At 56.6% G+C, this 135,544-nt stretch overlaps 6 protein-coding genes and 1 non-coding gene across 9 annotated transcripts; 5 read left to right on the forward strand and 2 right to left on the reverse strand.

The window, feature by feature from the left end:
• Positions 1-4,900: 4,900 nt before the first annotated feature.
• Positions 4,901-24,466, forward strand: ULK1 (unc-51 like autophagy activating kinase 1). 2 transcript variants are annotated; one of them, XM_087828644.1, is made up of 28 exons: positions 4,901-5,046; positions 5,292-5,384; positions 5,468-5,509; positions 12,654-12,686; positions 13,015-13,051; positions 13,784-13,957; positions 14,047-14,120; positions 14,357-14,458; positions 15,198-15,256; positions 15,358-15,440; positions 15,714-15,764; positions 15,978-16,066; positions 16,250-16,400; positions 17,220-17,280; positions 17,461-17,550; positions 17,910-18,035; positions 18,458-18,606; positions 18,737-18,823; positions 19,223-19,491; positions 20,022-20,215; positions 20,482-20,591; positions 20,676-20,819; positions 21,183-21,376; positions 21,539-21,711; positions 21,799-21,917; positions 22,114-22,271; positions 22,752-22,887; positions 22,966-24,466. In XM_087828644.1, exons 1-28 carry the CDS (start codon positions 4,936-4,938, stop codon positions 23,016-23,018), a joined length of 3,162 nt encoding a protein of 1,053 aa, XP_087684770.1. In that variant the 5' UTR covers positions 4,901-4,935; the 3' UTR covers positions 23,019-24,466. The 2 variants fall into 2 exon arrangements, with proteins under 2 accessions (XP_087684770.1, XP_087684771.1); XM_087828645.1 differs by lacking the exon at positions 20,676-20,819.
• A 2,884-nt stretch (positions 24,467-27,350) lies between these two features.
• On the forward strand, positions 27,351-33,317 carry PUS1 (pseudouridine synthase 1). Its single transcript, XM_087828658.1, has 5 exons — positions 27,351-27,548; positions 29,038-29,175; positions 30,117-30,219; positions 31,213-31,904; positions 33,017-33,317. The coding sequence occupies exons 1-5, from the start codon at positions 27,351-27,353 to the stop codon at positions 33,062-33,064; spliced, it is 1,179 nt and encodes a 392-aa protein (XP_087684784.1). The 3' UTR covers positions 33,065-33,317.
• Positions 33,318-38,896: 5,579 nt separating this feature from the next.
• EP400 (E1A binding protein p400) lies at positions 38,897-96,825 on the forward strand. The gene is made up of 54 exons (XM_087828370.1): positions 38,897-39,372; positions 40,895-42,231; positions 43,693-43,803; positions 51,523-51,613; positions 52,937-53,044; positions 53,556-53,938; positions 55,599-55,889; positions 56,591-56,776; positions 57,226-57,366; positions 57,850-57,928; positions 58,749-58,798; positions 59,404-59,461; positions 60,165-60,254; positions 61,704-61,817; positions 62,909-63,099; positions 63,307-63,484; positions 64,377-64,513; positions 65,487-65,656; positions 65,908-66,082; positions 66,184-66,320; positions 68,208-68,394; positions 69,990-70,156; positions 71,601-71,770; positions 72,499-72,729; positions 74,463-74,627; positions 75,743-75,898; positions 76,753-76,844; positions 77,243-77,514; positions 79,108-79,310; positions 79,388-79,557; positions 80,845-81,041; positions 81,420-81,531; positions 81,663-81,806; positions 81,982-82,119; positions 82,319-82,402; positions 82,741-82,875; positions 83,066-83,110; positions 83,183-83,336; positions 83,565-83,803; positions 83,926-84,099; positions 84,320-84,456; positions 84,560-84,616; positions 85,344-85,422; positions 85,543-85,794; positions 86,835-86,880; positions 86,954-87,063; positions 88,234-88,435; positions 88,556-88,728; positions 90,420-90,638; positions 92,347-92,542; positions 93,200-93,324; positions 93,936-94,082; positions 95,022-95,099; positions 96,024-96,825. The coding sequence occupies exons 2-54, from the start codon at positions 40,930-40,932 to the stop codon at positions 96,294-96,296; spliced, it is 9,321 nt and encodes a 3,106-aa protein (XP_087684496.1). The 5' UTR covers positions 38,897-39,372; positions 40,895-40,929; the 3' UTR covers positions 96,297-96,825.
• Positions 80,274-80,403, forward strand: LOC148090821 (small nucleolar RNA SNORA49). Its single transcript, XR_015716265.1, has one exon. It is a non-coding gene; the product is annotated as a small nucleolar RNA SNORA49 (small nucleolar RNA).
• Positions 96,826-99,200: 2,375 nt separating the features above from the next.
• On the reverse strand, positions 99,201-103,384 carry DDX51 (DEAD-box helicase 51). Its single transcript, XM_087828808.1, has 15 exons — positions 103,030-103,384; positions 102,782-102,933; positions 102,151-102,301; positions 101,829-101,974; positions 101,674-101,745; positions 101,476-101,582; positions 101,233-101,341; positions 100,998-101,143; positions 100,684-100,882; positions 100,492-100,607; positions 100,304-100,420; positions 100,038-100,139; positions 99,865-99,928; positions 99,656-99,790; positions 99,201-99,412 (listed from the first exon to the last, which is right to left on the reverse strand). The coding sequence occupies exons 1-15, from the start codon at positions 103,382-103,384 to the stop codon at positions 99,386-99,388; spliced, it is 1,998 nt and encodes a 665-aa protein (XP_087684934.1). The 3' UTR covers positions 99,201-99,385.
• Positions 103,385-103,579: 195 nt separating this feature from the next.
• Positions 103,580-108,206, forward strand: NOC4L (nucleolar complex associated 4 homolog). Its single transcript, XM_087828723.1, has 15 exons — positions 103,580-103,696; positions 104,009-104,129; positions 104,737-104,843; positions 105,116-105,223; positions 105,445-105,594; positions 105,677-105,776; positions 105,879-105,913; positions 106,307-106,357; positions 106,462-106,573; positions 106,767-106,827; positions 107,034-107,144; positions 107,298-107,458; positions 107,547-107,629; positions 107,866-107,979; positions 108,067-108,206. Exons 1-15 carry the CDS (start codon positions 103,580-103,582, stop codon positions 108,181-108,183), a joined length of 1,548 nt encoding a protein of 515 aa, XP_087684849.1. The 3' UTR covers positions 108,184-108,206.
• A 5,897-nt stretch (positions 108,207-114,103) lies between these two features.
• GALNT9 (polypeptide N-acetylgalactosaminyltransferase 9) lies at positions 114,104-133,291 on the reverse strand. 2 transcript variants are annotated; one of them, XM_087828712.1, is made up of 11 exons: positions 133,051-133,291; positions 123,998-124,178; positions 121,369-121,535; positions 120,468-120,642; positions 119,639-119,836; positions 118,961-119,078; positions 115,998-116,183; positions 115,775-115,912; positions 115,175-115,270; positions 114,793-114,960; positions 114,104-114,337 (listed from the first exon to the last, which is right to left on the reverse strand). In XM_087828712.1, exons 1-11 carry the CDS (start codon positions 133,289-133,291, stop codon positions 114,191-114,193), a joined length of 1,815 nt encoding a protein of 604 aa, XP_087684838.1. In that variant the 3' UTR covers positions 114,104-114,190. The 2 variants fall into 2 exon arrangements, with proteins under 2 accessions (XP_087684838.1, XP_087684837.1); XM_087828711.1 differs by having other exon boundaries at positions 118,961-119,183.
• Positions 133,292-135,544: the final 2,253 nt, after the last annotated feature.

The raw sequence follows: 135,544 nt of genomic DNA on the forward strand, positions 1-135,544 counted from the left end.
GGGTTTGTTCATTTTTTTAAGCGCTAATGTGCTGTGATGTCTTCATGTGTGTGTAACTGTGTTTTTATATGGTTACTTTGGGACGTAGTTATAAAGGTGTATTTTAAGCTGATAACAGCTTATGCTCAGTTGCATTCAGAACCTCTAGACGTTAGCCCCCCTCCCCGTGTCCATTTCGGGGGAGAAAACAGGCTGGGGGAATGAGGTACCCTCGGTGGCCCTGGGCAGAGCTGGGGCTCAGATGAGCCTCGTGGCTCCTGGTCTGTGTCCTGGCCAACTGCAAGGGGACTTGGGGAGCCTCCAGTCTAGGAAGCAAGTGTCAGGGGAAGATTCCAGTCTCCTGAGACTGAGGGACAGGACTCTTCTGCCCTGTGTCATGGGGTGGAGCTCAGCCTCTCAGAGCAGCTCCACCCACCTCAACCATCGCCATCCTCATGCCTGGCCTCCGTCATCAAAGTGGGCCTTGTCCGGGCAACTCTCCCTGCCTTTCCAATGATCAGGTGTGAGGCCTTGGGCACCTTCCTCGTATCCCTTTTGAATTTTTTTTCATCTGTAAAATGGGGCCATAATCCTACCAGAGTATTTCCAGCCTCTGGGCCCTCGGTGGGGTGGGCACGGACTTTCCCCCTCCTTGTGGTTAGAGCTGTGCCAACAGTGAGTCATCAGGAGCGTGGACATAGAAACCTCCAGACCTGCGGAGAATTTTTACAAGCGTTCCTCTGAGCCAAAACTGAGGACAGTTGCCAGGAAGCAAATTCTCAAAGGTCCCGGAAAAGCAGTTTGCCGTTTCTTTTGTGCATTTGGAATTAAGGAGGGGACATCAGGAAGGTTTACCAGGAGGTGGGAGAAAGCGAGGCAGGGACTTGATTACAGGACAGTTAACAAGATTATGAGCTCTCTTGAGGGTGGTCACACTAATTCCAAAGGTGTGTTAGCCTAGAGGCACAGAAACAATGGACTGGGTGGGTTGAAGACAAAGATAACCCTTTTACTAAAGAAATAATACTAGGCCAGCTGACTTGGCTCAGTGGTTGGGCATTGACCTAGGATCCAGGGGATGGAGGTTCGATTCCCGGTCAGGGCACAGGGTTACAGGGGCCGTGCAGGAGGCAGCCAAGCAATGGCTCTCTCATCATTGATGTGCTCTCTCTTCCTCTCTGAAATCAATAAAGACATATTTTTAAAAAAAGAATATGAATGTGTTGAAGGTCTCCTCCGTCCCTTTTGGGTGACAACAGATGTGTCCTGGAGCTTCCACACTACGGGGGGAGCTAGAGTCCCAGCAGTAAGTCATGAAGGAAAGAAACGGGGGGGGGGGGGGGGGGGGGGGGTGCTGCCAAGGAATCTGAATCGTTTTGAGTGGGGTTAATCTCGACCACCCTGGAGAGGGGTGAATGTAAATTTCAGTTGGAGGTCACAGAACACAAAGGATGTAACTGTCAGTCAAATTCACTCCTCGGTCCCTAGTCCCCTATCATTAGTGACCGGGAGGGGAGGGGCTCCTTTAGATGGAACAGTGGTCGCACGAAGCCCTCAAGGAGGCGAGTTTGGAGCTGAAACCAGCGTTTTCACAAAGAGCCGGTCTGTGCAAAGTCCCTGTGGCGGGGGCAGGCCGAGCAGGGCGGGATGAAGGGCGCTGGAGAGGAAGACGACCGAGCTGCCCTGAGGAGCACGGCTGATACAGGAGTGTCCCGGCACCAGGCAGTGGTGGCCTGGACCGGGGGCGGCTGGCAGATGGAACTGTGGGCGCGGGAGGAAAGCTGATGGCGGTGAGGAGGAAGACAGGGGTGCCATCCTCATCGGAGACACACCTGAGTGCCACTTGGGACAGGAAGGACTAGAGGGAGAACAGGTTTGCCAGGCCGGGAGAGCAGGATATCCCAGGATTCTGGAGTTGGGGCCCAGGGACTGGAAGGAGCACCCGAGGAACTCTGAGGAAGCCCCAGGCCCTGGTCCCTGTCCCTGGCCCTGGGGTGACCAAGCCCGGCAGTGGCTGCTACATTCCTTTAGGCTGTCCTGCGAAAGAGGCTCGTGACTGCCTGTCAACCATCATCCATCGTCAGGCAGCTTACTGTCCGTGTCAGGCTGAGCCACCCACGCAGCAAGGTGCAGGGGCCTTGGTCACTCGGTGGATGACTTCTGCAGGAACCAGTTTGGCCAGACCCCACACCCATAAGCAGTCACTCCCCATCCCTCTCCCCACAGTCCCTGCCGACCACCAATCCGCTTGCTGTGGATGTGCCTGGCGTGGATGGGATTGCACGCTGTGTGGCCTTTTCTGTCTGGCTTCTTTCACTTTGCAGAAAGTTCCCAGGCTTGCACACGCCTTGGCATGTGCCAGAGATTCTTTATTGAGGTGTAATTCACACGCATTAACCACACACATTTTAAGAGTACAGCTCAGAGAGTCTGACAACTGTAACAAGCCATGTCTCCACCCCTCCCCAATCACTGTAGAGCATTTCGGTCATCCCCAAAGTCCCCTCCTGTCCTTCCCCAGTAGACCCCCCCACCCCAGGCTGCCAACCGGGAAAGGGGTTTCTGATGTTAAGTGGAATCTGCAGCGGGGCCTTCTTCCACTTTGCATAAAGGGTTTTCAGGTTCATCTGCCCTGTTGCAGGGACAAGAGGCTTGTTTCTCCATCACCTAGCGATGGACGTCTGTTTCCGGCTCCCCACTGTGCAATGAACATTTCCTGGTGTCCATGACTATAGGTAAATATGTAGGAGTAGGAGTGGGATTGCTGGGTCATAGGCGGGGTATGCTCCATGCGTTGGGGGACACAGATGTAGTCTATCTCTGAGCTTGGGGCTGAAAGGGGCGGGTTGCCAGGCCAGGGTGGGTGGGGCCCGAGGCCACCAAGGATTGAGCAACCTTTTGGGAGCCTGGAGGCAGAGTCCCATCCTGCCCCTCCCAGAGCTCAGAACCAACAGTGGCTGCAGGGTAAAAGTGGGCTGCCCTGTTTTGTTTAAACAAAGTCTGAAGCTCCTGAGATCTGCCCCACGCCCTGAGAAGCTCTGCCTGGAGTCCCCTCCCGGAGGACAAGGACCTTCCTGGAATAGGATCCCTGAGGGCCAGGGAGTCGCCTTGTCATTTTGGAGAACTCCTGAAGAAGTCCACCGGGCTACATTGTTCCACTTAATCCTCTTACTATCTCTCCCAAGTTCCAGGTGAGATAACTGAAGCTCAGAGGTCCTTGGTGACTACACAGGGCTCCACCCTGTGCCGGGAGGGGATCCATCCACTCAGCCCTCAGGGGCTGCAGGAGGGGACCCTCTCTCCCCAGGCCAATGTCCCACCAGGAGAGTTTCAGTCACATTTGAGGACCGGGCCACCTCTGAGCATTGTGGGCTGGGGTGCTGGAGAGGGTCCCAAGGACATTCTAGGGTTTTGCTTGTGACCACAGCTGCTATTTGGAAAAATGATTCAGAACTTGTACATAATAAAACAGCAGGGTCTTTCATTGTCACATTGGAGTATCATTTCATAGCCCCCCCCCTCGCCAAAGGATTTCTTTATAATTCAGGCAAAGGGAGCAAACTTGCTCTGTAAAGGGCCAGGCGGCAAACACGACTTTGCTGGCCATGCAGCCACCGTAGCCACGGCTCACAGGTGCATCTGGAAGGCAGCCGCAGGCAGCCAATCAGCAAGTGAGCACGGCTGGGTTTCAGTAAAACTTTATTTACCAAAACAGGCAGTGACTATCCAGAATATATAAAGAGCTACATTGGTTGGTAAAATCACAGAGGTTTCCGGTATACAATTCCATAACACATCGTCTGTGTATCGTATTGTGTGTTCACCCCCCAAGTCAAGTTCCTTCCACCATCATTTGTCCCCCTGCCCCCTCTTCTCTCGCCCCCTTCACACTTGCCCTCTGGTCATCACCATTCTGTTGTCTAGGATCCAGGGACTTTCTAAATGACAATAGTAGCCCAGCTCACTGCTGTGCATCTTGCATTCATTTAACAATAAACTTTGGAGACATTTATCTAAGTCTGCTGTGTGTCATTCCACGGGAAGGATGCACCGTGATTTATCTCACCCGTCCTCTTTGACGGGTTTGGGGGCTATTTCCTAGCTTTTGGTGCAATTTGGCCGACAGCTGGTTACTACAGAATACAATTTAGACGCATAACCTCTAACGCAGCTGTTCTCTCCCTAAAAACTTATTCTATCCAGTCCCCAGCCCTGCGGTACAAACGCCACGTCCCAGGCATCACGGTGGCAAATGTGCATCGGCTGAGTGACACAGGGCCTAGCTCCCGACTGCCCCGGCCCCGCCCCCACCGGCTGCCCCGCCCCGACAGGCCCCGCCCCTCGGGCTAGGCCCCGCCCCCGCCCCAGCCGCCGCCAGCCTAGATGCCTTCCAGCTCGCCCCGCCCCGTCTAGCCAGGCCCCGCCCCTCGATAGGCCCCGCCCCCGCCGAGCCACCGCCTAGATGGCTTCCAGCTCGCCCCGCCCCGTCTAGCAGGCCCCGCCCCTCGATAGGCCCCGCCCCCGCCGAGCCACCGCCTAGATGCCTTCCAGCTCGCCCCGCCCCGCCTAACCAGGCCCCGCCCCTCCGCCCCACCAGGCCCCGCCCCGTCTCCAGCCCCGCCACCCACTAAGCCAACGGCCGCCCGGCAGGCCCCGCCCAGGCCCCGCCCCGCCCCACCCCCCCGGCGCCCAGTGCGCGTGCGCGGGCGTCTGAGCTCGGGGCCCTGCGGCCGCGGCTCTTTTGTTTCCCCGCCGGGGCCGGAGTCGGAGCCGTCGCCGCCGTCGGAACCGGGCCGCGGGCCTCGTCGGAGCCGCTGCGGAGACCGAGCCAGCACCGGGGCGGGGGGAGCGGGGTCCGGATCGGCGGGCGGCCGGGCGCGGGCCTGGCCTGCCCGATGGCGCGCGCCCCCGGCCCGCTGCCCCCGGCCCGCGCCGCCTGAGCCCGCCGCCCGCGCCATGGAGCCCGGCCGCGGCGGCATGGAGGCCGTGGGCAAGTTCGAGTTCTCGCGCAAGGACCTGATCGGGCACGGCGCCTTCGCGGTGGTCTTCAAGGGGCGCCACCGGGAGGTGAGGCGGCGGGCGTCCCGGCCTCGCCCGCCCCCCGCCCGGGACCCCCCCACCCCGGGACCCCCACACCCCCGGGATCCCCACACCCCCTGGAGCCCCGCACCCCCCGGACCCCCGCACCCCCGGACCCCCATGCCCACTCCGCGTCCCGGGCGCCCTCCCTCCCGGGCTCGCGCGGGGCTCCCCGGGGCCGGGGGCGGCCTCAGCGGGTCCCCGCTTCTGAGAAACACCCCGCTGGGTTTCAGAAGCACGACCTGGAGGTCGCGGTCAAGTGCATCAACAAGAAGAACCTCGCCAAGTCGCAGACGCTGCTGGGGAAGGAAATCAAGATCCTCAAGGTGAGCGAGCCCGCGCCGGGGGGCGAGGCGGGCGCCGGGCGCGCCGCGGCTGCGGCTCCAGCGAACTTGGGTTTCTGTCCTAGGAGCTGAAACATGAAAACATCGTGGCTCTGTACGACTTCCAGGTAAGCCCGGTCCCGCCGCGCCGGGGGCCCGGGGGGGAGGCGGAGCGTTAGGGTCCCAGGGCGCCCCCCCCACCCGCCAGCTTGGGTCCCAGGCCAGCCAAGCCCTGGAGACCCTGGTCAGTGGTGGAAGGCTCTAGGCCAGCGACTGGTGTTGGGGGAAGGAGCTGGGCCACCCCATCTGGCCTGATGGGGACCCTGGAGACCGGGTCCTGCAGCCCAGCTTCCCCTGGCAGGGCTGGGAGGGTGCCCACCTTCCCGGGCTGCCTGCCTGACCGGGGAGAGGGTGCTGGGGCCACAGGCACCCGGCAGCAGATCACGGTTACCGGGGCCAAGTGAGGCCTGGCTATGGCTCGGCCCTCAGCTCTGACCTGGTGGCCCTGACCTGGAGTCCTGTCACCGGCCGGGGCCCTGCCTGGTAATCCTGCTGGCCTGGCCCACCTGTCTGGGCAGGCCCCTTGTTTGTTGACATTGCTCCAGGCCCCAGCATTGGCCAGTCTCTCTCCGCGTCAGACTGGGGGAAGGGAGGGGCCACCGGAGATTCCTTCTTGCTGGCAGTTGGGGCCAGCCACCCAGGGCAGGAGGGAGGCAGTTGCCTGGTTGATGAGGCCACCTCAGACCTAGCTGGCCCAGGAGGCCACAGCCAGGTTCCCCCACGGTCCACGGGGCCTGGCGGTGAGGGCCCGGCCTCAGCAGGGGATCCAGGACCCTAGATGTCTAGCTGGGGGCCTTGGGAACCTGAGGCGGCAGATCTGCCGGCCAAAGTGCTGACTAATGGTTTTGAAACCTGTTTACTGAGGCCACGGGACCAGCCCCTGGCCGAGGGGAAGTTCCCGGCCTGGCTGTCTGTGTTTTGGTGGCCTCCTCCCTCCTTCCCTGCTCTCTCCTCCCCCTTCAGAGTTGGGCTGTGGCCTTGGGGGCTGTGGCGTGGCATGAGGTGACATGGGGAGGGCTCAGGTCTAGTGTGACAGTGAGTCTCTGGCAGCCCCCATAGAGACGCTATGTCCTGGGGCCAAGAGATTGGCCCTTTCCTCCTCTGTACCCTCCTTCCCTTCCCTGTCCTCTCCTCCTGGTCCCCCTCCCCCCTTCCCCATCCCGCTGGGCCACACACCTGGTTGTGGGCAGTGCCACTTCCTCCAGGGTTGGCAGCTCTGCCGCTTCCTCCACAGAGGAAGTGCTTGGAGGCCAGCGTGGCCTCTTTCCTCTGCTGAGGCTCGGTGCTGTCCCCCCAGGATGGGGGGGGTTCCCCGGGCCCTTAGGCTCCTGTCTGGGACCCAGGAAAAAAAAAAGTCTTTTAAAAATAGGTTAAAAAAAAAGGGTAAGGAACAAAGGAACAGTGTGAAACGGGATGTGGGGAAAGGTAACTCTCCTGTCCCTGTCCCGATGGAGCCCGTCTCCCCCAGAGGGACCACAGCCATGTTAGCTGTTTCTGGGCCTCGGCAGGGCAGCGTGGGCACAGCAGACACTCTGACCTGCCCCCTTCCCCACGGTACCTCCACCTCTGTCCTGCATCTTGGAGAGGGTGCCTGTCACTCCACATAACCGTTTTAATCCATATGGGATAAATTATACCCCTCTCCTCCCAAGAAAGCGACCCCTGGGTTCCTTCTGTGAGGTTGACGCCTCTAAACCCAGTGGTTCAGAGCCCAGACCTAGTTCTGGTCCTGGCTCTTCCACTTAATCTAGCATTGTGTCCTTGGCCTACTGTCTCAGCCTCTCTGTGCCTCCATCTCTCCCTTCAAGACAGAGACCACGGAGTTGCTTGGTTGAAACCGGTCACAGTAAACACTGCGTGAGTGCTAACTGTTGTTATGGCAGTTTTGTGGCCGCCCATAGCCCCCTCTCCCGTCGCTGACCTCGCCAGTCCCTCACCCGTGGGACGTGAGGTGATTCTGGCTCATCAGCAGATGGTCAGTGGCTGACCATCCTTGCACTTGCCTCCGCTGTGTGTGCATCTGCTGGGTAGATTCCTAGAAGTCGATTTCCTGGGTAAGAGGGATATGCGCTTTTAGTTTGGGGCAGTTGCCAAATTGTGGTCCACAGAGGCCAGACCTTGGACACGCAGCGGTGCTGCCCGCTGGAGGGACTGTCTCCCCTCGTCCCTGCCAGCTTGGTTATAGACGTTCCTCTCGGCCTGTCGGAGGGGTGGAAGATGCGCCTCTTAAGGTTTTGTTTTCATGCACTGAGTGAGCTCAGCGTCTCTCCCCATGGCGTGTCAGTGTCAGGGCTACTGCCTGCCCTCCGGCTTTTTCACTGAGGCGGGTGGCGTGGGCCCTGAGCCCCACTGCCTTTCCCTGAGCCCAGCTCCCCCGTTTACCTGTGTGACCTGGGGCAAGGTACTCGGTCTCTTGATGCTGCAGTGTCACCTGTGACGTGGTAGACACTTGAGTAGACACCTGCCTTGTAGGGTGGTTGTGATGACAGCCTGAGTCCATGTGAGATCTGTGCCCTCTATATAATGAGTGCTGTGAATTTTATTGACTTGTAGAAGCTTTTTACATATTAAGGAAAGCCCTTTCGTTTTAGGTGGCAGGTATTCTCCAGGTTGTTTTTTTGTCTGTTGTGGTGGTTTTGTTGGCCTTACAGAATAGGAACATTTGTGATGAGAGTGCCGGAGCTGGGCCCCTTGGACTGTGCTCTGTTCTCAGGTCCCCAGGCCTGTGGGGAGGTAGCTGGAGTCTCTGGCCTTCCATGAAGGGTGGTCTCACCGTGGTGTTCGGTGCCGTGTCTGGATGCACTCTGGCCCAGGGAGAGTGACCATTGCAGAAATTGGGGTGTAGGGCTCTGCAGCCAGGACCAGCCCTGAGAGGAGGGGTGATGGCCATGGGCCTAGCCAACAGTGGCCCCTCCCACTCCTGAGGCCAGCACACCGTCAGTTTGGCTGGTTCCCACAGCTGGACGTGACTCACTCACCCCTGCCAGCAGGCAGAGCCAGCTGTACCTGTGAGTTATGGACCTGGGTTGAGGGGAGTGTCCTGCCTTACTCCGGGGCCTTCAGGACAGTCCCAACCCTTGGCCTTGCTCTCTTCAGACCCCTGGTTCTTGTGATGGGCATTGTGACTTAGGTAGCCTGAGGAAGGTGGGATGCAGGCTGTGCTGACGCCCCAGGATGCCAGGTTCCCAGGCAGGGAGAGGCCTGTGAGTAGGCCCAGGGTCCAGGCAGTTCTGGAAATCACCTGCTAAGTTGTTTTATCTGTTCCTTTTGACTTACAGTTTTGAAATATAATAATGCCTGACAGGGCAAGGTGCACATGACACGATGCTTCATCAGCAAAGCGCTCCTGCATCCCTCTTGCTGGGTAGGAGTTAGAACTTGATAAGTCCCCAGAAGTCTGCCCCAAATTCCTCCCCTCCAGGGACCCCGGGCCCTGACCTTTGTGGGGACTTGCTCCCTAGTTGTCCGCTACACCAGAGCCCTGGGTGCCCATGGTGTGTCACCCTCAGCACCCTCAGCATCACATGGGGAGCCACGTCGTGGGCGTCCCTGGATGGTGCCCGGACGGAGCTGCTGCGAGCGTCTGGGTCAGATCTGCAGTGTTGCTGGGGTGCAGCTTGGGCTCGGGGGTCTCAAGAAGGCTTAGACTCGGGCTGCACCAGTTTGTGCCTCTTCCCTCCCCCCATGAAAGTAGTGCCTGCTTTTCCCAGGTCAGGCGGGCCCAGGGGGCTGGGAAGAAGGGCTGGGCAGGCAGGCCAGGCTGCCAGCCAAAGGGGGCTTCCCAGAGGAAGGCTGTGGCCCTTCCCCCTCAGGGTCGCAGGCATCTTTTCCCTAGGGGAGCTGTCAGGAGAGGCCAGCAGGGGCAGGAGCAGCTCTGTTCCTGCTGGCCTGTGGCCTTTGCCACCTTCTGGAGCCAAGATAGCCAGCTGTGAGGAGTTAACTAGGTCAGCACCTGTCCGCCCACCAGGCCAGTCCTGGATCACCAGACAGTGGGCTCACCCAGGGGGGAGCTGGGATCCTATTAAGCAAAGCACCGTAGGGCCTGGACCAGGCAGCCTCCTACGTTCCCAACCCCAGGGCCCCGAGAGGTGGAGGGGCTCCGATTCAGTTGTTGTTTTTAGTTGATCTTAGAGAGGAAGGGGAAACACAGATTTGTGGTTCTACTTATTCACACATCGTTGGTTGCGTGAATGTATGTGCCCTGACCAGGGATCGAACCCACAACCTTGTCGTATCAGGACGACGCTCTAACCAGCAGAGCTATCTGGCCAGGGCTCCATTTCATTCATTTAAAGGCTTGGCCCTTCCTGGGGGGCTGCACAGGGCAGTGGTCGGAGCTCCTGGTCCCAGCCCAGCTCTGTCCCTCCCACCCTTGCCAGCTGTGTGACGACGGCAGAGTCTCAGGCCCTGTCTGCCCATTTCCTCCCCTAAACAGGCTACTAGGTTGCACTGCCCTGTCCTAGGGCCTAAGGGTGTGGGGGCCATGACCACAACGCTGAGGGTGGGGCTGGGGTGTTCACAGGGTCTGGTGGGCCTGTGACTTACCTGCCTTTGTGTTCACCTATAATAATGTGATGAGAACCAGCCACATGAGGTTGAGAGCACCTGCCTCTCCTGGGAGCGAAGCCCTCTCTGGGATCTGGCGGTCATTAGGAGCCCTAGGAAGAAGCCTGGGTCCCTCGAGTGTCTGCACTAAGTCTAGACCGAGTCCCAAGGGGCCTGCTTGGTGCTCGGTGCCCACTCAGTCCCCAGGGAAACTTGTGAAAACCAAATTTAGCACCGGTAGGGGCAGGCAGAGGTGGACCTGGGGCCTTTCCAGGTTCTGGGTGGGCAGCGGGCTGGGCAGGGCAGGTCAGCTGTGGCCAGCAAGGCTGTGTTGACCTCTCCCTCCATGCCAGGGGGGACCAGAGAGCCGCTTCCCCAGGGAGGGGTGGGGGACGCCTACACAGTGACTGCCTGGCCCCAGGTGGATGGGGTGCCAGATCCTGGCAGGGGCCTGCGCATGAAGCTTCCCTGCTGAAGTGCCCAGCCAGCCAGGAGACACTGCAGGCCGCGTGGTTGGGCCTCACCTCCCGGTCCCTGCCTTGGCTTTGGCTTGGGGTGGGTGGGGCAGGTGAGGACACACTGCGGCTGGCCCAGGCACATGTCCTCACCTTATCTGCGAGGCAGCCGAGGCTCCTGGGCTGGTGGTTAGCACACACCCCCCTCGGAGAGCCCACGTCACAGGCTGGGAGACAGCTCTGGCCAGCAGGGATCTGTCTGAAGTTGTCCTCTCTTCCAGGACAGTGGGTCTCCCAAGAATGCTATGCTTTTGCCTCTGAGGCCTCTGACCCTCCACACATCAGAGGTCTGCTGGGCCCAGGACGGGGGATGCCCGAGGTCTCTGCTGAGTGACCCACCGGGGCTGAGGGACAGAGACCAGAGGGAGGAGAGGAGCCTGGACCCCCACAGCCCCATGTGGCCAAGAACCTCTGGTCTCCTGCTCACTGAGGGGCTGTGGCACCAGAAGGGCATCGGGGTGGTCTCCTGGGAGTAATGAGTGGTGACCTGTGCAGGGAGGGGCAGAACCTGGGGCGGGCAGTTCCAGGAGCAGTGAGACAGCAGACCTGTGGGATGGGGTTCTGGGAGCTTGCCCTGGCTGGGATGTGGGGATGGGGTGAGCCCTGTGCAGGGAGCCCCATGGGTTCTTGGGCACAAAGGGGACTCTGTTGTCACACTGCCACAGGGACCTCCTTTCTGGGAGAGGTTGTCCTGGGTTCTGGGTGTGCCCCTAGATTTGGAGGCAGTGGTGTGCACCTCCCAGCTGGCAGCCCTCGGGTGGTGTGGGTGTCCCCACTAGTCCTGGTGGACGACTTCTTGGGAGGAACTCAACGGGAGTGGACACTGCGATTGTCTATGACTTGCCGGCCTCTGTCCTTGTCACTTTATCTGTCCCTGCCCGTTCTGGCTTGGTGGGTGAGATTGGGGCTTTCCTGGGGAGCCTGCTGTCCGGAAGACAGGCGAGAGCTGGAGGTGCCTGGGCCAGGCCCCCACTGCTCTGTCCTCTGGCCGTGTGGCCCAGGGCCAGGGGCTGAGCCTCACTGGGCCTCCGGAGATGAGAGTGCTCGGTGCCCCACGGAGTTCACAGTCGAGGGGTAAATTTGGGAGCATGCTCAGCACCGCACTGGAGGTGGCCAGGGTCAAGATGACGGCCATGGTAAGGTGATGGCAGGAGAGGGAGCAGCTGGCCTGGTTATTTCTGGGTCCTTATCGCTGGCACCTCTTTGCGCCTCTGCTGGTCCTGTGCCAGGGCCTCCCCACCTCCCTCCATCACTGGCTCCTTAGTCCTGGTCTCCCTCTCTCCCTATGACTGCTTCCTCACCCTGTTCCTCATGGGTCCCAAGGGACTGGGGTGACTTGGGCCTCTTCTGTACCTGCCCCCCTGTTATCTCTCCCCCTCAGCTGGCCTGGAAGGCTGGGCTGGTGGGCAGGGCCAAAGAGCTCCCAGACTCCCAGGGGCTCTCTGTGCTTTGGGCTGCGGGCTGAGGCCTGCTTTTGTGGACTGAGCCCACCCCTCCCCTCCCAGGCTTCTGCATCCCTGCTGGGACACGCCCCAAGCGAAGGGCCTGGGAATGCCAGGTGGGGCGTGCTGGAGCAGGCCTGCCTGTCCCAGGGGTGCCCAGCTTGGCCCCAAGGGGTTTCAGTGCCAGCCTCACACCGAGAGTACACCCCACATCTCGGCCTGCTTCCGAGGTGTATCCGCCCTGGACACACAACCCCTCTGTTGGAGCACTGGGGGGACAGGGTTGGGGGCTGAGATTAACATTCACGTAGTCACTAAGGGCTGTGTATCGCCGCTCCTCACCCACTGGGAGGTGGGGTCTACACCCCACTCCTGGGATCTTAGCCCCTTCCCCAAACTTGGCAAATGAGTATTCTGATTGGCTGCTGCTCCTGTCACTCAAGCAAATGGCCTCAAAAACAAACCAGAGCCTACTTGGCTCTCAGGTGTCCTGTCTTCCTGCCACTAACCAACTGGCTAAGCCCTGGCATGCAGGCCCCGGGGCAGCTGGTCTCCACGCTCACTGGCCGCTCCTGCCTGTGGCCCAGGTGGTATGTCCAGGGTGCCTGGGGCCCAGGCCACATTGGGGCTGGGACAAGCTCTGTAGGGGGCTGCCAGAACGGGGGCAGGGTATGCTCCCCTTACCCCTCTGCCTCTTCTGTGTCCTGCAGGAAATGGCCAATTCCGTCTACCTGGTCATGGAGGTGAGTCCCTGCAGGCCTGGTTCTAAGGACAGGGAGGCTGGGCCCTCCCAGCTCTTGGACCCTTCATCGCCTGGACGGGGCAGGGTGCACTGCCCATGCCATGTGTCTGTGTCCTTAGGGCTGCTGTACTGGGCACCCCACTAGCCACGGCAGGTTCCTGAGTGGTGGGGAGTGCCCCTGTTGACCTCTTCAAGCATGGATTGTGGGGGGACACCTGCCCCAGGGAGGAAAGACAGCACCAAGTGCCCAGGTGTAGGATGATGGGGGGACCTGAGCAGGGTGGAGGGTGTGCTGGCTGCTGACCAGGCATGTTGCTGGTCTTTTGCAGTACTGCAACGGCGGGGACCTGGCTGACTACCTACACAGTGAGTGGCATCCTATGGCCGGCGGGCTGTGTGCCCAGGCCCACCCTGACCCAGCCTGCGAAGTGGGCCAGTGTGAACCAGCTGCCCTAGGCCTGATGGTGGCAGCTGGCCTTCCTGTCCCTCCAGCACCTGCTAGGGAAGATGGAAGGGGGACCGGAGCCATCAGGATGGCCCCACAGGGCAGACTGGGTCTGGAATGCTCCTCCTGAGTGGGGCCTGTGTGTTCCATAGGATGCGGTGCCGTCTGAGTGGCCCCCAGGCCTGTAGGGTCCCCAGGGTGCCTGGCTGGCTGCTCTGCTGGGTGCTGGCTCATCGTAGAGGGGCAGGTCTCCCCAGGACTGCCGCAGATGGGGGTCAGTCCATTCTGTACCCTATCAGCTTGTTCAGCCCTCGATCCTTGAGGGCCAGGCCCCGGGACTCAATGCAAACCACAGGCTGGGAACTTGCCATGAACAGATGCTGAGTAGCATCATGAGCTGAGATAGGATCCAGGGGGTGAAGCAGCAGGGAGCTGTCCTGTGGGAAGGTGACTGATCAGGTCAGAGCCGGGCAGGCAGCCCAGGGTGACCTTGGGGTGGGCAGGACATGGACCTGCGGTGTGAGTGGGCCACAAACTGAAGGAGCTCTAGGGGTTGGTCCCATCAGGGCCTGTGGGCCCCTCCAGCAGGGAGGGTCCGTGTGGTCCCTGTCCCACTGGGAGAGCTGTGCCCTCTGAGCCCCATCTCCCCACAGCCATGCGGACACTGAGCGAGGACACCATCCGACTCTTCCTGCAGCAGATCGCAGGCGCCATGCGGCTGCTGCACAGCAAGGGCATCATCCACCGAGACCTGAAGCCCCAGAACATCCTGCTGTCCAACCCTGGTGGGCGCCGCGCCAACCCCAACAATATCCGTGTCAAGATTGGTGAGTCCGGGGCTGGGGGGCCAGCAGGTGCGAGGAGGTGGGGGCTGGGGACTGCGGCTGCCCTGCTCACAGTCTGGCCTCCCCTGCAGCTGACTTTGGCTTCGCCCGGTACCTGCAGAGCAACATGATGGCAGCCACACTCTGCGGCTCCCCCATGTACATGGTAGGTGGGCCGACCCCAGCCCTGCTGCCCTCCCCGTGTCCACAGCTGAGCCCATCCTGTGGCCTCACTTTGGGTGGTTCGCCAGTATGGCTGGGCCATTGTTTCCCACCACATCTATGGTGATTGGCTGGCACCTGCCCGGTGTCCATTCTGATTGGCTGGCACCACACTGGGTTAGTGGACACTCAGTGTCCATTCTTGCCATGGTTCTGACCCATGTTTCTAACACCGTGCAGGCCCCTGAGGTCATCATGTCCCAGCACTACGACGGGAAGGCAGATCTGTGGAGCATTGGCACCATTGTGTACCAATGCCTGACGGGGAAGGCACCTTTCCAGGTGAGCGAGCCCAGGTAGAGGTGGGCAGCTGGCTAAGTTGCCTCCTCCTGCACCAGGGCCGGGTGGCCTCCCAGCCCCCCACCCTGCAGTTACTTCAGGGCCAAGGCCAGAGTATCCGCTGGTTCAGGGGTACAGCCGTGTGTACATCTATACCGAGTTCATGGCCTCCCTCCCGCTCTTCCCAGTGCTGACGTGACCCACTAAATGGTGTCAGGACCCCAGCTCTGGGGTGTACCCCACATTGGGAAACTGGTGGCCGCTCTGGTGGGACTCAGCCCTGTGGGCCTGCTCGTCTTGTAGTGACTGGACCACGGGGCGGCTCTTGGCTGTTGCCATCTTTCCCTATAGTCCACCATGTGAGGGGCAGCAAGTGGTCCCTGCTGACCTGGCTGCCGGGAGGTGGGTGCTGTCCTGGTCTCAGCTGCACCCAGTCCTGGAATGGTGTCTAGCCCTCAGCGGTGCCCAGTGAGGGAACAAATGAATGGCGTGCTCGTGCTAGGTCTTCCCCACCGGGTGGGTCAAGCTTTTCAGGAGTGGGGGCACAGTCACCCTTAACTTCAGGAAGCAAACAACCAGTTGCACCAGATGCCTGGAGTCCCCATGCTCCTCAGCCTGGTGGGAGGAGGGCAGGCCTGTCCCTGGAAATGTGCAAAGGCACATAGTCCCAGCTGAGTAAACTCCGGGAATGGAGCAGCTCCCCAGTGCCACCCGGGCCCTCACAGCATCATCCCCTCACCAGGCCAGCAGTCCCCAGGACCTTCGGCTCTTCTATGAAAAGAACAAGACCCTGGTGCCCATGTAAGTCCCCTCCCGAGGCCCCGCCCGTCCCTGGTCCTGTCTCCCAAGGACCCCCCCGCCCTCCCGCCAGGCTGACCTGTCTGTCCTCTGGCTCCACCCAGCATCCCCCGAGAAACCTCGGCCCCACTAAGACAGCTGCTGCTGGCCCTGCTGCAGCGCAACCACAAGGACCGCATGGACTTCGGTGAGCACAGCCCCTCGGCCCCACCTCCTTGGTGCCCACAGCTCCTTCCTGCAGCGCAGGCTGTGAGGCCTGGTTTGCAGGGAAGCTCTGCTGGGAAAACCACATCAGGCGGGCGGGCGGGTGGCCTGGGCCAGACGAGCAGGGGCCGCCAGCTGGGCTCTGTATCTGCTCTCTGGTGCCAACGTCAGCTGGGGCTCAGTGGGGGGGTGTCTTTCACCCCAGACACCCAGGGTTGGGGTCCTAAGGTCCCATTCATCCCTGTCTGTTCTGCAGATGAGTTTTTCCGTCACCCTTTCCTCGACGCCAGTGCTTCCGTGAAGAAGTGTGAGTCCTCTGAGGGCCCCATACCCCTTGCCCCGTGGGCTGCATCCCCAACCCAGAAGGTGGAGGTTCCCGGCGCCTTGCCCCCTGAAGCCTGGGTGTAGTAGGTTTGGGGGGTGGAAGCTTCCCCTCTCTCAGTCCGTGCGGGGGGCAGCTGTCTGCAGAACAGGTGGGGTCTGCAGGGCAGGGGGAGGACCTGACCGCCTGCCCCCACAGCCCCGCCTGTACCTGTGCCCTCCTACCCGAGCTCCGGCTCTGGCAGCAGCTCCAGCAGCAGCTCCACCTCGCACCTCGCCTCCCCACCCGTGAGTGCTATGGGCGGGGGAGGCGGCAGAGCCTGGCCACTGTCCCTGTGGGGTCCAGGCCCAGCCTGGGTATGGCATCTCAGAAACTGAAGGGGAGGCATGACCCATGGGGGGAGGAGTGGGCAGAGCCCTCTGTCAGCCCCAGGCCCTGGGCCTGTCTTAGTGGCCTCCCCTCTGACCCAGTCCCTGGGGGAGATGCAGCAGCTGCAGAAGACACTGACCTCCCCAGCCGATGCCGCCGGCTTCCTGCAGGGCTCCCGGGACTCAGGCGGCAGCAGCAAGGACTCGTCCTGCGACACCGATGACTTCGTCATGGTCCCGGCCCAGTTTCCAGGTCAGGGCTGCAGTGTGTGTGGGGGTAACATGGCCCATGTGTTAGAGGGGCCCTGCGTGCACGTGGTTGCAGACCTGTCTCCAGCTGTGGGCCCTCAGTGGGTTTCTGGGAGCTAACCCACCAGGTCAGCTTGGTTACAGGGTCAAAGCCAAGTCCTGCCAGTGGTCAGTGGGTGGTCAGTGGACCCAGTCCCACCTTCCACAGGCCCTGCCTTCTGTACCGCCACCCCACCTGTTTCTCCTCCTTAGCACCCCTGGCCTTTTCTCATTTTCATATTGAAAGTCCCTCCAGAGCACCTGCTCAGGCCTCTGGGTTGGGCCTGGCCCTCCCACAGCCCTGTCCTGGGGTCCTCAGTGCCTCTTGGAGCCCTGACGCTGGCACTTCCTGGGCCTGGGCTGGGTTGGAGTGGGCCCTGGTGTCCCCTGGAAGCAGCAGGGACCCAGGCTAGGCTCGGCAGCTTGGTTTGGCCGGGGAGGAGAGGCCTTTTGCCCAGCCTTGGGCAGCACAAATGGGAAGACAGGACAGCTGTGGGACTGGGTCCTGCAGGAGGGGTGGGGCTTAGACTGGGAGCTGCGGGCACCTGGCCTGGACTTGGCTGAAGGCTCTCCGTCAAGAGCCCTGATGTCCTGTTAGGCAAAGGGGGTTCTCAGTAGAAGTGATGGAAGTGGGGACACGAGAGCAGTGGGCCTGGTGTGGTGCCCCCCCACCCCCAAGAAGAGACACCCTTGTCTCACAAAGCCCTGCCTGGGAGGGTAGACTGGACACTCATCCTGATTCGAGAGATGCCTGGGCCCAGCCTTGCCTGTCTCCTATCTGCAGGTGATCTGGTGGCCGAGGCAGCCAGTGGCAAGCCCCCGCCGGACAGCCTGATGTGCAGTGGGTGAGCTCCCAGCCCCTCGCCAGGGAGAGGGAAGTGCTGGCTCTCGGGTGGTTCTTTTGCCCCATCTGGGGTCAGGCGATTCGGGGAGGCCCAGTCTGCTGTGCTCAAGCAGGACGTGCCCTAGGGAAGGGCCAGGGTCTGTGCTCACATTTAGCTGCCTGTCTGCTCTGTCCCCACCAGGAGCTCACTGGTGGCCTCAGCTGGCCTGGAGAGCCACGGCCGGACCCCATCTCCATCTCCGCCCTGCAGCAGCTCCCCCAGCCCCTCTGGGTAAGCAGGCTGGGGCTTCCCCCAGCCCTCCTGGGTGGTCCAGCAGGAGGGACTATGGTGGAAGGACTTAGTCCAAGGGGTGGACAGCTATGGGAACCACCAGGGACCAGTGCCACCAGCACCCTTGGGCCTACAGGCTGGGCAGACAGGGCTCCCAGAGCCAGCAGAAGCTGGGGGGTCTCGCTGTCTCCTATCCCACCTCCTGTGGTGTGTCCCATGGCTGGTCCAAACCAGAAGCTCCTGGGCACAGAGTGGCAGGGGTGGGCTTTGAGCAGTGCTGGGCATGTGCAGGAGGTTTGAGCCTGGGGTTCAGCCCAGGGGCCGTCTGCAGTGACCCCCCTGTCTGTCTGCCCACACAGCCGGGCCGGCCCGTTTTCCAGTAGCAGGTGTGGAGCCTCTGTCCCCATCCCGGTGCCCACGCAGGTGCACAACTACCAGCGCATCGAGCAGAACCTGCAGTCGCCCACCCAGTACCAGACCCCACGGTGCGTGCAGAGCCCAGGGCCAGGCAGGGAAGAGTGAGACCCCACTGCTGCCCCGAGAGGTATAGGGCCGGCCCCCATGTACAGTTGCGAAGGCTGTGCGTGGCGTGACTCAGGCTGGCGTTTTAGGTTTCTGACAGCTGTCTGGTGGGTGTCAATCAAGTATCTCAAGTTAAAAAAACCAGCGACGATTGTGGCAGATTTCCACAGATGGGAGTAATGAGAGGAGAGGGCACCTTTTTTGGAATTCACAGAAGGCCCTGGAGGCTAATGAGTCCTATCAGACCTTGACCTCAGCCATGGGTGCTCTTGGGGAACTCACTGGGGCTCCCCACCTTGTAGTTGTCCCATCTAGGAGGGTGAGGGGGCTGAGCCATTTGGTAGGGGCTGTGACCTCACTTCCTGGCTCCTTTTCACGTCCTTAGGTCCTCCGCGATTCGCAGGTCTGGCAGCACCAGCCCTCTGGGCTTTGCACGGGCCAGTCCATCACCCCCATCCCATGCTGAGCACGGAACCGCCCTGGCCAGGAAGCTCTCCCTGGGCGGAGGCCGGCCCTACACGCCGTCTCCACAGGGTGAGTCCATGGTCTGCTGGTGGGTGCAGCCTCTGAACAGGGATGGGACTGAGTATCTTCGCATGGCTGGGATGGGTGTGTGCATGTCATCTCCATCTGGCACTGACGGTGGCCATCCCTGTTTTCCAAGTTGGAACCATCCCTGAGCGGCTGGGCTGGAGCGGGGTGCCCTCCCCACAAGGAGCCGAGATGCGGGGTGGCAGGTCCCCTCGTCCAGGTAGGTGCGGCATCAGCCCCCTGGTGTGCGCGTGGATCTGGGGAGGGGTGAGGAGCCCAGCTGGCCTCCCATGCTTTGGGTGAAGCCGTCTTCCTGTTCCCAAGGCTTTCATTTCAAGGCCTTCATTTCTCACAGGGAGGGTAGGAAGTGAGACAGCTGTGGGATTCTGGTCTTCCCCAGCCTCCTCTCCAGACATGTGACCTTGGGTGGGTGTCTCAGCTCCTCTGTGCCTGGTTCCTCAGGTGCCTGGTGGTGCCACCCCTTAGGTGGCTGAGAGGGTACAGGGTGTAATGAACAGACTTGGTGCCTCTGTATGTGCTCCTCGGTGGTGGTGTGTGGGCTGGGCAGGCCCTGCAGCCCGCAGACCACAGTGACCAGGCCTGTCCTGTCCCACCCCAGGCTCCTCCGTGCCCGAGCACTCGCCCCGTACCGCTGGGCTGGGCTGCCGCCTGCACAGTGCCCCCAACCTGTCCGACCTGCACATGGTCCACTCCAAGCTGCCTAAGCCGCCCACGGACCCGCTGGGGGCTGTGTTCGGACACCCACAGGCCAGCCCCCCGCAGCCATCCCACGGGCTTCAGTCCTGCAGACCCCTGCGTGGCTCGCCCAAGCTGCCTGACTTCCTGCAGCGGAATCCCTTGCCTCCCATCCTGGGCTCCCCCACCAAGGTACCAGGCCCCAGAGTTCTGGTCAGTGGGTGAATGTCTCCTTCTTCCCACTCCCCTGCTTCCACAGTACACGGACCCTGAAACCTTTGCCGAATCCTTTGCTGGTGGCTGTGTTCCTGAGGCAGGGGCTAGTCCCCAAAGCCAAAGCATCTGCTCTGTGGCCCAACCCTGGTCCAGCAGTCCACAGCCCCAGAAAGCCCAGGCTGCCACCATAGAATACTGTTAAGTCCCAAATGGGACTCAGTTTTCTTGTCTGTGAAATGGGAACAGAACGTGCAGTCACCCTATGGGCATAGGGCCTGCATGTGTGTCTGGGTGTGTATGCGCGTGTGTGTGTGCATGTGCATGCATGTGCGTAGTACTTTCCTTCAGCACAGTGTTGGCTGTGAAGATGGGGTCATGGAGTTTTGGGGCTGTGGGCTGGGGCCCTACAGGCTCAGGCCAACCTTGCCGACCAGCCAGAGTGTTAACAGTGGTGTGGCAGAGGCCCCCGGTTGGGGCCATTCTAAGCACCCCACTGCCCTTCCTAGGCCACGCCCGCATTTGAATTCCCAAAGACCCCCAGCTCCCAGAACCTGCTGACCCTCCTGGCCCGGCAGGGCGTGGTCATGACGCCACCTCGGAACCGCACGTTGCCTGACCTCTCAGAGGCAGGTCCCTTCCAGGGGCAGCAGCTAGGCCCTGGCTTGAGGTCCACAGAGGACACCAAGGGCCCCTTTGGCAGGTAAGTGGGTGGGACCCCCTCATGTTGCCTGTCCCTCTGTCCCTCTGGAGTCCTCTCTGAGCTCAGTCTGCTTGTCTGTTGAGGGGTGGCAGTGGCTGCCCCTGGGGTGGGTGGGGGCACCAAATGGCCAGTGCATGTGTGGCTGTGTGCCTGGTGGGCAGTGAGTACCTAAGACGGTCATGGTGGCAGGCCTGCCTGTGGGGAGCTGGTGCCCGGCCTCTCGACCCCCAGGGTGGCTCATAGCTGCCCCGTGCCTCCCCCTGCAGGTCCCTCAGCACCGGCCGCCTCACAGATCTGCTCCTTAAGGCCGCCTTTGGGACACAGGCCCCTGACTCGGGCAGCTCTGACAGCCTGCATGAGAAGCCCATGGAAATCGGTAAGTGGGCAGTGGGCCACGGGGCGGGGGAGGGGGCGCGGGGTCTGTGGGGGACGTCCTGAGCTCCTCCTCTCCCTCTCACAGCGCCCTCTGCTGGCTTTGGAGGGACCCTGCAGCCAGGCGCCCGCACTGGGGGGGCCAGCAGCCCTTCCCCTGTGGTGTTCACTGTGGGCTCGCCCCCCAGTGGGGCTACGCCACCCCAGAGCCTACGCACTAGGATGTTCTCAGGTGAGGACCTGTCACAGGCAGGATAATGGTGGCTGCCAGGACACTGGCCTCTGTATCCAACTGCCCTGGGATGGCCATCCTGGTAGGGTCTGGAGTCCTTGGCTTGGGGCCTCTCCAGGCCAGTGCAGGCCACACAGGCCCAGACAGCCCAGCCTCTGCGTTTAAGGTCCCACCTATAGCAGGTGGGGCTGGGAGGGGCGAGGCCTTCACCATGGGCTCTGCTCAAGGGGACAGGAGTATAAACACAGGCCCAGCCAGTCTGGAGAGGTTGGCACCAGGGTTTGGTGTCATGGAGTCATTGAGGGGATGGAGGGGCTCATAGGGAAGTGGGAGCTTGTTCTGAATCGGGGTGTTTCCTCACAGTGGGCTCCTCAAGCTCCCTCAGCTCCGTCGGCTCCGCCTCCGCCCGCCACCTGGTGTCTGGGGCCTGCAGTGAGGCTGCCCCTGAGGTCCTGGCCCCTGGCCACTGCTGCAGCTTTGCTGACACTGTTGCTGCCAACCTGGAGGGGGCTGTGACCTTCGAGGCCCCTGACCTCCCCGAGGAGACGCTCATGGAGGTGAGGGGAGCTAGGGCATCACTTGGCTGGAGCACATGCACCTTGGTTGTCCCAGGTTGTCCGATGTGGGCTCTCAGGTGGGAAGGGGGACAAGCAGAGGCCTCTGTGGATCTGGTCTCTGGCGCCAGCGCCCCCTTGAGCACTCTGATCTGACCCCCACAGCAAGAACACACGGAGATCCTGCATGGCCTGCGTTTCACACTCGTGTTTGTCCAGCACGTCTTGGAGATTGCCACCCTCAAGGGCAGCGCCAGTGAGGCAGCCAGGGGCCCCGAGTACCAGCTCCAGGAGAGTGTGGTGGCCGACCAGATCAGCCTGCTGAGCCGCGAGTGGGGGTGGGTGTGCCCAGCGGGCTGGTGGGAGGGAGGTGACCTGGGCTATGGGGACCCCCCCAGCTGCCTGACGTGCCTGCCACCCTCCAGCTTTGCAGAGCAGCTGGTGCTTTACCTGAAGGTGGCCGAGCTGCTGTCCTCAGGCCTGCAGACCGCCATCGACCAGATCCGAGCTGGCAAGCTCTGCCTGTCGTCCACCGTGAAGCAGGGTGAGTGGGGACTCCGAGGGGCCCCCATGAGTGTGAACATCAGGGACAGGCTTGGGAGGGTAGGTCCCTGGGGAGAAACTGTGAGGGGTTGCCTGGAGCAGCCAGCCCATTGGAGGAGCAGCAGGGATTCAGGGATGGGGGGGGCACGTGTGGCGAGGGGCTGGACTGGACGGAGCTGACAGTCGCCCTGACACAGTGGTGCGGAAGCTGAATGAGCTGTACAAGGCCAGCGTGCTGTCCTGCCAAGGCCTGAGCCTGCGGCTGCAGCGCTTCTTCCTGGACAAGCAGCGGCTCCTGGACCGCATCCAGAGCGTCACCGCTGAGAAGCTCATCTTCAGCCACGCCGTGCACACGGTACAGCCGTGGGGCCACAGGGCTGGGGGCGTAGCTCCTGGGTGGGAAATGACACCACACAGCCCCTCAGCTGACAGGTGGCCCCTCCAGGCCCAGCAGGCTCCATAACCCAGGCGCATCCCTAGGCACACCCTCCCTGAGATTCAGTTTCCCCAATTGATTTTCAAGCCTCTTAGGTGACCAAGCCTCCAGAAGGGAGCTGTGCCGGCGCCCGGCTTGGATGCCAGGCCTGCTCCGTGGTGGCTGCCGAGGCTTCAGGGTCCTTATGCCCAAAGAGCAGCCCGAGGCGGTGCCTGCCCCTGAGGTCATTGATCTGGGGAGTTGAAAGGCACACTGAACAAGGTCCTAGAAGTCTCCCTTCTCCAGGGCTAACCCCTGACCACCCTGGGGGTGGGGTAGCTGCTGTCCGACCTGTAGCCCCCTGGCTGTCCACGGCCACGTGGGCATCTATTTAGATGCCCCTGATATCTGGCCGTGCAGGTGCAGTCAGCGGCCCTAGATGAGATGTTCCACCGCCGGGAGGACTGCGTCCAGCGCTACCACAAGGCCCTTCTGCTCATGGAGGGACTGCAGCAGCTTCTCTCAGACCAGGCGGACGTGGAGAACATCGCCAAGTGTGAGTGTCGCTCTCGGGGGGGGGGGGGGGGGCAGGGGCAGGGGCGGGGGCAGTGCTCATGGGCCCTCCTCCCCTCAGGCAAGCTGTGCATTGAACGGAGACTCTCGGCCCTGTTGACTGGGCCCTGCTGACCGGCGTGTGTGCCTGACCTCCCGGGAGCCTGCCTGCTGTGCCCCACGGCTGGACCTTTTCTGGAGATCCCATGGGTGGGCTGCAAGGGACAAGTCTGCAGCCTGGGTACTGTTCCCTGGTGCTGGGCAAGGACAGTCTCCCGGCCGTGCGGCGAGAGCTTGTCTCCAGCCATGTCTGTTTCCTGGGCTCTGGCTGGCACCCGAGGGCCTGCACAGAACCTCAACCCAGTCTGGTCCCCGGCTGCCTCCAGGGTGGTGGGGAGGTGTGGGCATCCCCCCACCCTGGCCACGCCCAGCACAGCCCTGCTGAGGACAAGCAGGGGCCCACTCAAGCCAAAGCCTCCACACCTGCCCGGGGCCTGCCCAGGAAAAGGTTCAGGCTGCTGGCCCCTCTCCTTCCCTGAGACCACCACCCAGCTTTGTGAAATCACCGAGCACTTTATGCAGGCGGACTGGCCCCAGGACTGCCTGCCAGCCCTGGCTGTCGCACCAGGGGCACGTGTACACACCGTGTACATATATACATATATACATATATACATATACACAGCCTGCTGTGCCGCTCCCCGGCCCTCGGGGAGACACAGCATCTTATTTAAATGTTCTTTAGGGACACACAGTACGACGCACCGAGCTTTCTAAACCCAGAGCAGACGTGGCAGTCTTTCACACTTGACTCAGAAAATGTGTCTTATTTTTCTGCAGCTCTTTTTTTGTTTAAAGAAGAAAACTTATAGATGTTTAGAACGTTTTGTTTTGGAAGGGTGGAGGGGACATGGCAGGCACACGTGCCTGCATGGCTGGCTGTCCTGCTGCCCCACCCTGTTAGGGTATTGGGACCCCTGCCACAAAGACAGGTGAGGGGAGAGTGTTTTGTGCAAAAACCTCCCCATCCAGCTTTCTCAGTAGGTTTTGATGTCGAATCCCTCCTCTCCTTTCCCCCACCAGGTCCTGGCCGCCATCAGAGGGGTCAGAAAGGTCCACCTTCTGGGCTCCAGGGGGCTTCCCTGGTCTGCCCAGCCCCCTTGAGTGTATCCCCAGAGTGCAGAGCAACCCGGGTGAGCCCAGGCACCTGGCCAGGGGTTAAGGTCTACACCACAGACCCAGTCAGAGGTCTATGTGTGTATCTTTGCAATACTACTTGAATATTGCCCTGTTCTTGGACTTAGAAGAAGCCCTGTGACTTTATTTTTTCCTTGCTGCACAGGACATGTTCCTATTTATTGCTTTATGGTCGGCTGACTCCATGGGAGGAGCCTCCTTCCCAGCCCCTCAGTTAGTGGCACCGAGCGTGTCCCGTGGGCCTCCTGGTATGTACTGCCAGCCGACCCTGCTCTCCAGGAGACAGTACTCGACTGTCTACTTCAAAGGAATTTGTGTGATTCCCTCCCCCCAGTTGTGTTAAATTGTGTCACATCAATTTAAGGAAATAAACCTTTGGAATTGTTGAGTTGCTGTTATGACTGCTTTGTCACTGTCCCCAGTCTGTCCCGTTTCCTCAGCCCCGCCTCCCCTTGCCCCCCAGCATTCTGCAGCAGCACCTGGGTTGGCCCTGCACATAGGCCAGGTTTGGCTGGGGGTTTGTGGGTGTGTCCCCCTGGCCATGTCCCAGTGGAACCTGCTCACCTGGGCCCTGGGGGACGCCTACCTCTGGGTTCTCCAGGGCTTCACCTGGAGAGAAATGCAGGTTGTGTACAACTATGGGGAACCAGCGCTAGACTTTACACGGCAGCAAGGCCATTTCCGTCCCCACCCGATTTCTCCACATCCTCACTAGCGCCAGTTGGCCTCCGTTTCTTTATTCTATACGTGCTGAGGTGTAGGTTCCCATGTCCACCATGATCAGTGACCTTGGGCATCTTTTTGTAGGTCCTTTTTGGAGAAATGTCTATTCAAGTCCTGTGGCCATTTTTGAATTGGGTGGTACCTCTTTCTAATGTTGAGTTGTAGGCTGTGCATTTTTTCAACTACATAATGTTTTTATAAGTTAAAAATAACCCATTAAATTACCAAAAAAGCTAACCGCAACATAAAGCGAAAGTTCATGGAGAGGTAGCAGAGGAAGTGAAGGTGGGGCTTCCTAAGGCAGGGTCCTCCTCCGGGCTGGCTTCCTCAAGTGCCACACTCGTCCCCAGACAGGAAGGGCCCAGCTGGGTGGGGACTGAGGCCTGTACTGCCCCATCTGCTCTGTGGGGCTCCTATGGGTTAGTAACAAACAAATGCCCAAAGGGGATGGAGACAATCATGGCATTTTGCTGTTGCTAAATTAATAGACCTTATTTTTATTTTTATATATATATATTTTTTTTTTAAGATTTTTTTTTTTTTAAAATATATCTTTATTGATTTCAGAGAGAAGAAAGGAGAGGGAGAGAGAGAGATAGGAACATCAATGATGAGAGAGTCATTGATCGAGCCCGCAATCCGGGTATGTGCCCTGACCAGGAATTGGACCCTGATCACCTGGATCCTAGGTCGACGCTCAACCGTTGAGCCACGCCCGGCCGGGCTAGACCTTATTTTTATAGAAAAACTGCCGGAAGTACATTCTCTTATACTCCCCTCTCCCCCACCCATCTATTCCCCCTATTATTTATTTTTTTTAAATATATCTTTATTGATTTCAGGGAGAGGGGGAGAGAGAATGGAAACATCAATGATGAGTCATTGATGGGCTGCCTCCTGTATGCCCCCGACTGGGGATTGAGCCCACAACCTGGGCATGTGCCCTGACCTGGAATCGAACTGAGATCTGGGTCCTAGATAGATGCTCAACTGCTGAGCCATGCCTGGCCGGGCCCCCCTATTGTTAATATCTTGCATTGCTGAGGAATGTTTGTTAATTGATGAGCCGACACTGACCAAGTGCAATCACCCAGAGTCCACAGTGTACATTCTGTGGGTTTGGACAAATGTGTAATGACATCTATCTGACGTCATAGTGTCACGCCGAGTAGTTTTAAACGGCCCTAAAAATCCTCCTTGCTCTGCCTGTTCATCTCCCCAGCCCGTTCTCTGATCTTTCACCGTCTCCATAGTTTTGTCTTTCCCTGAAGGTTATATAGTGGGACTCATACAGTATGTAGCCTTTTCAGATTGGGTCCCCTCCCTGAGTAATATTCCGTGTCTCCATGGCCTGATAGCTCATTTCTTTCTAATGCTAAGTAATATTCCACCGTCTGATGTACCACCATTTACTTTCCCGTGCACCTGCTGAGGACACCCTGGTGTTTCCGAGTTTTGGGAATCATGAAAAAAGCTGCTCTAAAGGCCCCTGAGCAGGAGACCGACGGTGACCGGCGGGCGCGGGGCTGCTGGGCCTGGGGGCACTGCCCTGCGGGGCGACCTCGGTCTCCCGCGCATTCCCCACGGTCGCCGCCGCCCAGGCCCGCAGGGCCTCAGCCAGGAGGGCTGGGGGCCCGCCCGCGGCTCCCTGCAGCCCTGAGCGCCTGTCCAGCCTCGGGCGCCAGTCTACCCTCCGCTCTCGGCCGCCGGTTTCCCGTTCTGGGCGTTTCACACTCGCGGCTCACGTACCACGTGGCCTCCGCGTCCGCTCCTTTCGCGGCGCATCACGTTCCCAAGTTCGCCCACGTCGCGAGGGGCGCCAGCGCTTCCGGTCCGTCCTTCAAGCCGGTGTCACGGGGCCGGTCGGGGCGTCACCGGCAGCCCCCGGGAGGGACGCGCCGCCCCTGCGGCCGGGCCCAGCCCGCGGCACCCTCGGGGCCAGCTGCGCGCGCAGGGGGTCGTGCGCAGGCGCATCACGGCCGCCCGCGACCCGCCGGGAGTCCGCGGCGGGGAAGCTCCGCCCTAACAGGCCCCAAACCACGCCCACTCCTCCCGGCCCCGCCCCAGCCCCGCCCAGGAGGACTTTTGTCCGCGCGCGGCCGCCGTGGCCGCCCGCTGCACTTCCGCCTTCGTCCACGTGGTCCGCGTGGGGCTCCGTCCGCGGCGCCGTGAGTGGGGCCGCGTGGGGACGCGCTCCTCTGGTCCCGCCGAGGGTGGCCCGATCGCCCCAACTTCCGAGGGGAACCCGGAGGGCGGGGCGGGAGGACGAGGGGGCGCGGGGAGGTCAGGGGTCAGCCGGGGTCAGCGGGAGGTGAGGAGTCCCGCGCGTGCCCTCCGCCGGCCGCGCATGGGGCTCCCGGGCCTGCGCGCGGCGGCCGGCGCCCTGCGGAGCGCCTGGGGAGCGTGGACGCCGCGCCCGGGACGGCGCCTCCTCGGGTAATGCCCGCCCCGGGCCCGGGTCGCGGCGCCGCGCCGGCGGGTGCGCGCGAGCTGCGGGCTCCGCGGGCCGGGCCGGCTGACGGCGCCCGTCTTTCCAGCTCGCCCCCCATGGCCGGGAAGGCGGAGGCGCCGGCGCGGGCCCGGCGGGAGCGGGCCGGGAAGGCCGCGGGCAGGGGCTGGGAGGACGCGGAGCTGCCGGCCAAGAAGCCCCGCGGCGGCGCGGACGGGGAGCCGCCCAGGAAGCCGCCCAAGCGCAAGATCGTGCTGCTCATGGCGTACTCGGGGAAGGGCTACCACGGCATGCAGGTGAGCGCGGCCCCGGGCCGGGCCGGGCGCTGCGGGCCCGGCGCCCGGCTCTCCCCGGCCGCCCCGGCCGCCGTGCGCGCGGGGAGCCCTCCTGGCCTGCAGGGCGCAGCGCGGGAGCCCAGGGCCGGCTGTGGGTGCTCGTGAGGTCCGCTCGGGGGACAGTCGGGGCAGGCGGGCCCCTTCTAGAAGCCTCTCCCCCGCCGGCCAACGCGACCCTTTTCCGAAATCTGGAGGTGCCCCCACAGTGGACATAGACTCTCTTCCTCCGGCTCAACCCTGTTTGGTCAGGTCCCTGAGCCTGACTCACAGTGAGAGATTCACTGCTGGGTCGGAGGCTCCAAGGGGACAGAAGCCTAGAGAAAGGAGTTATAACTTCTGCTATGAATAGGAGGAGTGAGTTACTTTGTATCCTTTTTTAATTTTTTTTTAAAAAGCATAGGTTGCACCCAGGAAACCAAGTTGCTGACTACTGGTAGACTGTGACGCTGGTTTGGGAAACGTGGCTTCAGTCCGAAGGAGCCCTGGGTGTTTGTAGGAGCAGACAGACCACCTGGGCCCCGGCCGGGAGTGACAGTAGCTCCCGGGGTGGACGGAAGGACAGACTGAATTGATGGGGGGGTTGTTATCCTGGTGTTTTTAAATTTTATTTATTTTTGGAGAGAGAGAAACATCTATTTGTTGTTCCACTTGTGCATTCGTTGGTGGATTCTTCTATGTGTCCTGTTTGTTAATACCTGTTCCTGTCACTTGAGCATTTATGACTTTGTGCTGAGTAAGGGATTGGACCTACCTATACCACAGTGTGAAAGCTCTAAGGTAGACTCTGGGAAGGACTTCCCCACTGTGCTGAGTCTTGGCCAACTGCCTGCAGGCCTTGTGTCCCCTGTGATGGAAAGACTTCCTTTGAGAGCAGTCAGGGTGGTAGTCTCACGGAGGCCTAGGGTCCTGTAGCCCAGGATTATGGTGAGGGCAAACCAGCAGGGATAGTGTTGAAGCAGGGGGCGTCTTTCCCTACTTGTGTTAATCCCAGGAGGTTGTACGCGCTGTACATGAACCAAAGGGTTTAGGAAAAGCCAGGGATGCCAGCCCAGCCCCTGCTGGCAGTATCCTGGGTGTGTTCCTCTGAGGGAGCATCCTGCTTCCCTACAGTGGTGAGGGAGGGGTTCTTCTGGGGTGGGGGCTGCATACAGGTATGTCCAGCAGCAGGAGGGTGCTGGTTTCAGAGCTGACCCGGTGGAGGAAAGATAATACCTGCCGTTGGCTGTGTCACTGGCTGCCCGGGGTGGGGATTCCTAGAGAGTGGGTACCCTCAGGTGGCTTTCCTCCTTCCCCTGCTAGGGGGATGAGCCGCAGGGTCTCCCATGGCCACAGGTGCAGTCCCCATGCTGTGGGTGTGGGCACACCGGGCCTGCCCCTGCCTGGAGCGGTCTGGGCCCTCTCTAGTGGGTCGTGACTGAGCAAAAACCATGTTTTCGTCTCTCTTTCTCAGAGGAACGTTGGGTCCTCACAGTTCAAGACTATTGAAGATGACCTGGTATCTGCCCTGGTCCGGTCGGGCTGTATTCCTGAGAACCACGGCGAGGACATGAGGAAGATGTCGTTCCAGCGGTGTGCTCGCACAGACAAGGTAGGCGGCAGCTCTGCCCCTCTGGCTCGCTGCCCTTGTCCCCCATCCGCCTCAGCGTCTTTGTTGGTCAGGACTCTTGGTAACAAATGACAGATGCACAGACAAAACTAGTCTAAATGGAAAGAGTTATTGCCTGTGTCACTGAGAGGAGCAGGAGCAGGTCCATGCAGGGGTGGCTGGGTCTGGCTCCCTCTGAGTCTGGCGCCCTCTGGTGGCAGGGCTGCATCCTGTCCGTGGTTTGTCCTCTGTTGCCTCTGTGGGTGGCATGGTGGCCTCAATGTCTGCTGTAGATCATGTCTCAGGCACAGTTACACACACAGGATCGTGTGGCCCACTGTAATATAAAATTTCTACTAGCCAGTCAAAAGAAAAGGAAACGGGTGAAATTGGTTTTAATAATAATGATTTTATTTCATTCAGTGTATCCAACATCATCTCATTTCAGGGTGTAACCAATGTAAAAAAAGATCACTGAGGTGTATTCACCATCCTTTTTTTTAAAATCCTCACACGATATTTTTTCCCATTGTTTTTCAGAGAGTGGAAGGGGGCAGGGAGAGAGAGAAAAAAACATTGACTGGTTGCCTCCTGCATGTGCTCCAACGAGCCCTAACTGGGGCTGGGGATCGAGCCTGCAACCAAAGTACGTGCCCTTGGCCAGAACTGAACCCAGGACCCTTCAGTCCTCAGGCTGACGCTGTAACCACTGAGCCAAACTGGCTAGGGCATCATTATAATGTTTTATAAGTTATGCTGCATTTATCCCCTTGGTATGTAGAGCCTTGTTCTCGTGCCCGATTATTCTCTCGGATGCACTTCTAAAAGCAGAACTCCTCCAGGAAAAGATGTAACTTTGCATGGACCTTCTGTTCAAGAGACCTCGTGTGTTGCTCGAAGAGCAGGCCCCAGCTGGCCCCTCACACCCCGTGCTTCCTTTGCAGGGTGTGTCTGCGGCTGGGCAGGTTGTATCCCTGAAGGTGTGGCTGATTGATGACATTCTAGAAAAGATCAACAGCCACCTTCCGTCACACATTCGGATACTGGGTAAGCCTTGCAGCACCGGCTGCACGAAGTCTCCAGATTTCTCTGGTGTGGAGTTGAGACAACAGAGTGGTTGCTTAGCAGATGGTGGGGTGGCTATGAGTCAGCATTCCCTCCTCCCTCAGAAAGGACAGACTTGGAACATCCCTCGATTGCAGCACCTTGATGCCGCACATGCCTTGTTTTAACCAAACACTGGATGCGAGAGTCCATGTTTGGTCTAGTTAAAATGTGGGCAATTAATGCCTCTTAAAAAAATGCAAGCTGACTCTCTGCCTTTAAGCGTCATGTATGTGCCATTTACATGTAGCGTGGTATTGGGGTGGCTGCTGTAGACCGTCCTCTGTTTCTCTCTGTCCCATCTTTTCTTTGCTCCCCTTCTTTTTCTGCCAACTAGAAAGTATTTGATCACTCCCATTGCTGGGCCTTTTTTTTTTTTAATCTCCACCCAAGGATATGTTGTCACTGATTTCTAGACAGAGAGAGAAATATCAATGTGAAAGAAACATCAATGTGAGAGAAACATTGATCAGTTGTCTCCTGTACGTGCCCCAACCGGGGACTGAACCCGCAACCCAGGTTTGTGTTCTGACCAGGAATTGACTCCGCAACCCTTTGTCGTAAGGGATGCTGTTCCAACTAACCGAGCCATAGGCCAGGGCTTGCTGGGCTTTTCAGGTTGTTTCTTTCTTTCTTTTTGCTGTTGAACACGGGGCTGCCTCTGTGGCTGTATCTGCAGAGTAACTTCTTCTGATGATGGGCTCAGGTCAGGGTCCCGCCGCTCCCTGCACAGAGCTGCGATACGCACGCTGGGGTCAGCACAGGACGTGCAGCGAGAGCCCAGGACCCTGGCCCCTTGCCAGCCCCAGGCCTGACAGGCATTGGGATGCCTTTCCTTGGGTGTGGGTTACAGGGTTCAGTGTCAGGACTTGTCCCTATGTGGGCTGAGGTGCTAGGGCCCCGGCTTGTCTAAAGCCTTTGTCTTTGTCCCCCCAGGCCTAAAACGTGTCACCGGTGGCTTCAACTCCAAGAACAGGTGCGATGCCAGGACCTATGTTTACATGCTGCCCACATTTGCCTTCGCCCACAAGGACCACGACGCACAGGATGAGACGTACCGTCTGAGCGCTGACACGCTGCAGCGGGTGAACCGGCTGCTGGCCTGCTACAAGGGCACCCACAACTTCCACAACTTCACCTCGCAGAAGGGGCCCCGGGAGCCCAGTGCCCAGCGCTACATCCTGGACATGTTCTGCGAGGAGCCTTTCGAGCGGGACGGCATGGAGTTCGCTGTCATCAAGGTGAAGGGGCAGAGCTTCATGACGCACCAGATCCGGAAGATGGTGGGCCTGGTGGTGGCCATCGTCAAGGGCTACGCACCCGAGGACGTGCTGGAGCGCAGCTGGGGGGAGGCCAAGGTGGACGTGCCCAAGGCGCCAGGGCTCGGCCTCGTCCTAGAGCGCGTGCACTTCGAGACATACAACCGGCGCTTCGGCTGCGACGGGCTACATGAGCCGCTGGACTGGGCGCGGGAGGAGGCGGAGGCTGCAGCCTTCAAGGAGCAGCACATCTACCCCACGATCATCAGCACCGAGCGCCACGAGAGGTCTATGGCCCAGTGGCTGAGCACCCTGCCCACACATGACTTCAGTGCCACTGCCCATGCAGCAGCCAGCCCCAATGCCAAGGTGGGGCTGGGGCCAGGGGTCAAGGGGGCTATAGGGCTGGCACAAGTCCTTCCAGGAGCTTAGCTAATGCTCGTCCATGTCTGTTGTCTGTGGCTAAGCTTCTAACCCACTATGTGCTGGGGTCATCATGCCCATTGTTCACATGAGCAAGCTGAGGTGCACAGAGAGGTATATCACTCCCCCAGGGTCACACAGGAGCGGGAGAAACCAGACTGGGGCATTGAACCGGATGGCTGGCGACCCTGGTGCTCACTCCACACTTAGTGACCCTGGGCGAGGGACGTGCTTGGTGGTGTCTTTCTGTGATGTGGAGGTGATGTGGGACGTCCCTCTCGAGATGGCAGTGCTGGTCAGTTAGCACACACACTCTCTTGCCAGTGCAGTGGGTATTCAGAGGGTGACCGCCCCACCTGGTGTTCTGGGGGTATCTTCCCCTGGTCTGGGTGTCCAGGGAAACACTCATCTTCCATACCTGGAGCTGTAAACGCCTGCTCATGCAGGTAGGTGCACAGGTGGAGCAGGCAGGTGTCAGAATAGCAGGTGGGCAGGTCAGGTGATAAATGGCAGCCAAGGCCAGGGATGTGATAGGGATCGGTGGAGATTGTGGCAAACTAGTTCATGTGTTAGAGCTACTGCAGCTCAGTGCCAGCCAGGGGTGGCCACGTTGGAGGTGAGCCTGGTATTAGAGCTCACATTTTCCCAAGAGAAACTGGCATTCCAGAATTCTATGTGAACTCACCCACTCTTTAAATGTTGATGGTTATTGATTTTCCCAAGTGCTGTGAGGCCAGATGGAGCCCCTGTGCAGCTTTGACCTGGGGCCAGGCCATGCCCTCCATTAACAGAGGCTGCTGACTACTTCCCATCTTCACACCCTGCTGAGGCACCTGCCCAGTTTTATGTCCCCTGAGTCATTGCATCCTCTGGGGATTTGGAGGAGCCCTATAAAGACCCTGCTCGTCCTCAACCAAGTCAGAACGAATGCCGGCATCACTCCCGGAAGGGCAGGTTGGAAGGTGACGGGGTCCACCACGGACAGCCCCGTTCATAAAAAGCACCCACATCTGGGCAGCCTGCTCCCCCACAGCTGTTTCTCTGCTCTGGCTCTGCAGGTCCCCAGCCCCCAGGAAGGCAGTGAAGGGGACGGAGACAGTGACTGAGGCGGGGCTGCCTGTGGACACGTGCACCAGGAGCTGCCACTGCTGCTGTCTGCTGCATCCCTCGCCAAGACGGGAGCCGAGACGTAGTCTTATAACCTCAGGACCCTGAGACCCACATCGTTCTCCGTTTTTCTCATGAGAACCTGCCACAAACCTGTTTCAGCTCAGCGTGAACTCTGTACACCTGAGCCTGTAAAGACCCTATTTTTTTAAAGAAATGATTTTCTTATTAAATACAAACTTTGCTGAGTTACTCCTTTTCTTGGTCCTTTCTGTGTCTTTCACTGAGAGCTGAGAGGAGCACTGTGTGTTGTGTTGGAACGGGTGACCTAGTGCGTGTGCGGACAGGACGCACTCCCTGTGGCTCCAGGGTTGAGGCCCAGCAGGCAGTGCAGCCAGGGGTTCTTTCCAGGACTTGGCCTCAAGCCACCAGGATGGGGCTTGGCTGTGTGTAGAAGAAGCCTGACAGGTGGCACAGACAAGAACAGGTGGCAGTTGGACCCAGCACAGCAGTCCCCTGGGCTGGAAGAGGACCTTTTTTCTGTCCAGCTGGCCCTCTTCAGCACCTGGCCTTCATCCTGGTCACGTCCACCCAGCTGTCTGTGGTCCAGGTGGGAGGAGTGAGGCAGAAGAAAGGGGAACCTCCTTGAATATGTCCTGTAGTGAGCTCCCCCAGCATATCCCCCAGCAGCTTCCCTCCCTCATTGGCCAGCGGCTTATCATACAGTTCTGTCTAGCTGCAAGGGAGGCTGGGAAGTGCTTTTTATGAAGTGACACCCAGTGCCAACCCAGAGCAAAGAAGAGGGGGGTGGATCACCAGCAAGTAGGTTGAAGAAGCTACAAGAGGGTTTCAGGTGGGGAGGTTGTGTGCACGCATGGGTACATGTGTGCATGCATGCTTATGATGTCCGTGCATACCCATGCCTATGTATGTGTGATGTGTGAGTGCATGGGTACATGTGATGTGGTATGCGTACATCTGTGTATGTATGTGCACACGTGCACCATGGGGTTGGGCAGATACCTTCAAGGACTTTCCCTGTTTTTGCTTGCCCACCATTTCAAATCACTCCATCTCTCCTGACTGGTGGCCCTCTGCCTCTTTTTCAGCAGGTGGGCTGTGCTCCCCTTCATCAGCCAATAGAAGCCATGGGATGGAACCCCCTCCACCTTCCTGAATCCTACTCCAAGCTTTTACTCAGTCCCTCCTTCTCAGTGTTGCAGTGGGAGAAGCCACCCTCCTGTCTGACACAAATGCCCTCAGCCCCCCATCATCCCTTCCGCTTCCCCGTTAACTTTCCCTTTACTCACAAAGGTGAAATCACTTCCTTCAACTAACTTTATTCCCTTCCTCCTGCCCCTCTTGCACACACGTTTTTAATTCTGATGCTGTTCCCTGTACCTATTTCTTCTTTCGTTCCTTAGGCTTTTGGTGTAACTCCTCATAGACCAAGGTTGTGAGGCTCGGCACCTGCATGTTGTAGCTTCAGCACCTGCCCGTGGGCCTTGGATCCGCCGCGAGTTCACTTTTGCAAGCAGAGTGAGGTTGGGGCCCAGCGTCGCACCCCTCGCCCAGCACCACTTATGTATTTAAAAGTAACCATTTTATTTACTTTTTTGCTAATCTTCCCCTGAGGGTATGTTTCCCATGGATTTTCAGAGACAGGAGAAGGGATGGGCGGAGGGAGAGACAGAGAAACACTGATGGGAGAGCGACTCCGTTTGGTTGCCTCCCGAACATGCCCAACTGGGGCGGAACCTGCAAACCCAGGTACAAGCTCTTGACCGGGACTCGAACCCGCGACCCTTCGGTGCGCAGCCCGACGCGCCAGCCACGGAGCAAACCACGAATCGGGCAGCCGGGTGGTTCCGCGAGGCGACGCCCCGCCCCGCCCCGCCCCGCCCCGTCCGCCCCCCGCCTCCCGGCCCCTCTCCTCCCTCCACCCTCGGGGGCTCACCTTCGGGACCACAGGCCCTGGGCGGAGCGCGCTGTCTCCCTCCAGCCCGCCCGGCGCGCCGGTCCGCCGCCGGCCCGTCGGCCTACGCCCTCGCCTGGCCTCTCTAGCTCGCCCGGCCGACTCGACGCCTCCCGCTCGCTGACGTCACGCAGGCCGCCACCGCGCAGCTGCGGCGCGGGCGCCCGTCCCTTCCGGCTCTCCGTAGCCGCGCGCCGCCGCTCCTTCCGCCCGCGGGACCGGATGCGCCGAGCGGAGGGGAGCGGCGCCGCCTTCGCCTCAGCCGCCGGCTCCCGGCTCCCGCAGCCAGCCGACGCGGCCGCAGCGTGGCCCAGGCCCCGGGTAGGTGGCGCCTCGGGGCGCGGGCGGCGGGGTTCCGGGGGCCTCCGCCGAGGGGCAGCGCTGAGGGGCCCGCCGCGGCCGCCTCCCCCGGGCGTCGTGCAGAGAGCAGGCCGCGCCGCCGCCGTGGGAGGGCGGGGCTGGGCGCGGGCCGGGCGCGGGGGGCGAGGGGGTGGGGTCGTGCGGCCTACGCCCCCTTTCCTCCCGGGCCCGCGGTCCGCCCGGAGCCCCTCGGGGCGCGCGTCGCCATGACGGGTGGGCTCGGCGCGGAGACGCGGCCGCCGGGACGGGAGCGCGGGGCGCCTCCGCTCTGCGCACCTGACGCGGGCCGGGCCGGGCCGTGGGGTCCGTGGGGCTCTCCGCGCGATCTTCGCGCCGCGTGACCGGAGTCCGCGGCGGCTCTGGCGCTTTATTTGGACTTGGTTCTCGGGTTTCGTCGTCCGAGCCCTTCAGCGGGGCGGGTGGGGTTCCCCTCGCGTGGGTTCTCCGCGCGGGCGCAGGTGCAGAGGGAGGGTAGTGCGCGAAGCCTGTCCACGAGGGACACCTGCGGCGAAGGCGCCGACCGCGGCGTCTCGGGCTCCCCGCGCCGCTCCCGCCTCCTCCCTGCCCCGCAGAAGCCCGCAGCCCGCAGGGCTCTGCTCCGGCGGCCGCTCGTCGGCTGCGGGAACCGCGCAGCGGAACTTCCCCTGATAGCGCTGATCCCCGGGGCCAGAGATGAATGTCGTTCTCTTTATTTGTATTTTGCGGTGAAGCTTTTACATGTGTGCGCATAAAGTGATCTTTGTAACTTTTCTTAGTAGAACCAGTAGTAATAAAAACACACACCTATGGTCTCTGAATGGTTGGAAAAAATGGAAACGTATTTTAAAGTTCTAAGTCAGCCGTGGCCGGGTGCCTCAGGGGTCAGAGCCTCCGCCCTCGCAGGGAAGGGTCGCAGGTTGGATGGCGGGTCCAGGGCAGGTACTTAGTGGCAGGTTCGGCCCCCAGCCCCCAGTCGGAGGCAACCAATCAGTGCGTCTCTCTCACATCGATGTTTCTGTCCCCCCCCCTTACATTCTTAAAAAAAAAAAAAAAAAAAAATTGAAAAAATATCCTCAGGCAAGAATTAACAAACGAAAATTAAAAAAGAAAAGAAGGAAAAAACCCCAAAACTCTAAATCATACTACCACCCAAAGATAAGCACAAGGAGCTGCAGTTTCTTTATGGCCCCTTGTTCTTTTCATGCAGTTTCTTTTTTTTAATGTTTATAATTGCAGGTGTATAATGTAATTTTATGTGCTTTCAAAAAGCTGTCCCTAGCACGGTCGTGGGCCCTTGAATCCACTATAGTTATTGCTGTTAGTACCTGTGACCGTTATTTATTTAACCGCCTGCATTGGACCCGCCCTTTCTTGCCTTCTCCAGGCCTTCAGTTTATTTTCTCTTCAAAGTATCATCAACATATAGACACTCCAGCTACCCTTTCTAGGTCACAGCTTCCTTTCATACCAGAATTGGAAAGACTAGTGGACTCTCTGTCACCAGGTCCTCTCCCATTTCTCTTGAAGCAGCGTCAGTCAAGCTTTTGGTCCCATCTCTCCACTGAAACAGCTCCATTTAGGTTACCCACCACCTGGTTTCTGTGATTGGCATTTTACTGTACCTGCTTTATCACACACCCATCCATCCGTTTGTGTGTCGTTTCCCCCTTCTTGTGCGAAGGCAGTGTCCAAGTGTAGTTTGTTGCATTGTGCGTCTCTGACTCAGAACGGATGTTCTAGAGACGGCTCTCCACCGGTTCACGGAGCTCGCCTCATTTTTCGCCCACTGCAGGGCTCCAGTAGAGTGAATGGACCACAATGGAGTCAGCCAGTCTGAAATGCGAACCACTGTTCACTTCCAGCATTTTGCATTTGCAAATAACGCCATAGCGAATAAACTTTGTGCTTATGTACTTTCATATTGCAGGCGGCTGTCCAGGGTGAATTTGTAGTGAGACTTGCCCCGTCTAAGGGGCAGAGTGTGTGTAGTTTGTTGAATGGGGCCCAGGCCCTCAGCTTACATCCTGCGGCAGAGGTGACAGGGCCTCACCAACAGTGTGTGGTCCCAGCTTTTAAATTTTTGTCAGTCTGATAAGAAATGCTATTTTAGATAAGTTTTAATTTGCATTTATTTTATTATGAGTGATGGATTTGCAGTTGAATGTGCTTGAAAAATTCAGTTTCAGGTCTTGTGTTGGAGTTACACTGATTTTAATGCTTTTTGTCACAGGAAATCCCATTTTATAAATACAGGTTGGGAGTGAATAGGATCAGACATTGAGTTTGTTACTTGTGAGCAGCCTTGTAGAGAGATCATCGGAGTGACTTGATGGGTTGCGATCTGAGTCCGGAAGGCCAAGCCTGCTTCTGGAATTTTGCAGCCGGAGGCCTATGTCCGCTGCCAGGTGTTTCCTCTTGGCCTGCAGGGGGCTCTCTGATCCAGACACTGATCATTGGACACCGAGGGGGACTTCCTCCTTTCTGAAGTGCATTTCTGCTGTGGATCAGCGCTGCTGCTTTGGCTTTGGCTTTGGCTTTTGCCTGGGGAGGCACCATGACTGTGGTGATGATCACAGTGAGCAGGGCAGCCTGGAGCCTCTGCTCAGCTCCAGCTGCTTGTTGCCGGGTGGGATGTGGCCCGAACTTGAATTTTTCTAATGAGCGAAGCTGAAGACTTCAGATTTTATGTGACATTTCCTCATTTAAAAATATTGACTGACATAAATCCAAACAACAGACTATGTCTTAAGTCGATTTAGCCAGGGCTCCCATGATTGCCAGCCTCTCCCTTCAGGGTGACATGGGGACTCTCCAGCCCTTGTGGCTCCACTAGCCTCCTGAACCCTGTGCTCCCTGTCTCTTCAGTTTTGGGTGCCACTGACATTCTAGTAGTTGCATCCTCCCTCTCTGACTCTCCAGGACTTACTGAGTATGTCTGATGGGCCCAGGAAGGCATTTCTTAGGGTGTGTTTTGCCAGCGTCCAGGTGTGCCTTTTGATGATCTTGCCCTGAGAGCAGCTATAGGCACAGACCCTGAGCCTAGTTCTCACCATCAAGGGCACCGGTGAGTGTCACAGGCGGTGCCCTGGAGGGCCTGGACCCTGCTCCTCATCAGGCTGCATCAATGCCCTTACCCAGTGCCCCCGCCCTCAGTCTTCTCCTGGGCAGTACTGCCCCCAAAATCATGAGCTTAACAGATCCAGTCTAGTTTTTTTCTGATGGACTTGAAAGTTAAAGACAGCCAGTAAGGGGGGAAAAAGTGTGTTGCCATTGGTGGCTTTGCTTTGCATGGGGTATCTCTGCCACATTTTTGGGAAACACTTTACATAAACAGTGGTTTGTTTTTCTAACTTGACTATAAGCTTACTGAAGTCAGGAACCACTTTTTTATTAATCCTTGCCAGAGGGTATTTTTTCCATTGATTTTTAGAGAGAGTAGAAGGGAGTGGGGAGGGGGGGAGGGAGAGAAAGAGATAAACATTGATGTGAGAGAGACACATTGATTGGTTGCCTCCCTTGCGCACCCTGACCAGGGTCAGGGATCAAACCTGCAACCCAGATACGTGCCCTTGATTGGTCTCCTGGCAGACGCTCTAACTGCTGAGCTACACCAGCCAGGGCAGGAACCACTTTTTTTAAAAGTTGGAGAGTAATTTACATATAGCAGAGTTCATGCTTTTGTATATGGCTCTGGAATTTGGACAAACACAGTCTTGTAATCAACATCACAGATCAAATATAGAAACGGTTCCACATCCCCAGGTTCCCACCTGCCTTTCTGGAGTCTGCTGTTCCCCACCTTCCACTGCAGGTTCTGTCTAATCTCTGTCCTGTGGTTTTGCATGTTCCAGATGTCATGTCAGTGACCCCCCAGTGCCCGTGCTGGAGTCTGGCTCTGCACAATGGCGTCCTGTGCTCCTCCTGGTGTGTGTGTGTCAGTAACGTGCTCCCGTGTGTGACTGCCCCAGTGCTTTTACCTCTCGCCAGGTGAAGGTCAGTATTCATATTTCAGCGTTTTAGCAGATGGTTTTTAATTTACATTTTTGCGGAGTAGCGGCTGTATTGTGCAATCAGTGTCCTGCTTTTTTTACTTAGTAACATACCTGAAATATTTCCCATTTTCGTTACACAGTCTTCATCTAGAACGCGAACTTTGGGTTATTCTTGTTATACTGACTTTTACTTTAACTGTATTATTCTGTAGTGAATATTTTTATGTGTAGTTTAAAAAAAAGAGGTAGGTGAATGTCCTTAGGAGAGATTTCCAGAGGAAGGATCCAGAACTTGTATTGAAAACAGTGGTGTACCTAAGAATTCCCTTACATGCGGTGCCCACCCCCAGTGCCCACTATGTTGCTGGGCTTTCTGCTTGGAGGGTGATGGTGGGAGTGGGCTTTTGGTAGTAATGAGGCTGTTCCTTACTGTGGTCCTGACTTCTTACTTAGATATATTTGCTACTGCTTGCCCATGCTGTTAAGACTGTCTTCAGAGACAGCCATCAGAACACAAGTGTCTTCTCTGAGAGTTACATATACACTGATTTTTGTTTTCTCAGCCTTTACTTGTTCAACTGTCATCTGTAGCTTTTGATTTTATACAAATGTCTTATTTTACCAGTGACTTGGAACCATAGATCATTCATATATACATATGTATATTACCAGGGTGGGGACTATGAGATCACTCATATATATGTGTATTTCACAGATGGCCTGGGACTGTGAAGTCATTCATACATATATGTGTATATTACCAGGGGTCGGGACTGTGAAATCATTCATATATGTGTATTTCCCCTTTTATAAGTTTTGTAATTTTTCTCTCTTCAGCCGTCCCTGTCTCCCTGTGAGATTTTCTCATTGGCAGTCCCCTCCCTGTGCTCTCATAGAGGATATTGCCTTGTAAGTGCCTGCAGGTTTTGGCCTGGCACCTGTGACAGGCTGGGCCCCTCCCACAGGACCTTGGGGTATAATGTCACCAGGACTCCTATGTTTGGGCTTCATTAACAGTGTAACCATGAGGTAGCTCAGGTGTTCACAAGAACTGCTGTCTGGCGAGGGATTTGGCCGCAGTTCTGGTGTTGAGGGATTGTGTGTACAACCTGTACCTGCATGAGGAGAAACAGGCACCGACCCCAGTATGCGGAAACACAGAAAGGCCTCTGAAGCGTCTGGAAAGAAACCATTGACATCACACCCTGCTTGGCCTTGAGCAGGTGATGCTTGTTACCTTCTAAGGTAGCTGGTTGGCACCCCCTACCTCCTGCCAGGCTATGCCCTGGCCCCAGGCCCAGCAGAGCCCAGAAGGACCGGTCCCTCGTGTGTGTTAAAGGATTCTGTCTGCAGTGTCGTAGTGTGCACAGCTCAGCATGAATTAGTAAGACTGTCCTTTGCACCAGCTGCCAGTGGGACAGACATTCACATATCTCCAGTGCTGCTGAATAGTGTCATAATAAGGGGTGATCAGATGGTTGTATTTGCCTTTAAGTAACTTGATTTTAACTTTGATTTTTCAGGAGAACAATAAGTTGGATAAAAAAGGGGGGCGATAATGCACCACGGCAGCGGCCCTCCGAATGTCCAGCACCAGCTGCAGAGGTCTCGGGCCTTCCCCGGCAGTGAAGAAGAGCAGCAGCCCCACCCAAACCCACCCCCATCCCCCGTCGCGCCTTTTGCGCCCTCGGCCAGCCCATCCGCACCCCAGTCGCCTGGGTACCAGGTTCAGCAGCTCATGAGCAGGAGCCCTGCAGCTGGGCCAAACGTGAACCTTGCCCTGCAGAATGTGGGACCAGTGGTGGCAGGAAACCCCCCACTCACGCTGGCCCCGCTGCCACTCCCCAGCCCCACCTCTCCGGGCTTCCAGTTCAGTGCCCAGCCAAGGCGCTTTGAGCACGGATCACCGTCCTACATCCAGGTCACCTCACCACTGTCCCAGCAGGTGCAGACCCAGAGCCCCACCCAGCCCAGCCCTGGGCCGGGGCCGGGCCTGCAGAGCGTGCGGGCAGGCGCCCCTGGGCCCGGCCTGGGCCTGTGCAGCAGCAGCCCCACCGGGGGCTTTGTGGATGCCAGTGTGCTGGTGAGGCAGATCAGCCTGAGCCCATCTACAGGTGGGCACTTCGTGTTCCAGGAGGGGTCGGGCCTCGCCCAGATGGCCCAGGGAGCCCCGGTCCCGCTACAGCATGCAGGGGCTCCCATTGCAGTGCGAGAACGGAGACTGTCCCAGCCCCATGGGCAGCCTGGGGGGACCGTGCACCACCTGGGACCTCAGAGCCCTGCGGCCTCAGGCGGAGCTGGCCTGCCACCATTGGCCAGCCCCGGCCACATCACCACGGCCAGCCTGCCACCCCAGATCAGCAGCATCATCCAGGGGCAGCTGGTCCAGCAGCAGCAGCAGCAGCAGGTCCTGCAGGGGCCACCGCTGACCCGGCCTTTGTTGCCCGGGGTTGGAGGTGCGTCGGCGTTCGGGATGACATCCCCGCCACCCCCCAGCAGCCCTTCTAGAACCCCAGTGCCTCCTGGCCTCTCCAGCCTGCCCCTCTCATGCACGGGGAGCAGGAAGGCACCCAAGAAGCTGGAAGAGATCCCCCCAGCCTCCCCGGAGCTGGCCCAGATGCGGAAGCAATGCCTGGACTCTCACCTCCGGGAGATGGAGGCACTGAGGGAGGCCTTCAAGGAGTACCTGATTGAGCTGTTCTTCCTGCAACACCTGCAAGGGAACATGATGGATTTCCTGGCTTTCAAGAAGAAGCACTACGCCCCGTTACAAGCTTACCTCAGGCAGAACGACCTGGACCTGGAGGAGGAGGAGGAGGAAGAAGAGGAGGAGGAGAAGTCTGAGGTTATCAATGATGAGGTGAGGAACAGCATTCAGGACGTGCAGGGGGCGGTCTAGGCAGCTCTGAACACGGAAGAACCCGTGAGCCCGGGTGCTTCTCAGATGTGGTTTCGTAAGGACTTGACCCGGGCATAACGTGGAAGGTGGATTTTGCTGTTTTCTTCATGGGAGGGAGCAGCTGCTCTAGTAGTTGGGGGGGGGGGGGGGCGCGTGGCAGGTGCAGACCCAGGTGCCTTCATCGAGAACAAGGACTCTGCCCTGGATGGAGAGCTAACCTGCGGGCCACAGCCTGGCCCCTGGCCTACTGGGGATGCATACTGGCCCAGGTGCACACCTTTGGGCTGGTTTCCCAGTTTTCACATTTTACTTACATAGATCCACCCGTTGAAGTTCCATGAATGTGTATTTAAATAGAAATAAATATTAACATGGTATTTGCATGATTAAAATATAGTTATGGCAAAACCCCAGAATTTTTAGATGTAGTCTTTAGCTTTGAGAACATATTTTAAACTCACACTTTTGCAAATACCTATGAGTGATATTTAAGATGGAATCCTTTTTAAATAGTGAAAATTTTGGGTGCCTGCAATGGGTGCTTAATAAATGCCAGAATTGAGATTTCTTGATACCATTGTGATTCTCACCCATTTATCTGCACTTCCTGAAAAAGAAGCTAATCCCAGCAGGCGAGCATGAGATGGCTGTTGTGCACTGTACGTGTGCCTTTGTGTTGTGTAGTGTACACTATGTTGGTGTAGCTGATTCTGTTTTATGAGATGGCTAAAATAACTGAAATCTTTGTCACTTCTCCTGCAAAGAAATCGGCCTTTGGTGAACAAAAACTGGTCTCTTTGCTCAGCCGTCCTTATTGATATTTATGGACGTATCTGTGTGGCTTTGCCATTTTGTGTTTCCTTTAACACCCTTTCCAGGATGGACCATTTTTATTTTCCAAAAGGTTACATGATTATTTTGAGGATTTCACCTCTAAAATAGTGAAATTCAGTTCTCTTTATGTTTGTACACCAGTGTTGTCTGTAGTCTCAGGCCCCTTATCCGTGCTTATGCAGAAAAGTCAGTTTCTTTTTATAACTTCCTGTTGAAATAGACCTCCATTCTGACCTCCACATGGTAGGTGATGGAGTGGCGGCCGCTGTGCAGACTGCCTGGGTGGTGATGCGGGCTTTGTTATTGAGACTGCCTGCTGTCCCTTCTTCTAGAATTTGAAGTTGTGCAATCTAAGGATATTGCACCTGGGACTTAAATTGGAGTTCCTGCAAGATTTGTAGTTGAGTTAGGTTGTTACGTTATACATCTGCCATAAATTAGTTCATTGTCCTTTTGCAGAATTCGATGCAAAAACATTCCAGTTTTTAACACCAAACATCAGTGAGCTGTCAGCAGTAAAATTCTAACAAAATTTTGAGCAGCCTTAAAAATCATGTTGCCTTTTTTTCTCAAAATATTTCCTCTCAGGTAAAGGTTGTGACAGGAAAGGATGGGCAGACTGGTACTCCTGTTGCTATAGCAACCCAGCTTCCGCCAAATGTTTCTGCTGCTTTTTCATCCCAGCAGCAACCATTTCAGGTACTTGTCAATGGTTCTCAAATGTAGCCTCATCCCAAACTTTCCCTTCATCCAGGTATATTAATCTTCAATTACTATTTGCTCTTAGCATTTTTTTCCAGAGCCCATTCCTTATTTTAAAAAAGTAAAGAGGTCTTCCTGCATATAGAACTATAAATTTAAGTTGCATGAGTGAGGGACAGCCCAGAGCTGATGCACTATTTTGTGTTGACCTGTGCTGCAGTTGTAGCTGTAGTGTGCATGTCATCTAATCCTCACAGCCTGTCCCTTGTGCCAGGACTCCTTGTGTGCTCTGTCTAATGTGGGCTCTTCCTGTGTCTTCTCTGTATTATTGAGAACAGTGCAAAACAGAAACAGGAAAAGAAAGATTTAAGCAGATGATAACTTGGTATTTTCTTAGCTAGAAGAAACACTGATGTGAAACCTCTGAAATCAGGGCCTCAGGCTTCTCAATGGGTGTTAGTGAACACAGACTGATTATTTAAAAATTTTTAGGAAGTAAATCACTCAGTGTTCCATTAATAATGCTGACGACCTAAAAGTATAGGTCCGATTCTAGTTGTTTTGGAATAGATTGTGCTGGGTTCTAAAAGCAGTTCCATTTTTGGTGATGTTTTTTAAAAATTTTTATTTTTAAATTTTTTAAATAAGTTCTTTTTCAACTACAGTTGACATACAATATTATATTAGTTTCAGGCGCATAACAGTGATTAGACACTTATATAACTTACAAAGTGATCAACCCATAAGTCTAGTACCCATCTGGTACACCATACATAGTTATTTTAATATTTTTATTTTTAATATTAATATAATTCCAAATGTATGTAAAAGTTGCAGTTAACAGTACAAAGAGCTCCCCTTATATCCCTTACCCAGATTCACCAATTATTAACTTTTTGCCCCATTTGCATTACTTTCATTCTCTCACATATGCACACACACATTTCCCCCTGAGCTGTTTGAGAGGAAGTTGCAGACATCCCATCATGCACTTTTATCCCTAAATACTTGAGCACGTCCTAGGTGAGAGTGTTCTCTGACCCGACTGCAGCACAGAACACTTTGGAGTGATGCCACACAGCAGCTGAGCCGCAGCTTGGGCAGCTGTCTTCCTGTCCGGATGATGTCCTCTGCAGTTTTCCTCTCTGTCTGGGATCTTCAGTCTTATTTCATCAGGCCGGCCCCTCAGTCTTTCGGGACCTTCGCATTTTTGAGGAGTCCAGGCCACTTGTTTTGTAGCATGTCCTTTGATGTGGGTTTGTCTGTTTCCTTGTGTCTGATGCGGGTCCTACATTTTTGAGAGGGATACCACAGAAGTAACACTGTGTCCAGCTTGGTCCCATTTGAGGAGGCCACAGTGTCGGCTTGTCTCATCACTGGTTCACGAGGCTTTTCTAGTGGAAGGTTATAAACTGCAGTATTCCTTTTACATTTATCAGTTTGCATTCTACTGTAATGACAAACTTTCTTTTCAATTTATGTATTTATTTGTAGATTCTTATTTTCATCAATGGGTTATAACATGTTACTAATAGTGTTTATTTATTTGTTGGTTTACACTTATTTAACTCAGTAGAATTTCCTCTTTGGTCTGTAGTTCCATGAGTTTTGACAAACAAAGTTGTGTAACCACCACCAGTCAAGAAATAGGAATTCTGTTGTCCCCCAGAGTGTTTCCTCATGTGCCTCTTTGTGGTTAAGTCTCGCCCTCCTTTCACCTTTGCGTGCACCTCTGTGATTTTGCCTTTTCCAGTATGACGGATAAGTGGAGTCATACAGTCTGTTGCCTTTCGTTCTGGCTGCTTGCAGTTGGTACAGCACGCTGGAGAGTCATCCACATGGTTTCTTGGGCCAGCACTGTTTCTGTTGCGCTGCGTGATGAAGTTAGAGATAAGATTGCAGTGAACGTTGACAGAGTTTTCATGTGAACATAGGCCTTCATTTCACTTGGGTAAATACCTAGGGGACAGATTGCTGGGTTGTTTATAGTGTCTGTTCAACTCCATAAGAGACCACCCACCTTTTCACAGTAGCTGCACCATTCCTCACCCTCCCCAGTGCTCATTATGGTCAGCTTTCTTTTGTAGTCATCCTGATACTGATGCAGTGGTTGTAATTGGTGTGGCTCTAAAGGCCAGTGACAGTGAGCATGTTTTCATTTGCCCCTTGTTATCTTCTCGGGGAAGCATCTGCTAGTCTCTCTCACCCATCTTTTTCATTGAGTCCTTTGTTTTATTGTTGCACTTGAGATTCTTCGCATATTCTGGATGTTTTTTGTCAGATACAAATTTGCAAATTTTTTTTCTGTGGCTTATCTTTTTCTTTTATACTGTGTTTATGAAGCAAAATTTTTAAATTAATTATTCTTTAAATCCCCCCACTGTTTCTGATGCTCAAATTATCTATAATTTGACCAGTTGGAGCCCCTCTCCAGGCTGGCTCTGGTGTGCTTCTGACACCCCCCCTTTCCCTGAGGGGCTCTCAGAGCACTATCCCTGTGAGCACTTCCTTCCTTCCTTCCTGGTACAGGATGTTTCGGCTCCTCGTGCACATCCCTTCCTGTAGCCCAGGATTCTGTCTGGCATTGCTCCAACGAGCCTGCTTCCTGTGGGTGGGGAAAGTAACTTGAACCGGTGCTTAGATGTCTCTTGTCATGAGTTTGATACAGTCGAAGATAAGATTTGTTAAATTGGAAACTGTCAGAGAATTGACTCGTGGCATCTTTCCTATGAGTGGTAGAGGAGTGTAGTGTACTGATGGGTGTGGACTGCGCTGGTAGGTATTTGCATTGGAACAGTGGGGCTGTGGACGCAAGGATACCTGCAGGCTGGTGACAGTGATGTGCAGTCTCCACAGTGACTCGCTGTCACACTCCCCAGAGTGCCGGAAACTGCATTTGGCGGAATCTGATGCGATCAGTGGGATTCTCACCACTTCTGATAAGAGTGAGCATGGAGGCGTGATGTGGAAGAGGTGAGCATGGGCAGGCCCTTTGATCAGCGGATACTCTAAGGTTACTCTCACAAGTGTGCTCCAGAACGCACGTGTAGTGATGCTCCTGGCAGCATTGTCTGTAAAAGCCCCAAACTGGAAAGAGCCAAAATGTCCACCGGCAGCGGTGCAGACCAGCGATCTCGCACCCTCAGCAGAGGAATGATAACGGGAGCTGTCATTCACAGCACAGGGTGCTGTGTGAGCTGGTCTCAGCACCCTGTGCAACCCATGGGCAGAAAAAGGGCTTCCAGGAGGAGACAGGTGCAGAATTCCTTCAGGGAAAGTTCACTAGGAAGCAGGACTGGCAGATTCTGTGTGGAGCTATCCCTGCAGGGGAGGGCATTGGGAAGTGTTCCCAGTAAGGCCTGCAGCCAGCACCTGCCTGGGTGGGCGGAGCACCGGCGCCCTCGGGGGTCTCCAAGGCTCAGTAGCAGGTTGGTTCTTAAACGACTCCATGGATGATCCCTGTGTTAACTGTTTTCAGCTATGTATACGGTTTCCACTTTCCTCCTCAGCGTTTTACTGTGGAAAGTTTCAAACAGGAAAGTCGGAGTCTTCAGTGAATACACAAATCCCACTATTTAAGTTCCGATGTACTTTTCTGTGCTTTTAAAATTGTACACGTATCTTAATTTCTTTCGTATGTAAATATGTTTCATCATAAAACTATTAAAGAGACAAAGGAGAACCAAGAATTCTCCCTTTTGCATTATAGGTTTCTGAGGCAGGCAGGAGTGTGTGTCAGAGGAAATGGGAAAATGGGGCGTCTTTCAGAAAAGAGTCAGAATGAGAAACAGCCTTCAGAATGAGAAACAGCCTTCGTTTTCTTTGGAAAAAATCTCAGCATGAGTTTTTTTATTTACAACCAGTTGTAGATTTTTTTAGATTGACCAGTCTCCATTGACTAATGAAACTAGAAATAAATTCGGAGTTCTATATATTACGTACGTATTGAATCCATCTGCTTCCATAGGACTCCGAGGCGTATTGTTGAGTGCAGAGTTGTTATGTAAGGTAGTCCATGCACCCACACACGTATGTCTATGAAAATAGACGTTCTAAAGAGAGACTACTTTTCAGTGATGTTTCTATTAGAGAAAATGGGTAGTTACCTGTAATTCCATCATCCTAACAGATTTTTTGTGTTGTGTTATGTATATACCAGTCAACACAGTGTTTTTGCACTTTATTTCATTTAACAAATACTGTTCATATTTTATTCAGTTTTCATCTCACTTTAACAGCTCCTAATACTCCCATCACTTTGAGGAACTAATTCATTTAAACCACTTATCTAATTTTGGTAATATCTGTTCTGCTTAGGAAAAAAATTCAGGAGCAGCATCAGTGAATGAAGAAAGTCTGTTTATGGTGCTCGCCATGTATTGTCACTTAGTTTTGAGCTAAAAGTGCACTAGAAATGGTCCCAGTTTTATTATAGCCTCGCCACACTGTTAAGCATTCTAAAGAGAGTTTAAGACATAGTCTCGGTGAATTTTGTTATTTGCAACCAATTATAGGATTTTTATCATAAGTTAGTCTGTTGCTAGTTAAGCTCTAGAGATAAACCCAATGGATTGCTGGAATCTGCTTCCCAGGTTTTGAGTGTGGCTACTGTATGCAAAATAACCACTGTTCTGTTACAGTTATTTAGATCTGAAAAACCATCCTCATTGGAGATTACTTTTTAATGATTCTAATGTTAGAGAAAAGGAATATAGTTGCTTAACCCTACCCCACCCATTGTTTTTGACTCTGACATATGTGCTCATGTTTGTATGTGTATAGTTGAAAGTTTGCAGGTGTAAAGTGGTAGTTTGTTTTAATGGACATGCTTTCAGAAAGAGCAGCCATGAGGAGTCTGTGCTTTCCTCTCTGTTACCCTGACCTGAGGTCATCTAGTCCAGAGTCCTGTCCACTGACAGTCCTGTGAGATGCTCAGAAAGGTCGCCGTCTCATCTCTCAGCTTGTCGGGCCTTTTGGTGGCTGAGCACCCAGCCTTAGAACCGCCAACTTCCCACTCAGTGTACAGTTTGTTTGCTTATTTAAATTGGGCAGAAATTTACCCCCAATAACTGCGAACTGCAACCACTGGGCTTCAGTTCTTCCTGCAGGACAGCGGGAGCCTCTGCCTTATTGGGGCACAGTGTCCTCAGTGTCTTCTAGTGATTTCTCAGTGTACTCTATAGGCTCCCTGGAGGGAAATTTTATTGTCCTCAGTGGATAAAGTCTATTCTAACATTGTCTCTCTTAAAATGGGCAGCAGCCAGAATTCAGTTCCCATCCAGAAATTTCCCTTTTCTCTGTGAGGATTTTTCTTTCTTTCTTTTTATTTAAAGTTCTGATAAAGTGATTATTTAAAGTGATTGTTAATTAAAATCTAGTTTATATTTTAAAGTCAGCAGTATCATTCACGATCAAATAATCATAAAGGTAGTGTAAGAAACTAAAGATAGTATTAAAAACTAAAGATCATCCTGAACACCAAGAGTGGGTGGCATGCGGAGTTAGAGAAGCTGGCCTTTCCCCCAGTGTGTCTGATGAAAAGTGTTTATTTTTATGAAGTCCTGTTTATCAGTTCTTTTCACAGGGATCTTCAGTCTTCTAGCACCATTGTGTTGAAAAGACTTCTTCCCTTTGGTTGCTCCCAGCCTGCAGAAAATGACATGATGGTGGCAGCCACTATGGGCCCCCCTCTCAAGCTCCCCGCTCAGTTTTGTCCATCTGTCTATCAACCCTTGAGCAGCCCTGTGCTGTCCTGGTGACTGAAGCCCCCAGCATATCTCCGATCCAGGCCTCTGTTCCTCTCTCGGGACTTTGTTTCAGTTCATTGACCCACACCCCAGTCTTCTGTTCAGCCTTCTGGTGCGTTTTTTATTTCAGCTATTTTAGTTTTCAGTTCAGGAATCTCCCTAGAATCTCCATTTGATTTTTTGTTTGAATAGTTCTTTTTTTCTATCCTTCATTATGACTTATTTTCTGTATGTCCCAGCCGTAGTTATTAAAGCCACTGGCAGATCATTGCTGCCCATTTCCGGTATGTGGATCGACTGCTTGTTGTCCATCATTGGTTTTCTCAGTGTGGCTCATTCTTTCTTGTTTCTTTGTGTTTTGGAGAAATTCTGACTTGGATGTCTAATCTTGGGACTGATGGGTTGCAGAGAGTCTTAGGAGTATGGATTGCTTTTCTCTCTGTTAGCCATCGTGATTGAATTGGAACAGTAAACTCCTTGTCTCCTGAGTGTTGGCACCTGGAATCTCAGTGGTTATGTTGTGCTTTTGGTCTTTGTGTCTGCATGGTTTAGGAGGCAACAGAGCTGACAGAGGTTGAGCCTCTCCTTGGCCAGCCTGGTCCTGTGTCAAGTCCCCTTCTTCACTGCTGGCTTCCTGCCCTGTCCCAGTGCTCTGCAGGCAGTGAGTCTGGGCATCTGGGTCAAGCTGGTCCACATGGCGGCATAGACAGGCCCTCATGCCAGTGCCGTGAAATCAGAAACCACTCCTGGCCCTTTCCCCTCATGCAGGTACAGAGTCCCTCCCTGGCCTGCCCGCTGTTGCCTGTTTTATGTTTCTTCTGGAGTTTGTGTTTATCTGGAGTATGTTTGGTCCATCCAGTAGGACTTGATGCAGAGCCCTTCATCACTTTCTTTTATTAAAAACCCTTCTGATAAGCAATACTTGTTCACTGTGAAACTTTCGGAAAATTTAGGGAAGTGCACACACAGACACACAGATGATAAATTAATTTCCTATAATTCTGTGCCCATAGATAACCACTGTTCACGTATCACCCTATTTTCAAATCATTCTTCTTCCCTCTCTCCCTCCCACCATCCCCTCCATTTTCCTTAAATGTAACAAGGTGCTAACTCCCTCTTTAGTTACTCTGAGCTGTCCTCAGGGGAGGCCATGGCCTGCAGCCTGGCTGGAACCAGCCTCATCCACTCCTCGGGCTGCAGGGGTCAGCAGCCCTCACAGGACAGCAACTTTGTTTAGGCATTTGTGACTTTTGCATTTAAAATGCTTCACTAAGTAAGTGGTCATCATTGAATCATTAAAAAACTAGCGATTAGCAGTTGTTAAGACATCACCCTTGGCGTTCAGCGTCCCTGCAAGGGTGGTACAGATGTGGAAGGTGCAGGCGCCAGACTCAGTGCTCTGCCTTGGCCAGCGGTTTCATTCAGACATTTATAGTGACCTCTGCTTCACACACTAAGTATATCACAGAGGGTGCCAGCACCATTCAAAGAACCAAGTTAATCATACTTGTTAATTGGGGTTTTAGTGTCATTTTCCTGTAGGAAAACAGTTCCAACCTTTCTTTTCATTATTTAACTTTTGTTTGGGGAATAAGTGATGACAGGCAATGTGACTGGCCAGGGAAGCTAAGCTGGCTTCTGTCTCAGATGCCCATTTACCACAGCAGCTGTTCTGTGCACAGACCATCTCGTGTCTGAAGGGCTGTAGGTTCGCACTGATCTGAAGTTTCATTTAAAACCAGAGCGATAGGTCCTTTACCAGTCCTTTTTCCCCCCCAGAGGTAAGTTAGAACTTTAAATTATTTGTAGAAGTGTACATTGCGTATGTATAGTTAAATACATTGGGTAGGTAATATTTCTTTTATCAAAGAGAAATGAAGTCAGTGCTCGGGGTAATAATGATAGTTTCAATCATTCCTGTAATGTTCTTAAATTATCAAAATATGATTCTTTAATTTTTTTTCAGCAGCAAGCCCTCGCAGGGACCCTGGTGGCAGGGGCTGGAAGTGCGATAGAAACGGAGCCCTTTAAGCGGCAGCAGGCGGGACCCCCGGCAGGTATGTTATGGGGCACAGGCTCAAGTGGGACTTACAGCTCAGTGGCCACGTGTTTCCAGATCATGAATGCTGAAGAGCTTAGTTTTGATGAATTTCTTTCTACTTTGAAATTTAATTGTTTTGGGTAGTATTTATGTGAAAGCTCATGTGTACTAAAGGTACAGGCTCATCAGTAGAGTAGGTTTATTCCGTTTTGATTTTTAAGTGCATTTCTGGCCTTTTTAGTCCTCATGATATGATTGAATGTAAAATCATGTGCTTTTTCAAGCTGTCATTCATTTTTTCAAACTGAATTTTTTTCTTCAAATTATAAACTTAATACACATTCTTTACAAAATTTTTATTTTTATTTTTTTAAATATATCTTTATTGATTTCAGAGAGAGGAAGGAGGAGAGAGAGAGAGAGATAGAAACATCAATGATGAGAGAGTCATTGATTGGCTGCCTCCTACTGGGAATCAAGCCCAAAACTCGGGGATGTGCCCCGAATCTAACCGTGACCTCTAGGTTCATGGGTCGACACTAAACCACTGAGTCATGCCGGCCAGGCACAAGCAGTTCCTTCTTTATTCATCAGACCCTGGTTAGTGTTCATTTGTTAGTACCACCTTTTCTTCTGTTATAATCAACACAGGATTGAACACTAGTCATGTATTTTTTTCTTACATGTTTGTCAGTATATCTTAAGGGAAAACTCCTATAAATGAAATTGTAAGATCAAAGTAGACATGCACTTAAGTGTTGACAACGTTCAGTTGCCCTTGATGGGGCCAGGCCAGCTTCCATTCCCTTGATCAACAACTTCTGACCCTTACACATTCTGGTCATTTTATAAAGTATGATCATTCTTTTAGCCTTTGTGGATCTGATGGCTGAATATTAAATCTTTCATTTTGTGTGGATTTAGTTTTAATAAGGTTGCACAGTACCTTTTCCCGTTTATTAACCTTTTGTGGATCTGTCCCTTTGTGAGCCGTTCTCTGCCCATTTGTCTGTCTTGTTTCCATACTTTCTGTGTTACTTGTAAGAGCTTCTGAACGTCCAGTAAGCCAGCCTTGTGCCCATCATGTGTGTTGCAGACATTGTCTCTTAGGTGGTTGCTTGACCTTTGCCTTTTTATGATGCTTTTTCTTGTATTTGCAAATTCTTAATGAAAAGAAATTATATTTATTAACCTTATCTTTTATGGCTTCTGGATTTTGGTTCATGCATAGGAAGGTCTCCCTGTTCAAATATTATAAAAACACTTACACATGTTTTTTCTACTACTTTTGTGGTTTTATTTTTACATCAAACTGCACCTTTTCTGAAAATTATTCTAGAGCAGTCTAAGAGACCTCGACTTGAAGTGGGTCACCAAGGGGTAGTTTTCCAGCACCCAGGGGTGAATACAGGAGTTCCTCTCCAGCAGTTAATGCCGACAGTTCAAGGTAAGACCCAGCATCAGAGCCAGCTCCATAGCTCAGAAGGAGGGCATGCAGAGAGGTCTAAAGCTGGCACAGACTAAAGCACGTGCAGTTGAGCTGGCGTGGTTGAAGTGGCTCTTGAATTTGGGGTGTTCCTGAGCCGCAGTGTGAAGACCTCCCCAGAGACTAGTTCTTGTCCCTTTAACGAGCCACACATGTCCTTGTCCTTGAGCTTCTTTCCAGTTTCTACTCCTGTGTTTTCGTAGTTGCTGCCGCGGTAGGGACCCCTGTGGTTATTCGATGCTGTCCTGCTTGGTGCTAACTTGCAAAGGTCCAGCGCCTTCTGTCCTTTTTTGTGTGCTCATTTATAACATTAGATCTAATACAATTCAGATTTCCCGCCAGTTAAACTTCCCGTTTGTGTGATGATTCTGAGTGACGGGTCTGTGACAAGCCCTGGGAGGTGATGTCTGACTCATGGTCGGTGCTTTCGAGCTCCAGACTCAGTTCCGGTGGGTTCTTTCCTGTCTTGCAGGAGGGATGCCTCCTGCCCCTCAGGCCGCCCAGCTGACTGGACAGAAGCAAAGTCAGCAGCAGTATGATCCGTCCACAGGGCCTCCTGTGCAGAATGCCGCCAGCCTGCACACGCCGCCACCGCCACTGCCTGGCAGGCTGCCCCCAGCTGGCCTCCCCGCTGCACCTCTGCCACCCACGCTGCAGTTCCCACCGCAGCCACCGATGGGGGAGCCGTCGACACAGCTGCACGTGGCTGCGAAGGCCCAGCAGCCCAACACTCCCATCCCTGTGCCCCCTGCCAGCCAGCTCCCCATGCCCCCACAACCCGCACAGCCAGCCTTGCTCGCCCCGGTGCCCGGGAAGGCACAGATGCAGGCCCCTCCGCCACCATCCCAGCCACAGGTACTCTGGACCTCGGGCTCTGAGGGGGGAGGGGGATCAGGCAGCTGTGTGACAGAATGCATGCGCTGCTCTCCACTTCCTCCACACCAGAGGTCAGTCAGCTAGCAGTTGAGACATGATTTATGTATAAAATACGTACTATCTGTAATCACAGTTGTCATTATTGAATTATCAGAAAAAAACATGGTTCTAATTGCTGCTCTCAGAGCAGGGAGCCGTGCAAAGGGCCTTGTGGCCACTGTGCCACTTGATGTGCCAAGTAAGGCAGAGGTCGGGGGCAGGAGCCTGCGTGCCTGGGGTAGAGACAAGGCTGGGGGTGGCAGGGCTGCTGCTATCCGTCGCTAGGCTCCCCTGAGGCCCCCCCCCCCCATGTTCTGTGCCCTGCAGATGTGTCCAGGGGTTGTCTCAGCAGTGAGTGCGCTGGAGCTGCCTCAGATCCCCCCTCACTGACAAGGGCTTCCCTGGGCCTTTGGTTCAGCTTTTTTCTGTTTCCTTAAGACTTGTGTGGCAGAGTTTGATCTTTTAGAACAGTCAGAGCCACCATTTCCTCACCAGCCAGGTGTCACGCGCCACGGTGAGCATGTTGTCAATATTCTTTTATTTTTTCTACCTGGTGGCCTTGTCCTCATTTTACCTGTGAAAAAACTGAGGCCAGAGAGGCCACACATCTCAGCCAGCAACCAGAGGCACTATGATTTGCCACCTAGGTTGAGTGGGAGCCTTTCATGCAGGTGCACCTTGAAACACTGTCCACCTGCCTTGAGAGGGAGAGTGCCCGTGAGCAGATAGGCAGCCTTTCCAGGCATCACTTGCTGGGTCTTCATGGCCACGAGTCTTGTGACCCTGTACTGACTTCAGGTGGCACTGAGGCTTCTCAGATCTGTTTACCTGTCCTTGTTGAAGAACCAGCTGTGGAACGTGATTTTGAAGAAGCTTCTCACAAAATCCACAGACACTTGTCCTCCTCAATGGGGGTGTGGCAGGCTTTCTCTAGGGCAGGGAGAGGGAACATAACGTACTGTAGGCTTTGCAGCCATGTGGCTCCTAGGCATCCCCTTAGCTCTCCTGCTGACCCAGGTAGGAGGACATTACTTCAGCTGTGAAGACAAGCTGCACGCCCAGAAAGGTGCGGCCTTGGACAGCTGCTGTGTCACCACAGCCTGGGGTATGAACCTGCTGTGTTTTGCATTCATGGCCCCCCAGGTTGTGGTAGCACCTGGCTTGCCCTGCTGTCTGTTGCCCCACTTCCTCCCCAACAAGCTGACCTTCATCTTCAGTGGGGTGGGATTTACCTAACTGTGCCCTGGACTTGGCTGCACAGACAGGACTCTCATCTGCAGCGTGCCCACCATGGGAGGGCCGTGCAGTGTAGACTCCCCCTTTACAGGAAAGGAGCACAATGAGCGATGTTCTCGAGACAGAGCTGACATGATGAAAATGCTAAAAAAAATTTTTTAACAAACCAGAAAAGATGGGGGGTAAAAAGGAAAAGCCTGAGGTAAGACAACATGAGCAAGCCCAGTTCATACTGGGGTCTTGCGTGACAGGGCCATAGATGTGATTTAGTCTGTGTTGTAGTTTGTGTGATCATGGGTTCGTTTGCGTAGCTGTGGAGAGACCATTGGGTGTCTTCACCTGTCACTTCTTTTCTGCCTGCCAGACTGTGGCATCCGCAAGACCACCCACAGACCCCTCGCAGCCCAGTCCACGGCCCCTGCCCACCCCCACCTCATCCATCGCTCCTGGCAGTGGCTCAGGCCCAGGACCCTCGCCCGCACGGGCCTCCCCGGTGAATAGAGCCTCCTCAGCAGCCAGCAAGTCTTTGTCTCCGGTCACCTCTCGGTCCCCAGGAGCAGCTGTGTCAGCACCCCCGAAACCACAGAGCCCAGCTCAGAATGCAGCTGCACCCCAGGACGGTTCTCAGGACAAGCTGGCAGAACAGATGGCACTGGTGAGGGGCTGGCACCTCCCAACCTGTGACACACGGTTGCTGTCACACTGGGATGCAGCAGTTCCCAGCTGCAGTGGGGATGGTTGGTGTGCTTTGTGGTCAGGGACCCACAATTGAAACCAGTCCTGTGACCCTGTCCTGAGGAAGGGAGGCTCATGTGGAATCTTTCCTGTGCTGAAATCAGTGGTCTGGGCTGCTGTCCTCACAGGCTGTGGGTAAGGGGCTGGGGACGTGGTGTGTATAGTGAGGCTGGGGGACAGTGCTCAAGGCCCCAGGCTGGTGAGAGTCTCGACCCAACCAGTGGCTCTTGCTGTTCATTGGAGTAGGCAGTTATCCTGTTCAACTTCATGAGAGGAATTAAAAGAAACAAAGCAGAATAGGGTTGGGCTCTGATAAGCCCAGGGCTCCCTGTCCTCTGTTTAACTCACTTATGTGTGTCCGGTCTTATTAGGTCTCTCTGCCTTCCCCATGGGGTGGAAGTGGGTCCCAGGCCTATATTGTTTCCCTTGTAAGAGCTTGGGCCTTGCCGTGGTTCTGAGATGGCAGAACTGTTGCTTAAGCTTCTAAGGCTCTAGGCAATCAGCTGCCTGTTCTTCCAACCTTGTGTTGAAGTCCTACCTTTGCTGCTGAGACTGCCACATAGTAGATCTCATGAAGGTGGAAACACAGTGAATGATTATATGCTGCCCTCTTCCCCACAGGAAAACCAGATCCACCAGCGGATAGCCGAGCTGAGGAAGGAAGGCCTGTGGTCCTTGAGGCGGCTGCCAAAGCTGCAGGAGGCCCCGCGCCCCCGTGCACACTGGGACTACCTGCTGGAAGAGATGCAGTGGATGGCCACTGACTTCGCCCAGGAGCGGCGGTGGAAGGTGGCTGCCGCCAAGAAGGTGGGTGAGATGGTTGTCATTCACTTTGGGGTGCTGAGAATTCAGTACTGTGAGCTGTGGGTCTCCCCACCCAGCCACTGACGGTCCTCAGAGCACATGGGGCTGCATTTCACTGAGATTGTCATCCTGGGCTGAGAACGTGTTTAAGAAACTTTATGTCACCCTGGCTGTTGTGGCTTAGTTGGTCGGGGTGTCAGCCCATGCACCCAAGTGGTGCGGGTTCGATTTCCAGTCAGGGCACATACCCAGGTTATGGGTTCGGTCCCCACTTGGCACATGTAGGAGGCAACTGATTGATGTTTCTCTCATGGATGTTTCTCTCTTTCTCCTCCCTGCCTCTCTCTCTAAAGTCAGTTAAAAAGAAGCTTTAAAGAAAAGGAACTCTGTGTCTTTCTCATAGTGTGACATGACAGACTAACCCTTGAAGTTCTTAACCTTTTCTGTGCCAGCTTGTCAGGACGGTGGCACGGCATCATGAAGAAAAGAAGCTTCGTGAAGAAAGGGGGAAGAGAGAGGAGCAGAGTCGACTGAGACGGATCGCTGCCTCAACTGCTAGAGAAATAGAGTACTTTTGGTCAAATATTGAACAGGTAAGTCTGACATCTTAATGGTTCCTGAGACCTAGACTTCTGGGGCTGGTGATGAGGCAGAGCCTGTAGGGTCACTGAGGAGGGTGCACGAGAGTGGGCCCCACCACTATGGCCCTCAGACTGAAGCTCCTTAGAAGAGGGGTTCTTGCTCCGCTTGTGGTTATGTGTGGGCACGTGTGGCTGCGCTGGTGCTGCATGATGTCCACCGCTCCCCGAGAGGCCTTCACTCGGCTTCTTGGAGGTTTGGGGCAGGTCACAAAGGGAGCTTCTCTCCAGAATGGCAGCTCTTGTTCCCACTTCCTTTTTTAAAAATTCTGATCTCAGCACCTGGTGGGACTGGGGCAGGTGCAGTTATATAGAGTCAGTGGGAGCCAGCAGTGGTGCTTGAGACCCTATAAGTGGGTTTTGTTTCCATTTCTGGACACTCTGGGCCACAGTAACCTCCCCAGTGATGTGCTTTCTCCTACATGTAACTGCACTTAGGTTGTGGAAATAAAGCTACAAGTCGAACTAGAGGAGAAAAGGAAGAAGGCCTTACACTTACAGACAGTTTCCAGGAAAGGTAGGATACTTTTTAAAAGCCTTACCTTTTTCAGGTTATACTTTGTCCCAATTCTGTGCTCACTGGGCACCTAGTGACAAGGTGATTTTCCGGGGAGGCCCAGGGAGGCTGTTTGCTCCCAGCCGTGTGTGAACTGTGGTGCCTGATGGTCATGCTGCTCTCGGTGTAGCTGCTCTGGCTGCATATTTCCATTCTGTTGAGATTTGCTGATTGAGTCAGAACCCCCAGGTGGAACAGCTTTGGGACACTCTCAGAAGTGAGGTCTGAGCCTTTCCCCTTTGGCCAGTTTCTGGACATGGAGGTGGGCCCCCTGAGGTTTGTGCCTCATGGACCCTGTGTGTGTGTGGCTGGGGTGCTGCCTTGCTGCACTACACGGTAGCTGCCCTGTCACCAGTGTGGGTCAGGCATCAACGAGGTGGTGTCATGGGTGGGGTGGGACACAGTGACTCCCATTTTACCGGTGAGGAAACAGGTGGAGAGGTAGTCACTGCTTAAGTCATGGAGCTGTGAGACCAGATGGCATAAGAAAGGGGCTTTGTGTTAGCTCCTCTGCTCTTCTCCTGACCCTAGACACCTGGGCTCTTGCAGAGGTCTTAGCACAGAGGGCTGGGAGCTGCCTGTGCACCTGGTGAGGGGAGCAGTGGGGCTGACTCTGCATTGCCACCTGGGTCACCAGGAGGGAAGTGGGAGTTGCCTTGCTGTCCCCTCAGTGGAGATGCCAGCAGGGCGCGGCCTAGATAGGCAGAGATGCCCTTGATGCATATGAAGTGTGTCAATTCCGCAGTATAGTGAACACAGATCATGTCACCTATCTCTCTAGGAAAGGAGTTGAGACCCAAGGGACCTGATGTGTTGCTGGAAAGTGTTCTGGTAAGTTCAGGGCTGTCACTGCACTGGGAAGAGTGGGAGCAGTGTGACCGTCTGTACAATGGAGGTTCCCGTTTTTGTCTGGAGAAACTTAGGTTACAAGTAGTATTCCCTTTCATTATAGAATCAGCCTCCCTTGGGGAAAAAAACTGGTTCTCTGTAGCCTTAGGCTCACCGGGGTTAACTTGGTGACTTGGGTTAGGGCGCAGTGAGCGTGTGGACTTAAGAGTCTTCCTCCGCTACCCAGGCCTGTCCTATGACCAGAGGCCTGATGGCCACACGCTTGTCACAGCCTCCCAGTGTCCTCCGAGGTGCAGTCAGATAGACGTTTTTGCTTTGGTTTCCATCCTATGCTTTAAGATCATGTGTTTGTGCCCAGCCGGAGCGTTGACCTATGAACCAGGCAGTCATGGTTCGATTCCTGGTCAGGGCACGTGCCCAGGTTGTGGGCTTGATCCCCAGTAGGGGGCATGCAAGAGGCAGCCTATCCATGGCTCTCTCATCAGTGATGTTTGTATTTTTCTCTCCTTGTCCCTTTGTCTCTCTGAAATCAATAAAAATATATATATATTTTAAATTGCATGTTTGTAATTTTCACTTTGTTTCAGGATTCAGGAATACCTGGAAGAAAACGGAAAGCAAGCACATCCCTCACAGATGATGAAGGTCTGTCCCGCTTGTTGTGATCATGACCAAGAGCCACTGGGGTCATTGCCAGCCAGGTGCCTCGGTGGGCGGTGGGCTTTGTGGGGAAGACATGAGCTGCTGGCCTGTAGAGCAGGGAGAGCATAGGACTGAGGGTGAGTTCTGTTCAGAAGGGAAGAGACACAGAAAACGCTGACAGGAAGGAGCCGGCTGGGGGCTGAGGCCAGTGAGGGGAGGAAGTGTGACGTACCTGGCAAGGCCCAGGTGGTGAGGGCTTGTGCTGGGTTGAGGGATGGCTGCAGATGGTTATGTTCTGCTGACGGCGCTGGTAGAGTCTCCTGCGCCGAAGGCCACGTCTCTGTTGGGCGTGGGGTGCAGGGCCAAGGTTGCTTTTGATACGGTGGCTGCACAGGACAGGAGCCTGGCAGGTGGGACGGTAAGCTAGGCGTGGCTGGGCCCTGTGGACGTGGGCAACAAGTGCATGGCGGCCCCACAGTGTGCTCTTGGCAGTGGGCTCGGTGGGCAGTGCCTCCTTCGCTCCTGCTCCGACCCAAGCGGGTTCATCACGGAAGCAGCGACCGCTCTGTCTCACACTTGGGGACAGGGAAGCGTGGGCCCCATTTCAGATTTAACCTGAGAAATGGAAAGGCTGGTGCGGAGACAGCTGTGGACCCCTGTAGGGCTGGTGGGGGCCACAGCCCTGACCCCGGCCGCCCCGTTGCAGTGGAGGACGAGGAGGAGACGATCGAGGAGGAGGAGGCACGCGCGGGCGCCGTGGACCACCAGGCGGAGCTCTCTCACCTTGCCCAGGAAGGTAGGCCGAGGCGTCCTGCACATGCTCTGGGAAACGCTGAGTTTACGTGAGGTAGACCCCCGTACATCAAGCTCCGTAGGACCAGCAACACTGCTGAGCGTAGAGAGAGCCGAGGGCCATCCCCCCTCCCCGCATCCCCGTGTGGCTGCATGCTGATCTCGCGTTCGTCACCTCTGCGGCTCTGTCCCCCAGCACCTGTGCATGCCTGAGCACATGCTTCACTGCGTGTGCCAGAGCCTCATGTGGACCTGTGCCATAGGTTCACCCACTCACCTTTCCACCTAGCTCTCCTGCTCCCGAGTCTCGTTCATGTTGTGTGTGTGGTATAAGCTCACTGGCTCTCACTGCTGCAGTGTTCCACCTGCACACTGTCTGCCGGGTGGTCTGCTGGGCTGTTGTGGGCACCTGGGTTTCCTGGGCTCTGAGTGGAGGAGCCGCGCTGGAGGGCATGTGTGTCCCTGGTCAGCTTGATGTGGGGCTGAATTTCGGGTAGAGTGGTTGCAGCAAGCCACACACCTCAGGAGCACTTGGTGTCTGACAGCAGCCCTTCTGCGGTCTTGGGGTGAGAAACAGCGTCTTCATGGAGCCCCTCCCTGTCTTTGCCCGTTCTGGCTTTGGGTTTTCTCTCCATGTTGACATGTAGGTGTTCTTGCATTTCCCGGGTGTGAATTCTTCATCAGTTTTATGTGTTGCAGTGACCTTTCCCCATTTCATTCTTTCCGTGGTAACTTGATGTACAGGGTTCTTAATTTTAGTGTAGTCGAATGGGTCACCCTTGTTCATTCATAAACAAACAAACCTTTTTATCTTTAGATTATAAGGATATCCTTCTGTATCCGCTAAAAATTTTTGTTTTTCCTCTCATATGCACATCTCTAACCCACTGAGAAATGCTTTTGTCTTTAGTGTGAAATAAGAGTGTAATTTCTTTTCCCCTAAATGGGTGACTGACTATCCCAGGGCGGGTCACGAGCCCGTGGATCCTCCTGACACTCAGTGTGGCTCACACACAGGTTCCTGGAGTGCTAGGCTCAAGTTTCACAGAAAAACCAGTTGGGAATTTTGATTTGAATTTGGTTGAACTCGGGTGTTTGATGGGAATTGCGTGGTTACGAAGTTGAGCGTTTCCAGCCTGTAGTCCACAGGCACCTCTTCATTTCCTTGGGTCCTAAGTAGCTTCCAGTGAAATGTTAGGACTCCACATTTGTGTTACTTTCAGGTGCGTTATATAGGGTGGGGCAAAAGTAGGTTTACAGTTGTTTGTATGGGAACTATACAGTAATTTGCAAGAAGTAATACAAGAGTAAACTGTGTTTTGCGTACTCTCAACTGTAAACCTACTTTTGCCCACCCTGTAGTTTTGATATTGCAGTAAATGGTATATTCTGAAAAGCTGCATTTTTAATGTGTTGCTGTAAAGTGACCACCTTTCCCCTGCATCGTCTCCAGCTGAGCTGCCCCTCATGGACTTGGTGAAACTGTATGAAGGCGCCTTTCTGCCGAGTTTTCAGTGGCCGCAGCCGCAGCCTCAGCCTGACGGTGCAGAGACAAGCGAGGAAGAAGGTCTGTCGGTACCTTCACGGGTCAGCTCATATCAGAATGCCAAGGGGCAGGGCCTGGGCCAGTGAAACACCTCGTCCTCTTTTCCTCCCGTGAAAGCAGAAGTTGGGGGTGTAGCTAATTGTAATTTTATATTGAATAGCCTTTGAGTAAACGCTATGCTTTCCTTTCCTGTTTATAAATCTGGCACAGTCATCAGAATACTCGGTAAAGTTGTGAAGTTGGTTTCCTCCAGATTTAGAAAAGTCATTGTTTTGTGCACCTAGATTTTTGTCACATTTAGTCAGATTGTGCTTTTTTAACATAACGGTTTTAAGGTCTTTATTTTACTTTTTTTTTTTTTTTAAATATATATTTTTATTGACTTCAGACAGAGGAAGGGAGAGGGAGAGAGAGAGATAGAAACATCAATGACGAGAGAGTCATTGATCGGCTGCAGCCCGCAACCCGGGCATGTGCCCTGACCGGGAATTGAACCCTGATCGCCTGTATCCTAGGTCGGCTCTCAACCGCTGAGCCACGCCCGGCCGGGCGAGTCTTTATTTTGCTTTTATTGGACATTCCAAACATACACAGACTACACTAGAAACTGTTTTCCTTGTTGTCATTCCCTTTGTTCTGATGATTAGACATGATGCCTATGAGTGAGAAGTGGGGGCTGCCAGGACCCTCTGTTGCAGCAGGACTGGGGAGGGGTTTGCGGCCCCCTTACTTGCCTGCTCTTGGAGAGGCTTATAGTTTCTCCTTGGTGGTGGAGGGGAGGTCACGAAACCACTAAGTGCCCATAAAGCTGTTGGTGACACCAGCTCCTAATTGCTACAGAGATGTTTTCCAGGTCCACCTGAGGACTTTCCAGAGTGGTGAGATGTTTTCCAGGTTCACCTGAGGACTTTTCAGAGTGGTCCCAGGGTTGATAGTTTCATGAGCATTTGCACTTGTTTAACCAGAGAGCATTCTTAGGTGTGTAAAGTGGATCAAAACAAAAAAGTGGTGCTTAATTCTGTATTTGGATTCTGTCAAATTTTTTTTAAATGTTAAGTAGGCTCATAAAACTATGAAAGCAGCTGCCAATCCCATTTTCCCATTGTCTACAGACGGGGAAGACAGCCCAGGTGACCAGGAGAGCCGCAAGGACGTGGTTCTCATAGACTCGCTGTTCATCATGGACCAGTTCAAAGCTGCAGAGAGAATGGGTGTCGGGAAGCCTCACACAAAGGACATAGCAGAAGTGACCGCCATGGCTGAAGCCATCCTGCCCAAGGGCAGTGCTCGGATCAGCACCACGGTGAGGTGCTTTGCAGGAGGGGTGGAGAGGCTTCCTGTTTCCACATCTCTCTGCCCCAGCTATTGGAAAAGCAAACTCTGACCTTCCTTTTCCTGTTACCGAGAGATCTTTCCTGTGGGCCTATCATGTGACTGACTTGACTTCACTTTGGAGAAAAAATTCAGTGATAATTCTGAGAAGTTCTTATTGGCTTGTCTGTCACTGCAGGTGAAGCTGAGCGCCCCATCCCTGCTGTATGGAGTGCTCAGGGACTACCAGAAGATCGGCCTGGACTGGCTGGCCAAGCTCTACCGGAAGAATCTCAATGGCATCCTGGCGGATGAGGCTGGGCTGGGTAAAACTGTGCAGATCATCGCTTTCTTTGCCCACCTAGCTTGTAATGAAGGTAAGAGCTTGTTGGACCAGCACATGTTGCTGAGACTGTAGCGCAGGCCAGCGTCTGGCTGAGTGAAGGGGCGGAGCAGCCTGTCTTCTCTGTTTTGCTCCGGGCTGTGGCCCAGGACCTGAGACAGCAGTTGCAGGAATGAGTAAGAGACTCTTTCCCAGTCAGCACTAGATGGGAGCCCCACTGGGCTTTGCAACTTCCCAAATCCCGCTGCCCATCAGTGTGTGGATGGCAGAGCAGGCGAGCGTGAGCCAGTGCCACTGGGCACCACCAAGGGCTGGTGGAAAAGTGTCCCTCGGTGTGACCAGGAACACACTGCCAGAGCCACCACTACCCTTTGCTGCCCCTTCCGCCTCTGCATCCACAGCCGTCCCCTGACACCCTACCCCGAGGCCATGGGTTCCCAGGTCTGCTCATCTTCTCCTGGGTGGTGCTTTTTACTGTGGGTGGTGAGATTTTGAATTTGAGCAGCAGTGGCCGTCAAGGTGTGCTCTGTGTGGCACTGAGGAATGCTCGCCGGGGACGGGACAGGCCTTGGGCACAGGCCTGCGGGCTGCTTACTGCTTTCTTCTGATCATTCTTCCTTGTAGACAGGGACTCCTCCCCATGCTCATTGGGGGTTTGCCATGTTTGTGAATAAATACTCATTTTATTTGGTGATTACTCATCCAACTACTCTTTGCCAAGTGCCTCCTGGGAGTCAAGTCTGCCTCCTGTGGCTGCTGGACATGGGAATGGGGAGGCGCCCTCCAAGTCCAGGTGGCATGGGGGGAGGACGCCTCTGTGTCCACTGGATGGCTGCTTTAGCCTCACACACAATGCAGCACTGATGCCTGGACTTCACAAATGGCTCAGCTGAAGAGGAACATGCTGCATCTTCCTTCCTCTGCAGGCAACTGGGGCCCTCATCTTGTCATTGTGAGGAGCTGTAACATCCTCAAGTGGGAGCTCGAGTTGAAGCGTTGGTGTCCCGGGCTCAAAACTCTCTTGTACGTTGGGAGCCACAGAGAACTCAAAGCAAAGAGACAGGTATTTTACTTCGAACATGAAATAAAACCAGACAGGAAACCATCTTAATTTCTATAAGAGAAAAATTTCAAAATGTCAAGACGTGCTTATTAGTGTAATTATTGTGAGACACCAGCCCTTCAGGTTATTCTAGATCTGCAGTCCCTCAAAAGCATCGACTACACCTGCAAGGAGGGCCACAGGTATGAACGCCCTCGTGTTCCTTCCCAGAAAGGGAGGGAGTTTCCTTCTAGAACTGAGGCAGCTCTGGAGTATGTGCTGTGGCCCTTTTTAGCTGTAAGGCCATTGGCTCTCAGGCACAAACGAGGAACTGGTGGTGCGTCCTGAGTCCCACAAGTCCCACGTATGTGTATGAGGAACATCTGTAACATGCAGTAAGCGTCTAGAACAAATTTGGATTTTTTTTTTTTTTTTTGGTCCGGTGGTTTCTGCTACTAGATTCTAAGTAAAAGTACGTTCCAAGTCACAGTTTCTCATGGGAGATAAGTTTCGGCTTATCATTAGGCTGTTGGGTTGAGTAGCATTTACTGACAAAGTGATTCCTCAGATGTATTTTCTTTTCTCCCGTCTCTGGTTGTTCATTAGTGGTTGGAAAGCTTATAATGCAGTCAGTTACCCTGTAGATCTTCTCATTTCCTGTGTCTTCCGTGTGCGTTTTTGCCTTGCCCAGATTATATCCTGTGAAGAGCCAGTCCTACCTCAGGACACCTTGTATAGTCTATTTTCCACAAACAATTGTTTGTGCCTCTAAGCACTGCCTCTCAGTTTGTCCACACGAGTGCTGTAGGCTCTTGGAGGAAAAGATCATAAAAATACACACACAGCCCTTTTCTGTGCAGAAAGAGCAAGTTGTCAAGACAAACGAGTGAGGTGACTGGGTGGGAACAGGCTAATTCAGAAAGCTCTCCCCAGATCGTTGCGTCCACGGAGGGAGGAGGGAAAAGACGGTGAGGCCCTGTCTTCTGTGCCACAGGGATGGACTGAGCCCAACAGCTTCCACATCTGCATCACATCCTACAAGCAGTTCTTCCGGGGCTATGTGGCTTTCACACGGGTGCGGTGGAGGTGCCTGGTCATCGACGAGATGCAGCACGTGAAAGGCCTGAGCGAGCGGCACTGGGAAGCCATGTTCACCCTGCAGAGGTCCGACTGCTAGTGCTCCCCAGGTTCTGTGTTGGTGATGGAAGGGTTCTCTCGCAGGGACACACAGAACTGCGTGTCCTTTGCCATAGTGCGACCAGACAGGCACACCAGAATGTTCCTTCAGTGCAGCCCATGTCTTTAAGGCACCTGGACGCATAGTTACCCCATAAAATTGTCTTGTCCCTTAAACGTCTTCAGACCCAGCTGTCTGTGTTGGGACTTTCAGACGTGGTCTCTGGTCTTGTGTGCAGTCAGCAGCGTCTGCTCCTGATTGATGCGCCCCTGCACAACACCTTCCTGGAGCTGTGGACCATGGTGCACTTCCTCATCCCGGGCATCTCCAGGCCCTACCTGCACTTCCCTCTGAAGGCCCCAAACGAGGAGAACCAGGACTACTACCACAAAGTGGTCATACGCCTGCACCGGGTATGGCGGCCGTGGGACGGGGGTGGCGGGGGCAGGGGACCTGTGGTGACATGATGATGCCACTCCTGGAGGGGAGACAATGGGCTGCGGTCCTTCTTCAGGTGACGCAGCCATTCATTTTGAGGAGAACCAAGAGAGATGTGGAAAAGCAGCTGACCAAGAAGTACGAGCATGTTTTGAAGTGTCGCCTTTCCAGCCGGCAAAAGGCCTTGTACGAGGACGTCATCCTGCAGCCTGGGTGAGCGCCCCTATGCTCAATCCCCTCCCCAGACCTGCTCCTGGTGTTGTTACTCATGGCACCGTCCAGCAGTGTTTCAGCTGAGGTTCACGCGGGAGACCCGTCCTGACATTACCCAGGACCACACGCTTCGGGCCAGCTGGTGCTGTAGGATGGCTGAAGGGCCATCCCACCTTGCCCGTGGGGATGTGTTCCAGGGCCCCCAGTGGTGCCTGAAACTGCACCAAACCCTCTACGTACTGCACTACATAGCACACCTGTTCACACTTCACAGCTGGGAGGGCTATTCTGTAGATCTTAGGAACCTCACCATACAATTTATCTTTTTTCTATTAAGCTGAGAACTTTCCCATTTTTACTTTCTGGTTTCTCTTTGGCATGTCCATGCTGCCAGCATTACTACTCTTGTTCTCTGGGCCCATTTTAAGTAAAAAAGGGTGACTTGAACACCAGCGCTGTGTTGCCAAGACAGTCTGCTACTAAGTCACCAGGCAGGGAGCGTCTACAGCACGGGGACGCTGGACCAAGGCATGATTGACACCCAAACAGCAGAGAGTGCACACTGTCCAGAACAGCACACAGTTCAACACCTATAAGCTGTTTGTTTCTAGAACTTTGCATTTGATGTTTTTGGATTGAGGGTAGCTAAAACCACAGATACGTGAAGCCACGGGTCAGGGGGCTGCTGCATCCATACGTGGACCCCAAAAGTGTGGGGTCCCTCACTTCTCTCCATGATCCTTTCCCATGACCTGCTTGGCTCTTGACATCACACCCTTCATTTTCCTGAGTTTAAATTTAAAAAAAAGTAAGCCTAGAACGACAGTTTGGAAGATGTTAAACATACAGTTATACTCAGTAATCACAGCGACTGCCTCCTCATGGGTGGTTGTGGAGACAGAGTCACACACAGCACCCACCAGTTCCAACACAAACTTTGCCTCGGCCCAAAATGAGCTTGGCCTTCGCGAACAGGCTCCCCTATTTCTGTCAGTTGCCCACCGACTGCTCACCTGGCTCACATATTCTGTAAGTTGTGGGAGGGACAGGGTGACCTAGTGCATTGCCCCGAGATGGCAGGTGCAAGTTACTATGGAGCACAGGGTGGGGAGAACCTGGGTTCTGGAGGGAGGTGGAGTAGAGGGTGGCTCCCCACCATCAGCTGGGTCGTGTCCACATGTAAAACGAGGGAGAAGCTTGGGCTGTTGAGGCTGTCGTGTGTAAAAGCATCACAATAGTGTCTGCATGGAGGGAGCCTTCAACAAACGGCTTTACTGTTAAATCATGCTGTTTATGGGGTTACATTAGGAAATTTTAGGACAGGACGTAAGTGTGTATGCATTGTTGTTGGTACAGATTCTTAGTCCTTCCCCTCCAGCATTCCCAGTGACGAGCGTCATTCCTGAGCCTTGGGAAGTCCTGGGTGGGTGAGCAGAAAAGTGCAGTCCTGCTGCAGCTCAGGTGTCAGTCAGGTGTTTCAGTGGGTCCTCGGGTCAGCTTGTGAAGAGGAGTCTTAGTGGCAAGAATAGCAGCTCACACAGTGGTCAGGACCAGCGCTGGTGTGTGGGGGGCTCCCGTGGAGTCCAGGGCACTGCCCAGGACCCGGAATAGGCTATACTCAGGACACCTGCTCCCTTTAGAATGTCCCCTTTCCTTCCCTGCTGGATGGGGGCCCAGGGAGCTTCCCCATGTCTGACCCTCCCCCCTGCTCTCTGGGTCCCAGTCCTATTTCGTAGGGACAGCGAGGGAGTCGAGGGCCCTAAGCACCTGGACAGGAATTGGGCCTCTAGTGTTGTGAGATAACTGAGCATATCTGGGGTGGATGTGCGTCTCTGCATGTGCTGAGTTAGGGGAGCTGTCGCTGAGTGCTTGTGTTGCCCGAGGCAGGACCCAGGAGGCACTGAAGGGTGGGCACTTTGTGGACGTGCTGAGCATCCTGCTGAGGCTGCAGCGCATCTGCAACCACCCCGGGCTGGTAGAACCCCGGGTCCCACAGTCCTCGTTCTCCGCCTGGCCACTGCAGCTCCCCTTGGCCTCCCTCGTCCTGAAGGCACTCGACAGGGACACCTGGAAGGTAAGGAGGGGATCTAGGAAGGTAGGTTTGTCTGAGTCCTGTTTCAGGGACACTTTTCACACCGTTCTGGGGGTCCTTACTCTGGGTAGCACCAAGCAACCTTTGTGCTATGTCTTCCCTTTGACACTGCATCTGTGTCTAGTACTGACCTGCGGGGCAGGCTTTCTTAGCATGGTGTGTGCTGCTGGACTCTGTATATGACAAGAGCTGCTTACAGTGGTGCTAATACCTGCTTGGGACATGGGCAGTGTTTCGGGCTCAGGCTTAGAGGCCCCAGACCTAGGAACCTCCTGTGTGGTTTGTGTGAGCTGGTTCAGGTGCAGGTTGGGGTCAGGCCAGGGACTCTCTAGTTGTGGGCCCCCCTTATGCAGGGAGGTTCAAGGTGTGACTAGTGAGAGTGTGACTCTGAGGACCCTGAGGTGGCAGGTGCTCTGTGAGTGGTGAGCCTGTTGTTGCTGCCACTATGGTCACTGCTCAGACAAGGACATAGTCTCCAGCGAGTTACAGGGCAGCGAGCCATGGGCAGTACAGAGGCACCAGTCAGCTGACCTCAGTGTGCCGGAGGGCCATGGGTCATTGGTGCTGCTTTCTACGTTGTGCTTTGAGATGTGGCCGCACTTTCTGAAGTGTGCAGGGTGCTGGTATTAGTATAGTCACAGGCTTATGCAGCCGTCATCCTAACCCTAGAACATTTCACTACCCTGAAGAGCATGCACCCATGTTGGCTGCCCCTTCCCAGTTCTGGGCAGCTCCTCATTGGCATCCCTCTGTGGATGCAGCTGTTTCACATAAACCCACGTTACGTGTAGGTGGGACCATACGACACATGGACTTAGGTGTCTGGCTTACTGCCCTTAGTGTGGTATTCTCGCAGTTTGTCACGTTGTAGCAGGATTTCCTTCCTTTGAAGACTGGGTGGTTCTCCTGCATGCTCACCCCACATTTTGTTCCATCAGTTGAACATTTGGGTCCTTTCCATGTTCTGGCCATAGTATCACTGCCGTGGGCTTGCGCGCAGGTGGTTTCCTGCGGGCACCAGTGTAGGAAGCACAGGTCGTGCTGAGTCTGGGGAACTGCCAACTGCTCCCACAACGGCTGCCCCTTCCCTCCCGTCGAGGTGTGTGGGTGGGCGATGTCGCTTTCTCCACATCCCACCCACACCGCTGCCCACCCGCCTTGATTCTCCAAGGAGTTGAGTGTCACCGGGTTTCTGCTGTTGGACAGGGACGTGCCACACGACTGCCTCTGCTCTCACCAGCTCAGTCTCTCCCAGCATCTCTCCCAGGCCCCTTCCTCAGTAGGAGGCTGAGCATCCCCCTGCTGCCAGACTTCCCCCCTCCTCTGCTGGGTCCCGTCTGTCTCTGGGTGCTGTCTTCTCTACTCCCACAGCCACTCGGGACCAAATGCCATCATTCTCATCTCAAAGCTGGGGAAACCGAGACATGCTGAGCCCCAGAGCGGGGCACTGGTGAGGTCTTCAGGACCACCTCTTGGGGCAGACAGCCTAGTCTTCCCGTCAGCCAGCTTACTTTGATTCTTAGTCAAGGGCTGTTTCTACTGCTCCATGTAGCTCATTTTTTTTTTTTTCTGCTTAGGAAACCGATCTTTCTATATTTGACCTCATTGGCTTAGAAAATAAAATGACTCGCCATGAGGCCGAGTTGCTGTGTAAGAAGAAGGTGACGCGGAAACTCATCGAGGAGCTGTTCACTGCACCACCCCCGCCGAGCAGGCCACCGGCCATCAGACTGAAGCCCAGCAGGTGTGTTCAGGGAAGCATCACCTGCGGCTAACTGTCTGGCTCCGGCTGGGCTCTGGCCAGTCGCAAGTTGGCCCCTGAGCTGTGGGGTCTGGGAGACACTGGGGAGGCCTGGGATCAGGTTTGAGTTTCACATGAGACCCTGGGCCCCAGGCTGTGAGAAGAAAGGCTGGCCATCCGTTTGGTTATCTGCTTCTCCTGGAAATTGTCCAGATGTCTTTTGCTTTCTGTAACTCATTTTAAACAGGAAGCGTGGGCACTTTGCACTCACCTGCCTGAAGAGGGGCCCTTCATTGTCTTTAAAAAGCGTTAGGATTTGAGAAGGGTCTGTGTGGGGAGGAGTTGGGGACAGGTGACCATGCTGGATTGAACCTGGTAGGTGGTGTGGTGGTAGCTGTCACAGCTAGGTGTTTGCGGAGTGAGGGCAGAGGGCTCCACCCTGACTAAGCAACAGGGACACCTGAAACGAAGACAACGTTGCAGGTGCCGTGCGGCTGGGACGGGACACAACGTGCCTGATGAAGGCAAAACCCAAGGGACACAGGAGAGGCTAATCCAGAGAGCTGGAAGTAGACAAAGTCCTAGACTTGAGTTAAAAATGAGGGGAAAGCCCAGCTGGGTGTGGGTCGGGTTGAGCGTCGACCTAGGATCCAGGTGATCGGGGTTCGATTCCTGGTGAGGGCACATGCCTGGGTTGTGGACTCAATCAATGACTCTCTCATCATTGATGTTTCTCTCTCCCTCCTTTCCTCTCTCTGAAATCAATAAAGATTTTTTTTTTTTTTAAATGAGAGGGAAAAGGAAAGTCAGTGTTTTAGAGACAAAGGGTTGCAAACTGGCAGCTATTCTCGCTGGCTCTTCTGTATGTGACTCCCTGGGGGCCTTGGGCCCTGGCCCACACTGGCAGGGCCTTGCAGCCCTCTTGACATACACAGCAGCGCCCTCCGCCGGCCTCTTCCTGGCTCTCCCTCCCTGCCCTATTGCATGGGGCTCTGTAAGTGCAGATGTCCTGCTCTGCAGTTCCCACATGAGAGGTGGCTGTGAGAGCATTGTGCACCCAACAGCGGCCTCCTCGGGTGTACCCTCTTGCATGGGTTTGCACTGTTTTCACAGAGGCACTGTCACTGTATCTGCCCTTTGTCACCTGTGCTGCCTTGTTAGCTGATGGTGCAGTTGACTTTTTCACCCCACTTCCTCTTATTCTAAACAAGTGTTGTGGACTTGTTGTGTCAGATGCCTTTTCCTAGCTCACACTGATAGAAACTTCATTGAATTAAAATTGTACCCCTGTCGCACAGACATGGGTGCCACTTTCATGTGCTGAGTGTTGCCAGCACGACACGCAGGATCCTTCCCAGCTTTAACCAGCACTGGGAATGGGAGCCCCTGCTGCTCGGGTCCTGCACCACAGTAATCCTTTTTTGTCTTGCCTACACGTGGCGTCTAGGTTGTTTCAGCCTGTGCAGTATGGCCAGAAGCCGGAGGGTCGCACTGTGGCTTTCCCCAGCACACACACACCCCGGACAGCCACCTCTGCTGCAGCCACTGCCACTCCACAGGGCCACGTTCGAGGACGGCCACCAATCGCCACATTCTCTGCAAACCCAGATGCCAAAGGTATGTGCTGTGGTGGTGTGTGTGTGTCACTGAGGGACCTTCTCTCTGGCTCTGCCGAAGAGACATATGCAGCCCTCGCACAAGTTTGAGGCTTTTTTATTTCTTTAAACTGGATTTTACAAGATGCACTCAGTGGAGTCCTGGTTGATGTGGCGATGAGGATGCTCCTTGGGGAGACACTCACACAAGGAACTCGGTGCTAAAGCTTCTGAGGAGGCTGCTGTTGTGTTTCATGCCCCTGCTTTGTTGTCACCTGATTATCACCATAGGGAAGGATGGGGCTAGGTGGCAGACAGGTGACGAAGGTAGTGCTCCTACCTCAGTGGGTTCTCAGAGCCATGTGCGCAGTGGTTTTTGAGTGTCCAGAGCCACTTTGTGAAGCACTTCTGGCGCAGCGGGGTGCAGCCTCTGTGTGTGCCCTGTGTGTGGTCAGGATTGCCTCTGATAGACACTCGGGTTCGCGTGGCTGACTAACACCCATTTACTGCAGGAATGTACCGCGTAGCCTGCTGATTCGCTCCACGTGAAACTAGTTAACAACGGATAAAAATTGTACTCCTCTCAATCTGTAGACCACATTGGCCTCCACCCCACACCCCTTTTTAGAGAGAGCTTCTCATTTGAGAGACAGTACAAACTGTTTTATTTCTTTAAAATTCGGGTTTAAAGTACTGCATTACATTCAGAACCTCTAACAGCTCTACACAAACCGCCCTTGTTGATTGCAGCGGCAGCAGCCCCTCAGGCTCCCACCGGTGCTCCGAGACCCCAGGCCGCCTCGACCTGCAGCACAGCTCCTAGCCCAGCCCATCCTGCGAAACTGCGGGCTCAGACCACTCCCCAGGCCTCCGCCCTGGGCCAGCCCCAGCCCCAGCCCCAGGCCCCCTCGCACCCAGCCGGGCAGAGTGTGCTGCCTCAGGGGGTGCTGCTCACCTCGCAGCCCCAGGCGCGCCTGCCTAGTAAGTGGCCTCGCCTCTCTTGGGGGTTCTGCCCCCTCTCCCTAGGAAGCTGGGTTCAGACCAGCAGTGTGAAGAGCCTTGCTGTCCACTCCTGTCCGCTCCCCCCCCCATGCCGGACACTGCCTTTGCCATGCTGTCCTTTCCAGTCCTAAATCTCCAGGGCCAGCACCCAGTGCCTATCCTTTCTTTGTCCTTTCTTCTGACCCGTCAGTTCTGCTTTCCTCCCGCGCTCACACTCTGCGCTCTGTGCTGATGACTGTGCCTCCTTACTGTTAGCCAGGCTTCGGGCAGCAGCACCAAGGTCAGCCTGGGGAGTTGGTCACCCCTTGACAGCCATGGGACCTAGTGTTCGGTTTCTAAAAACCATGACTTTCTTTTCATCTCTTGCTATTATCAAATTTAAACTGGGGATGAATTATTGCTCAACTGAGACATTTTATGATAATTCAGTGACTAAGACATCACCATTTTATTAAGTATTTTAATAGAAGTTTTGGTTGTGACCAGTGCGATAAGCCTATTTCCAAATTTTACGTGGACCCTGTCCATCCTGCTGTGGAATGTGCCTCTTGACATCAGAGTGGCATTGTTTCTCAGGTACCACCTCGCACACTCGCGTGTGGTATGGCAGGCTACACTGAGGCCTCTGTGGAGGGGAGAGAGGTGAAACATCCTGAGGACTCGCTGCGTCTAGGCTGGCTCTGCCAGGCCCCTCGTTCATTGCCCACAGATAGTCATCCCTGGGTCACTGCCTCTGGGACATGTTCCTGGCCTGGGACAAGACTTCTGTGGCTGTGCTGCAGGAGCTGTGCTTGGGGAGCGTAGTCGGCCAGGGCGCCTGCAGCCTGGTGCCTTCGCCTCTGCGTGGACCACAAGGGCTAACGAGACTTGTGCTCTGTGTGCAGACCTCTGCGTCTCCTTTTTACTTTCCCATCCTGTTCACGGTTCTGTGCTCAAGAAACCTGGGTGTTTTTCTCATCTTTTGCTAACCTGTCTTCATTGTATCACTAATAATTCTTGCATGGGTTTTCTTGGGAGGAATGTTTAGACTCAAATATCAACCTTTGGGTAAAAATCTTCAATCCTGTGTAATCACGGCCATTTTGAGTGAGGTGCCTATGACTCCATCCGAGTCATGTTTTCCATAAAAGGTTCCAAGCAACGTGAAGCTTCGAATTTCCTGACGGACACTGTGGATTGGATCCTGCGATCTAGTTCAAAACAGCGTGAAGCTTTGTCTCAAAGCTCCATCCACATGATGTGTTTACATGCTGACTGCGATTGAAGCATGTGTCCAAACCTTTACCTCTGTGCTGATAGGTCCCCCTTACCTCTATGAGCTAAGCTGCACCTGTGCCTTTCCACGTTTTGGAGGTTCTCTGAAGCAGAGGTTGATACGAGGGTTTCAGGCTGTTGCAAATAGGTTTCTGCTGTCTCTGATGTTTGCTACTTGTTTATAAAGTGTCCTTTAATAGTTTGGGCAGTTGTATTAATATCTGATGTCTAAATCTCTACCATTTATGGTTGCAGAAGTTAACCATTAAAACCTGATGTTATCTTTGTTTCCTCTTTCCTATTAAAATAGTTATTTTCTGAAGATGTTAGTACTAGGTAGCCACTGTTGTTCCGACACTTTGGTTTACCACCCACAGCTGTTCTCTATGACAGGCAGTGTCAGTGTTACAGTTGCTCACTTTCCACAGAAGTGCTCTTCCCCCCTCCTGTTCCCACAGGTGGGGAGATGGTCAAGATCACGCAGCTGGCCTCGCTTGCGGGGCCGCCGAGTCGAGTGGCCCAGCCTGAGACCCCGGTGACGCTGCAGTTCCAGGGGAACAAGTTCACCTTGTCTCATAGCCAGCTGCGGCAGCTCACGGCTGGCCAGCCCCTGCAGCTGCAAGGTGAGAGCACCCGTCACGGCGAGAGCCACACCTCAGGGTATGACCCCAGAGGATGCTGGGCGGACCAGTGGGATAACGTGTATACCTGGCTGCGTGGTCCTTGACACACATTTAGTAGCTGGAAGTCATTTATAAATCTACCCTTTGATAAAGTTCCCTATTTTCAAAATCAGAACAGAAATATTTTTTAGTTTCTAATTTTACTACAAGGTGAATTGTCCTAAAAATGCCAAAAGACCAGCAGCTTATGTGGGAGAAGCTTTGCTCTTACACAGATTTCAGGTAACCAGACCAGAGCCTCCCAGGCCTGTGGCCAAGAGTGACATGTCCATGGAAGGGATGCTTTTGGAAGAGAAGAGGGTGCCATTTAGCACTCAAGTCAGTCCTAAGTGACCACATGGCAGCAGTTCAGTCATTTGTGTCCTCTCGGCTGTAGGTTTGGATTCAAGGGTTGTGTCGACAGCAGCCTTGCCCTGCCCCCCAGCTGGGTCCGTGGGATGTGCTTTTCATGACTCTTGTCAGAGCAAAAGGTCACTGGAGAGTCACAGTCAGCAGAGCACCTAGGAAGCCTGCAGGAAGGAGACCATTCAATTGGGTTTAATTTCGTATTTCTCCAGTTTTTTGGTCAAAGGGGCAAGGCCGTAGGTCAGCATCTCTGGTGGACTCTAGTTTCTGTGGAACATGGGAGCTTCCTCCAGAGCTGTGGGAAGATGTGGTAGCGGCCAGCTCCTCAAGCAGAGCCACAGCATTGACACTGAAACACGTTTTTAGCTATATCTTCCTCCAGCTGATGTGTTAGCAAGCACCAACGTGATCAGGGAGCTGGGACCTCCCACCTGGAACTCGGGCCCATTGCATTGCCCCACATCAGGAGTTTCTAGGAATAGAAGAGCTCTCTTTTGACATTAAGAAAAATGGCATTGTCCTTAGAGTCACATTCATTGTGAATGAAGTGTTTTCACTTTTCTCCAAGTAACTTAACGTGGCATTGCTTGTGGGGAATGAACTCGGTTTTAGATTAGGTTTGTGGCTTTGTGTGTACACCCTTGGAGTGGGTGTGACCTTATGTAGAGGCACATGCTGTGACTGATCATCCTGCCCACGTGTGATTGCAGGCAGTGTTCTTCAGATCGTGTCCGCCCCTGGGCAGTCCTACCTGCGACCTCCAGGCCCCATGGTAATGCAGACTGTGTCTCAGGCGGGCGCCCTGAGCACCCTGGGAAGCAAGCCCCCAGCCGGCAGCCCGGGCCCTGCTCCCGTGACTCCACCAGGTAGAGTGCTCTAAGCTGGGAGAAGACTGGCTATGAAGCTTCTTTCTGACTCTCTGCCTTGGAGATACCTGGAAGTCACTTAGGATTTCTGACTGTGGGACCTTAGAACCTGAAGGTCCCGCTATGGCCATGTCTGATGTCCACAGACAGCCTGGTGTCCACTCAGTTTGGTTTCCTTTCTCGTTTGCTCTCAGTTACTGGTTGACTATCACCGGCCTCCACTCACCTTAGATTGTTATTTAGGTGCTAGAATTTTCCCCAGGACGGGTGACGAGTTAGGGTTTGACCCTTCTCCATCTGACCCAGCCCGTGCTGCCTCTTGCCCAGTGCACAGCCTGTTTCCCGCCAGGGTCTTCCTGCTCCCCTAGACATGCTCCAGCCTAATCACTGCAATGTTCTCCTGTGCTCCCCTAACCAGGGCCCCTTAGTCCTCAGAGACCTCTTTGAGCCGTCCCCTGAGCACATCTGTTGGGCGAGCAGCATGGCCCTGGATGATTCTGGGATTGCTTTGTGCTGGTCTGGGGGGCAGTACTGACTCCTGGCCCTAGAGTGGACAGGTTGATGCTGATGAAGGGCCAGGGCCCCAGTGGCTGCTGTGCTGGCACAATGGCCTCACGTAAGGATGGGTGCACATGGGCACTTACCAAAGGGAAGAGACAGACGGTGGCGCTCTGCTCAGAGTGTGGCCAGAGAGCAGGAGTGCTTCACTGGTGGTTCTGACCAGTTCACGTCTGAGCATACACGTCCCCTGTCTGTGCAGTGAGGGGAGCGCTGATCCTGAGGGCGCTCTGGGGGAGGTGAGGGTCTGCACAGCGGCCAGAGCTTTGTTTCCAACTTTGATTCTTGATTTGTAGTTGGTGTGCCTGGTCGAGTGGCAGTCAATCCCTTGACTGTAGGAGAGCCCGGAATCGCCCCCAAACCAGCTTCTCCCATTGGGCCAACACAGGTACAGAGCGCCACCCCTCCGTGGGGTGCCCGTGGGCAGCACCTCCACACACAGTTGTCTCGGAAGCTACCTGTTACACAGGGTGGTTCTGGTATTTAACAGCTTCTGTGTGCCTTCCAAAGAACATTGTCTGGATTATGTACTTTTGATTTTAAAAACACTTTCCTAATAAAAGACATGAAACTGGGCTTTATGATTGCAAAAATTCCCTTTCATGTATTTTTATATTGTACCCATGTGAAATGCTCACTATCTCGAGAATCTTCGCCCGTTTTCTCACTGCCTCTGTGTCACTGCTTCCTGTAGAGCAGGCCCCTGCCCAGGGACCCCTCAGGGCTGGGGTGACCTCCAGCTGGCCTGTTGTTTCTCATTGACCGTTTTCATCACTTTTGATACAGGAGGAAAAGGCCCGACTTCTGAAAGAGCGGCTAGACCAGGTTTATTCTGTCAATGAACGGCGCTGCTCCCGTGCCCCCATCTACGGCACAGATCTGCTAGAGATTTGTTCCCTGGTCTGCAGAGAATGGATCCCGGGGCTCGGAGCTTCAGATAGCAGGCACGGGAAGGGAACCAGGCCAGCAAGCAGCTACATGTCACCTTCAAAAAGTCAGAAGGACCTGATTCTGACTCTGACTCAACGTCAAGAGTCCCTCCAGGATGTTATCGACAGGTGAGGTGGTTTCACTGCCCTAAAAGTTCTCTGTGGTCACCTGTTTGTCCCTCCCCCATCATCTGGCAACCCCTGATCTTTTACTGTCTCCATAGTTTTGCCTTTTCCAGACGTCACATAGTTGGAGTCACACAGGTAGTCTTCAGATTGGCTTCTTTCACTTGTTAATGTGCATTTAAGGTTTCTCCACATCTTTTCTTGGCTCAGTAGCACATTACTTGTTAGCTGAGTAATACTCCGTTGTCTGGATGGACCACAGTTTCTCTCTCCATTACCTGCTGAGGGACGTTTTGGTTGCTTCCAAGTTTCAGCCAGTATGAACAAAGCTGCTGCAAACATCCTTGTACAGGTTTTTGTGTGGATGTAAGTTTTCAATTTTCTTGGGTAAATATACCAAGGAACATGATTGGTAAGGATTGTGTGGGAAGACCGTGTTTAGTTTTGTAAGAAACAGACTGCCTCCCTAGTGGCTGCACCACCTGCACCCCCTCTAGCAGCGAGAGAGGGTCCTGGTGCTCCTTGTCCTCCCAGCATTGCTGTTGTCAGTGTCTGGAATGTGGCCGCAAAAGCCATCACCAGACCCAGGGTCTTCCAGGCTTTCTTGTGTGTGGGCTTGTAGGAGTTTCCTTGTTGGTCTGGATTCCTTTGAGTCAGTATTTGTGAGGGTGAGGTCTGTGTCTGGACTCATGTCTGCATGTGATGCCTAGTCCAGCACCATTTGTTGACAATTTTTCTGTTGTCTGAGTATCTTTGTGCCTCTGTCACAGATCAGTTGACTGTAAAGAGGCAGGTCTGTGTCTGAGCTTTCCACTCTGTTCCACGGACCTGCCCATCTCGTCTCTCATCAGCACCACTGTCTTGATTGCTGTGACTGTGACTTCATAGTCTGTCTTGGGGTTGGTGGTGCCTGTCCTTAGACTGGTTTCTCCGTGTCATGTGGCTGTTCTGGGTCTTTTGCCTCCATGTAAACTTTAGAACTAGCTAATCAGTATCCGTGAAATGACTGCCTGGGGTTCTGGTGATTGTGTTGAGTCTCTCAATCAAGTTAGGAAGAGCTGGCACCTGACAGCATTGAGTTTATCTTCCCACGGACATGGAACATCTCTCCATCTATCTAGTTCTCTGATTCTGTTCATCAGTGTTTTGGTGATAGGTGGCTTTGGTTTGCTGCAGTTGATAGCCAGTCACAGAAACCCAACTTGAGCTGACTGCCAGAAGAAGGGCTTTTCTGGTGTAGGTGGCATTGGAGGCTGGGATGTGGGCATCAGGTTGGCCACCGTGCAGGCCCCTCCTCCCAACCTCCCTTCCCTCCTGGTGGGTTCAGATTTTCCCCCCCAGACCACCCAGGAGACGGAGCACCCGTGTCCCAAAGTTCCCATCAGAATGGGCCATGAGCCCTGGGGTCTGGGGGTGCCCTGCGCTGGTGTTTCTCCCTGCACGGCACTCCTTGGTCAGGACTATTGGTACCTGTTCCCATGATTGCTGTGACAGGGTGTGGGCCAGCAGGCTTGTCACCTGTGATGACTATCAGAGGTGCTGCCTGGTGGAGACGCTAAAGGGCCATATATGACAAGAGTGCTTTCTGCTTCTCAGGGTGATGTGTGTGATCCCACCGGTGGTGGCCATGCCCCCGTCTTTGTGGGTGTCGCGGCCACCCTCCCTCTATAGCCACAGGATGAGGATCTTCAGGCACCGCCTGCGGGAGCACACGGCACCCTACGCCCAGCAGCTGCAGCAGGTGACAGCCCTGCGCTCACTGCAGTTCCCTGAGCTGAGGCTGGTCCAGTTTGACTCAGGTATGAGAGGAGGCTGTGCGCGCACGCTCACAGGTCACACGGTTTTGGGTTGAGACCTGGGTGTTGTCCCTCCCCAGGAAAGCTGGAAGCCTTAGCGATCTTGCTACAGAAGCTGAGGTCGGAAGGACGTCGCGTACTGATTCTGTCCCAGATGGTTCTCATGTTAGACATTTTAGAGATGTTCCTGAACTTCCATCATCTCACCTATATACGGATTGATGAGAACGCCAACAGCGAGCAGCGGCAGGTAAGGGAGATATCTGCCTCACTCGCCAGAGTCTAGCCTGGCACTCAGTCTGTGTAATTTCAGTGCTGCCGCTGCCCTTCTGAACAGAGGGAGGCACGTACATCTGTGTATGACTCGAGTGAGTCTTTTTAGCTCCATCTTCCAATATTTCTTTTTATTTGGGAAATTTGAGTCAACCCAAGGTCACAGACTCAAATTTGGTGACGTGAACCTCAAAAATGAACGTGCTCCCTCCAAGCACCACCACCCCTCCTGAAGGCTGGTGTGCACAGTTGTTCCCTGTACAAGTGTTAAAAGCCCCAATCCAGCATGGTCCATGTCCAGAGTGGAAGCACGGGAAGTGAGCTGTCTGTCTACGTGCCAGGGGCTGGGCTGAGTCCCGAGCAGTCCACAGCATCTGGGAGCAGGGCTGGCACATGGCAGAATGTCCCCGAGAGCAGACGGCGAGCTGCTGGCTCTGCATCACGCTGCCACATTCTATGCACACAGCACCTCACGCGTTGCACACACCAAGCCGGCCTGGGAGGCAGCTCAGCTCGTCGACAGATTTTCTCAGTAGTGGAGTCACACATTGTATGTAGAACTTCTTAAAGGTGGAGGGTTATGCATCTGCCATGCTCTGTTCTGGTGCTGGATTAATTGCAGAGGAGCGTGTCCAGTGGGGCCCTTCCAGTTGCTGACCCCGAGTGGGCAGAGGAGCCTCTCTTGTTTTTCTGCTCCCCCAACCTTACTCCAGGGGCTTTTGATGTAAAGTGCCCTGGCATTGCCTGGGGGCACATGAAAAAGCACAGATCCCTCCCCAGGAAGACATGTTTTCTTGTGGGGCCTACGAATTGAGCTGACAGCACGAGTCGCCTGGACTGATGGTCGTCTTTTGTGATGATTCAAGCAATGTAAATAGCATGTGGAGCCCGGCCGGGCGTGGCTCAGCTGTTGAGCGTCAACCTAGGATCCAGGAGATCAGGGTTCGATTCCCGGTCAGGGCACATGCCCAGGTTGCGGGCTCGATCAATGACTCTCTTATCATTGGTGTTTCTGTCTCTCTCTCTCTTTCTCCCTTCCTCCCTCTGAAATCAATAAAAATATATTTTAAAAAATAAAATAAATAGCATGTGGAGATCTGAGCCAAGGACACACATGCACAAATGGGCCAGAATCAAGCGCTAGAAATCTGGTGTAATTTGAATGTGGGAACGTGAACCAAACAGTCTTGTGGATAAACATTAGAGGCCTCAGAGGTTCCCACAGTTTCCAGGAGTCTTGATAGAGAGTCTTCTTTCACGGCAGGAACTGATGAGGAGCTTCAACAGAGACAGGAGGATTTTCTGTTGCATCCTCTCCACGCGCAGCCGCACGACCGGCGTGAGCCTGGTGGAGGCTGATGCAGTGGTGTTCTACGACCACGACCTGAACCCCGTGCTGGATGCCCAGGCCCAGCAGTGGTGTGACAGAATTGGGAGGCGCAAGGACGTGCATGTGTACAGGTGAGGCCCACGAGCTGGGAATGGGGCTGCGGTGATGCCCTGCGGGTCATTTGAGACGCTTCTGCTGCGTCTTGTTGATCTTCCCTTCAGGCAGCCGTGCACTCCTGCTGTTTTACCTCTTTCTTTATGGGGACATTTGGTTGGCATGTAATCTCGTGTGCTTGAAATTGTGGTGGTGATGTTGCTCACACGGACCTTGCTGACGTCAGTGTGTTGCTGTGCCTCTACTGAGGGAGCACCTGCACCTTAGGAGGGGAGGGTGTTCAGTTGTTTCCACTGTTACCAAGTGTTTGTGTTCTGTTGGCGAGGGGCGTGTTCCACCAGATAGTCTCTGCTCTAGTGACTTAGCTGTCTCTGTGTATCTTGTTTTGTGTGTAGGCTGGTAAGTGGCAATTCCATTGAAGAGAAACTTTTGAAGAATGGAACCAAAGACCTGATCCGAGAAGTGGCTGCTCAGGGAAATGACTACTCCATGGCGTTCCTGACACAGGTACCCTCATCTGTCGGGTTAGTGGATGTCAGTGAGGAATCTGACGGTTCTCCTGGCATCGAGCTCCCAGTGCAGGTCAGGCATGAAACCAGCTCCTGTTCCTGGGGAGTGACTTGAGTTTCTGTGTTCAGCGGACCATCCAGGAGCTGTTTGAGGTGTACTCGCCCATGGACGACACTGGATTCCCAGTGAAAGCTGAGGAGTTTGTGGTCCTTTCTCAGGAGCCTTCTGTCACAGAAACCATTGCACCCAAAATAGCACGACCTTTCATAGAGGTAAGGACAACAGAGCCTGCCCACAGTCCCGGTGAGGAGCCACCCGCTTGGGCTCCAACCCCATCTGCTCTCAGACTCCGCAGGTGCCTCCTGATCCTTTTCTGCTCTTTCAAACCCTTAAGTTAAAACCTAAACATCTGTCAGAGCAATCTGATCCAAGCACGTAATTCCTCAGGCCCTGAAGAGCATCGAGTACCTGGAGGGAGATACACAGGAGCTGGCGGGGGAGGCCATGCCAGGGTCATTGGACTCTAGCGGCTCACAGGACCAGGAGCCCTCGCAGCTGGAGGAGTTGGCTGACTTCATGGAACAGGTTTGGGCATTTTCTCCTCTCCAGCTTAATTTTTTCTTTACAAGTCACTGTCTTAAAAATGTGTTTCTTGCATAAAATATTTTCTGTTCACATTGTCAAAAACAATCACTTTTTTGATTCAAGTGTTGGTGGGGGTTGTAAGGAACTTAACCTAGTTTAACCTGCAGTTAACTGTATCCAAACAATATTTTTGAAACAGCTAACCCCAATTGAAAAGTATGCTTTGAATTACCTGGAATTATTCCATACTTCCATCGATCATGAAAAAGAGAGGCATAGTGAGGTAAGGATCATCTCAACACGTGAGACACTCAGGTTCTTTGGTGTTAAATTTGGTTTGGAGGAAAAGTGACTCACCTAGAATCAAAGGCATGGAAACCGAACCCACCAGTGCAGATACTGATTGACAGTGAAGTCTTGGGAGACTCTGTGTTGGCAATTCTAAGTGTATTAATGCTACGGGTGCTTGATAGAGGTTCCACACTGGGCACAAAAGAAGTAACCACAGTACAGAGGGGAGAGAGTCCTTTATCTGAGTGTGAGACAGGGTGGGAGTAGAGGGGCAGGTGCGTCCCAGGTGGGATGGTGCTAGAAGCTGGTCAAGCCTGTGGTCTCCCGCAGGATGCCGTGCTGACTGCGGTGAGTGCCTGGGAGGCCCAGAACCTGCGAGCACTGCGAGAGGAGGAGGCCAGGGCGCTGCAGGAGCAGGAGCAGGAGCAGCTGCTCACTTACAGCAGAGAGGATGCCTACAATGCGGTATGCACCCCACATCATCCGCTGCAGCACTGGACTCGTGCTCTCTGAGAACCATTGCACGGTTTTCCGGTCACATGTTGCTTTTCCCCTAGTGGTATAATTAGTGAAGCCCCTTGCACTTACCTGAAGAGTTACGGAGGCGGCTTGCAGCTTGAGACTGTCCAGTTGAAAGCTCCCCTGTCTCCCACAGGAATACACCTGCGAAGGTGCAGATGGGCAGACAGAAGTCATGCCGGTGAGTGCCCCGTCCCTGGGGGTCTGCCTCCCTCCCAAGTCCCACAGCTCACGCCCTCCCTTCTCCCTGCAGCTCTGGACCCCGCCCACACCACCCCAGGACGACAATGACGTCTACATTGACGCGGTCCTGTGTCTTATGTATGAGACCACTCCTGTCCCTGAGTCTAAGCTACCCCCTGTGTATGTGAGAAAAGAGCGCCGGCGCCACAGGACAGACCCCTCAGGTGTGCACCATTGGCCGCACTCGCATGTCACTCTGCTCTGTGTTCCCAAGCAGGGAGGAGCCCTGGCATGCACAGCCCCAGCTAGCAGTGAAAGCAGGCGTGGGTTTGTCTGCCAAGGGCTCCCAGGCTCCTGGGTGAGGGTCTCCTGGTTGGCCCTTGTCCCTCTCCTTGGCTCACAAGGTGAGCGGGTGCTCTGGCACTACTGTGCTGACCGGCCTCTCCCTCCAGCCGCGGGCAGGAAGAAGAAGCAGCGGCATGGGGAGGCGGTTGTCCCCCCGCGGTCCCTGTTTGACCGTGCAACCCCAGGCCTGAAGATGCGGCGGGAGGGGAAGGAGCAGAAGAAGAACCTCCTGCTGAAGCAGCAGACGCAGTTTGCCAAGCCTCTGCCCACTTTCGCCAAACCGGCGGCCGAGTCGGGTCCTGACAACCCCGAGTGGCTCATCAGTGAGGACTGGGCGCTGCTGCAGGTGAGCCTTGATCCCGTGGGTTCCCTTCCCATGTCTGTCCCCGTCATTCCCACTACTACAGATGGCAGGAAAACATGATTGACGCTCAGCGTGTTGACCTTGTCCTGACCTTGGTCCTGTAGGCCGTGAAGCAGCTGCTGGAGCTGCCTCTGAACCTCACGATTGTGTCCCCGGCCCACACTCCCAACTGGGACCTCGTCAGCGACGTCGTCAACTCCTGCAGCCGCATCTACCGTTCTTCTAAGCAGTGCCGCAGCCGCTATGAGAGCGTGCTCATCCCGAGGGAGGAGGGGAAGGTGAGCGCCCAGGGGACCATCCTCACGCAGGGGCGCTCGCTGGAGGGTTCAGTGGTGTCCTGGCAGGGGACTCGAGGTGGGGCTGCCACGGTCATGTTTGGTGCAGGCTGGGGTCCATACGGAGCACCTGCTCCTGATTCCAGGATCACTGGGTCCTTGGTGTCTGTCACCAGGAAGCCCCAACCCCAGGGTCACTGTCTGACCAGCCATTTTGTTTCAGAGCAAGAACAACCGTCCTCTGCGCACAGGCCAGATTTACGCCCAGGATGAGAATGCCACCCACACTCAGCTGTACACCAGCCACTTCGACCTGATGAAGATGACGGCCGGGAAGAGGAGTCCCCCCATCAAGCCTCTGTAGGCCACGTCCTCCTGCACCTCAGCCAAGCCTGGGCCATGGCGGGAGGCTTGTCTCCTTTTTCTTTCATTTTGTAACTTTTGTCTCCATTCTGTGCTGTAGGCTTGGCATGAACCCCTTCCAGAAAAACCCCAAGCATGCATCCGTGTTGGCAGAAAGGTATTCTGTTTGTGACACGCTTTCACTCATTGAAATGATTCTATTCCAGTGTTCTCTCAACTGCACTCGATAAGCTTATCAAATTGTTGTGTGCAAATGGTATATCCCGGCATCAGCTGGGGGTGGTGGAGTGGCTGAGCCAGGCGCAGCAGGGGCTCCTGTCCAGGAAGGGCTCTTGTTCACACAGGGAGGGTGCAGAGGGTGTGAGGGTGTTGTCCTGCCTGCCTCTCGTGGAGGGCACACCGGCGGGCGAGAGGGGCTCTCCCCTCTCCTCCTCACCTCCATTCTGGCAAACATTTTGTGGGCTCTTCTGTGAAAACATACCCAGTTTGGGGGTGAGTGTACTTGCTTGGAATCCAGGAAGTCAGTGGGTGGCAAGTGTGGGGGAGGGTGCAGGAGTCCCGGAAGCAGGGGTTCCATGATGAAGAGACCTGTGGGGACCTGCAGCCCTGGGGCTTGCTGGTCCAGCTCTGTGCCTGGGGTGGGGGAGCAGTGTTCATGCACTGGGATCCTATAGCACCTGTTCTCAGGCCTGGGAGAGAACAGAGCTGTGGGCTGGGACACTTTCTCCTTCCCAGGCTGACCCACCCAGCGCCCCTCAACTTTGGGATGAATTGGAGCTGCCTCCAGCACCTGGCAGCTTTGGCAACTAGAGCTGTGGGTTTCGAGAATATTTGTCTACTTCAGAAGTTGCCAGTTTATTTTTAACTTCTTTTTCTATCTTTAGTGGAATCAACTATGACAAGCCCCTGCCTCCTATCCAGGTGGCTTCTCTTCGCGCAGAGCGAATCGCCAAAGAGAAGAAGGTATGCGGCCAGGGTGGGCCTGGGCCTGGGCCTAGGCCTGGGCCTAGGCCTAGCAGGGCAGCTGCCATCAGGCAGCTGAGGCCCTAGCTGCTCCATGCTCCTTTCCTTCCTGCCCTACAGGCACTGGCTGATCAGCAGAAGGCACAGCAGCCACCTGTGGCTCAGCCCCCGCCACCCCCACCACAGCCACAGCCCCCACCACCCCAGCAGCCGCCACCACCTCTGCCCCAGCCCCCAGCAGCAGGCAGCCAGCAGCCCGCAGGACCACCCACCGTGCAGCCCCCAGCCCAGACACAGCCTCCAGCACAGCCTGTGCAGCCCCCACCGAAGGCACCGCCTGCGATCACTACGGTGGGCAATGCCGCCGTGCTGGTGAGCAGGCCCTCCCGCCCTCCAGCTCCATTGAGGTTCTCGCAGCCTCTAGAGCAGCAGACCTTGCTGTCGGGGGAGGTTTGGAGGCCCAGCCTTTCCCAGAGTGGGGGGCCTTCCACACACCACCGGCTCTGTTCTCCAGGCTTTTGCAGTTGGTGAGAGTTCAGCGTGATGTGGGGTGGAGGCAGCTCTTTTGGTGCAGGTGCCTGGGAAGTTTGGAATTAGATAGGATTTGTGAACCGTAACTGAAGAAGTCGCCCCTTTCTCCCCACAAACTGGCAGAATAGATACCATTTCCCAGTTTGCAAACTTCCCTCCTTCTGACACCGTGAGTGTACTTGCTCATGCACACGCAGGTCTTCATCGCCTGTCTGGTAAAATGCACAAAAAGGGAAAGAAAGGCAGACTGGTGATCTCACGCTCCCTGCGCTGTCACCGTCACACCCTGGTGTGTGCCCTCGCTGTGGGTGCCCATGTTGCCCACTCTGAGGTCACACATGGGAAGGACCCCGGGGACTGGGTGGGAGGCTCAGCTGCTTGATACTGTCAGGCATCATAGACCAACCCCTTTATTTTAACTGTCTTTGCTGTAGTGGAATTTCCTTGGGCACTTGAGCAGCTTTTTCCTCCTTCATTCAGGAAATGCACTCACTAAGCACCGCTCCCGGGGAGTTGGTCCTGTGGGGCAGGCAGCCCAGCCAGGCAGGACCCCAGGGAGAACAGCAGTGGGTGCTCAGGATGGGGCTGTGGCCTGAGTGGCAGGATTCAGTCAGAAGAGAATGGAAACCAGCGAGCACAGAGGCCCCGAGCTTGGCAGCTGTGGGGTCAGAAGAGTCAGTGTGGCTGGAGCACCATTCACTGAGGGATGGACACCACAGTGTGCAAGGAGTTGGGGCTGGGGCTGGAGTCAGCCTGTGTGGCCAGTAACCATGGTCAGGAGTTAGGATTTGATGCTGGTAAAATGGAAGCTTTTCGGGGGTTTACAGTGTATGTGTGCGTGAGCTTGACCTGATATTCAGATAACTTTTTTTCTTCAGCAGGCGGGAGCCATTAAAACGTCTGTCACAGGGACGAGCATGCCAGCAGGTAAGAAGTCAGATGTGCAGGGGGAGCTCACTCATCTCGCGTGCTCTGTCCTCACAGAGCCCTTTCTCTACAGGCACAGTGAGCGGAAACGTGATAGTGAACACCATTGCGGGCGTCCCTGCTGCCACCTTCCAGTCAATTAACAAGCGCCTTGCATCACCTGTGGCGCCTGGAGCCTTGACGGTGAGTTTTGTCCCTGATCCTGGCATATTCATTAGCAGCCTAACCTCAGACTCTGGGGAAGTGGGTGCAGGAAGTACTGACTTTGCTGAGCTTCGTAAAGTAGCATGGATGTGTGATATTTCAAAAGATAGAGTAACTCATCCAAGAGCTACTTTTTGAGCACCTCTCGCAGACCAGAGCCTCTTCCTGGTGCTGTGGGGATAGAGACAGGACTGAACCACAGCGTGCTTGCGCAGCACTCTCCCCCAGGGCTGCAGCTGGGACGGCTTTCTGAGGGGGCAGAAAGAACAGATAGTGGGGCAGACCCTTTAGACTCGACAGTGGGGTTACTGGGTGTAGATATGAAACAATTATACTTCCTGTTTTAGAGAAATAAAAGAAGCTTAAGAATGTCTGTAAAAACCAGGAAACTATTTTAAAAGAACATGGAGAACTTTGAGAAATGAAAAATAGGGGTAGAAAAAAATCTGAAAGAAGGCAAGAAAGGAAATGAAAAGAAACATTGATGCCGGGTGGGGTAGAAAGCACAGAACATGAAGCTGGCTTTAGACCTAAGCCTGTTAAGTAGTGAAAGGAGTAAGAGGCACAGGAGCGCGCAGTGACTGCACCGAGTGGCCAGCAGGGGCCAGCAGCACTTTAAGGGTATCAGAGGTGGAATTGTGGGGGTTGGTGCACCAGTTTGTTATTGCCCTGGGGCAGCCGGAATGCCTGCTGGCCAGTGTGTATGAGGCAGGAGGCTGCTCTGAGTTTTTGGTGAGGTGAGTTTGCAGAGCTGCTAGCCCTGAGCACGGGAATGAGTTTCCAAGCTGTAGCTTCCATGTCTGGTTGGGGGTAACAGTGAGTGTTAGAACACTGGACTGTGTATTTTGGGAGATAAGTGCTGGTATCCAGAGAGTGGTCCAGTCTCAGCAAGTCTTCTGTGTGAGGACAGAGGGACGTCAGTGTTGCAGAGGGCATGAGGTGCTGTCATCTGAAGCCACTCACTCTCGTGGGGAAGTGACCCGCTCTGTAACTCAGGCATGGGTTTGAATGTGCCAGAGCACCTTCCCCTCCTCACCTCCAGGTATGCTCATGCCCCAGGCTAGGGTCCGTGCCCTTTCCATCTAGCAATGGGGAAAAGCCTTGCAGAATATCGCAGTCACCTGATAGGTCCTCATCTTGCCTTTCCAGACCTCCGGAGGCTCAGCACCTGCCCAGGTAGTCCACAACCAGCCTCGAGCAGTTGGCTCCCCAGCCACTTCTGACCTGGTGTCCCTGGCACCGACGCAGGGTGTTCGTGCAGTCACCTCTGTGACAGCCTCAGCCGTGGTCACTACCAGCCTGACAGCAGTGCAGACCCCAAGCCGGTCTTTGGTGACTCAGGTGTCTCAAGGTAGAGATGGCTTGTTTTCCTGTGGCCCGTCCTACCCTGGAAGGCAGGACTCGGCTTCCATGGGTTGTGGTGGGTTGTGGGGGAGGTAACTGGTGTCCACTAACGAAACAACTTCTCCAGCCACAGGGGTTCAGCTCCCAGGAAAGACCCTCACACCCACACACTTCCAGCTCCTCCGGCAGCAGCAGCAGCAGCCGCCACCGCCACCGCCACCCTCCCAGGCTCAGGTCCCGCAGCTCCAGGGCCAGGCCCAGTCGCCTGCACAGATCAAAGCTGTCAGCAAGCTGACACCGGTGAGCACCTCCTAGGAAACCGTAAGCACACTGTCTGTGGGGTGATGCATAGTTGTGTAGTTCAAAGTGTATTTTGCAGAAACCTACTGCAGTCTGTAGGCAGGAAATGTGTGTGTGTGTGTGTGGTCTTTGGAAACAGCTTTTGTCCACAGCACTCTGGAGACCTGATCCCTGTTCCAAAGGTACCCTCCCATCTGCCTTCTGTGCTCCGTGCTCACGGCGTTGGGGTCCAGAGAGGGCGGAGGCCCCTTGGTCCCATTCCCACCCGGAGGAAATGCAGGCACGGGCAGCGAGACCTGCTGTGTTGCGGCTGCTTCTCGTGCAGCAGAGTCTCTCACTGGTTGGTGTTTGAGTGCGATGCTCCTATTTTGCCAAACTGATGTACATGTAAATGCATTTACTTTTCAAGGAAATACTATATTCCTGCCACAAATGGACAAACACTAGTACTGGATATAGGAAGTAACCAGAAAAATGTGTGATAACAATTCCAGCTAGCTGTCAGGCCTGCCCAGTAAGTACCCAACCCTGGGCCTGTCCCTTCCCGGCTCAGAGGGGACAAATGGGCCTGTCAGTAGGCTGTGGAGGACTTGCTGACACTGCACTGAGGCTTCCTCCAGGCACCAGGACGCGTGCCAGGGAATCAAGTTGCAACCATATAGAACATTTATTTCCTGAGTTGCTCCAGCCACATCTCAAGGGCTTCATGGCCACATGCGGTTGTGGCTACAGCTTGGACAGCTCAGATCTAGGCCGTGCCCCTCTCTATGGGAGGTTCTGCTGCGTGGCGCTGACTTAGTGACTGGGCTCTACAGAGGCAGGCTGTCAAAGCTGATGTCCCGCCCAGGTGCCTCTCTTCTGGCCTTCCTGCTCGCCCCGCTCAGACCCTGGGGCCTCCTGTGCCACTGCTGCCCAGGGAGCCCTGCTCCCACTCCTGCCTGCTGCTTTCACCCTCCCCTCCTCAGTCCAAGTCACTTTCATTTTCAGGATGTGAGATGAGATCTGATAGTCATGAACAACTCACTGGATTTTTTTTTTAAAAAACACACATTTATTTCTTTAAAACATTTTTTTATCTTCATATTTTGACTTAGAGACAAAGTTTTTATTTGTAGGCATTCAGAATAAATAATTGGGAGCTGATGCACATCTTATCACTTTAAAATTTCAAGAGGGACTATGGCCCAGCCAGGCATGGCTCAGCGGTTGAGCGTCGACCTAGGATCCAGGCGATCAGGGTTCAATTCCCGGTCAGGGCACATGCCCAGGTTGCGGGCTGCAGCCGATCAATGACTCTCTCATCATTGATGTTTATATCTCTCTCTCTCCCTCTCCTTCCCTCTCCCTGAAGTCAATAAAGATATATTTTAAAAAAAAAAAAAAAAAAGGGACTATGATTTTAAGACCTTTAAAACGTTTGATGTGCTGTGGATGTGATTTGACTTGTGAGTGATCACAACCTGGAAGTTTTGCTGTGGGTTTACTAATCTGTCAGAATCACCGTTTCTGATTTTTGTCCATGATATGCTGACTTTTAAAAACAGTGGAGAGGCCCTGAAGGGCAGTGTACAACCTGCGCATTAGCAGCCGGTCACTTTGGTGTTTAATGTGTGTAGAACAGTAACTTAAAACCAAGATGTACACATGGGTATAGCTGACGTTGATGAAAAGCTACTTTATTTGGGTTTTAGGAACACCTGATCAAAATGCAGAAGCAGAAACTGCAGCTGCCCCAGCAGGCTCCCCCACCGCAGGCCCCGCCAGGCCCCCCGCCGCCCACTGCACAGGTGCAGGTGCAGCCCCCACCGCCCGCACAGCAGCAGAGCCCCCAGCTTACCACCGTCACAGCCTCGAGGCCCGGAGCCCTGCTCACGGGCACCACTGTGGCCAACCTCCAGGTGGCCCGGCTTGTAAGTTCCCTGATATGTTTGTTTTTCCAAACCACCATCTTTACATTTTAACTGAACTGTTACCACTTGATTGGACGTTAGGTGTTACAGGAGACTTGCAAGTAAAGTAGAAGGCGGGGTCTTTCCCCCAAAAACCTGGGTTCTCCTTGGAGAGGAAGGAAAACAGCTCATGGCGAACATTTAAGTAATTGTACTTCCCGCAATTTAAGCGTCACAGAGCTCGTGACTGAGCGCTTGGGGGAGATGGGACGCAAGCTATATTACAGAGGGCGGGCAGGGTTTATGCTGGGGACAACACATGGCCATGTGGAGGTGTCATGGTGCCACTGGGTGCAGATGCAGGGAGGAGAAGGTGATGCGGGAAGTGGGGGGGAGCAACAAGGCCCCGAAGCCAGGTTCAGGTGTCGCAGTGCTGTGTAGGCTCGAGAGACTCTGGAGAAGGGATAATGTCAGGATGCAGGAACTGTCAGGAAGGTCACTTACATTCAACCAGTGCTGATCCAGACACTTGGGTCAGGCAAGGTGGCCCTGCCTGGGAGACCCCAGCCTGGCACAGGAGACAGTTGACACCACCTGCCCTAGGTGCTGCACCTGCCAACTGATCAGTGCTCACTGACCACTGTGGGGCAGCACGGTGTGTTCTAACATTACCCCACTTTGCAGGTGCAGAACCTGAGGCTGGCAGCTTAGGTAACCTGCCCACATCCTAGCGAGTCACCCACAGCATGCTGGCTCTGCTCTGGGTGTGCTTCACCCAGCTTTAAAGTGGATAAAACCCGCAGAAGCATGTTTGGTTTCACTGTGTTCATGAAAAGTGCAAATTCAGAGAAGAGTGGTCATAGGGCGTGAGGGTCAGGCCGGGGCAGCTCCCCCTGGCCCCAGGGGTTTGAATAATGGAGCTTAAGAAGGTACACATCCTGAAGATGTTTCTGTCACATCCTAAGGAAATCACAGGACCAGGGCAGAGTGCTGAGTGTGCAGCTGGCTGGTCTCAAGACTGTTAGCAGGAACTGAGATCTCCATTACTCAGGAGTGTGCTGAGTAGTTTGTGCAGCATCCACACAGTGGGCAGTAAGCAGCTCAGGAAATGGTGGTTGTGGAAGGAAGAGAAGCAGATGGCAAGATGCCTAACGTCCCATTTCACCTGCTTTCACAGCAGTCCCCGTGGGTGAGAGCAAGGCCTCGCAGGCTTCATAGTCACACGCGGGTGGTTTGGGATTATGGGCAATTTTCATGTCTTTCTACCTTCTAGGTGGTCTTAATTGCTGTACATCTAAAAACAGACCCATTTCTGTTTCCCTTTTTTAAAATGTAACTTAAGAAAGTGCTTGGACTTGGTTTGATACTAAGTTGGTGGACTTCAGGGCAGGTCTCGGGGTGAGCTCCAGGCAGTAGGTCGATGTTTAGCAGGAGGACTCAGAAATGAGAGGTTCTGTAGGGAGCAGGGTGTGATTGAGCTGCTGTCAGGACAGGAGATGTTAAGGCTGTGTGACCAATCAGTTTGCAGGGTCTTGACACACCCGTCCCCTCATTGGTTGGTGACAGGTTGAACAGTGTAGGTCAGCCTTCAATGAGATGTTTGCCTTTGGCTGACTGCCACTCTCCACCCTGTGAACCCTGTCCACGTCACGCCACTTGACCTCTCATGGGGAGATGTTTCCAGATACACGAATTCCTGCATCTCTGAACTCCTCTTCTCTCTGTTTAGACACGGGTCCCCACATCGCAGCTGCAGGCGCAAGGCCAGATGCAGGCGCAGGCGCCCCCGCCAGCTCAGGTAGCCCTGGCGAAGCCTCCAGTGGTGTCCGTGCCCGCGGCCGTGGTCTCCTCGCCAGGTGTCACAACCCTGCCCATGAACGTTGCTGGGATCAGTGTGGCCATCGGGCAGCCACAGAAAACCGCAGGTGCCTGTCCACGTCTGCTGAAGCTGGGAGGGGGCTAACAAGCCTTTTCTGGTGGAAGTGGCCACCAGCCCTGCTGGCTCCTTCACCAGACACCCATTTCAAGAGGGCTGTGCTGCTAATTAGGGGAAATGTGTCAGATGCCTGAGTACAAGTTTGACCCTTGACTTAACCATTAACATTTGGGACTTCCCGTCCCTTTATCTCAGTGATTTTCAACCCATGTGCCACAAGAATTTTTAAAACATGCAACACCTAACTAGTCAGGGGCACAGACCTCTTTTCCCCTTAGATTGTCCAGTAAATAAATGACAACAGCAACACAACAATAGCCGTCTGATGTGAATGAATCAACATTATACCTTTTTTTAAAATCAGATTGGCAAAAATATATTTTTGGGTGTGCCGCAGAATTTAGTACTTAGTTTGTGTGCTGTGAGATGAGAAAGGTTGAAAATCGCTGCTCTGTCTGAATGTCCTAGTGGACCTAGGAGCATCTCGAGTGTGTGTAAGAGATGGGTTTGCTTGTCTCAGTGTCAGGGTATCATTTTCTGTAGCAGTCAGTCAGTCTGAACAACACAGTGACTCAGGGAAATGCAGGAAGCTAGTGTGAACCCTGGTTCAGCGCTTGTGACTCACCCACTTGATCGGTGTTTGCAGGACAGACCGTTGTGGCCCAGCCTGTGCACGTCCAGCAGCTGCTGAAGCTCAAGCAGCAGGCCGTGCAGCAGCAGAAAGCTATCCAGCCGCAGGCTGCCCCAGGCCCCGCCGCTGTCCAGCAGAAGGTACCGGCTCCTGTGTGGGGTGCTTGGGTTGTCCTGTCGTGAGGCTGAGTCGGGCCCTGCCACCAGGCACAGGATGCACTGAGGACAAAAGGGTTCTGCATGGGCCCTGCCTCACTGCCTCGCACCCACACAGGAGACCCCAAGGTCCTGCACTTGGGCTGCACAGAAGACGGCCTCGATGTCAGTGTTACTCCGAGGCCCCGGAGGGAGGGGTGGTTATAAGATGGGGAGTTGTGTTCACTGAGGGCTCATGGAAACAGTGAGGATGTGGGCTGTGGACGGCACGGCTGGTAATGTGCCACAAGTGTTTGGGAAAGCAAGTGTAGCTCATAGTGTTTGACCCTCTGAGCAGCTGGTGCACAGAACAGAGGAGGCAGGCAGGGTCCTTGTCCTGTGTCTGTGCTCGAGGGTGGAGGGAGGGAGATAGTCTGACGTGAAGGAGTGCTGTTGGCATCTTGCTGACCCAGAAGTTTGGAGGAGGCAGCTCTGAACTGATTCAGGCCCCAAAACAAAGTCCTCAGTAGGCTGACATCTGGGGTGTGTGCTGTGCAGGCACTGAGAGGGACACAGCCTTCCCTGGCTCTAACCCTAGGCTGTCTCTCTTTCTTCAGATCACCGCACAGCAGATTGCTGCTCAAGGCCAACCACAGAAGGTCACCTATGCCACCCAGCCAGCCCTTAAAACCCAGTTTCTTACCACACCCATCTCCCAGGCTCAGAAACTGGCTGGGACTCAGCAGGTGCAGACCCAGATCCAGGTGAGCCTGAGCCACTGCTCAGGGTTCCCTGCTTCACTTAGGTTTTGGAACTGGGCATTCCTTACTTCCTGCAAGTGTATCGATGTATTTAAGGTGCCGTCTGAGCTCTGTCCAGGGTATCTTGGTTCTTTCAGTGGTGCACACATCTCAGTGCTGGCCGCTGTGCCCAGGAGGCTGAGCAGGGACAGTTTTATATTTTAAGATACAGTAAACTAGTAAATGCCTTCTGGTTTTAATGTTCATAGAGAGGAGCTTTGTCATTTGTAAGTATGTGTATTTCACATTGTCTCCAGAGTTTTCTTGGACAAGACTTGTTTTCATCCCTGTTCCACGAGTTAGAGACCTGAAGGGGGTTGGGGTCAGGTCACAGCCCCCAGCAGCTGCCACTCGGGGCTGTTCAATGAGCCAGTGCCCCACAGCCCAGAGTACACAGGTGGCAACTGCACAGTGGTGGAACATTTTGTTTGTACAGAGAGAAAGCTCTCAGTGATGACTAAAGGAAAAAATGGTGAAATAACCTCTTTAAAATGTTGGTGCACCTCTTGACTAGAACTGAACTTTGGGGTCGGCCTGAATCACTTCACTGGTGGGGGCCCTCCTGGGAGTCTGCCCAGACTTGAAGGAGGGACTCTCTTGAGATCTCGTGAAATGCTGAAATATTTATTCCATCCTTAATTCTCTCCTATAAACTTGGATCAGTTTTTAGTAAAAGAAAAAACTTTACTATATAAAGTATGTGACCAAAAATAAGTTTGAAGTGACACATGGTTGCAGGTTAGGAAGGTAAGCTAATGGAGCCAGGTGAGCACACTACGAGAACGGCTCTTTTCTTTCATCTGGCCACTGTGGTGGTGTTTTTTAATAATTGAGAAGAAAAGGAATCTGTTTGTGGGTACATTTTTCTGAATTCTGCATTTGCCTTTTTTTGTTTTGTCAAAGGTTGCAAAGCTCCCTCAAGTTGTGCAGCAGCAGACACCTGTGGCTGGCATCCCACAGGTCGCCTCTGCTTCCCAGCAGGTAGGTGCACAGATGGGCAGCCACCTCGGAAGTTTCCACGGGGGCTTTTCAGTAACATTCCTGTTTCCCAGATTGAGGGGGTTCTTGGTTTTATTCCTTAGGAAGTAGAATTTAATTACTAGAGTCACTTCTGGTTTTCATAACACAGGACAATAACAAACTCAGCATCAAATGTACCAAAGGAGTTCATTTCTAGGATCAGTGCTCCAGTCAGTAATGTCAGGTGTGTCCCAGAGGCTGGAGCTGCCACACTTTCATTGCAGGGAAACTAAAGGTATAAACACGGCTGGAACAGCCACAACTCGCCTTCCTTGTAGAGCTTGGCGGGCAGGCTGTGACATTCTATTTGCTGCTACAACACATGTCCGTATGCAAGTGGTGCTTCACACGTTTTTATTCTCAGAATCACACTGGCATGTGGATTTCAAACCAGATACAACTGACCCTTGAACAAGGTGGGGTTTAGGGCGTGTACCATCCAGCAGTTGAAAATCTGTGTATAACTTGTTTGCCCTCCACATAACACCCACTCCCAACCTGTGCCTGTTGACCCTTGCACCATGTGGGTTCGAACTGCGCTGGCCCATTTATGCAGATTCCACGTGTACGTTCAAACCCAGGTGGTTCAGGGGACAGCTGTAGTAGTCAGGGCTGACCGCCACCGTCAGTCCTGCTCCTCAGCCCTTGCCCTCCCGAAGGCATCCAGGTTAGCCTAAAAGCCGCAGTGCTTTAGTGTTCTACTTTTGTTGGGTTAGAAACCAGAGGTCGTATTTCAGTATGTTGGGTAATTTCCACATTTCACAAAAGAATTCATGCTAATTAGGTTTCTTAAACCCCCTACTGGCCCTGAAGAGTGTTGGATTTGTCATGGTGATCACTTGATCTGCATTTTCTAGGTGATGTGTGTTTTCTGTTTTGGCTCAGGCTTCCCCACAGACGGTGACCCTCACCCAGGCGACGGCGGCTGGGCAGCAGGTCCAGATGATCCCCGCAGTGACCGCAACTGCACAGGTGGTCCAGCAGAAACTCATGCAGCAGCAAGTTGTGACGACGGCAGCAGCCCAGCTACAGACCCCTGGTGTCCCCAACCCCGCACAGGTGCCAGCCAGCGCCGACAGCCCAAACCAGCAGCCCAAATTACAAATGCGAGTTCCTGCCGTCCGCTTAAAGACACCCACCAAACCTCCATGCCCCTAGTCAGGAAGGCGTAGGCCTCGGCCCAGCCACCAGGCATTTCACCATCTAGCCAGAACTGTAGGTGTTATTTATTGAACCTCAGGATGGTGTTGTGTGAGGTGTTGGCACCTGCACAGCTGCAGCTGCAGCGAAGCAGTGGAACCACAGTGGTGCTCCCGTGGGCCGCCACCTCCGTGAGACCAACAGGAGACGCGGCAGCGGCAGTTCCTCTGCGTCCTCCGCCCCTCCAGCCTCCTCCAGAGCAGCAGGGCTGGGTTTGAGCCTGTGGGACCCACCAGTGCCCATGTCTGCCCATCTTGGGGCTGCTTGGAATATGTAGTGAGTCATAGTGACTCCTGAAGCCACATGGTCTGTGACAGCAGCCATTGCTTGGTTTTTATATCCAACCGAAAACATCATGGTCCTTCAAGCAGAGAGGCCTCTGAGGTCAGTCATCTCAGATCCAAGACAGCCAGTGGGCTTCTTCCTTCTCCTAAAATGTGACTTGTAACTTTTATAAAGGAATCACTTGGTACTGGTGCCTATCGGAGCATATCCCCAGCTTGTGTGGAGGAATGCAGAGATTGAACTTCCATTCCAAAGGTCAGCCAGTGCGACTTGTTTCTCTGTAGGTGGGACCTTCCAGCCTGCTCCCATCCCAGCACCCCCACGATCCTGGCCCAGCATTGGGAGTGAGTGTGCTGAAGCAGCTCCAGGAGCTTTATGTGTCTTCTTTCTGGATTAGTTGGGGCCCAGAGGATGGGCAGGTGCTGCTGTTGCAGGTGTCACCACTGAGTGCATGGTGTGGGGTCCATTGAGAGCAGAGGTGGCTGTCATCGTTTCCCTTGCTCATGCCCAGCCCAGGTGTCTGCAGAGCTGAGAAACCTGCTCAGCAGGGTGGTCGGCCTATGGCAGACTCTTTCTTATAGACTTGAGACCGCAGACTGCTCTGCCAGGGTCTCGCACGTGAGCAGACACGCTCCATTGTGGTTCTGTGCAAAGCGGTGAACTGTCTGTGCAGTTTCAAGGGGCCCATGGTTGAGGGGCAAAGAGGCAACCCCATGTTTGTACTTTCTATTTTTACTTCGGCAAGGTAATGAGCGACTGCAGTGGACTTGGCTGGCTGATGTCCGCCTACCTGGCAGTGTTCACCAGCACAGGGTGCACGTCCGAGGACACCCTCTCCACTCCATTCTTCTGCTCCTCTGACTCACTGGGTCCCAGTTGGGTTCTGTTAGGTCTGCGTGTGCTAAGGATGATTTGCAGCACTGAGATTTTTAATTTTATTTTTATTTACTCCCCTCCCCAATGTACCACTATAAATGACAGGAAGGACCATCTTCTGTCCTGTAGTGTTGATTTCCATTGGTTTACGTGGACAGTCATATGGCAACTCTTGGAGAAGCCAGTGGGGCAGCTCAATTTTGCGTTGAACATAGGAAAACAGAGGACTGTTAACCAAGCCTGTTGGTTCTGGTTTGGCACAAGCTGGCATGTGGGGCAGCGCTATGAGTGTGCCCTGCCCCTGGTTCCCGGGAGACTGCCTGCTCTCTCTACTCGTGTGCAGAACTACATGCGTTTCAGTCCTGTTTTCTTGGCTTATTTTATCGTGCACCCTGTTTTGTCCCCGCTTAGATGAAATGTCGATGCACTTACTTAGACCGCCCTCAACAGAGCAGCCACAGCCAGTTTCCTACTCACACAGAGCCCAGCAGGGAATGACATTGTGTGCAGCTGCAGCCGCTTAGGTGCAGAGGGCGAGTCTCACCTGGGAAGTGTGCTTGCTTCGGCGACGCCCCGATGCAAAATGTGGGACAGAAGCGTTTTCTTGTACCACCTGGTTTAGTAACCTCAGATGTCACCACTGACCTACTTGTCTTCAGTACCGTTGCTTAGGTAAAAATTCTCCTTCCAAAATAGCCTCAAGGGTTACTTTCCACATTGAAGTTAGTTCAGGAGGCAGTTTCCCAGGCCTCCTCCCGTTACTGCTGCTAGGACCTCACTGCCTGGGAACCAGGCTACTGCCACACACTGAACGACAGGAAGAGCAGGACTGTCCAACCCAAACTGGCCACCACGGGAGCAGTTACCCTTGAAGGGAGGAACGTGTGTGCTGAGGAAGGCTGGGCTGTTTCCAAAGCATCCCCGGAGGCAGGAGGCAGGTCCACACACACAGACTTGGTGCCTGGTGAGGCTCCCCTCTCCCAGTCCTTACGGTTTTTTGTTAAGTGTTGTAATCAGATAGCTGTTGTGTTTTAAAGTTTAAAAGGAAGGAGAATGGAAATGTAAATACTTTGTAAACATAGCCATTGGTACTTGAACAGTAGCATTTTAAAGGGCACTGATACCCGCCACACAGAGGGTGTAATAAAATGATTTTTTTATATGTTTTTTCATCTTGTCGTTCATAGAAAATTAGTTAAAGGTGATGGCTAGTTGTGTTTATCTCAAGCACTTGACAAAGGGCTCCCTGTGGTTCCCCAGCAGGTCTTGGATGCAGGTGACGCTCACAGGAGCCCAAGTGCCTGGCTCTGGGTGGGGAGACCTGAAATGCAAGCCCAAGGCTGCAGCCCTGGCAGCCACCGATTTCTCAACTCTGTATTCAGGTGTTTTTTCCCTCAGTCTGGGGAAAATCCCTTTAATCAGCCTTTTGGTTCAAAGGCAAAGCCAGAATTCCATTCCAGAGTGGGAACGTTCAAGAAATCAGAGCAAAGCCTTCCCTCAGACAAGTGAAAGCAGGGTGTCGAGTCCTGTCAGAGCCACCTGTTGGGTCCCCTCACAATCCAGGTTCCCGCAGCCCCAGAGAAAGTAACACAGCAGCAGGTCATCACCCCCTCCCCACAGGCCTTGGGTTCCCGGAAGGCTCCACCCACAGCCAGAGTCTAGATGCAGCCCCACCGTCGGGTTCCAGACCCCCGCCCAGCCCAGCTAAGGGAAGCAGCCTGGTGGTAGCAGAGGGGGTCCTGCAGAAGCACCACACAGATGTCAGGCAGCTCACTAGGGGCTGTGTCCAGGCGGGTGCTACCCCCGGAGGAGGGTGCACACAGCTTGCCATGGCAGGAAGGCCCGTAAGCCCCAAGCTCCGTCCCGTCTGCCCTTGGAGGCCCTGCCTAGGCTGCCTTCTGCCTCCATTCTTCCTGTGGGAAGAGAGGAAGAGCTCGGCTCGTCTACCCTCAGGAGTGCCACACAGCCCAGCCTCCCAACTGAGTGGAAGAAAGGCCAGCACTAACCCAGCAGGCGCAGCTCTGGCCCACCACCCCTCCAGGGCCACGTGCCTCCACCCCAGAGCCCAGGGTCTCCTGCCCTCCAGCTAAAAGGTAAACCCAGGGTCTCATCTCCCCTTCGTCCACATGTCCCTAGAACCGCAACAGGCCCCTCACCTTGACAGCCCTCTCTAGCTGGGCCAGGGCCGCCTCATACCGCGGGACCAGCGGCTGCAGGAGCTCGCTGGGGGTGTTGTGCCGCTCCAGCTCAGGCACCCCAGCTTCAGTCAGCATCTGGAGGAACCTTTTTTCCTGGAGGAAGCATGCCGAGTTCTGGGAACAGCTCCCATCCTCCCCGACCCCCACCTTGCAGATCTTTGCCTGACCTGCACTTTCAGAAGTAGCGTGAAGGCCTGTCCGGTTTTTCCAGCACGAGCAGTTCTTCCAACCCTGAAGCCAAGCACAGACTCCTCTAGAGTGAGGTCCCCCAGCCCTTCATGGGTCCAGTAGAATGGCAGTCCCCCTCCCCACCCCATCTAAGCCCCAGCACAGCCCTCACCGGTGCACATAGGTCCGCAGGTACTGGGGGGCATCGTAGTTGACCACCAGCTGCACACCATGCACGTCTATGCCGCGGGCGGTGGCGTCAGTGCTGATGAGGCTGTTAGGATACGCCGCGTTGTAAGACCTGCCTCAGGCCAGAAGCTGGGACCCCCCCCCCCCCCCATTAGGGACCCTCTCATGGAACGAGGCGGCAAATCCTGCCGAAAGCGCCCTTCGGGGGGCCAGGCAGATGCCGGGAGCGCACCCTCCCCGGGCACTCACAGCTGAATCTTTCCCTGTTCAAACTGCTTCAAGATCATCTTCCTCCGGCCAGGCCCATAGCGGGAGGAGAACTCAGCCACCGTCACACCCCCAAAAGCCTGGACTAGCAGGAAGAGCCTGGAAAGAAACGGCCGGGTGGGCTGGGGCCAGCACCAGCCCATCCCCCACCCTCACCTGCCCGGCCTCACCTGTGGGAGTTCTCCCGGGAGTTGGTGAAGCAGAGGACCCTGGAAAAGCTCATGTGCAAGACCAGGTGCAGGACAACCAGCGGCTTGGAGCGCAGGCTGCAGGGCACATAGTGGTGCTGTGGGGACAGCACAGGGTTGGCCCAGCCCCGAGAGCCCAGACAGGACCCTCCCCAACCTGTGCGCCAAGCTCACCGAGAGCCCTTCAGGGAAGGTGTACTTCCCACCCAAGTCCACCTCCGTGTCCATGTCAGCATCCCTGGGGCCCCCACCAGCTGGCCGTGTGGAGAAGAGCCGGGGCTGGTACAGGCCCAGCTGCTGCAGCTTCTCTGGGTTCTGGGTCAGGGTGGCCGAGAAGAGCAGCTTCTGTAGTGGCATCTGGGGACAGCAGATGCTGAAAAGGGGGAAGACGCTGGGGGAGCAGCCTTGGCTTAGCCGCCACCCTTCTGACCCAAACAGACCAGACCAGGTGCCCCACCCAAGGCAGAGCAGAGCCCTGGACTAGGTACCTGGCAGCAGTGATGACCTGGGGCTGCCTTCTCTGGAGCAGAGCAAAGGGGTCCTTAGCACCCTCACTAGGGAAGGCTGCTGCCACCACCCGAGGGAGCCAGGACTGGTGCATGCTGTCTATCATCCGGTCAGCCTCATCGATGACCTACAGGAGACAGGAGACCAGGGCTCTGGTGGGTGAGGCTGGCATCAGCTCTGAGCCTGGGCCTCCCTCTGGGCAGGTAGGCCACCTACCAGGAAGCGGAGGTGCTGCAGGCTGAACCCCGGGGTTTGGTCGATGTGGTCCACTAGGCGGCCCGGAGTGGCTACCACGATGTCGGCCAGGCAGCGGAAGCCATCTGCTCTGTGGAGCAGAGTAGCTCAGCAGGAGTCCCACACTGATCCCCAATTCAAGGAGCCTGTGGGGCCCAGGGTCCACACAGGGCTGTGCTCCTCCCGTACCAGCCGCCCCACAACCCACGGCTCAGCAGGACCTACGTCTTCTGGATGAGGCTCTCCTGCTCTTTGGCCAATGGCTTCTGCCCAGTGACCAGGGCGACACGCAGAGGAGTGGCATCTATATAGACGTTAAACACTTTGCTTACCTGGAAGAAGACAGGTATTACTGGCCTGACCAAAAGCACCACACCAGTGACAAGGACTCTGGGGCGACCCCCAAGCACAGGGTCCACATACCTGCTGGGCCAGCTCCTTGGTGGGCAACACAACCAGGGCACGGACCTGGCACACAGCTCGCTGCAGCAGGGCCTGTGGGGCAAGGAGGGCGACCTGTGGGCAGGGCCGGCTTCCTGCCCACCAGCCTGCTTGGAGGGTGGGGTCCTCACACTCACCTGCACCACAGGGATGACAAAGGCCAGTGTCTTTCCACTGCCTGTTGGGGCAGAAACACACAGGTCCCTGGGCTGGTAGCCGCCTCTGCCCGTGAGAAACCCGTTGGTTGTGCTCTCTAGGAGAGTGGGAATGACCGCTGCCTGGACTGGACAAATGGAAGGTGAGGCTGGTCAGGTTTGTGCAGGAACCAAAGCCAATCTGTGACCTCCAGGCTGGGCTGCTCTCCCGGGGGGGGGGGGGCCTGATGCGTTAACATAGGGCTGCCCCCATGGGGAGCTGAGCTGTGAAGGAACCCTGGGCCCCTGCCCGAGGCTGGAGCACCTGGGAAGTAGCATGAGATGCCATGTGCCCGCAGCTTCTTCTGCAGGTCAGGGTGGACTTCAGGGATGTCCTCAATAGGCACCAGGTCTTCAGTAACGTTCTTCCTGACACAGCTTGGCTGGGCCAGCCATGTTGGCAGGAAAGGCTGGACCTGTGGTAAAGGGTAACGGAAAGAACCCAAGTGACTGCTCCAGAGCCCCGCTGGCCCTGGGAACGAGGCTGCAGGGAGGGGGCCTGAGGACCCTCTACCTCCTGTCCTGGCTTCCCCTCAGTTCCCCATGACCCACACCGCCTTTAAGTAGGAAACATACACCAGAAGGTGCTCCTTCCCCGGGCAGATCCCCCTGGGGGCTTCCCCACACCTAGGACACCGCCACACTCTGAGCAGAAGCTGCAGGCCCCTTGACGCCTGGCACTCGCCTGCCCTGACCTCCTTTCCCGTCCCTGGCCGCACCCCAGCCACCTAAACCCCTCGGTTCTTACACACCAAGCTCATCGCTGCCTCACGGGCTCCGCCTGGAACACACCTCCCTGCCCCCGACAGGGCGCCGGCACCCTCGTCCCAGCTACGGCACCAACCCCGGCTGGGTCAACAGCACCCACCCGCCCCCTCGGCCCCCAGGCCGCTCACCTTCGGCGCCCGGGTCCTCCCGAAGCCCCCGAGCAGCAGAGCGCGGGCTGGGGGCCCAGAGGCCTCGTCGGGGGCCGGTCCTCCTGGGGCCTCGGGAGGCCCCGCGGCCTCGGGGTCCACGCTGCTCTCCCCCGCCGCCTCCTCGCTGCTCTCTGCGGGGCAGAAGCGGGGCCGGGGCGGCGCGTCAACCCCACGCGGTCCCCGTCGCAGGGCCGCGCTCCACCCGCTCCTCGCCCCGCCGGGCCCACCTGCGCCCGGGGCCTCGCCGTCCGCTTTCCGCCGCTTGCCGCGCGAGGCCTGCGGGCTCCCCGGCGCCCCGCCGCCCTTGCGCCTCCGCGGGCGCCGCCGCCGCCGCTTCCCCGCCGCGTCCTCGGTCCGCGCGGCCTCCTCGGGCTCCTGCGCCCGCTGCTGCTTCCCCGCCGCGTCCTCGGTCCGCGCGGCCTCCTCGGGCTCCTGCGCCCGCTGCTGGCGCTGCCGCTCCCGGGCCCGGCACTGCAGCCGCTCCAGCAGCGCGCGGGCCCGGCCGCCCGCCCCCGCCTCCGCCTCGGCCTCGGCCTCGGCCGCCTCGGGCCCCGGGTACCGCGCGACGTGGAAGAGCGCCATGCCCGCGGCCCCACGCACGGCGGCCGGCGCGCGGCGATGACGCAGGGGCGTGCGTCGTGACGTCACGCGAGGGCGGGGCTAGAGCCCGGCCTCTCTTGCACGGGACGGGGGCGGGGCTGCGGCAGGCGCGCCGTGACGTCACTGCCGCGCCGGAAGACAGCGCGCGAGTCGGCGTCTCCCGCGTGGGGCGGCGGCATGGAGCGGGCGCCGGGCCCCGGGGGCGCGCGCCGGACGCTGGGCCGCCTGCTGGAGGCGGTGCTGGCGAGCCGCGCGGAGGCCAACGGCGTGTTCGACGTCCTGGCGGCGCTGCAGGTGCGGCGCGCGGGCCGGGGCGGGTCGCGGCCGCCCTCGCGGGGCCGGAGCCCGGGATGCGGGCCCCGGGGCGGGGGGCTCCGCTCGCACTGCGGCTCCAGCTGCAAGGCAGGGCCCGGGATGTACCTGGGGGGCCGTCTCTCGTCCCGCCGGGCGCCCCGACCGGAGGTCCCGTGGGAGGTTTGGCGGAGGCGGGGTGGCGAGTCCCGCCGGGGTCCAGGTTGGGGTTCGATGGGGCTGGAGTCGCGGTGGGGAAAGCGGGTAGGGCCCCAGTTCCCCGCGGGGCACCGTGCGACCAGCCTCTCCCCGCAGTCGGAGGACCAGGAGGAGACCCAGGATGCGGTGCGCGCTTGCAGCCGCCTTTTCGGGGCCTTGCTGGAGCGGGGTGAGCTGTTTGTGGGCCAACTGCCCCCGGAGGACACCGTCATGGCAGGTGAGTGGCCTGGAGGCCCGAGGCCCGTCTCTGGCGAGGTTGCAGGGAGACCTTGTCAACGTGGGACGAGGCGCCCCCTGAAAAACAACCTTCATCGCAGCGCAGTTGGCAGGAGGGCACCAAGCCCACCGTGGGGATGTTTGGGGACGGTGGGGCAAAATGGACTTAATGAAGGCTGAACGCAGCATGAGTTCTATGTGTATTTTGTGCTACCTGTGGGACGTGTTTATTTATGTTTCCTTTTTTTATTAAACTTATTGGGGTGACGTTGACTAGTATGTATGATCATTTAGCTTTCACAGGTGTTTCTAGGTTACAAGGTCTGTATGTTGCACTATGTGCCCACCACCCAAAACATGGGACTTGTTTAGCATTTACTGTTCTGTACCACACGAAGTTGGGGCTACTTGCCCTGACTTGGGATCCCAGGGCTTGTGGGAAAGGGGATGGGGGCCCTGCCCTTCGGGTAGGAGCTCCTCTCCCTGGCTGAGGAGATATGCTGGGCCCACCCCAGGTCTGGGGCCACGGTTTCCACTCACTTCCCTGGCTGGGTTGAGCAGAGAGCAGTGGGCATGGACGTGGGCTGACCACCCTCCCTCGCTGGCAGGGTCCCAGGGGGCCACACGGAAGTACAAGGTGTGGATGAGGCACCGTTACCAGAGCTGCTGCAACCGCCTGGCGGAGCTCCTGACCCACCCTTCGTTTCAGGTTAAGGTGAGTGTTGGGGTTCCTGGCCTACGTGTTCCCTGTACCCTAACCTGGAGCATCTCTACACACAGAAGAGACCAGGGCTGCGCCATAGGCACTTGTCTTTCTGCACTTGCTTTCTTTGTTGGCTGGTTTTCTGGTGGCTGGTTCCGTCCTGTCTCTTGACTTTCCCTGTGAACAGTCAGGCCTAAGTGCTGAGGGGAGCCCTGTGGGCCAGTTCTCAGGGGAGGGTGATGTGTTGTTGGGGCACAGCAGCCACTCTGCTACCCTCTCCCTAGGAGCTGGCCCTTAGTACACTCATGAAGTTTGTGCAGCTGGAAGGAGCGTACCCTCTGGAGAAACCCAAGTGGGAGGGCAACTACCTGTTCCCCCGCCAGCTCTTCAAGGTGAGGGGCGCATGGGGTCCTGGCGGACGTCAGTGGCCAGAGCCAGGATGGGCAGTTATTGGGCAGGATTCTCTGCTGCATCTAGCTGTGGGAGAGGTATACTGTTGGCTGGGGGTTTCCTGGGGCAGTCCATTGGTTGTGGGACTCTGCCGTGTGTGCTCGGCCTCTGGACTGGCTGGTGGTAGGATGGAGAGGCACCCACCTGCCTGCTCCTCACCCAGGTGGTGGTGGAAGCCCTGCTTTCCCTGGAAGAGGACTGCTCACTGCTGCTCTCCCAGTTCCGGGAGTACCTGGATTACGACGACATCCGCTACCACACAATGCAGGCGGCCGCAGACACTGTGGCTCGGGTCACCAACGGGCACCCAGAGGTGAGCTGGTGGGGCCCCATACCTGGGGGAGGGGTGGGGAGCAGACATGTGGAGCCCAGGTGCTAGGCCAGGCCTCCCGCAGGTGCCCCTCACTTTTTGGAACAACACCTTCACACTGATGTCTGCCGTGAGCCTGCCCCGCCAAGAGAGCGACATCTCTAACTTCTATGTGAAGCGCACAGGTGAGCGTCCAGGGCTGGCTGGTGGGTGGGCAGGCGGGGGCACCTGGGCCCTGTACCCTCACAGCCTCACGAGCCACTGCCTCCCTCCCTTCTCTCTTGCAGAGTTGTCAGATAAGTGGAAAGTCACTCATCTGAAGGTGAGACACTCGGGAGGGGGGGGTGGTCTCCCTGGGAACAGGCCCTGTCCTGGGGTGTTGCTTCTCCCTAGACTCGGGGACATGGGGAGAGGGCCAGCTGCCTCCTTCCCAGCTTAGAAAACCCCCCGGGGATCCCAGGGGGAGAGGAGGTCCAAGGCGCGCCCAGGGCGTCACATGTCACCAATAAGCTAAGGGTGCTTGTGGACAGAGCACCTGTCTGCTTTGGCTTCTCAGGAGGCAGGATGTTTCTTCTCACCTGGGCAGTTTCCTGGGTTTGGGCCCTGGGTGCTCCAACTTACATGTGGCAGGAAGAGGGCAGGGTGGGATTGGGAAGGATGGGGGAGGACCTGGTGGGGGCCGCAAGTGCAGCCTGGACCCCTCCCTCCCCCACAGGAGCACAGGAGGACCTTCCAGCTGATGTGGCTTGGCTTCCTCAAGCACAAGGTAGGGCCTGGTGGGAGTAGCGGACCCAGGGCCAGGTCTGGGCCCCTGGCCTGTGTGGTGTGCGCCATGGGGCAGGCTGCACCCTGACCTGCTCCTCCCCCCAGCTGCCCCTCAGCCTCTGCAAGAAGGTGCTGGTGATCATGCACGACTCCATCCTGCCTCACCTGGCCCAGCCCAGCCTCATGATCGACTTCCTCACCCGCGCCTATGACATTGGTGAGCAGGGATCACCCAGAGGTGCTGTGACCAATGCCCTGCTAGGCAGGGACATGTGCTAGGGGGAGGGCAGGTGGGCCTGTGGGCAGCTGGCTCTGGTATCCTGGTGTGAGGCCTCCAACTCTTCTGGACTTGTCTCTGGGGCGGGGGTGCAGGTTGGGCTGGGGCTCCACAGTTGTGTGTCTGTCCGCAGGGGGTGCCGTCAGCCTCCTGGCCTTGAATGGACTTTTTATCCTGATTCACGAGCACAACCTGTGAGTGTCAACCTGGGGAGGGTGCAGGCCCTTCCCTGCCCCAGACCAGCCCTGCTCTGCCCAGGGGTCAGGAGGCTTTGGGGAGCTACTGGGAAAAAGGAGAGGAGGGTGCTGAGCAGCTGGGGGCTGTGGTTCCCCCCGATGTGTATGCCTTCCTCACCTGTTCCCCATGTGCCCTGTTTCCTGGTTCACTCCCACACCCCCAGGGAGTATCCCGACTTCTACCAGAAGCTCTACAGTCTCCTGGACCCATCCGTCTTCCACGTCAAGTACCGGGCTCGCTTCTTCCACCTGGCCGACCTCTTCCTCTCTTCCTCGTGAGTATCTGGGAGGGATGAGGCTCTGGCCTCCCTCATGGCCACAGGGCCCCCGTCCCTTCCTGGATCTCAGCTGGTCCCCACAGGGCTGCAATGGGCTCAGAAGGGGCTGGTGTGAGGGATGTGGGGTCTCATGCCTGCCTTCCTGCCCAGCCATCTGCCCGCCTACCTCGTGGCTGCCTTCGCCAAACGCCTCTCCCGCCTGGCCCTGACCGCACCCCCCGAGGCCCTGCTCATGGTCCTGCCCTTCATCTGCAACCTGCTGCGCAGACACCCAGCTTGCCGTGTCCTCGTGCACCGGCCACGGGGCTCTGGTGAGTGTGCGACCCTGGAGTCTGAAAGCCTGGCCTCACAGGCCGATGTGGGCACAGGTGGCAGACCACATCTGGGTCTTGTTCCTAGAGATGGATGCTGATCCCTATGACCCCGACCAGGAGGACCCAGCCAAGAGCCGAGCCCTGGAGAGCTCCCTGTGGGAGCTGCAGGTGAGGGTGCACAGCTGCCCCCGGTCCTGTCCTGCTCCATCAAGCTGCCCACGTGCCTGTTCCTCTGATGCAGTAGCTTCTTCTTCCCCACCCCTGGGTGCCCCTGCTGCTCCCTGGCACCCTGGTTACCTGGGGGAACCCAGGCCTTTGTCCGGAGTCACCACTCCGTCCCCAACTTAAGCAGCTGGGAAGTGAGACAGTCCATGGAGGGTGGTGACGGCCGCATGCCCTTCCAGGCCCTGCAGCGGCATTACCACCCTGAGGTGTCCAAGGCCGCCAGCGTCATCAACCAGGTGCTGTCTGTGCCCGAGGTCAGCATCGCTCCCCTCCTGGAGCTCACTGCCTTCGAGGTGAGGGCGCGGCCGGGGCTGTGGGGGAAGGAGCTGGGGCATAGGGAACCCCCAAGTGGGCCGGCATCAATCCACTGTCCCTTGCAGATCTTCGAGCGGGACCTGAAGAAAGGGTCCGAGGCGGTGCCGCTGGAATTCATCCCGGCCCAGGGCCTGCTGGGCCGACAGGACGACCTTTGTGCCCAGCACTTCACACTCAGCTAACCTTGGGCCCTCACCCCCCCACCCCCACCCCCACCCCCCAAATAAATGGTTTTGTAGGAGAGAGACTCAGATGGGCTGCAGGCAGGTGGGCAGAGGCCGGGCTCCTGCAACCCCACACCCACCCTGCACCTGGCCTCCCTTGGAAAGTGCTGCCAGGGGGCCCCTCCCTTCTCTACATCCTGGTGGGGAGGGCCATCGTGGGGCTTGAGTGGGGGGCATTTGGGACAACAGGCCTCTCAGGTGCTGGTGGGGCAGGTAGTGTGAGTATCCAGGGGTCCTTCCCTTGTGCCACGGGTGCATCCCCAGAGCTGACTTGAACTCCTCCCAGGTGGCCTCACCACAGGAGCAGGTCCCTGGGCGGCCTGGCCCTCCCTCTGTCCCTCTGTCCCTCCAGGGTTGTGACAGAGTCTTCCCGCTATTGCTGTGTCGTGTGTGTGTGTGTGTGTGTGTCCCCCGTCCTTTGCTTGGCTCAGCAGCTTCCTGTCCCATGCAGCCAACCCCTGTGTCAAATACCCGTTCTCTCTCCCTGGTTTAACCCTCGCGACACATCTCCCTTCTCGACACCAGCCAACCCAGGGGCAGGGACCCGACTGACAGACTGCACTTCCCCCACGTTTGGATGGGAGCCTAAAACAGAACCCGCCTCCCCTGGCAGAAACAGGCGTGTGCTCTCTGAGCTGTGCCCACTGCTCCCCCGGGTCCTGCTCTCCAGTGACACCCCAGGGGGCCAGAGACATGGGGACCCCTTCCTGTGTGTCTCCCCTCCCCCTGACCTGCTCCAATGACATTGGGTCCAGAATTTTAGAAAAATCGTTGAGGCCAGTATTGACTGGTCACCTGCTGTGTGTCCTGGAGGGTCGTCTGCCAGGTCCCTGTGGGGCATGTCTTCTCCATGGAGCCCGTCTCTTTTTCTCTCTGTCTCATGCTGTCTTTTGCCAGGAGATGAAAAATGGGGTTCCAGGCAATTGAGTCCCAGTTACATTCGTAATGGAGGGTGTCTGTCCAGATGGGGAGGGTGCGTCCTGGAGATGAGAAATTACCACTCAGTGCTCCAGCACTTAGCTGCCGCTTAGCAAATTAGCTGCTGGCAACTAGGCGTCGGGAGGTGTATTTCCTGCAACATCAGTGGCATGTGGGACTCAGATACTTTCCCTCTGGGCTGTGAGGACAGCTTGTCCTGGGCCTCTGCAGCCAGTCAGTGAGGGTCATGGCCTCAGTGTCCAGCAGGTGGGGAGCTGTGTGGCGACTCCGTGCCTCAACTGTCTCGTCCAGGTCTCTCAGGGGGCTGGAAGGGGGCTGATCTCTGGGCAGGTTGATGGCCAAGCGTCTCTCCTGACTGTGGGCATAGGCTGTTGGGACAGAGCAGGAGCCATCAAGCTCGAGAATAGAACTGTCAGGTCAGCAGAGGCTACGGGGTGTTGAGTTGTGAAGGTACAGAGGTGCCAGACACACCCCTCGATTTACATACCGAGGCCCTGGGGCTGCAGGGTCTGTGGGTCAGGAGTGCACTCGGGGTGCCCGGTACCTTCTGTCCTCAGAGAAGCCCCAGGATGGTTCTCAGACCGGTTTCCAGGCCCAAGCTTCCTGATCAAGTGGGTGTTACCCTGCCGGATGCCTGTGTGTCCTTTAGCTCAGTCAGGGCTGAGGTTTCGCATCAGACAAGGGCCTGGTGGGGCTCCCAAGTTCACCCTCTAATGGGCTCCGTGGCGATTTATGAGCCTTCACTCCCGACCTTTCCCCTCGCCTGCGAGTGCCTGGTTATTAATGGGCCCTGACGATTCTATCAGCAGTGCTGGGATAAACATACGGCTGCAGTTAGCTCAGCGGTTCTGGTCAGCAGGCCTCTGCCCGGCTGGAGCTCAATGGCCAGCAGCAAACGTGGGTGTGAGAACCCTGGGCCCCTCAGAGGAGAAGTGACCATGCAGGACACTGAATTAGTCACCTAACTCCCTTGGGTGCAGCTCGGGGGCCCCATCTAGCAGGTGGAGCTCAGCCAGTGCTCAGCTGCCATCTGAGAGGGCCAGGATCTGCTCTAGCCCGTTTGGTTCAATGGTTGGAGCGTCAGCCCACAGACTGAAGGGTCGAGGGTTCGATTCCACCCAAGGGTACACGCCTGTGTTGCAGGCTCGATCCCTGGCCCCAGTCAGGGCGCATGCAGGAAGCAACCAATCTATGTGCGTCTCTCACATGGATGTTTCTCTCTCCCCCTCCCACTCTCTCTGAAAAGCAGCGGGAACAACACCTTTAGGTGAGGATTTTTTTTAAAAAGCCCGGCTGGGGTTGCTCAGTGGTTGAGTGTCGACCTAGGATCCAGGAGGTCATGGTTCGATTCTTGGGCAGGGCACATGCCCGGTTGTGGGCTCCTTGATCCCCCGTGGGGGGCGTGCAGGAGGCAGCCAATCAATGGCTCTCATCATTGATGTTTCTCTCTCTCCCTTCTCTCTGAAATCAACATATTTTCTAAAAAAAAGAGAGGGCCAGGATCGACCTGCCTCGCCACAGCGCTCAGGAACAGGAGAGACTGGCACCCCTCATGGGCGCAAACGGGGCCATCATCTCTGTTGCCTGGTCTGCACCGAGTCCAAGTGGGAAAGGGGCCCCCGCATTGCCTAGACTTCAGCTCTCAGGAGCTCCTCCAGGACCCCAAGCCACTGGACAGTCAGGGGGTCCTGTCCAGCCGGGCAGCCAAGTGCAGGGGCAGAGCTGTTCCCTACTTGGCACCGAACCCTGGTGAGCCCGCCCCGCGTGCTCAGTTCCACTGAGAGGGGCTGTGCATTTCCTGGGGAGCCTGTCTTGGGTGGGGGCCGAAGTTTAATGGGGGGACCTATTGAGAGGCCTCGTGCTGTCTAAAGGCTGCTGTTGGGCAGGCGTAGACTTGCTCTTCCTGTAAGCAAGGGCTTTTCCTGAAGCAGTTACGCTTCCTTGTCTGAGGGTGGACGGAATTAAATTAGGGCGGCAGGGGAGCCGGGAGGGCGGGAGGAGGGCTGGACCGCCGACCGGCTGGAGACGAGAGCGGGAGAGCAGCCTGCACGTGAGGATGGGGCCCGGGCACCCCTGAGCGGGCATATCTGTGTGGTTTGCTCTGAGGAGCAATTGGGGTGGCAGGTGTGGGGCCTGGCAAGGGAAGCCCTGCTCTGAATCAGGTGGGCACCAGTCAGGGACCCATCAGACAGGAGGTTTTGGGGACACACAGTGGACCCCAAAGCTACTGGTGGGCCCCAGGGTGCCCCTTTGGGTCCCTTCAGCTCAGCAGACCCCTGGGCCCCCATTGCACTCACCCTGTTTTAAAAGATAATTGTTTTTGTTATACAATAATATAGAATAACTACAGAAAGTGTAAAATTATAACTTTATTGTCCTAAATGAATAGTATATTTTATTATTATTAGCATTTAAAACATGTTTTCTTTTTTATTTTTTCATTTCAAAATAACTTGAGTGGCAAAAAACACAAATGCTTCCAAAACAGAGCCAAGAAGTCCTGGGTGCCCTTCCCATGGGTGCCCCTCGCACGGGTGCCCGCCTCCCACAGCCCTGGCGCCACGTCAGAGCCTGGAGAGGAGCCGGGAGCAGCGGGGATCGTCCAGACTAGGCTTCCTGTCCGCTGCTCTGTTGTTTTTAAGCCTCACCTGAGGTGGTTTTTCCACCGCTTTCCAGAGAGAGTGGAAGGGAGCGCGAGAGACATCGATGGGTTGCCTCCTGCACACGCCCTCCCCCCCCCCCCCACCAGGACGGGGTATCTGGGCTGCAACCGAGGTACGTGCCCTTGGCCGGGAATCGAACCCGGGACCCTCCAGTCCGCGGGCTGGTGCTCTAACCATGGAGCCAAACGGGCCCGGGCTCCTGTCCTGCTTTTGAAACTTTCTTTTTAGGGACCCCGATGATCCTGTGCTGAGTCATCTGTGCGTGGACCCCGAGTCATTTACCTTCTTTCTGTCGCTGCTTTTTAATTTTTTTTTTTTTTTACTCTCCCGTCCTTGTGAGACCCGAAGCCCTTGGTCCACGTCAGCTGGGCCTCGGGTGCGCTCCTGTTCCCCGCTGGCCGCGGTCCCCTTCTGGTCCCTGCTTTGTGCTGAGCCTCCTTTTGTCTCGGGCTCTGAAACCTGGTTCCCGTTTCCTTTGGTTTTGCGTCTAATCTAAGTTCCTCCAGGCTCCTCTAAGGGAGACGCCCTTCCAGGACTGTTTTCTGTCCTTCGGGTGGTTTCCTTCCAGAATGTTTTCCGTCTGCCTTTGCCCCCCCCCGCCCCCCCCGCTCTGGGTTCTCTCTCCTCCTGCAGCCCCTCGGAGGAGCCAGCTGCCAGGGGGACATTTCTGTTTCCATGGCCACCCTGGGAGCAGGTCCGAGCTCCACGGCTTCGGGACCACTGGACACAGGCCGTCTCTGAGGTGAGGAAAGACGGAGCGGAGAGCCCACTGATCGTGACCTTCGGGGATAAATGGGCCCGGGTCTGAAATCCATCACTTCCGCGCCCCCGATGAAGGTTTGCTGGGTGGCCGCCCTCCAGGCATCGGATCCTCGGAAGACAGATGGCCCCGTCCATCTGCGTTAGCACAGATAAGCCATTTAATTTAATTTTAAAACGACTGTCAGGTGTTTAAAAGAGCAAGAGGAATAACAAACGGGGCTTCTCTTCTTATTTATCCCCCAGCAGTTAGCTGTGCGACGTTCCAAGGTTGTCAGTTTAATTAACTGGTGGCTGGGGAAGCAGCTCTTATCAGTGAGGAGGCGGCAGGCCTTGGGCCCCACAGCCTCGTTCCCCGGGTGCGGCTTCTCTGAGGGCTTGGGGGCTCCATGAGTTTGGGGGCTTGCGCCCCAGCGGCCAGGCATCCGTGTGCGGCACTGTGCCTCAGGTTACTGTGTAAGGAAGGGGAGGAACTGGGAAATCGCTGATGCCCACAGGTCTGCCCTGGGAGACCCTCTGTGCACGGGGAGCTGGGTGCTGGGTTTGTGGAAGCGTGGCATCCGCCTGCCAGGGGTTCCGCTGCGGGGGAGCCAAGCCAGGCTGGGTCCTGGGTCCTTGGACACCTGAGGCTCCCACGGTCGGGCAGGAGGCAGGAGTGAGCGCTGCTTGGCACTGGGTGGGATGTGGAAAGGGACAGTTTCTCTCCCAGTCCTGTGACTTTCACCACAGCCATGAGGTGCTGTCTTGTCTTAGAGGCCCCAGGACAGCCCTGCATGTATGTGTGTGTCTGTGTTTTGGGGGAGTCCTGCTTCTTAACTCTGCCCTAGAACCCCAAAGTGCCTGTGTGGACAACAAATAAACAGGTGGGCATGTCCATATGCCGATAAAACTTTATTTATAAAAACAGATGAGGGGCTGTGGGTCCTTGTTTGCTGACCCCTGCCTTAGAGCAACAAGGGGAGGCGCCTGGCCCGGTGGGAGGCTGGGACCAGGACCCTCCCCTGGACCCCCCGCCAGCTCCAACTCAGGCGGGAAACGAAGGTCTGTGTCGTTTAATCTGCTCTTTATTGGATGGAAGCAGTCATGTCTTTGGGTCCCTGCAGCTGGCTTCGTTTCCCCTCTTAGCCATGAGAGGCTGTGCTCTGCTCACTCTTGGGGTTCAACTGGGTGACCACGGGAGGGTGGAGACAGCAGCAAGGGACAGCCCACCGCCCTCTGAGTTCAAGGGGCAGTTCCGGAGGGGCTGGGTATGTACAGGGGCTTCAGCACATGCAGAGGAGGTGGCCATCCAGGCCGCTGGACAAGAAAACCATGGAGAAGGCACGTAGTTTGGAGCTGGAGCTGGCTGCCAGCAACGCGCTCGGGCACAGCCACTCGGCTACGAGGGTCTGTGCTCCCCGAATTGGCCTCCAGAGCGCACAAGGGGGCCCCACTGTCCTGGGGACAGGACCCACTGATCTGCCAGCAGCCAGGAGAGGTCCCTGCCCGAGATGGCGTGGGCGCAGCCGGGTCCTCTGGGCTCCAGCTCGGGGTGGGCGGGAAGGTCCGTCCCCTTCCCCAGGCCTCCAGGTCTGCGATGCAGGTTGGGGAGGCTGGGCCAGGGGTCAGTGCCGGCCATGCTTGACCCAGTTTCTGATGGCCCACTTCTGTCCCGAGCACCGTTGCATCACCAGCCGCAGCCCAAAGTTGGCGTCCTTGGACATCTCCACCTCCAGGCACCTGCCAGTGTCCCGGCTCACAATGGGGCCACTCTGCAGGGCAGGGAAACCGAGTCAGCATGGGTGCCTGGGGGCCGTCGTGCGAGCATCCGGGAGTGAAGGATGCAAGCCCCACGTGGTCACTCACAGCCACCTGAGACTTGGCCTGTCTGCCCCTACGTTCCTCTGCCCTCCCACATCCCCCGCATCGGTCATCCTCCCCACCTGCCCAGCTCCCTGGGGTCTGAGGAGTAATCATGACAACAGGGTCCAAGGCCCCTGAGATGGGCATTTCCCTGGCGGCTCCCTGACTCCTGGCGTGTCCCTCGGTCACCTCTGAGCACTGAGGGCCTGACCGTGCCCAAGGACCCCAGGGTCAAGTTCTCTGTTCTTCCCCAACTGTGTGGTCCTCATGCAGCATGGCCCTCACTGTCCCCGCCCCAGGCCTGCCTCCTGGGGACCTCTGACCCTTGTTGGCTCACCTCCGCCATGTCCCCCGCCCTGCTGACCTGGGTGAAGTCCCACAGCCGCTGCGCCGGCCGGGCCACATCCTCGCACTTTCTCAGGGCCGGCGTGCGGGCCCTGCCGTCGTCCACCAGGCACTTGGAGTCGGGCAGGAAGGCGGTGGAGCCCAGGGGGCCCAGCTGCAGCAGGCCCTCGGTGCTGTAGCGCACGAGCTGGGAGAGGCCGAGAGCCGGGGGAGCGTGTGCAGTGCACATGTGTGTGCGAGTGCACATGTGTGTGTGCGTATGCACGTGTCTCCTGGAGGCCCCCACACCGCCCCCAGGTGCCTGACCTCACAGCCATGGTGGTGGCACTGGTTTGCCCCGCAGGCTGCCCGCCTGCCCCTGCACCCCCTCCTGCCCGCGGTTGGGGCAGCGCCGCGCCTACCTGGGAGGACATCCCGTGGCAGGGGTAGAGGATGGCGCGGTCATCGTCCTCCGCCCCCTGGTCCAAGCAGTAGCCGCTGGCTTTGCTGTTTCTCACCTGCGACCAGAAACCAAAGGAGATGCCATGGGGAGGGTGTCGAGGCCAAGGCAAGGCCTCAGGGGGCCCGTCCCCTGCCGGGCAGAGGGGCCTGCTCTGCGGCCAGCCGTCCAGGGAGGCAAGAGCCTGGGGCCCAGGGCGAGGGGTCTGACCGCGCAGGGGTGGGGAGCGCGGGATGTGGGCGCGGGTGCGGGGCAGGGGGGCGCGGGGCGGGGGAGGGGGCGCGGGGCGGGGGAGGGGCGCGGGGCGGGGGGGGGCGCGGGGGCGGGGGGGGGCGCGGGGCCGGGGTGGGGAGCGGGGCGGGGGAGGGGGCGCGGGGCGGGGGAGGGGCGCGGGGCGGGGGAGGGGCGCGGGGCGGGGGAGGGGCGCGGGGCGGGGGGGGCGCGGGGCGGGGGAGGGGCGCGGGGCGGGGGGGGGGCGCGGGGCCGGGGGGGGGGCGCGGGGCGGGGGGGGCGCGGGCGCGGCGGCGCAGCCCCCGGACCCGGGGCGCCCCGGCGGCGGTACCTCTCCGTACGTGAGGGTGTTGTTGTAGGTTCTCATCTCGGGGTACACGTTCTCCAGGTACCACTTGAAGCTGCGGCACTTCAGCCTCTGGCGCAGGGCCAGCCGCTCGGACACGTCCCCGAAGTCCACCCCCGGGTTCTGCGGGGCGGGGCGGGGCGGGAGGGGTGAGCGCGGGGCCCCCCGGCCCCTGGAGGGCGCAGCGCGGCCCGCCCCGCCCGCTTACGGTCATGGGGATGTTCCAGGCCATGTACACGTGCGACTTGAAGCCGTCCATCCAGACCTCGGCGGCGCGCAGCGCGTTGCGCTTGGCGTAGTAATCGATGTCGTTGTTGTAGGGCTTCCGGGCGCGCTCGATGTGCGCCACGCGCGAGCAGGGCAGCACCTCCATGCTGCCGCCGCACTGCCACACCTGCGGGGGGCCGTGGGCGTGGAGCCGGAGCCCGCCCCGCCCCGGACCGGCCCCGCCCCGGCCCCGCCCCGCCCCGAGCCCCGCCCCGCCCCGGACCGGACCGGCCCCGCCCCGGCCCCGCCCCGAGCCCCGCCCCGCCCCGGACCGGCCCCGCCCCGAGCCCCGGCCCCGCCCCGGACCGGCCACGCCCCGCCAAGGGCCACGCCCTGTCCCTCCCAGGCCACGCCCCTCCGCCTCCAAAGCCCCGCCCCGTTCCTTCCCAGCCCCGCCCCTCCGCCCCAAAGCCCCGCCCCGTTCCTTCCCAGCCCCGCCCCTCCGCCCCAAAGCCCCGCCCCGTTCCTTCCCAGCCCCGCCCCGCCCCAAAGCCCCGCCCCGTCCTTCCCAGCCCCGCCCCGCCCCCAGCCTTCCCTGCACCGCCCAGGCTCACAGGCCCCAGGGGGACGCACCTGCCCCGGGCACCTGGGGGCCTGGTGCCTGCGGGCTTGTCCAAGTGACCAGCCAAGGAAAAGCCTTGGGTTCGGTGCAGCAAAGCCAGGCCAAGGCATTTGCTACCAAATTTCACGTCTCTTGCCCGTTACGGGACACAAACCACTGAGGGACGTTTCTCCAGGGGAGACCCACCCACCCCAGCTGGTCATTCTTCTCCCCTCCGCATGTCCCTGCCCCGCCCACTCAGCGCTGGGGCAGCTCCAAGTGCAAGTGTCAGTGCGTCTTCAGGAAGACATTTAAGTGGACAGACTCACTTCCCTCCCTCTAGTGGCATCTGCTGCTCCCGTCTGGAGGCGAGATTCACCTGCTCAGGTAGACTGACCATTTGCAACTAGAACAAGCCCTTCCTGAAAGCAAGACTAGAAGGGGACTTCAGTCCACTCCCACCCTCCCCGCTGCCCTGCTGCACACGGAGAAGGGTCTAGGACCTGCCTGGGGACACCCATCCACCCCTCTCCCCAAGTGGGGACGGTGGGGCAGTGTGGGCACTCCTCCCTGGCTCCCTCCGTGGCAACGATACCATTCTTTGCTTTTGAGAGACAGGCGCACATGTGAATCCTCTCGGGAGGGGGGAGGAGCCCCCGCCCCAGGTGATCTAACACGAATGTGGCCCCTCAAAGGGCCCGGTTGGAAGGGCAGAGATTGCCCTCAGTGATGGGACCGTTTTCCTGCAACCCCTGGGGGAGCAGCAAGGCTGAAAGTTTTGAAACAGAGAAGCGAAGGGTTTCCCATCTACGAGCCACAGTCGGCTCTCCTGACCAGGACGCTCATCACTTGGTTTCATCTTGACCTTTATTAACCTGACGGGCACGATGGATTCATTTCCCCCTAATTGGCTCTAGGATTTTCCTCATTAGGAGACGAGCAGTTGGCATTTCTACAATCAGAGTAGTGACACTGGCCCCGAGACCACAGAATTACTCCTCTAATTGGGCTGCATCGATCAGAAGGGCTGTGTGGGCGCCTGTGTTAAGGACGCATCAGAGGGAGCAGTGGCTCTGAGGCCTGTGTGCTTGGTAGTAGGGTCCTGGGAAGGCAGCGGGAAGAGCACACAGAAGGGAGGGGAGGCCGCGCTGCATCCTTGGGGACACCAGCTGGGGCCTGGCAGTCAGAGGCATTGGAGAGGCCGGTGGGAGTGGCTCCTGGGCTGGGGAAATGCATGGACCTCATTTCCAAGCTCCCTGGGAGCACCCAGCCCTGAGGTGCCCACGGCCAGTCTCTACCCACTGCCCCTCAGGACAGGGGTGGCTGGTCCCCTTGGCTGGAGCTCAAGGTCAGACAGGCCTTTTGAATGTGAGAGAATGCCAGGCTCCCCCAGGGGCCGGTGCACTGATGTCAGCTTTCCTGACATATCCACATCCGTGCCCATTCCTAAACCTAATTCCTCTCTGCACCTGCACCTGCACTTGCACCTGCACCTGCTCCTACATCTGCACCTGCATTTGCATTTGCATCACCTCAGTCAGCAGACTTCTCTGAGGGTCTAGGGGGTGGGGCATCTTGCAAAAGACCAGGTGCTGTGACCATGGGGCCTCGGTCTCCACTTTGCGAAGTGGGGTCTGGGCTGATGCTGGACAGAGGAGTCAGCCTTCAGGAGAATCTGCCGATTCACCTCCTGACTCCACTTCTAATGTGTATACTGGAGGGTTGATTCTAAATTTGTGATTTAAAATTGGACCATGCTAGAGAATTAAATACAATCGCAAACAGCCCTGAAATGCTTCCCAGGCCCTGAGATTGGGCATAAGTTTAATTTGTCAGGTACACAAGGATTTTTTTATGCACTTGGGGGAATTTTGGCTAAGATATCAGGCAATGAAAATGCTTAAAGGGAAAAGAAAATACATTTATAAGCGTCATTTTAAGAGGTTCAAGGGAATTTGACTACAGGCAGAAATGGAACTGATTGTTTAATGGCATTTAATCTGTGCAACCGAGTTAATCGAACATTAACCAAGGAAAAGCGGGCGGTGGAAGTGCTATTCTATTAGATTTATAACCATAATAACAAGATCTCTAGGTTTAACCTCAAAGCTTAAACAAATAGGTTTGAAATGTGCCACTTCAATACACTGCATATAAATTTTTAAAAACTTGTCTTAAATAATATTTCCTGTGAACAAAGGCCCGCAGGCAAAAATCAAAACAAAAACAAATAGAACCCCAGAAACAGAACACACCAAAAAACACAAGAACTGCACACCCCCCAGAGCTCGCCCCACGGCAGCGCCGCTCAGCCCCTGGAGCCCCGGGCGGCCCAGGACACGGCTCCGCAAGGGGCCACTTACCCTCATGCCCAGCTCGATGTTCTCGCCGCCGTACACCTCCATGCCCGGGTCCAGGAGGCCGATGTCCCCAAAATACTCCCGGTCCACCACGAAGGAGCAGCCGATCATGGCGGGGGTCCTGGTGGGCAGCAGGCAGTGCGTGAGCGGTTCAGGCCAGGCCAGCACCCTGGGGCGCCTGCAGGACACCCGTCCGCTGGCCTCAGGGTCCCCGCTCTGCTCACGGCTGTGAGGGTGGCGGTGCAGCCTCGGTCTCTGTCTGTCTCTCGTCTCTGTGTCTGTCTGTCTGTGTGTCTCTCTCCTCTCTGCTCTCGGACACTCTTGTCCCTCATGTCTCTTGGTCTCTCTGTCCTGACTGTCCGTCCGTCTTCCTCCGTCGTCTTTGTCCTGTTCCCTCTCACCTCCTGTCCCCGTGTCCACCCTGTGCTTACCTCTCATGTCTCTTTCTCCCCCCCGGCTCCTTTCTCTGTGGATGTCAGCACTCCCGTCTGCCTGTCCGTCCGTCTGTTCTCTGTCTCTCTCCCTGCCTGACCTTGTCATAAATCAGAGCCAGCTCCGAGGTGCCCGTCACCCCCCGTGGCACACCTGGCCGCACCTGCGCGGTGTCCGTGCCCCGCCCGGCGCTAGGCGTTCTGCGGGGAGCATCCCCCACCTGGCGGCCCGCAGCGGCGGGCGGCTCACCTGATGGGCGCCGCCTCGTCCCCGCGGTCCAGCCAGTCCTGCGGCGGGATGATGTACATGCACCAGAGCCCCCAGTTGTAGCCGTGGGCGGCGCTGGCGTATTGCTGCACCTCGAACGTGTCGAACTTGATGTTGTCGATGGCGGGGAGCACGATGCGCCGGCGGTCCTCCCGGATCCGCGTGAGGGCAGGCTCGGCCCTGGGAGGGGTTGGGGGCGCGCCTCAGGAAGGGCCCGGGAAGGGCACTCACCCCAGCCGGGGCCCAGCGCCAGGCGGCCACACGGGGTCTGGTGTCCGCTGGGCGCCCACCCGCAGAGTGCCGGGCCCCGGGGCCTCCCCGCTGGAAGCTGCGGGGTCCTCGGGCTGCAGACCCATTCGCCCGAGTCTCGCCCGCCTGGGGCAGCGACAGTAACAGCCGATGGGCACCAAGGCTATAAAACCACACGGGCCGGGCCTGTGACGCCTCTGCAGGGCTGTCCGAGCCCAGAGCTCCCGGGGTCAGCCGAGCCTGTCACCGCGCCTGCCCCCTTCCCTGCACCCGTGGGAGGTACATTCATTCACATCAACCGAGGGCCGATTATGTGCCACGCTCTGTCCTAACAAATTAAAATACAAGTGTGAACCAGAAAAGAAAGAAAACCCATGCCTCGGGGAGCTGATGATGTACCGGAGGGAGGAGACGGGTGAGCAGGGGTTGTGTGGCCTGCGGCCTGCAGCTGGGGGCCGGCAGACAGCAACGCAGAAGGGGCTGGGACAATACCTTAGGACAAGAGAGCGAGGCGCGGGTGGGGGCGCCTTTAAGCAGGGTGTCCGCCTGCACCCGCCCTTACCAGCCGGTGCTGAACTCCACGTGGGCGTCGAAGAAGCCTACGACCGGGGCCGTGGCCACCTTCCAGCCCTGCAGCCGCGCCCGGATCAGGCCCTCCCGCCTGCTGTTCCGGACGATCTTCACCAGGCCCGGGTACCTCTTGTTGACGTACTGGTCCAGGTTGAACTTGAGCTCCACTGCGGGGGAGACACAGAGACCGCTCTGCACCCCGGCATCCCTGGAGGGACCGGAGGTGGCTGTGGACAGGTTGGGGCGCCGTGTGCCCCAGTCCACGTTCCATAAACGTGTGAGGGAACCCACTGTGGCTGGACAGGCTTCGGGTGCTGGGAGACCACCCCCGGGAAGCTGGCGTGCCGTGGGAGAGCCTGCCCTGGTCGGCGTGGCTCCGTGGTGGGAGCGTCGGCCGGAGCACCGAAGGGTCGAGAGTGTGATTCCCGGTCAAGGGCACGTACCTGGGTCGCGGGTTTGATCCCAGCCCCAGCTGCATGTGGGAGGCAGCCCATTGATGTGTGTCTCTCACATCGATGTTTCTCTCTCTCCCTCCCTCCCTCCCACTCTAAAAAAATCAATGAAAAATATATACTTGAGTGAGGATTTTTAAAAAAGGAAGGAAATTCTCACACCTGCTCCAAGGTCGATGGGCCTTGAGGACACTATGCTCGGTGAAGTAAGCCAGACGCAAAAGGACAGACCCCGTCGGTTCCACTTATGAGGGACTAGAGGGGTCAGATTATTCATAGAAAGCCGGTGCCTGCCAGGGGCCGGGGTGGGGAGTTAGTGTCTCATGGGGCCTGAGCCTCCAGTTAGGAAGGTGGGACGTTCGGGCCTGGATGGAGGTGACGGCTGCCCTGTCCGCACCCTGACTTCGGACCCTGCCTCCCTGGGGCGCCAGCCCCGCTCACCGTTGTCACTGTTGTCATCCACCAGGATGACCTCCTTCAGGAGCTGGGAGGGCGTGCGGTTGACCACGCTGTGGACCGAGCGCAGGATGACCGAGAGGGCCTCGTTCACGAAGATGAACACCACGGAGATCTGGGGCAGGTCGTCCGAGTAGGTCATCTGCCTGCACCTGCGGGCGGCACCGTGGTGGGGACAGTGTCAGTGCTGGGACGGGGCAGGGAGGTGGGCGCCTGGTGCCCCCCGGGAGGCCAGCTCGATCCAGTTCTAAACCCCGCTCCCAACGACAGAGGGGTGGCAACGCCATCAACAGGAAACAACGGAGCCCAGTGGGACAGGGCAACCCCACGGGCCTCGGTGACTGCGCACAGAGGCTTTGCGACCTGCGGCCGCCGGGACCTTGTGCGCTGGAATCCAGGACGGGGCCTCGGGTAAGGCCGCCGGCTTTTACCATCCTGTTTAATTTGGATTTTCCTGTTTTCCTTTCACGAGCCCCTGGGCCGGGCTCGATAATCAAGATCTAACTTATGTGCTTTGTGGCGTAATTGAAGCCGCGGCTTAATTAGAAAGCTGTCCACCTCCAGAGGAAGGGGGATGAATACTGTTAATGGGAGAAAGTAGTGAGCACTCTGAACGGCCACTGGGGCTGGGACACGCACAGACACACAGGCACACGCAGGCACACACATGCACACGCACTCACACATGCACACATGTGAACATATATATGCACACATGCATGCACGCACACGCACTCACACAGGCACGCATGTGAACAGACATATATGTGTGCGCACGTGCACACACATGCACTCGCACCGGCATACACGTGAACAGACATGCACACATGTGCACGCACACATGAACAGACATAGGCGCACGTGTGCATACATGTACATGTGTGTGTGTGTGTGTGTGTGTGTGTGTGTGTGTGTGTGTTGGGAAAGTTCTGTGTATGTCACTGGCATCAGAGCCTTTTTGTTTCTTTCTTGGGAAGAAATGGGATATAAACAAACACGTAAAACCCACGTGCTCTAATTCGGCGCCGCAGAGAGCGGCGCCCCCTCGTCAGAGTTCTGTGAATCAGGCTTCTAATCAATTAAGGTGCATTGCAAATGTCAGCGTGTCCGACGTTCCCCCTGGTGTCCTCCGTAACGTGAGAAGGCAACTGGGGTTGATCGCGCCTGTCAGCTTTTATTTTGGGAGACGGAGGTTCCTTAGAGGGGGAGCGGCCTGCAGTGTGTGGGAAAGAGGGAAAGCCAGGGGGGCTCCTGCGGCTCAAGCAAATCCCAGGCCCAGCCAATCACCGGAGGAAGGTGCTCCTGATGGCGCGAGGATGCAAAGCACCACGCGGGATGAACCTGGAGCCCTTTCGAGCTTTCAGAAGCTAAAAACCAATCCAAATTTGCTTAAGCAAAAAAAAAAATTTTTTTAATATATGTATGTGTGTACATGTTAGCTTACTGCAGAGCCTAAGGGTTTATTTTTTATTTATTTGTAATTAATTACAACCAGCTTCAGGAATAGCTGGATCCAGGTGCTCATCCTCCAGCACCGGATGTTTTTTCGGATTTCACAGGTGGGCTGTGACAGCCCGGAGCCAGCGCCGCCGCGGCTGGTGGGCCCTAAGCTCTGATTGGCTTGGGCCGGGTCACATGACGCACCCTGCAGCCTGCTGGGGTAAAAAGTTTCCACAGCCTCCCAGGCGGAAATGGGGAGCTGATGCCCAAGGAGAGGAAACTGGATTTCAAGGAGGCAAACCGCAGGCTGGTCGCTGTCCGGGGACGTGGTGGCACCTGAGGTCTCTACGGACATTCCTGGGACAGGTGACGCAAGCCCCACGCAGCTAGGACAGGAGCAAAGCAGGAGCTGGTCCCCGAGCCCCAGGCCCAGCACTGACCCCACGGAGGGGCTTGTGCCCATCACTGGCTCAGGGGACCTTGACCACATGGCTGCCCATTCAGGGCTCCTGCTGCCAGCTGGGCTCCTACAGACGAGCCACAGGAGGCAGCCGGGCCCAGACGCCGAGCTCCGCTGCACCTCATTAAAGCAATGACGCCCACTTACTGCGGCGCTTTGCTCAAGTCTCGTCTTCACCAAGGTGCCTCATGAGCTTTCAACCAGGATGCAGTGATACAGCCAGGACTGCGCCCTGAGTGACCACAGCCAAGGCCACTGGGGGGGCCCGACCGTCTGATTCATCAGCTCCTGTGGCTTTGGAGTGGGCGGGACGGCGGTTGACAGGCCCCAAATGCCTTTCAGACACAACAATGCTAGTTTTAAACAGTCTCTACGCGTCTCTGGACCAAAAACAAATGGGACAACCCCGCCGGGCACAGCCAGGTGCTTCGAGCTCGCGTCCCTGGAGACATTCATGTTCACGGCGGCTCTTTGAGCGCCAGCTTGGCGCAGCCTGGCTTTCTCAGACCCACAGATGTCTGCGTCGAAAGGGACCCAGCAGCCTGTCCTGTCTCTGGGCCCTGAGGAGGACACCGTCCCGGCCGAGAGCACGGAAACCAGGTAGGGGAGATCCCGACGTCGGAGGGCCACCCGTCTGTCTGTGTGACCACCTGCGTCCGGAGCCCACCGTGGGCAGGGGGGGTTGGGGGTCCCTGTGGGAGGGTCACTACTCACTTTTTGGGCCTGTAGTCGGGGATGGTCCTGTCCAGGGAGATGCGGTCGCTGAGCTGGGCGTTGTAGCCATATTCCTCGTAGTGGCCGGCTGTCTCCTGGCTGTCATCCCGCAGAGTGGCCGCCACACCGCCTTGGCCCAGGCCCCCCGGGCCCTCCACCAGACCCATGGGCTTGGCCAGGCCTGGCGGGGAGCAGAAAAGGGGGTCAGGCAGGTCCCAGGATGCATGGTCCTTCCCGCCCAGCCCAGCCCCTTTCTCTCTGTCACCCGGCCGCCCAGGGCGCACCCGGCCCCACGTGAAAACCACCCAGAAAGCTGCACACTGAGTTAACGCTTCCCTCGCTCCCTCGCTGGCCAGTCCCGCTCCCGGGGACGTCGTCTTTCCCGGTCTGAGTGCCCTCTGGCATCGCGCAGTCGTTTCGCGGGTGGGAATTGCTTCGTCAGCAGAGATGCTTCCTGAGGGTCGTCTGTCTGGCCACTGCCTGCGCCCCCGCCCCGCTCCCCCCGATCTTTCCTCACTCTGTTATTATTTTTAGTTGTTCTGGTGGCTACCGGTGTGACCTGAAAGGCAGGCGCACGGCTCTATTTTGGGGAGTGTCGGCTTTCGCCACCGTCAGCCATCTCCCTTCCGGGGTGGTGGAGAAATGAACACGTCCCGCGGCCGGTGTGGCTCAGTGGTTGAGCGTCGCCCCCACCCCACGAACCAGAAGGTCGCTGCTCAATGCCCAGTCAGGGCACATGCCCGGGTTGCGGGCTCGGCCCTCAGTCTCTCGCATCGATGCTCCCACCTCTCTCTACCCCTCCCTTCCCCTCTCTCTCAAATCAATTTTTAAAAATTTTAAAAAAAGAAATTAGCGTCTTCCCCCGGCGTAAAATTTCATTTCTATATATTTTTTCATATATATAGATATAGATATATGTACGTATATTTCAATGAGTAAGCTCTGCGTCCGGGGGGGTCCCAGCCCCGGGACAGGGGCCTTTATAAGGACAGGACTTGGGGCACTAACTCAGCGGAGAAGCCGCGTGAAGACGGAGGCAGAGATGGGAGGGATGAAGCCACAAGTCCAGGGACGCCTGGGGCCACCAGGCGCTGGCAGGCTCTGGGGGGAGCCCGGCCCTGAGACGCCTGCATCTCGGGCCCCTGGCCTCCAGAACCAGAGACGACGAAGGGCCTCGTCTCTGCCTCGGTTTGAGGTGCTTTGTTAGCGGGGCCTCGGGCAGCCCGCGCAGGCCAGCGCTCACTCCCCCGCCGGGCGTGACCTGCGCCGGCCCCCACGGGTGCGCGGGGTCGTCCTCTGCACAGCTCAGGACCAGGTTCCGGAGGCGCCGGGGTCGTTCTCCTCTTTGGAGCCCCGCACGCGCTCCCTGGGCTCGTCCTTGAGTGAGGTGCGATTTTGAGAACAAGGGGGACTCTGCATATACAGCTCAGCCTTTGAAGCGTCTGTCTGACAACTTTTCCAGCCCACACACTAAAGCCAGCATCCTCGGCTGTGACCCCGGCCGCCGGGAGGTCACAGCCGGTCCTGCCCGCTGACGGGTTATTCTGGTGACCGGGCCCCGTGCTGGACATCGCACGGAAGCCCCCCGGGTGCCTCGGTGACCCGTCTCGCGGGCACACCTGCGGTGAGACGCGCCTGGTTTCAGAGGCAGGGATGCGACGCCGGCGAGCAGAGCAGCTTCTGTGAAGGAATCAGACGGAAGGCAAACCTCCCTTTGTCCAAATTCATCATCATCGTGGTAATCGGACGAGACCGGGCGCTTACGCGAAGGCCGCCTGCCGCCCAAAGCAATTCCGCGTCCACGGAACAGCCGTTCGAAGCTCCGTGACCCGAGGGAGCGCACCCCCGGCTGCAGGAGGCGGCTGGGAGGCCTGAGGAGGGGTCGCGCTGGGGGCCGAACTCAGAGCTGGGGTGAGTGGTTTGCACTCGTCTCTCAGGCGCTTTCTCTTGATGTGCCCGAGGAAACCGGCAGGGGAGTCCACGCAGGCCGGGGCTGTCACCCGCCCACATGGGGGCAGCAGAGGGTGGCGGGGACTATGGCCCATGAGCCCCACCCGCGGGGCTGTGGGTCCAAAGACACCAGCTCTTCTAGACTTTCAAGAGACGACAGCCACACAGAGTCACCCCCCCGACGTCAGCGTAGCGTTTCGGTCACAGACAGACGGGCCCCGGGCGTTAGACGGGATGGGTGTGGCAGGGTGAGTGTGGCTCCCGAGCGGCAGGTTCTCGTCCCTGGAACCTGCGGACACGTCGCTGTAAACGGTAAAAGAGACTTTGCAGGTGGGGTTCAGCTAAGCACCCTGAGGTGGGGAGAGCACCCCTGGTTACCCGGGGGAGCCCAGCTAACCATCACAAGTGTCCTCAGAAGAGAGGGGGCTGCGAGTTGACGCAGACGCGGGGGCCGTGTGGCGCGGAGGCAGAGAGGGCAGTGACAAGGCCACACGTGAGGGAAGGAGCCCCCGGGCCCCCGGGGCTGCTGGGTGGTTTGTTTCTGCCGTTTCTCTGCTGTCCTCCCTCCTACGGGAGCTGAGGCTCGTGGCTGGGGCCGCAGCCCCCCTGTGACCGTGACGCTGAATGACAGCCGTCCACGGAGAGGAGCCGGGCTCCCAGGGTGGGGCTCCTGAGGACGTCCAGCGGCCGTGCGGGTCTCACGTCACATGAAAGGGACACATCGCAACCCAACGAGGCCGCCTTGGCCGGGCTCTGTCGGGGACTCTCGAGCTCTCACTCAGAGAGGGTGGGGGCGCGTGCCGGGGGCGAGAGGACACCGTGGCCGGGAAGCCAGGCCGCCCTCCCCAGCCGGCGGCCCCACCCAGGGACTTGGCTGGCCCCGCGGGGGGCGGGCTGCCAGCTCCCCGGAAGCCCTGCAAACAGCCCCCCAGAAGTGTCATCTCGCGCTCGGCCAGCCCCTCCTTCCAGGCTACCTGGGACGCGTGGGCGGCTGTGATTTCTCAACTCGGAAGGAAGTGTGGTTTGCAAGCTCCCAGCTTCTCTTTGAGTCACCGACACCCATCTGTCACAGCGACTGAAGCCAATATTCCGGGCGAGGAAACAGCCCGGATGGAGGGGCTGCCGGTCGCAAGCTAATCTGAGAGGAAGAGGCGGCGAGCGCGGGCGCCTTCGGGAAGGGGGTGCCGTCCCCACCTGGGAAGCCGGCGGCCCGTGAGATAACCGGCTGGTGCAGGATCCGGGGTCGGGACACCCCTGGGGATGTACAACCTCTGGCGGGCCCCAGACAGAGTCTCGGTGTCACCCAGGGTCCCCCGTGCTCGGGGGGCAGGCCAGGCTGGCCGAGCCAGCCGTGACCCTGGGAACCACTAAGCAAGTTAGATTTAAAACCACAGTAACAACATCCGTTTCTGTAAAAGCTATAAATACCTGGCAAGGAGTTACTAGGCCGCGATCAAGAAAAACGAGAACCGAGGAGGTGAGCGAGTCTGGCATTTGCTTTTTTCCTGGGGGAGGGAGAGGGGTCTAAACGCTGCGAACCTCCAAGGGTGCGGCGCATTCGGGGCACGAAGACAGGCTTCAGACGGGGCGCTGCCGCGGCTGGCGGGTCCCCTCGCCGCCCTCGGAGAGAAAGGTCGCCTGTCGCCCGCTCCCAACGTCGCCCGACCGGCAGGACTCCACGGTCCCAGCGGGAAGATCACCTACCACCCACTGTGACCTTGTGGACCTGTGACCTTGACGGTCGACTCCGTGGGTGTGCGGGGCGGACAGAGGGGGTGGAAACGACCTTGAGCGGAGCATCCCGCCAGCTCGAGGCTCCTATCTCTCATCCTGTAAAAATTTAGGCCAATTGAACATGCCCGGCTATTAATTTTGATGATTACGGAGTGGAGATAAAAATGAGAGGCTCGGGTGGCCGTGGCCTTTGAAGATAATCTCTCGCTCGCTCTCCCCAGCTTCAGTCTTATCCGCTCTCTCCAAATACAACAGCTAATTTCATTACCGACAGGTCTTTTAAGGATCCCCGGGGACCCAAACTAAGAACATATTGTCAATAGCGGGGAGACGGACTGCCCTTCCGAAGCCATGAAGCCATGAATATTTCGCAGGACACGGCAATACCTGTGAAATATGCTCTCACCGAGGCTACTATAGTGTTTGATGAATCTCCATCCGTAACACTGGTGTCCGACTGATATGAATATTTATGGGGCCGAGGCGGGGAGATAAGGCCTGTCTGGAAACCTCTGGCAGAATGGGTTTCCTGGCTCTTCCTCCCGCCTTGGAAACCGAGCGGAGACCGTGGACGGTCACTCAGCCGGCTCCTCCCAGGGACAAGGGCCAACCTGCCGCAGATTCAGGACCCGCTGCTGCTGGGGAGCGGGTGGGGGGACACTCGGGTGTCCTGCCATCTCGGCCGCCACCTGGCTCTGAGTGAACCGGCTTCCACGCTGTGAGACAATGCGGCTCTTGGGCGCCTTTTAAACAGCCCGGGAAAGGAGTTTCTCCGCTGGGGGAACAGCAGTGGGGTGGGGCGGGGGTGGGGCATCAGACTCGCATCCTGTGGACAGCGGCGGTCACCGCGCTGAGGGGCTGGGGAGACCGCCTCGGCCTCTGCCTTCCTAAACCGAGTCCCCGAGAGTAAAAAACCCAAGTCAGGACGGCGTCCCCAAGGGCCCAGCTGGCCTGTCCCTCCTCGAGCGCCCGGCCACCCGCCCTTCAAAGGTAGCTGTGCAGAGGGAGGGGTCGTCCACGCCGGTCCTGGGACTTGGACCCCATCCTGGGCCATCTCCAGTGGGGCACCGGGTGTGGAAATGGAGAGAGACTTCTTTTTTGTCGCATTTCCAATCAAGGAAGGATACACCGTCCTTTCAGAAAAGAGGGCTGAGCCTTCAGATATGCAGATGGCTGAGCTGAATTGTAAATGCAGAATCACTTATCCTGCACACTCCGGAGTCCGCCGCTGCGAGAATTATTCCTGGAAGCTCGGCGGCCGGGCTTGCAGACGTACGTCCCAGGGCGAGGCCAGCCCTGGTCCGATCCCCCCAGGGAGACCATCAGGGGTGTTCATCGCAGGGGGCAGGGTCCTTGCATTTCGTCTCCCCCAACCTCAAAGGTCTAGGTCTGCCCGGCACCACCTCGGCGTCCGGGAAGCGGCTGCGGCTGCTCTGACTCACCCCTCGGAGGCTGGATGGGTCAGAGCCAGCCCAGCAGCCGGAGGAGAGAGAGAAAAAAGCAAAACCAAAAAGCTCAGACTCCTCGGAGTGAACGAAATGCACCTGCACAGGCCGGACCCAGGAGGGGGGGGACAGGGTCCCGTGCCGGCAGCCCAGACGGGGGTCCTGTGGGAGGTGGGGCTCCAGCTGGGAGCATTGACTCCCGGCTCAGTTCTCCAGTGAGTCAACAGTGGTGGCGAAGGCGTTGGCGCTGGCACAGGGAGAAAGGCCAGCCAGTTAAACGGTACTGCCCTGTTGCAGGGGGACCCACCAGGGTCCAGGACTAAATCATCAACCGCCGGTGTTTCCAGGCCACAGCGACTCTGACCGCCGGGCTCAGCAACGCGGGGCCTGGAAACTCGCGGCGCAGATTCCCGGAGGATGCAGATTGATGGACTGGAGCTGGAAAGGCCCCCTGGGGCCAGCGGGAAGCCACTTCTGGAGTGAAAGCTCACAAATGAATAGGGAATGCTCCCGGGTGGCAGGCGCATCCCTGCGAAGGGAATATTGGAAAGCATTTCCAAAGCAGATGCTCATGCAGAGACGCTCAGAAACCCCCCTTACGCCGTCGCCTGGGGGCTCCAGGGGTGGGACGGGTGCACCGTGGGGGCCAGGAGGTTCCAGTGGGGCAGCCGGGTCCTCCCAGGCCCCCCAGAATCCCTCGAAGCTCTTCTGAGACCCCCAGCCCGCCCCTCCTCCAGGATGCGCTTCTGCAGGCCTCCGACCTCTGGTTTCCCACTTTTATCGTTTGCACAGTATGGACGGGGTGTCCACCTTGGGTCAGTGGTTCAAGAGCCAGCCACGCTCCCTGTCCCCATGCGGCTGGTGCTCCCGTGTCTCGGGTGAGACCCTGAGCCAGAGGCTGTGAACGGATGGAGGGGACGCAGGTGCACTGCCTGCCACCGATGGCCGGTGGGGAATCTCGGGATGGACTCCCCGGACTCAGCTTCTCAGCCGTGATCCCTGCCTATCCATAAAGCAAACGCCAGGGGAAAGATGGCTATGCAGCCAGTGGGTCCAAGGCAAGTGCCGGGTAATGACCTGGCTGACATTCGGCCCCACCCCGCTCTCCTCCCCTCCTGGGGCCTCTCGGTCCAGCTCCACAAAGGTTTTCATTATTAAAATTCATTGCGCCTCAGACCATTGGTAGGGTTTTGGCTTCCTGATCACAAACCTGGGGTCCCGCTCCAGCAAGCACAGCCTGGGGGACACACGGCCCTCAGCAAGCTGACCATCCACCCCCACCCTGCACGAACCATCCCCTCAGGACACTGCCCTGGGGTCGGGATCCTGGTAGGAGCAGCACGTCGGATAGGACTTGGGGCAGAAATAACACTGACTCGAACTGTGACCCTGTTCCCTGTAAAAGGCTATCTCCATCTCCGGGTTCCTTCAAGGAGGGAGGTCTTGGATCCCTGCTAATCCCCCCCCACACACACACACACACACAGGTGCCTCTCACCAGAGCCACTGGGGACAAGACTGACCTGATGGGATTAAATAGCAAAATTTTGTTTTCACTGTGCACTGGTGTAGTCACCTCCCGCCCACAGGCCATCAACAACTGTCTTAAATTTATTTTAAGCAAAAACAATGACTTGTTTACTGAAAGAGCCACTCAGTCACTCAATCAACAAATACTATCCATGGGGCTCTAACTACAGGCAGTGCTACCCTGGGCCCTGGACCTCAGAGCTGTGACTACAGCAGTCTCCCCGCCCTCAGGGGAACAACACGCTGGCGTCCTGCACAAATATGGGTAGAAACCTCCCCCTGGTCGAGGCCTCCACCAGTTCAAGAAACAGAGAGAGAGCCCGGCCGGCGTGGCTCAGGGGTTGAGCATCGACTTAGGATCCAGGAGATCGAGGTTCGATTCCCAGTCAGGGCACATGTCCCGGGTTCGGGCTCGATCCCCAGCAGGGGGCGTGCAGGAGGCAGCCGATCAGTGACTCTCATCACTGATGTTTCTCTCTCTCTCTCCCTCTCCCTCCCTCTCTGAAATTAATAAAAATATATTTTTTAAAAAAAGAGACAGAGATACAGAGACAGAGATAGGGAGACAGGGAGGGAGAGACAGACACAAAGAGACAGAGACAGATGAACAAACTGACAGAGACAGAGGGACTCAACAGAGGTGGGGGACAGTTGGAGAAAGGGGTGGGACAGGAGGGAGGAATTGGGGAGGAAAAGGGGATTTGGTGGAGGGGGAGGGAGGAGGGAAGGGTTTTTTAAAGGAAAAAGGGGGCGGGAGGAGGGAAGAAAAAGAGGGTGGCAGGGGAAGCCAGGGGAGGGGAGAGGCTGGGTTGGCCCCGGGTGACACCCACTGTCCCATCCTCTCGGGTGAGTGTCGGGAAAGTCAGCGAAGGTCCCGCTTTTGCCGCCGCCGAGAGTCCTGGCTCTTCCCACCCCGAAGGGCGAGGCGCGAGCGGCCGGGTGCTGAGCTGGCCGTCACCATGTTACACAAGCAGGCGCGCTGCTCTGTGTTTATATAACCCTCTGGCTCTCCCATGAAACCGACCATAACACCCCGGCAAACACACCCCAATAAAGCTGTGTGCTCCTGTGGGGCACGGGGCCTTCTGCAGATGGAGCACTCACCAGAGTGGCCAGGGCAACTTCCCTCCCCTCGTGGCCTCAGCCGAGGAGGAAGGACGGACCAGAAACGCCACAGGCCCTTTGAAACCACCTCGGGAGCAAGACCAGGAGTCCTGGGAGTGGCGAGAAGGTTCCCGGGGAGTCAGGAGGCTGTTCTACTGGCTCCCAGCGGGTGAGGCCGCAGACAGTTCCCGAATCTCGGGGTGTCACCAAGACTCTGGGTTTAGAGGCGCTGCTCAGAAGCAGGCTGGACCTCCTGCAGGAAACCCCACCACGACCTCGCACCAGGCAGGGCAGCCTGCAGACCGGCCCAGATGCCTCCCAGCGGAGCCTGTTACTGATGCTTCCTGAGTTTTGTGGGCGGCCGGGGCAGAGGCCAGAGGGAGAAGCCCAGGAACAAGGTAAACACAAACTTTTCTCCTTCCTCCAGGACCCAGCCCAGAGCTGCATCCTAAGTAGAAAAGCCTCGGTCCCACCAGCTGTGGGACAGGCTCTCGGGGTGACCCACACCTGCTCCAAATGGAACAAGGAGCCCCCACCAGCAGCTGGGCTTCCCACAGACACTCCCACGGATCCAGCCCCCCCACGGGGCACCGACGTGCAAGGCGCACCTGCTCAGTCAACCCCTGCCAGGCCCCCGCCGGGCCCCTGACTACCTACACGCCTGCCACCAGCCCAGCCTCACCTGCCCCCCATCGCTTTCTGGGGCGAGCCCTGGGCATCCCCAGGACAGGCGGCTGAATGAGCCCAGTGGTCAGGGAGGCCCCTCTCCCCACCCGGATAAAACAGCACCAGGCCAGCAACCTCTGAAGGGCAGTGTCGCCCTCCTGCGCCCGGGCCCTGACCCCTCGGCAGCTGGAGAAGATGCCCCACGCTCCTGCCCCGGGCACCACCTGCCCCTCCAGCAGGTGCTACAGCCTCCTGAGAAGTTCTCTCCCGTCCTCTAGGGGAGTCAGTTGGAGTGACCCAGCCTTTGGTGGGGGGTGGTCTCGAGCGTCCGCTGGGTGCCCGAGTGAACCAGTGGTCACCGGCCCACGCCCTCTGCTAACAGGAGTCCTCAGAGCCCGTCTCTTCCCATCTGCCTCCCGCGGCCACGGAAGCTCCAGCCCAGCCCAGCCCAGCCCTGCTGGACCAGGCCCGGTCCGCCCAGGTGCCCGCGGCCGGACACGGCGCCCGGCCCTGTGTCCCCCGCCCCCCGGCCCTGACCCCAGCCCTGTCCCCCCCCCGCCGTGTCCCCCCGGCCCTGTCCCGCCCCCCGGCCCTGCCCCCTCCCCCCGCCCGGCCGGGGCTCACCGTTGAGCTGGCCGTAGACCACCTCCTCCAGGTGCTCCAGGCGCCGCAGGACGGCCTCGCGGTCCCCGGGCGCGCCCGCCCTGCCCAGCCGCCCGCGCGCCCTGCGGTCGGCGCCGCGCACGATCTGCACCAGCCCCGCGGAGCCGCCCCGCAGGCGGCAGTAGGCGGAGAACAGCACGAGGCCCGCGAACACCAGGATGTTCACCGTCAGCAAAGTTTTGATCCTCCGGGCCAGCGCCATGGGCGCGCGCAGCCGGGGCCGCCGGGCCCGCGGGGCGCCCGAGGGGCCGGCTCCCGAGACTCCGCCCAGCCGCCGCCGCGGGGACCATGAGCCGCCGGCCTGCGGGGCGCGGGCTGCGGGCGCGGGGCGCGGGGCGGGGAGAAGGGCTGCGGGCTGGGGGAGGGGCCGCGCGCTCTGGGGGGCTGCGGGCCGGGGCGGGGGCTCCGTGCGGGAGGCTGCGGGCGGCGCGGGGCGGGGCGGGGCTGCGCGGGGTCTCCGCGCCCGGAGCTGTCCGTTCAGCACCAGCGACCCGCGCAGCTCGGCGAGCGCCGCCCGGACCCGCGGCGCAGGGGCGCAGCCCGCACCCCCGCAGAGGGGCGCGGCGCGTCGGGGCGGGGGCGGGCCTGGGGCGCGGGCGGGCGGCGCTCGGGCTGCCGCGCGCTCCTGCCCGCCCCGCAGTCACGGCGCCGGTGCGGAGTGACGCATCCGCATGCACGCGGCGCCCCGGCCCCCCCGCACCGCACCGCACCGCACCGCACCCCCCGGGACTGCCCCCATCCCGCGGGGCAGGACCCGAGCGCCCCGGGGACCGGACCAAGGGCACCGCGCGCCCGCAGCCTCGGGGCGGAGCCAGGGGCCCTCCCTCCCCGCCCGGAATGAGCCCCGAACTTGACCCCAGTCCAGCTTGACCCCGTCAGGCTGTGTGGGCTCGGGGCTGGCGGCGGGGGCAGGGCCTCCGTGGGGAGCAGGGCGAGGGCAGAGCCCCGGGTGGCCGCCCCTCCCCGAAGCCTCCCTCCCCCCCTTCCCCAGGGCCGAGGCTGGGAGGGCTGAGCTCAAGGGCAGGGGGCCGGCGCTGGGGATTTAATGGGACCTCGGGGCACCCCCAGGGCAGGGGCCGCAGACCCCTGGGCGTCAGGCTCTCCAGGTCCAGGCCCACCTTGTCCCCTCGTCCAGCACTGTCCCCACACCCACGTTTCTTGACCTGGGACGTGGGAGTCTACCCTGTGCCTCCGGTAGGCCTGGCCAGAGCCGAACAGCCCATTTCTCCTCTCTCTTGTGGAGACTTTCTTGGGACATTTTGTCTCAAGACATTAGAGGACGGCCACCAGGAAGGACCCAGCCCCTGGGACTCGAGGCCCACGGCCCACAGAGTTTACCACGTAAATCACTTCGGAGAGGAGCCTGGGATTTCTGCTTTTAACTGTCGCTCCAGAGCAGTTCCACACGCTGGCCTGGTTTTGGTCAATGGCCATTCCCGTGTCCCTTCCTAGGAAATATTGCGTTTTTCTGTGTATAAAAGGCCAGTCATACTGGTCGCTTTTGTGATAATAATACAAGCAGGCCGCGCTGACGCAGTGGTAAGACGCGGCCAGGGTCGATCTGGGTCCCCTGTGGCCATGAACCGGTCGACAGGAGCAGCCGCAGCACCGTGGCACCAGCTGGTATTGTCTGATTTTACAAATGAGGAAACCGAGGCAGCCAGAGGGCGGATGCTTTGCTGAAGGTCACGTCCACAGCCAAGCATGGAGCTAGGGTTCCGGCCCAGACAATTCGTCTCCAGGCTCAAATGCCTTGGCCACTGTCACTCAAGGCAAACAAAAACAAGCGCTTTTCATTATATGTTTATTGAAAGTGACGTTAAAGCAGTTTTGCAGGAGAAAACATCATTTGGTTCCTGTAACTGCATTGTGCTTCCTTCTAAAATTTAGTAGGAATGATGCATCCTGAATAGGCCTCCATCTCTGGCTAAATTTCATTTGAAATAGGGGCCCGTGGACTTGGGGAAATTGGGGGGTGCTCTACAAAGTGGGGATGTCCAGCAAATGGGTTTTCATTTGATTTTTTAAAAATTTTTATATGTTTTTATTGATTTTAGAGAGATGAAGGGAGAGGGGAGAGAGAAACATCGATCGGCTGCCTACTGCACACCCCATACTGGGGATCAAGCCCACAGCCCAGACGTGTGCCCTGACCTCCTGGCGCTCAGGTCGATGCTCAACCACTGAGCCACACCAGCTGGGCGAATCTCCTCCATTTTAAAGGCCAAATCTAGTCTATTACACACACACAGACACACACATGTTCTTCGATACAGTCTTATTTTTTCAACTATATGTGCAAACATAGAAAACTATCCCAAAGCACCCCCATGTGTCCCTCAGGGGTGTGGGGCTGGGAGGTGGGTTATGTCAGCATGGGGGACATCTGTCAGTTTGCTGCCCCTCCGCTGCCCCCTCTTCCTGCTCACAGTGTCTGTGTTGTGGGGACCACCCC

The sequence above is a fragment of the Miniopterus natalensis genome, chromosome 20 (assembly GCF_054644295.1).
Source record: "Miniopterus natalensis isolate mMinNat1 chromosome 20, mMinNat1.hap1, whole genome shotgun sequence".
NCBI lineage: Eukaryota > Metazoa > Chordata > Mammalia > Chiroptera > Miniopteridae > Miniopterus > Miniopterus natalensis.

Bases quoted from the DNA above. Each gene is read 5' to 3' on its own strand.
- NOC4L (XM_087828723.1), top strand. From the start codon at position 103,580: ATGGAGCGGGCGCCGGGCCCCGGGGGCGCGCGCCGGACGCTGGGCCGC. The intron at 104,130-104,736 runs GTGAGTGGCCTG...CCTCGCTGGCAG, and splicing joins GGAGGACACCGTCATGGCAG to GGTCCCAGGGGGCCACACGG. The intron at 105,595-105,676 runs GTGAGCTGGTGG...GGCCTCCCGCAG, and splicing joins TCACCAACGGGCACCCAGAG to GTGCCCCTCACTTTTTGGAA.
- GALNT9 (XM_087828711.1), bottom strand. From the start codon at position 133,291: ATGGCGCTGGCCCGGAGGATCAAAACTTTGCTGACGGTGAACATCCTG. The intron at 120,643-121,368 runs GTGAGCGGGGCT...TCTCCCCCGCAG, and splicing joins GGATGACAACAGTGACAACG to TGGAGCTCAAGTTCAACCTG. The intron at 119,837-120,467 runs GTAAGGGCGGGT...AACCCCTCCCAG, and splicing joins GTGGAGTTCAGCACCGGCTG to GGCCGAGCCTGCCCTCACGC.
- PUS1 (XM_087828658.1), top strand. From the start codon at position 27,351: ATGGCCGGGAAGGCGGAGGCGCCGGCGCGGGCCCGGCGGGAGCGGGCC. The intron at 27,549-29,037 runs GTGAGCGCGGCC...TCTCTTTCTCAG, and splicing joins AGGGCTACCACGGCATGCAG to AGGAACGTTGGGTCCTCACA. The intron at 31,905-33,016 runs GTGGGGCTGGGG...CTGGCTCTGCAG, and splicing joins CAGCCAGCCCCAATGCCAAG to GTCCCCAGCCCCCAGGAAGG.
- ULK1 (XM_087828644.1), top strand. From the start codon at position 4,936: ATGGAGCCCGGCCGCGGCGGCATGGAGGCCGTGGGCAAGTTCGAGTTC. The intron at 5,385-5,467 runs GTGAGCGAGCCC...TTTCTGTCCTAG, and splicing joins AGGAAATCAAGATCCTCAAG to GAGCTGAAACATGAAAACAT. The intron at 16,067-16,249 runs GTGAGTGCTATG...CCTCTGACCCAG, and splicing joins CGCACCTCGCCTCCCCACCC to TCCCTGGGGGAGATGCAGCA.
- DDX51 (XM_087828808.1), bottom strand. From the start codon at position 103,384: ATGGCGCTCTTCCACGTCGCGCGGTACCCGGGGCCCGAGGCGGCCGAG. The intron at 101,583-101,673 runs GTATGTGGACCC...GTCTTCTTCCAG, and splicing joins CCAAGGAGCTGGCCCAGCAG to GTAAGCAAAGTGTTTAACGT. The intron at 100,608-100,683 runs GTGAGCTTGGCG...CTGTCCCCACAG, and splicing joins CCTTCCCTGAAGGGCTCTCG to CACCACTATGTGCCCTGCAG.
- EP400 (XM_087828370.1), top strand. From the start codon at position 40,930: ATGCACCACGGCAGCGGCCCTCCGAATGTCCAGCACCAGCTGCAGAGG. The intron at 63,100-63,306 runs GTGAGGTGCTTT...CTGTCACTGCAG, and splicing joins GTGCTCGGATCAGCACCACG to GTGAAGCTGAGCGCCCCATC. The intron at 92,543-93,199 runs GTGCCTGTCCAC...CGGTGTTTGCAG, and splicing joins GCAGCCACAGAAAACCGCAG to GACAGACCGTTGTGGCCCAG.